This window comes from Muntiacus reevesi, chromosome 3, assembly GCF_963930625.1.
Source record: "Muntiacus reevesi chromosome 3, mMunRee1.1, whole genome shotgun sequence".
Lineage (NCBI taxonomy): Eukaryota > Metazoa > Chordata > Mammalia > Artiodactyla > Cervidae > Muntiacus > Muntiacus reevesi.
In genome coordinates this window covers 3,945,164-4,051,949 of record NC_089251.1, presented here as the reverse complement: position 1 = coordinate 4,051,949, position 106,786 = coordinate 3,945,164, and the positions used below count along the sequence as shown (strand labels likewise).

Sequence of the window (106,786 nt, the reverse complement as noted above, 5' to 3'; positions counted from 1 at the left end):
TCTTACAGTTATTGGGAAATCAATACGCCCCGGGGGGTTCTCTTTCAGACCTCCCAGAAAACACAACGGGGGAGGGGCAGCTGTGGCCTGGGCCACAATACAGACCCTGAGCCTTTCTGGAACTCAAGATGGGAGAAAACACTCAGGACATTGGTGCCTTTTGACTTTAAAGGCAAACTAGAAAAAGGCAACAGTAAATCAGTTAGCCCCAAGAAAGTACGTTTTCCCCTTGACAAGGACAGAGCATCGCAGGTGAGTGCATATGCGGGAACTGAGACCATTTGTGAGGCATTTGTGACCCACACCAAACGCTCATTTGGTCCTTTTTAATAAAGCATTTGTATACATCAAGAAAACGATCTGATAGTCTTTTCTCTTTACCAATTCCAGTTTTTAAAATCCTGTTTTACAAAATTCAGGCTAACATACGTGTAGAGGGTAGCTTAAAGTGAAAGGTGAAACTTCTTCAAAACGGCATCACCAGGCAGGATCCCCTCCGGGTGGGTGCCGCAGGACGTCAGGATTTACATTAAGTGATTAAGTGCTCATGTGATCTACGGGCAGTGATGGAATACATTTGAGAGGGGTCTTACACAAGGCAGGTTAATCAGATAATCCACCCCTTGCTGACCCCCGCCCCTGCAGGGACGGGGGGCTGCAGGGGGTGGCGGTGGCACCCTCAGGTCTCATGGGGCTCCAGGGTCCACCCTGAGGCCCCGTCATATGCAGGCAGAGGTTAACATACTTTCTGGGACGTCTCCCCGTCCCTCCGGGAGGCCTGGGGGCGGTGGGGGGGGGGGTGGATTTAATCTGTTCCCTCGGCAGAGGCTGGGCCCGGGTTTCGGGCGGTGCTGCGGGGCTGGCTGGCCGGCCCCGAGCGCGTGTTCTGCTTCCTGACCTTGGCGCTGCCGGTCTCCATCCCACTGGCGTATTCGGAACGCAGGATTTCAGCAAGGCGCTGCTTACTCTGGGTCTTCTTCCTCTGAAGGTCAGGCCTGAGGAGCAGTGACAGCGGCGGGGGAGGGGGGGGAGGAAAGGAAACTTTATTATTATTATTTTTTTTCCTTCTTCATTTGGGAAGAGGCGGATGGCAGCTGGTTCCAAGAGTGCGGAACTGACATTTTTGTATTAACAGAAGTACAATCCCTTCAATAGCGCTTGTTTTGATATTCTATGCACCACAAGATTAGATACGCTGCTGACAGATTTTCATAACGGTGGCAAAATATCATGGCATTTTTAAAAGTGAGGCTTTGTTCTGTGTTGTTTTCACGGAAAGAAAAGAATGAAACACACATACTCTGATGGCAAATGAGGTGTGTGATACAGCAGTTTGCCAAAGGATGGGGGGAACCCACCCTGAAACTCACAACACTGCACGCCGGTGCCTGGGAGTGGCTCCTGGGAGCCCCTGCCCTCGGCTGCCTCCTGGGGACCTACCTGCCTGGGAGGCCGGCGGGGGCTGCAGTGTCTGCCACAGACACCTCCTTCCTGACTGCAGAGCCTCTGGTAATAAAAATCATTTCTGACCCTAAAAGCCCCGCACCCAGGTGTGCCCGGGCAGACGGCAGCGCGGCATCTGCGCTGGGGATGGACCCAACCCGCACAGAAGGTGCCGAAGCCTGAAAATCAATGTCAGATGGTGAATCCTAGTAACTGGTTTCAAAAGGCAGCCTCTTCATCATTTATTTGATCAGAAGATCAGAGGGGGAAATTTGTAGAAGTTCAATCGTACACAGAAAAAATGATTATGAAAACTGAAGAGTAAAATAATGCTTCCTAAGACAGGATTTTATCCAAAACAACAGGGTCGTCACCAGAGGATCCGTCTTGCTGAGCCCGCAATGCCTTCAACCCTGAGGCGGCAACGGCTTGGGCTCCTACAGAAGGCAGACGCTACCCTCTGCTATCTGCATCGACAGCATTCCCTCTGCTGTAAAATCAGAGGATACATCAGACTGAGAAGAAGTAAAACAAAACTCCTTCAAAGCCCAGGAAGTAACGACGAGACTAATGCTGTGCCGGCAACGTGATTAGGAAGTCTGTAACCAGGTCACACTCACACTGCGGGGGGCGGTGTACACGCGACGGTGGGGCTAACCCGTGTCAGTCACACAGTGGTTTCCACTGTCACCAGCGGGGAGGCACGCAAAGCCAACCTGAGCTGGGAAGCAGACTCGAGGCCGGGGGATAACAGTGCCCTATGGTTAAGGGCAGGCGTCTGCGGTAACACGGCTGTGTGTCAGCGCAGGACAGCCTGGCGGGGAGCTCAGAGACGGCGCGGGGAGGACTGTCACTCCACAAGGCAGGCTCGATCACCGTCTCAGCTACAGACGAGGAAACCAAGACCGGAGGAGGGGAAGCAGCCGCCCCAAGACCATCCACCTCCCAAGAGCATAAGCCAGATGCAAACACGGGCCGTGGACTCAAGCCTGAGCTCTTCCCACCAGAAGCCAGTCCGGGATGGAACCATCGGGTGGGCAGGAGGGCCCAGTGGGATCAGGGATGACAAACCACCACGTTTGACATGGAGGAGGCCTTCACGTCTCACAGGAATGTTTCAGTGGGGCGATGCAGGCAGAGGCCGGACGACAGAGGGAGCTGTGAGGGGAGAGCTGCAGCGTGAAGAGGGGACCGGGGCTGGAAGCCTGCTCTGTCACTCACTAGCTGAAGGATGTTGATGGGGGACTCAGGCTTCCGCGTCTGAAAAATGGGGATGATCCTTGAAATGTAGTTCACAGGCTTTGTAAACATGAAAGAGAATAAGACATGGAGTGCTGGCTGGTGGCTGGCACGTGAGCTGCAGACAACCACAGTTAAAACCAGGGCAGCTGAAATCCAGAAAGGCCAAGTGACTCCCGCCAGGCTACACCGGAGCTGGGACTGACTCTTGGGCCTTGACATCAGCGCTGCGCTAACCCTTTCAGACGGGCAGTGGCTCTAACCTCCCGGGCCCTGGTGGAGGTTCGTCCATGCTCGGGGCTCATGTGCGGGTGGCAATGAGCGGGAGATCGGCCTGCAGCTGAATGCGCCCAGCGTGTTCCAAACGGAATGCTGCCAGTTCCCGGGCATGCAGTTTATTTTTAGTCGGGTGACATGACAGACAGAATGGAAAGGTTCTGACAAGAAGGAATGCTTTTTCTCCCCTTCTTGTTTGAAGCCAGGTATTCACACGTGTATAATTTTAAATGTAACAACCCAAGTTTCAAAATATGCAAAAGTTCAGTCAAAATATCCTCCCAGCAGCCTAAGCGCTACTGCTCCGATGTGGACTCCTGCCACTGCTAAGGCGACATAAATAACCGGCATCTGACTGGGCACTGATGCACCAACTGCCGACAGCGTGGGCACAGAGCGGGAACGCGGCCTGCGTCCAGCCCGGCGCACGGCAGCTGCCCGTGCTCAGGCTGCTGGGCTCAGACCTGGCGTCAAAGGGCACGGCGAGGCGGGTGGTGTAGCAGTGTGTACACACACACACACACACACACACACACACACGCATGCATGCATGTGATGTACCGGGGTGTACACACACACACACACACACACACACACACACGTGCGATGTACCAGTGTGTACACACACACACACACACGTGCAATGTACCAGGGTGTACACACACACACGCACATGCATGTGATGTACCGGGGTGTACACACACAGGGACACGTAACTGTACACACACACACACAGAATGTGATGCACAACTGTATGCACACACCGCCCCCTGGGCTCCCGCCTCAGTCTGCCTCCAAGTCATGGGAGATTGGTCCTTCCTGGCTGACAAACTCAGCCAGGCCTGGGCTGGGAAGGTGACCTCTAGCGGGTGGCTCCCGCCCTTGATCCAGGCCTGGGGCTGTGGAGGGTGACCTCTGGTGGGTGGGCTGTGCCTTGATGAGGAACATTTCTCAGGGTCTCCAAGTCTACCCGGACTGAGGCAGAGAATGCTGGCAGAAAGCTGGATGTGCTAGTCTTGAGATTATGTTCTCAACACTTCCTAAGTATTTTACGATTTTACTCTAATCACTATTCTTCCGACTTGAGACCCAAACTCCAGCTCTTGAGAGACGGTCCAGAGAGCAAACAGGGGGTCCTGCCTTCCAGGCCCGGACCTCTTCTGCGGGAGGAAGGGCCTCGGGGTCGGCCCTGCACAGGTTCCCCCTGCTGACACCCTGACGGGACCCTCCTTTCACTCAGCCAGCTTGCCGCCTGCTTTTCCTTTGTTCTGGGGCCCAGCGCTCGAATGGACGAAGTACAGATGGGAAGATGAAACGACGGGTGCATGGGGCCTCAGCTCCTTCTCCTGCCAAGCTGCAGTTCTCCCAGAAAATTGCCAACTTTCTTGCCCTCCTTGCCCTCCAAATACCCAAGCCCCTCTCAAGTGGGCATCCTGAGCATCCACCGGAGTAATCCCGTAGTTACCAAGCAACAGATCAGTTTATCTAACCACAGGGAACTCCCTTGTAGTGAAGGCTGGGTAACCCCCCCTCGGTTACCAGGCTGGATTACCCAGCAGGACAGGCAGATGCCACTTCCACTGCCAATGAGGTGAAATCGCAGCCTAATTAGAAAATCAATATGCTTGGGAGGATGACCACTGAAAAAGAGAGCTCTCAGGACCTTCTCCCAACGTCACCAATAAATTCAGAGACAACCATCCTAGGTAAAGTCAGTCTAACACACGGCATGCTTTTGCAGGACAGAACTGAACATTGTATCAGAGGATAACAGATGCATTTTTATGTATTGTCTAGCCTCTCAATATTTTACATTTCACAGCTTTAGGATCATGCTTAGAAAAGTCTTCCTCATTCCAGCTTTTTAAAAATATTCAAGTATACTGTCTTTCTTGAAAGGAGATCAAACTAGTCAATCCCAAAGGAAATCAACCCTGAATATTCATTGGAAGGACTGATGCTGAAGCTCCAATACTTTGGCCACCTGATGCGAAGAGCCGACTCATTGGAAAAAACCCTGATGCTGGGAAAGACTGAAGGCAAAAGGAGAAGGGGACGACAGAGGATGAGATGGTTGGATGGCATCACTGACTCAACGGACACAAGTATGAGCAAACTTCGGGAGCTGGTGACGGACAGGGAAGCCTGGCGTGCTGCGGTCCACGGGGTCTTAAGGAGCCGGACACGACTCACCAACTGAACAGCAACACTTCCCTCTGAGCCTGCTGCTGCTTTAATTCTATCTGGGTTTTGTTTTGGCTTATGGTAGGATGTGGCAAATTCAACCTTTTCTTCACAAGAGTTATCCAGTTATCCCAGTCACTGAACAAGAACTCTTTCTCCCATGGTCTTGAAATCTACCTCTAGAACATTCCTTCAGACGTTCAGAACACTTTTTGCTGGTCATATTTAGAGAGTACATGATAATGGTGATGGTGATGATGACAAGGTGGCCAGTTAATAGGTCCACCAAACATATTAACATACAAGCGAATAAGAACTATCCGGGTGTTCAGCAAATTTAAATATGAAAGCAAGTCAAATCAAAGTCACTGAAAAGAAGGCTTGAGGCAGTCTCCAGGTTTGCACCCTCCCGCCTGGCCCCGGCCCTTGCAGATGAATAATGGCCCGAATCTGAGGGGGTTTAGGTGGCTCTCGGGTGACAGTGAGAGTGACTGATAACTCCAGGTAGAAGGTGACAGGCCATCCTCCACATGCAACAAAGTCGTTTAGGTACAGAACCCACTAGTGTGGATGGGAAGGTCAACCCACTGAAGGGACACACGCTGTCAGATCTCTGACAGCCACGGAAGAGGAAGTGCATCAGGCCTCCTTAACCCCAGCTGCTGTTTCGGCAGAGACAAGCACTGATGGGCAGCCTGTCTTGAGGATGCCTTCTCTGCGGTATCTTAGAATCAAACCAACTCGAGCGTCTGTAAAAACTCCTACGACCCCAGAAGACACTGTGTTCCGGGGAGCCCTGTTAGAGTGGTGCGTGCTATCCCAGCAAAGAGCATGAGTGGCTCGTGGACACAGAGATGGAGGAAAGGTGGGTCTCGGCCTCACCCGAGGACCAGCCCCCGTGAGGAGCCGGGGCGGGCGGGCGTCAGGCCGTGTAGGTCCCAGGTGACCAGCAGGGAGATGTCGGCCTGCCCTGCTGCCTGGAGAGGCGCCGTGCTGGAAGCGGGGAGAGACGAAGCCCAGAGACGGCCGGGGTCTGAGAGCCCTGAGTGAGAACTCCAGAAATGTGTGGAGCTTTGGGGTTACCTGAGTGCCAGAAACTTTCCATGGGTCCCAACAGGATGCAGGCGGAGGACTCTGACAGTCCTGCTGAAGCCCAGCGTGCCCTCCCCTGACGACCCTCTAGAGTCGGCGGCTTCCTCTAAGCCGAGATGTCTTACACCTCAGGAAGGGCCTCCACGGGGTGGGGCAGGGGTTACATGAAGGAAAAACAAAGAGCGCTTTATAAAGTCTAATTCTCTGTGAAACTGTCAAGATGGAGACACACAGGCTGGACATGGAAATGATGACGCTTTTGGAACTGGTGTGACTGCATCCTGTGAACACTGACTGAGACGGATGAGCTCGGGGCAGGATTCCGGCGCCAGTCCCTCTGGGCCGGTCCCGCTCAACACTATTGTCAGTGGCTTGCATGACATTACGAGGCGTGTCTATCACACCTGCAGACAAGAAGCCAGCAGGGACAGCTAACACAATGGGCGGCAGGACACCCACGACACCCTAGCAGGCCAGAAGGATGGGCTCGCTGAAAGGTGACCCTGGCCTGGGGCCACTGGAGGGCTTGCTGGTGGGTCAGAGGAGGAGGGTGGTCTGGGTCGTCACACCTGCACACAGGCAGGGGCTCAGCTGCCAGAAGTTTCCGCCTGAACCGCGGGCTCACCTGGCGCAAGGATGGGAGAAGCTCCAGTGTGAGGCCAGGAGGCCTGGGTGTGAGTCACCACCCTGCCCCGCACTGGGGAGGGCCAGTACCTGAGGACACGGAGGGCCAGAGGAGGAGACCCACGGCTCTACGTGAGTCCGGCTGGGGCTGAGTGCCACCACTGGCTGTGGTGACATGCGTAACTGCCCTCCTCTCTGGGCTGGCCGGTCTCTACTGCACGTTTAGGCAGGTGGATGAGCCAGATTTTGAAAAGAACCTGGGTGGAGAGAAAAGCCACCCAGATGCCGGGCTGGGCGTGGGGCAGCTGGAAGCGCTGGGGCAGTGCGGCCTGGGCCCAGCCACCAGGGCAGAGCCACCTCGGGTGGGGGGAGGATCCAGCGCCGTCCTGCAGAGGCCGTGGAACCTACTCTCTGAGTTTAGCCAAGGTACCTAGTTCTCCCAGCGTCAGTCTGCTCAATTTCAAAGGATGAAACGAACTAACAAATCAAAGTGAGTATCAGAGAATCTATCGTGAAGGCACTCAGAAAGTGTTGACCATTATTATTATCAGCAGCAAGGAGAAGGGAGACGAGGGGCGTCACCAGATACCTGACGCGCTGTCAAGTGGACCCGGGGTGGCTTTGATCCATGAAAACACCACCCTGTACTGTTCCGTTTGTAAATCACGCACATTCGGCATTTCAATCTCAGAGACTAAAGGGTGGAAGATGAAAATGGTCACTTTGGGCTTATTTCAGGAGCCCCAACTAGTGAGCAGGGCCTGCCCTGGAGGCTGTGAGCACCCTACCTCCACCAGGAGCTAGAAAACACAGGCCTTACAGAAGACCAAGGAGCTCTGTGACTGGCGGCACGGGACTCAGGCGGGCGGGAGCGTTCAGGAGGCGTCTGCGAAGCTTGCGCTTTCTGTTCACAGACTCAGAGAGAAGCGGGCAGGGGAAGGAACAACGTTCACTAGACAACGACTCCAAGCCCAGCTGGGTGCCGCGTGTCCACCATCTCTCCCCACACTCCACACGACCTGATGAGCCAAGCCCTGGCCCCTTCCCCCTGCACCCTCTGCCTAGAGTGGGAAGGAAACGAGAGAAGAAGTCGGACCCACATCTTGCCCGCAGCTGTCTCTTCTCAAAGATCTGTCTCAGGAGCAGAAAGCTTCTCCAACCCACTCCAGGAGGGTTTGCTGCTCTGCTGGCTTCAAATCAAATCCTTCCACATAGGCAAAAAAACACCTCCTGCTCTAAGTCTGCTTCTCCTGTTACACAGAGAATTATCTGTTCACACGGAAAAAACACACCCTTCACAGAATCCATCTACCTGTTACTCAGCACAATATCGACTCCAGAAGCCAGAAGCCTCTTGAGGGTGCACGCAAGGCAGCAAAGCACCAGGCGGGCTCCGGGATTGCCCAGAGTCGGGGCCACGTGCCTGGGCACCTCCCCTTCCTCACCAGCTAGTCACTGGGGACCCAGCCTGGAGCGGGGGCCTGGTGACGTCTCTGAGACCATGCACACAGACTCCACACAGCCAAGGGCACACACGTGCCCTTGGGAGCAATGTTGCTGCACCAGCCAAGAACAGAAAACTCACAGGCAAAGAGCCACACACCACACCGCGGGATGCTGGTTCTCAAACCACGTCCCCCTCCTGGGCTGGCCAGTGGGTAAGACATCCCTCTACACTCCAGCCTGCTGTCGGGAACTCAGGACCACAACACAGAGCACCTCTGAAAAATGCCTGGAGCTGTTCCGTGTGGGTCCCAACCAGACGGAAAGGCTCTGGGTCATAAAAGCAGCGAGGACACACAGGGTTGGAGACGTGAAGGAGCCCGAGGGACGTGGGGACAGGCGAGAGGACGGGAGTGGCCGCCTTCAGGGGAACGGAAGCTGTGTGAGCAGCACATGGAGAACCGGGGGACCGGCGTGCTCCCTCCTGACTCATCCATCGGTCTGAACTAAGGGAGCCTCCAGCCAGGACAAGGCGACGGAGGGCTCGTCTGGCGTCTGCTGACGCGTGCTGGGCCGGCCACATCTGATTCCTGCGCCAGGAAGGCGCCAACGGTGAATGCGACCCTCCCAGCAGCCTCCCGGGAGAGGCGGGCTGGGCTCCTGCTCTTTGCTGTCAGTCCAGACTGCTCGCCTGAAAGTGCGCCCTTGGTTCCTGTTGTCTGCAGGTGACCCAGGTGTGGAGGAAGTGCAGGGTCACTGGGAAATTCCACTAATCGCCTCATTAGCCGGGTGGGGACGAGGGGGCGTGTGCTCCACGAGGAGGCAGAGAGCTGGTAATTGCACGGTGTCAGGTAGGAAAAAGCAGGGGTAGAAGCAAGGGCCAGATGCAAAGGGGCGCATGTGCAGGGCTGTCATCACGTGGAGCTTGGTTGTGGCGGAGGGCAGGGAGTGGCTGACAGCTGCACCAGGGTGCTGTGAGCAGGAGGGCCAGCTCTCTGCAGAGCCCTGCCTGCAGGGCTCAGCCTGCCAGGGCTGCCTGTGAACATGACCCGGGACTCAGTAAACACATCATCCCCGAGCGATCACGGAGTACCCGGGTTCTCCTCCCAGAAGAGACCCAGCCACTGACCACAGCACTGGTCCTGCCCCATGTCCCGGTCTGGACGTTTCTTCTTCATACAAATGTCCCAGAGAGACAATCCAGTGTAGGCTTCAAGGCTGCCCTTGACACAAAGGCCAGGAGAATATACTCTTGTCTACAGCCTGTGCAGCTTACCCAGGTTCTACGTGAAAATTCCCTTTTAATCCTTGTTGTTGAGTCACTAAGTTGTGCCTGATTCTGCATCCCCATGAACTGCAGCACACCAGGCTTCCCTGTCCTTTACCATCTCCCAGAGTTTGCTCAAATTCAGGTTCACTGACTTGATGATGCTATCTATCATCTCATCCTCTGCCGCCCTCTTCTCCTTCTGCCCTCAATCCTTCCCAGCATCAGGGCCTTTTCCAGAGAGTCAGGTCTTGGCATCAGGTGGCCAAAACACTAAAACTTCAGCTTCAGCATCAATCCTTCCAATGAATAATCAGGGTTGATTTCCTTTAGGATTGACTAATTTGATCTCCTTGCTATCCAAAGGACTCTCAACTCTCCTCTAGCACCACAATTTGAAAGCATCTATTCTTTGGCACTCAGCCTTCTTTATGGTCAACTCTCACACCCATACATGACCACTGGATTGGAAAAATCATAGCTTTGACTATACGAACCTTTGTTGGCAAAGTAATGTCTCTACTTTTTGATACATTGTCTATGTTTGTGATAGCTGTCCTTCAAGAAGCAAGTGTCTTTTAATTTCATGGCTGCAGTCACTGTCCACAGTGATTCTGGAGCCCAAGAAGATAAAATCTTAATCCTAACTCATCTTCAAACCACAAGTTCATGTGACGAACTCCTCACTGCCCTCCTGTGTTGAGGACACCCCATCACCTGCTCTGAGAACACACTCTTCCAGGTTCCCAGGGGCTGACGTGGTCTAGATGTTCCAGGTTTGACAGTCAAGTTCAGGGACACTTCCATCTCATTCTTTAGGATTCCAGACTTCCTTCAGGCTAAGGTCCAGCAAACTGACCCTCCACAGGGCATCTGCTCTGGTCTTGTCCAGGCTGGTGGAGGCCCCCCTTGCAAACCCACTCGTCTCCACACTCTGCAGGTCAGTCCCCATGCCTCCTCCACTGTGACATCGGGCAAACAGGGCCAGAGGCTTGGTTCTTCTCGGGACTGCTTCATGCCATGAGGAAAGTGACTGCATGGTTGTTCTCTCAGGACGGACTAGCCAAGGAGTGGTCGGGGCTCCAAAAAGCAGGATTTGCTGTTTGCTGAGCTCATGAAACAATTAAGAGGCATCGGCCTGGTTCCCATGCAACAATTCCTCTTTTCTCTTCCCTTTGTGTCTTCCTCTCAGGATGACAGCAGGCTCTGAGGTTCCAGTCATCTATTCGAAAATACTTCCCGAGCGCCTACAATGTGCCAGGTCAGTGCTGGGGCTGCGATGAGGAAAACCAGACAGAGCTTCCACCCTGAGCTACATGGAGGCAGAAGAGGAGCAGATTCGACCCACACATGCAGACACCACAGACGGCAGACGGCTGTGGCCACAGCAGTGTGTTGAGGGGTGGTGAGGTGTCCGCCCAGGCAGGAGGGCCAGAGAAGGCTTCCCTGCAGGAGGAACGAAGGCCTGAAGACAAAGCGGAGAGGGGAGAGGCCCAGGCCCGCAGCACGCTGGGCAAAGGCCCAAGAGGAACACGAGGGAGCAGGGATGTCAGTCGGGCTGCGGGAAGCGAGGGTATGTTCTCATGACGAGAGTAAGGAGACCTCACCGAAAGACCGGAAGCAGTGAGGGCCTGATGGGTGAGGGGAGCGCCGGTCAGCAGGGAGCAGAGTGGCTGCAGAAGACTCAGCAGTGGACAGCTCCAGAAGTGCAGTTGTGGGGATTCATGAGGCCGGGGCTGGGGAGCTAAAGGAAGACACCGGTCACTGCCAGGAGGCCAGAGGGGCCAGGAGACGGGTCGGCATGGCAGGACACTGCCCTGAGACTGGGGATGTAGAGATACCCCGTGCGTCCAAGCGGGGCTTGGTCCAGCCTCTGCGCTCATGTCTGGCCGATCTGTCTTCTGACAGAACGGCGACTGGCTCCACGAAAGGGAGAGAAATCTCACAGTGGGCAAGATTCCAGGACTGCCTTCAGCTAATTAAGTGATATTAGGGAGGTTGTAAATGCCACATAAAAACTGGCAGGCAGGCTGCTCCTAAGGAGGAGAATATTGCCTTGCAGGGAGATGCAGCTGCAGTGTCTTCACGTTTGTCTTGGAGGCACCAGCTCGTGTGTTCAAGGTGCTTCCTGATAGCAAAGTTCAAGGTGCTAAAAGGTTGGCAGTGAATGGCACGTTCATGCTCTCTGTTCCAGGGACACTTAAGTGGCATGAAGGCCGGCAGGGAGAGCCAGTGCTCCTGTCCTGGTCAGCATACCCACAAGTGCTCCCCAGCCCAGTCCCAGACACAGCATCGAGGCTTTGTACTCATCACTGGTTGATCCCCCAAAATGGTAAGCGATGCAACCATGATGCCATGTGGGCAAAACCCAGACTCTTCATCACTGCATGACACGACCAGCATTTGAGGAATAAGAGGAGGGCAGGGAGATAGCTGACGGGGGCAAGGTGGATTCTTTACCATCTGAGCCCCAAGAACTTCTCATACCAGAGTATATTCAACATGGTGATTTTTGCAGGTTATTAACAATTATTAAACAAGTGAGAATCATAGAGAAGAACAGAGCAAAGGCCTTTAAAGATGAAAAATGGGAGGAAACTCTCACTCAAAAAGATGCATGGACCCTAATGTTCATAGCAGCACTACCCACAATAGCCAAGACATGGAAACAGCCTAAGTGTCCGCTGACGGAGGAAGGGATGAAGAAGATGTGGCACACGTACCGTGGAGGATTTCTCAGCCACAAAAAAGAATGAGATAATGTCACCTGTGGCAACAAGGATGAATCTAGAGATGACCATACTAAATGAAGTAAGTCTGACAGAGACAAAATATGATGATACTGCTTGTATGTGGGATCTAAAGAGATACAAATGAACTTACTTACAAAATAGAAACAGACTCCCAGATGTAGAAGACAAAATTACAAAATTATGGTTACCGAAGGGGAAAGGTGGGGAAGGGATAACTTAGGAGTTTGGGATAAACAGATAACACTACTCTATATAAAACGCACACACAAAGGAGAGGGTGGGACAAACTGAGAAAGTAGCACTGAAATTTATACCATTTTTACCATGTATAAAATAGAGGGGAAGTTTAACCTTGGAATACAAAATGAAGCAGGGCAAAGGCAAACAGAGTTTTCCCATGAGAACCCACCAGTCATAGCAAACACCCTCTTCTAACAACACAAGAGATGACTCTACACATGGACATCACCACATGGTCAATACTGAAATCAGACTGACTATATGCTTTACAACTGAAGATGGCAAAGCTCTATACAGTCAGCAAAAACAAGACCTGCAACTAACTGTGGCTCAGATCATGAGCTCCTTATTGCAAAATTCAGGCTTAAATTGAAAAGAGTAGGGAAAATCACTAGACCATTTAGATATGACCTAAACCAAATTCCTTATGATTATACGCTGAAAGTTGCTCAGTTGTGTCCAGCTCTCTGTGACCCCATGCAATCCATGGAATTCTGCAGGCCAGAATACTGGAGTGGGTAGCCTTTACCTTCTCAAGGGGATCTTCCCAACCCAGGGATCAAACCCAGGGCTCCCGCACTGTGGGCAAATTCTTTACCAGCCGAACCACAAGTAAAGTGTATGACTATACAATGGAGCTGACAAATAGATTCAAGGGATTAGATCTGGTAAGACAGAGTGCCTGAAGAACTACGGATGGTGGTTTCCAATACTGTACAGAAGGCAGTGACCAAAACCATCCCAAAGAAATTCAAGACGGCAAAGTGACTGTCTGAGGAGGCCTTACAAATAGCTGAGAAAAGAAGAGAAGCGACAGGCAAAGGAGAAAGGGAAGCTACCCAACTCAATGCAGAGTTCCACAGAATAGCAAGGAAAGATAAGAAAGCCTTGTTAAGTGAACAATGCAAAAAAAATAGAGGAAAACAACAGAATGGGAAAGACTAGAGATTTCCTCAAGAAAACTGGAGATACCAAAGGGACATTTCATGCAAATAAGTGAACAATAAAGGGCAGAAACGGTATGAACCTAACAGAAGCAGGTGAGATTAAGAAGAGGTGGTAATAATACACAGAAGAACTATACAAAAAAGATCTTAATGACCCAGATAACCACAATGATGTGATCACTCACCTAGAGTCAGACATCCTGGAGTGTTAAGTCAAGTGGGCCTTAGGAAGCGTTACTACGAACAAAGCTAATGGAAGTGATAGAAATCCAGCTGAGCTATTTCACCTCCTAAAAGATGAGGCTATTAAAGTGCTGCACTCAATATGTCAGCAAATTTAGAAAACTCAGCAGTGGCCACAGGACTGGAAAAGTTGGTTTTCATTCCAGTTTCAAAAAAAGGCAATGACAAAGAATGTTCAAACTACCGTACAATCGCACTCATTCCACAGGCTAGCAAGGTAATGCTCAAGCTAGGCTTTAACAGTATATGAACCAAGAACTTCCAGACGTACAAGCTGACTTTAGAAAAGGCAGAGGAACCAGAGATCAACTTTCCAACATCCACTGAGTTATAGAAAAACCAAGAGAATTCCAGAAAAATATCTACTTCTGCTTCATTGACTACATTAAAGCCTTTGACTATGCTGATCACAACAAACTGTAGAAAATTCTTAAGAGAGGGGAATACCAGACCACCTTACCTGTTTCCTGAAGAACCTGTATGGAGGTCAAGAAGCAGCAGTCAGAACTGGACATGGAACAACAGACTGGTTCAAAATTGGGAAAGGAGTATGTCAAGGCTGTATATTGTCACCCTACTTATTTAACTTATATGCAGAGTACATCATGCAAAATGCTGGGCTGGATGAAGCACAAGCTGGAATTAAGATTGCCAGGAGAAATATCAACAACCTCAGATATGCAGATACCACCCTAAAGGCAGAAAGTGAAGAGAAACTAAAGTACCTCTTGAAAGAGGAGAGTGAAAAAGTTGGCTTAAAACTCAACATTCAAAAAACTAAGATCATGGTATCTGGTTCCATCACTTCTTGGCAAATAGATGGGAGAAAGTGGAAACAGTGACAGACTTTATTTTCTTGGGCTCCAAAGTCACTGTGGACAGTAACTGCAGTCACGAGATTTAAGACACTGAAGGAAACGTTTGTGTATCCCTGATTTGGATTTTGGTGATAAAGCATTTCACAGATGAGAAAAGTCTGGCAGTACGACTGTGCCCCCAAAGATGTTTCCTCATTTTAGCAAGCACACTCAGCATAGAACTTTGGAAGTAACAGAGGTGGAGGACACGCTCTGTGCTACTAGGGACGGTGACTGGGAGGTGAGGGCAGGACTGAGGGGACCACCCCATGCCCCCTTCCACTGTGGACCCCAGCCTGCCAGGCCCTGAGTGCACACCCAGATCCAGCGAGTACTAAGGTGTCAGACAGCCCTAAGTTTAGATTGTTCACCTGTTTGATCAAATCAGTACTACCAGGTAACACTTAGCTGGGCTGGTATGAGAAAATTTATTGAAAGATGTATCTATGCATTAAGAGCAACATCAGAAAGACCCAGACGGTAGAAGCCAGGGGGTGGGGCCAGTCTCAGGTAGCTACAAACTAGACTGGGAAAAAGTCTTGATAAAATTACAATTAGAGCAATATAATCCAAATTAGACAGGGTGGTTTAAGACCAGTAGACGCACCCTTCCACACTGCCACTGTAACAGTAAGCCCTTCCTTAAGGCTCAGAGTTTCCACGTCCCTGAACCACTGTTCACGGAGTGTCAAACAGATGAGGGAACTGTCTGCTCACTGGTGCTGGACAGGTTCTCCTCACACGCTGACTGCCTAGAGAGGCAGACAGACACCCCGGTGAACAACACAACTCTGCCCTCCCAGAGCGGATAGTGCTGTCTTCTGGGAAGATGGAGATTTTGGAAGGTGTGTTTCCTTTCAGGAATTGCTGAATATACCTGGCTTTAAAATAAGAACCACATTTCATGAGAGGAAAATGCTATTTTTGTGCTGGATGTTGCTACGGGGCCACGCAGTATTTCACCAGAGCACTGACTCCCTGTGTGCACGCTATGTAGGTGTCTGGGGCGGGGCTGTTCTGACAGGCTTGTGTGTTGGCCTCAGAAGAGTTCTGTGTGCAGGAGGAAGGCACTTACTGTCCCTTTCAGAATGGAGGACTGAAGGAGGAGACAGAGATACACCTGCTGAGAAGATCTCATTTGGGGACACTAGCTCGGTCTTTCCTTTTTCTGAAATAAAGGCATGTAGAGGAGACAGAAGTCCCCTTGCCACTGCACAGAAATGCCTGATCATCACCTCGCCTGACCTGCCCTGGCCCCACCTGCTAACACCTGGGTGAACTCTGGGTGGTGATGGCAGGTGAGACGGGATTGTGCTTATGGTCTCATAAATCTGGTTTGCAGATTATCAGAGGTTTATGCTTGACGCAATTCTTCGAGGAAGTAAACACCATAAAATGGAATGCAGAATAGTTTGGAGAATTTAGCTATTATTTTATCCACCCATACAAAACCCAGGGAAGCTGTTCTCTTTCTTGACAGATGGATTTCAGAGGAGACGCCTCAGCTTGGAACGATTACTGTGGCCGTGGCGTAACTCTCCACACTCGTGCAGGGTTTAATGGACTTTTCTTTCCCGCCCTCAAAGAGCAGCAACTGGCACTGGCTGAGCGCGGCCCGAGGTGTGGGGAATCTGTCAGGTCTCTCTGCCGCCGCCCCGGCCACAATGACACGGTCCATGTGCAGATCAGCTGTCCAGCCATTCTTCCTCCAGGAGCGACGAGATCCCCCCCCAGTAAGAAAAAGTACCTTACGGTATCCCTGAGGGCCCGGCTGCCTGGGCGAGGCAGGGGCGGGGTGGGACGGTGCACGGGGTGCGGGGAGAAAGGCCTTTGGGAAAAGTGGCTGTGACACCGCGGTGACAAGGCAGGATCAGAGCGGCATTGTCCCGGGCGGGGTAATCCTGTGACACAGTGCTGTCACTCGGCGCGGGCTCCCCGCCGCGCCAGCCAGACATCAAAGGCTGCCCCACACCATCCTACATGCTCTTTACCAGCCAATCAGCCCATTCTTCCCTACATAAAGCCCTGTGAAATCCCCTGCTCGCAGGGGGACACGCGTCCTGGTGCCCATCTGCCAGCGCGGGTCAGCGGAGGCGGGAGGCGGCGGCCGGCGCCCTCCCTGGTGGCTTCGCAAGGTGAGGACAATGCTGGCGCCGAGCCCCCGGCTCCCGCCCCGTGCTCCCCGGGTGAGGGCCGGCGCCCCCGGCAGAGGGGCTGCGGCTGACACTCGCGGAGGCACCTCGGCCGCCAACAATGAGCTGCTGGGGTCACACTGATCTCCAGGAAGGGGAATACACAATTCAAGTTTCTTACCAGTCATCACCTGGCAGCTCGATTCCTACCTCTTCAAGTGTCAGCATTTTAGAGACGGTGACACGACAGTCAGGCTTCCAGACCACTAGGCAGTCAGTCACTCCAGATCTGACTGTGAGCCTCAGGGTTTTGTCACGTTCTTGAGAATCAGTTACCATGTACAGACATCAGCTACCCCAAACCCAAGGGTAGGAATCTAACTCTGGTGCACGGCACCCCAAATCTGGATGGAGCTGGGGCACCCTTTCCCTCTGGGAGGACCTGCTTCCAGCAGAGGGTTCTCTGGCTGCAGCCCCGCCCAGGACAGGAGGTGTGTGGCAGCAGACAATGGTCTGCACCTCGAAACTGCCTGGAAGAAACCAGAGCTGAACATGTCTCAGTCTCCTCCAGGCATCAGAGAAGGGCATGCGGAGAAACGCCCACCTCGCAGAAGTGCTGGAGTGTGGTCCTGAATGACATGGGTCGGTGTAAGAGAAATGACTGAGCATCTTAAAAATTCCAAAATGGGAACTAAAATCAGGTAACCTTTTATCCACCATGACGAGCCTTGGGAGGGCCGAGCCCCTGGACAGCTCCCGCTGGGTGCTCTGGAATCCTGACTCGCCTGGCCTCCAGCTCTCTGCCCTACGGCATTTCATCTCGGTGGCCCTTCACGCTTCAAAAGGCACTGTGACACGCAGCACAGAACTCTGATTCTTGTGAAGTGGCTAAAAGCACAGATTTCCTCTTCCCTCTTAGAGTTGAGGAAAACAAGGCTCTGAGATATTAAGCAAAGATATGGTCTGAGCCTCACAGGCTCACATCACAACTGGAGCTGGAGCTGAAGGCCAAGTCCCTTGACTCCAAGACCAATGGCCTCTCCCTCTGTTGTTTCACAGCAGAGAAACCAGGCCCCAGTGAGGCTGGTCATGTGATCAGCACTTCTTGGTGAATGTGCAAGACAGACATGGTGCGGGAACAGGTAAAAGTGTGGTGCTGCCCACAGGTGCTCGGCGGCAGGGCAAGCATGTACTGGCATTTGTAACTAATGTGCAAAAAGAAGGATACACACTGGAAGATAACTGTCCAGAGCACTCGTGGGTTCTCTGAGCCCTTCCCACCCACACATCACAAGTAGAAACCATGATCCACCCAAACTCCCTGTAAAAGCAGTTCTTGGCATCTAAGATACTCTAGCTTCCACACAGCTTGGGGCTGGTACCGAGAGAACATCCCGTCTCTAAGGAGAGAAAGAAGAGCTCTCACAACTGCATTTCATTGAGGGGAATCATCTCAGGGCTTCCTGAAATTGTGAAGATGGCCTCAGAGCCCAGCCTCCAATGGCTGGGCAACCCTCCTCACACAGCCTCTCCTCCCACCAGGGTCCCTGGGCAGTTGTTAAGATGTTTTTTGGGGGGAGGGGGGCGGGAGGGGGAGGAGGGAGAAGATGCCAGTGCAGTCTCTCCACGGGAGGTTGCGTGTCGGCACCACGGAGAGCAGCACATAGTGCTGGGAGCCCCCAGAGGCCTCAACAGAGCTTCACTGAACACCCCACAGTCTTCCAGGGTGGGCCACTGCCTGCAGCACACCTGGAGTGCCAACCCTAGTAAGCTGTGAGTTACTCTACCCGTGGGCACTGAAGATAGTCCAACGAATTTGTCTTGCAGGTCCAATAATCCCTACCACTCAGGACCCAACAGGAGACATCACCGACTCCCTGCAGATGCTTTAAAAGCATTCAGATGAGGCATTTTCCCGGTTGTTCCAAGCACTCAACATGCTGAGAATCGCAAAAACCCGAGCTGGCAGACTCTACCCTGAGCACAGAGCAGCCCACCATACCACCGCCCATCTGAACAGAGCCCTCGACACCCACCTGACCCTCAGCCTCTTGTCCACCTTACCTTTTCAGGTTTGCTTTCTTCTTCTTCACGGCTGAGGCACAAAGATTTTTAGGGGCATCTCTTAGCCCAAAGCTCTTAGCCATGTGCCCGAGGTGGAGCAGTCGGATGTGGAAGATATGCTTCAGCTCCCGGGGGTAGGTGGCGTAGGCCCGGATGAAGGACTGCAGGGCTGCAAGACAGTGGGAGGCGCGGGGCAGGTCAGGACAGGTCTCTGCTGCCCCAGTCTCAGGCCTGTCCTGTGCAGTTCACCCTGCCAGGCAATGACGGACACACAGCCAGGACAGCATGGCAGATACGAACAACCTAGATCTACACTCACGTGTTCTTTTTTTTAGTTCCTAAAAATAAAAAAATCAGTCTACCGGCCACAGTGAATAAACCCAACATAACTTCACTTGAATAAACCTGATATTATCTCAGATTTTACTGTGTAGCTTCTAATGAGCCTAGAAGGCAGGGTCCTGTTTTCTTTCTCATTATAGACTTGGGGCTAGCACAGTACCTGGCAGAGAGCATGTTTTTTTTTTTGGCTGCACCACATGACATGTGGAATCTCAGTGCCCCCACCAAGAATCAAACCCATGCCCCTTGCATTGGAAGCATGGAGTCTTAACCACTGGACTTCTGGGGAAGTCCCACAGTAGGTTTTTGTTGTGCAAGTGAATGACTAAGAGAATGAGTGAAAAAACTAAGACAGGATCAATGCATACCATTTTCTTATGAAAATGAAGTCATTAGATCTTTACATTTAGAACACTTCTTCCTATTACATTTTAGTTTTTGAATAGTTAACACAAACAAATGTTATAAAATCCAAAAGGTCCACAAGGCTTTATCGCGATTGTGCGTCAAGTTCATTATTCCTTCACGTTATTATTATTACTATCATAAACCCTGCCTCCAACCAGAAGCCCCACCTTCAGCTTCCCAGCCATAGGAATCACTGACACCAGTTCACCGTAGACTCATGAAATTTTAAAACCAAATTCACGCGAAAGCACCCAGGATTGACCAATGCAGTGTTTCTTACCCATTCAAAGAATGTGTAAAAAAGGAAATGAAAAAAGAATTTTAAAGAGGAGAAAGAAAAGGATGTAGTTTCTAAAAGAGCTCTCAAAACAGTCATCGATTGTCATGGGTTTAGAGCTCTTCACCAGACAGTCTAACCAGGAACATCTGGGTCCTGTTTTAAAGTTAGAGAGAGGCCCCTGTTCTGGACCCCTCTCTGGCCAGAGAGAAGCCACAAGTGCTCCTAGGCAGGCGGCGCTCTGGATCCACCTTCACTGGAGGCTTCATGGAGGAACTATTCTCCCATCCCTGGTTCCCGGAATGTCCTTCGACAACAGTGACTGCCAAGTATCTTGCCCGTTTCTCCCGACCCTCTTCCTCATCTGCCGACTGCGAGGCTGGCCCAGTCGTAGCCCCGCCCCTCCCCACCCAGTCGCTGGAAGCAGGCGCGGAACACCAGTCTCCCTTGCCCTTGCTATTTGAGCCACTGGACTGGCAAGTTTGCCCACAGCTTAAACATAATATCCAGGCAGCACCTGGAGATCGGCGTTTATGAACAGTAATAAAAAGTGTCATTTTAGCAGATCAGCTCCTGGAAGGATCCTGGGAACCCATCAAAGCTCTATTTACTGAGCAAAGTGAACTCCTTTTCCCAATCGATGAGAAATAATAACCAAGGCGACTCCTCTGCACCCCTCTCGTCATCTGTATCTCACTTTTTAATAACCGGGGACGAGGTTTTTCAAGAAAGATCTTTAATGCTTCAAATGGTCTCTGCAGTTGGAAGGGTTCTGACATGAATTCAAGTCCTCAGAGGGGAAAGTGCTACAACCACCACGACTCAGGAGATGCTGCCTCTTCCCAACCCCCAACATCTACTCTAGACAGAAAGAGCAGGCTGGGACCCGGACACACCAAAGAGTCTGTGCCTTTAAAAACCTCATTTACCCCAAAGCTGGCCCAGGCCTCCTCACTCACACTGCCCTGCGCTGGAGCAGATTAGAACGACTGCTCTTCTCCACACCAATCCTGACAGCTGAGGCTGCAGAGCCGAGTCTCAGGAGACACAGGTGCTCCACTAATAACCAATCCATCCACGTATGCATGTGAGAGCTGGACGATAAGGAAAGCTGGGCACTGAAGAACTGATGCTTCTGAACTGTGGTGTTGGAGAAGACCCTTGAGGGTCCCTTGGACATCTAGGAGACCCAACCAGTCCATCCTAAAGGAGATCAGTCCTGGGTGTTCATTGGAAGGACTCATGCTGAAGCTGAAACTCCAATACTTTGGCCACCTGATGTGAAGAGCTGACTCACTGGAAAAGACCCTGATGCTGGGAAAGATTGAAGGCAGGAGGAGAAGGGGACAACAGAGGATGAGATAGTTGGATGGCATCACCGACTCAATGGACATGAGTCTGAGTAAACTCTGGGAGTTGGTGATGGACAGGGAGGCCTGGTGTGCTGCAGTTCATGGGGTCGCAAAGAGTTGGACATGCTGAGAGACTGAACTGACTGAATAGCTACAGGGAAAGGAGTCTGCCAGGAAAATGGCAGAAGAGTTCTCTCCCTCGACAGGTTGTACTTCCAGGGGGCAGGAAGTGGCTGGTGCTGGCAGTGCCAGGAATGAGTGGAAGGAAGAGGGGCTATGAGGCAGAGATGAGGCGGAAGAGGAGAGGTCATGCAAGGAGACCTTTCATGAAAGGAGACTTGTAGGATGCAAGTTGGATGATGCTCCAGCCACTCAGAGCTGGTGCTCTCACTGAATCCCATTTCAGAGCCGTAAGGATGACAGGATTTAGGGAAATCTATTTCAAAATACCTTCCAAGGACATAGGACATTTTGCCCTTTTGAATAATAAAACCAAATCTATTCTTGGCCATCTGATCAGGAAGAGCAACATCTTGTGGATGATGCTTAGGGTCAAGGAGGCAGAAAGGAGCAAAACTCCTGCCTGGAAGGTGCTGCTCATCCTTGCTCCTCCCAACCCAGTCCTGCCCCGGAGGAGCACGCGTCTGGCACATTAACAGTGACAACCACACAAAGGTAGTGGGAGAGGCGGCTGGCACCAATTCTCTTAAAGGCAAAGCGTTTGACCAAGGAGCCAGCCTTCCTCTAATCACAGAGAGGGATGATCCCGTCTGAGCCAGGCACAACCCTAACATATAACTCCTGCTCTTTGGGGAGGAGATGCTTGAACCATAAGAGGAAGTGAAAGTGGTCCTGTGCAGCTGAAGGACTATGTTTTCTGAAATTTTTGCTCAGGAGTCTGGAGTTCAAACTTACATTACCACAATTTTTACTACTTGAAGCTCTACTTACAAGATGCAAGATGTGAAGGGGAAAAGGGCTAACTGCTTCTGGAAACTGACCATGACGAAATGCTGAATATTAGCAATAGGTGGGTCAGAAAGTGCAAAAGGAAAACAAATGCCTACTTGGCCCAGTTTCCAACTAGTTTTCTGCCATGAAGGCAAAACCCAGCTGCTTTTGTTAGTTATTCACGAGGTGAGTTCTGAAATAGCTAAATGGGAGGAGAGTCAGGGGTGGAGAATTTGCATACGGAGATAGGGAAATGCAAAAGACAGTATCAACTCCTGGGGCATGGCAATTACAGGTCTCCTCTCCTCAAACCTCCAGAATTCAATCCTAAGAGGAGAGACCGAGCGAGAACCTAATGCCTGCTGCGGGGTGACCGAGATGCTCTACAGGCAGTTCCCTTAAAAGAAGATGTATTCATTTCCTTCTTGGTCCATAAACGTTGGGAGTGGCCGCACTCCAACATCCTTTGAAAAGAAGACAAGTAATGCTGCCAGCCTCTTGGTGTTAGTAAGTTCAATGGTAACAATGAACAGACAACCCCAAACCATATTCTCTAAGGACTATTCACTGTCACTTTTACCCTGATGACCCAGAGTCGCTGAAATAGCTGTGGGCTCGCTAGGATATCCAAAGCACCTCTGACGCCAGCAATGTAGCGGTGGTGCGGCTTTGCTTTCCTCCTCTTCATTCCAACTCTGTTATCAACCCTGTGGCCAACACTTGGTCAGGTATCCCGCAGCAAGTTGAGCTTGTCTAACTTTCAACATGTGCCCAAACCCTCCCCGAGACATTCTGTTCCCCGTGAGAGAATGCTCTAGTACATCTCCAAAGGCAGGTTCTCAGGAAGAGCCTTAGGAGTTGCTGAATTCACTGCAGGGAGACACGTGAACAGGGTATTATTAGAAACCAGACTATAATGCACACTAATTGCCAGTTGTTACGGGGCAACTGCTGGGATTTCATCATTCATCTTGGGCAGTTCCAGTTTGTTCTGGCAAAAACTAAGGCCTGCCTTTATAACGTGCTCAGGTATGAAACAGTGAAGTCGCTCAGTCGCGTCCGACTCTTTGCGACTCCATGGACTGCCGCCTACCAGGCTCCTCAGGCGACAGTCCATGGAGGTTTCCAGGCAAGAGTACTGGAGTGGGTTACCACTTCCTTCTCCAGGGGATCTTCCCGACCCAGGGATTGAACCTGGGTCTCCCGCACTGCAGGCAGATGCTTTACCATCTGAGTCCCAGGGAAGCCCCAGGTATGTAATAGGGACCTGCAAATATTTCGTCACTAACCCATTTCTGTCATCAGTTTCCTGATTACCATAACTGCCTAGGAGCCAGTCTCCTGGCCTTCACCTTTAGCCCGGGCTGTTCTCACCCAGCTGCACGCGACCTTCTCAGAACCATCAGATCACCTCCCTGCCCCAAGCCCTCCACTGGCTCCCCTTTCACTTGGGGTACCTGGGTCCTCTGGACGGCCTCCACGCCCTGCCTCTGCTGCCCATCCCCGCCTTCCGGGCACACTGCCCACGGTGCCTGCCTGCACGCCCCCAATCAGAGCCCTGGGGCGGCCCCTCTTCAGTGTTTTGCTCACATGGCAACCATCCCAACAGGGCTCACCCTTAGCCCTCCATCTCCCTCATCTGCACTGTTCCCTCTATGTTCTCATCACCTTTCACTAGACCATCGAATTAAACTAATGAATTATTTGGCTTTGCCAAGTCTTAGTTGTGGCACACGGAATATTCAGGTGTGGCACGAGGCCTCCCAGCTGCAGCACGTGGGATTCAGTTCCCTGACCAGAGGTCGAACCCAGGCCCCTGCATTGGGAGCTCGGAGTCTTAGCCACTGGACTGCCAGGGAAGTCCCGAGACTATCTAATTTATGTGTAATTCATTTATTATGTTTATTACTTTCACTGTCTGCTCCCCCCCCCCCCCAAACTAGAATGTTACAAAGGTGACGATTTTTGTCTCTTCTGATCCCTGGTGTGTCCCAAGCACCGGGAATGGTGCCCAATTCCTTCTAAATATTAAAGCAATTAAAAAAAAGTTTCAGTTCATAAAAAGAAGAAAACAAGAGGCTGTAGCGTTTATCTCTTGGTAAGCCAGCCTGGCATTCTTCTCCAAATCATGGGTCACTATCAAAAAGAACTGTGGATCTGCCCACAGTAGGGGTGAGTCTCATCAGCAGACATGGGACAGTCAGTAGCCGACACACATGTTCCAGCATGGAAGACACTGGGCTCTTCTGAGCTCCCCTTCCCTGCGCTCTGTTCAGCGCTCAGAGTGAACTACTGAGTCCACACCTAATGCCTGGTGATCCCAGGGGCCAATTTATGCTACAAAGGCACCGAATACTGAATTAATACCTAACCCTTTCATAAATTTCCCAGGAAGTGGGTTCATGGTCTGCAGTCCTTCCTCAGCATTGCTCTTTCTAGTTTTTCTTTGTATTTTCAAATAGGAACTGCTTTGGTCTAACATTTTCAGACCTTGCCTTCATCTCTGATTTCCATCTCTACAACTACTCCTACTGACGTGCCGTATCTCATCTATCTAGTTTTCAAAGAAAGAGGAAAATGGGTCCTGGAGACCCAAGTTGCTGGGTCACAGCTCTAGACCTGACATAAGCCAAGATAAAGCCTCATTTGTGCAAAACGTGAGGATGGATGAAATTAACATTTAATATCACTTTAAAGCCTTCTGTGCCTTCTTCCAATCCCTGCAGAATTAGGGAGATTGAAGGCTTTTGCTGGCGAGCAGGGCTGCCTGGTTGGCCTCCCAACCTGTCTGGGGGCATGTGGGTAGAGATGGGGCAATGCTCGGTCGGGTAATCCATCTACAACCGCCCAAGAAATTGACCAACCTTTCTTGGCCCTGGAGACTGTCTCCTCGCTGGAGTGCACATAATCTTCAAACACCGTCTGCAAGACCGTGGCTCGTTCTCGGATTTCCTGGGGACCAGCGGTGCGGGATTTCTGGGAGGGTGACGGAAGGATTAGAGGACAGACAGTCAGAGTCAGGAATAATGAAGCGGTTTATAATAGATTTAATAACAGTAAAATCACACAGTAACCACCAAGGGGCCAACAAGGGTAATCCTTTCAATATTACTAGGGAAGAAAATGGAGCGATAAAGATGTTAAAGTCAAGCAAAGATGAGGATGGCTTTGTGAGGGAGTAGGTCGGGTCTCTTATTTATTTACTTGTTTATTTTTCTTTCTGGCCTCTTATCACTCGTGTTCAAAGTGAAAGTCTATGGGAGACACTTTGGAATTTTCCAAGTCCAACTGAGGCGTTTAAAACACGACGGGACAGAAGAGGTTTTCAGAGGAACCTTATATGTCCCACTTAGGCTTTCAATCTGCCCCCTGCCTGGGACTCATCGGTGGAGCCCTGGCCATTCCTGTCTAAGAGCAACCCACAAGCCACCTGCCCACAAGGTGGTCTGTCCCTGAATCACAGAGCACGTGTCCTCACTCCTGAGAGGTCCAGACTCTCAGCGTTCCAGAAATATTCTAGCAGCCCAGACCCCTGTGGCCAGGAACCCATGGAGGACTGGGCTGCTCCAGCCAACCATGCGAGGCTGCCACCATGGATCTCTGCAGCCAACGGTCCCTCTGTAAGAAGTCATATTCGTATGCACAAATGACCCTACAGGTGGAAAATGTGAATAAAACCAAAACTTCATTTCTTTTCAGCCTTTAGCAACCCCAGAGAAAAGATTTCCTTTTTTTACATCCCTCTGAAAACACGCGGCTTATGTGTCCTGTATCTTGACACAAATGCTGTCTCCTGAATGTGAAACTGAGAATCAACAGAACCCAAACTTGGCTAATCCGCCTTCCCAGAGGTGTTGATCCTTTGGATGGTGCTAATGAAGCTCCAGCCCTCGTCACCCCCCTGGCCCATGTGGGTCACCAGTAAAAAAACAGCGTGAGACCCAGTTCATGTTCCTTTTAACTCCTGTAGAGGACAGGGAGCATGCTCCGGGGTCTGGCTGACCATGCCGCTCGCAGGCACCCTGGCATCTCTCACGGTTAAAGCTGCTGGAGGAAGAAAAAAGGGTGGGGGGGGAGAAAAAGCCTCCTTCTTGGGAGCAGTGTTCGTCTCTGTATTAATAGAGACTTAACAACCTGAAAATGTTTTTAGTTTAGTCAAATCATTCCTGCTACCTGTTTGGTTGATGATAGTCTAGCTGATTTCACAGTACATGGTGCCCCTAAGGGTTTTATCCATTCAAATGTCAAGAGAAAAGTCACTCAGGAGCTGTGTTACGAAAGTGGACATTTGCTGTTGTCATTAACAAGGATTTTTTTTTTTGCCCTCTTAACTGATGTGAAATGCAAACTTTTTTTTTGCCGTCCTCCTTTCGTTAAGCCACCTCAGCAGTGAAACTGTCACCTTCCTTGCACTTTTTTTTTTTTTAATATGAATGTGAAATTAGCAAGGATGCCCTTTCCCCTGGCGGACAGAATCCTCTGTTATTAAAAAGTAAAGCACTTTAATAATGAAAACTTTTTCCTCTTTTTCCTGTGTTTTAACTGTTTAAAATTAATGAGAAGGGCAGAATGGTTGTCAAAGCGATATTGAAAGCCGGGCAGCCAGGACCGAATAAGCACAAAAATCCCTCCAGAGTGTTAAATAAACAGAGCTCCAGCCCTCTCCAATCCCTCTGTTGGTTATTGTATACATTCTGTAACAGCTCTCAGAATAGATCTGAGAGCCAGGGAGGCAGAGAGGTTTCAGAATTCCAATAAAGGCCTCAAATTAAAGACAGCCTGGTGCGAATTCCAGGAGAAAATTAAAGAGACCTCAAGCTTAAGTGACAGGTGACTTGCTTCTGTGTCACAACTGTCAGGGGATTTAGTGATAATATGGCAATATATTACAAAGGGCTTTTCTTATTCCCCCCTTTAGGTTTCAAAATGAGGCATCTTTTCTTCCCAACCAAAAAAAAAAAAAAATTACATACACACATATATATAATGTGTGTATACCAGTAAAATATGTAGAAAAAAGGCGATAAAACTAGGTTCGCACACTTGAAATGATGAGGTCAGTTTTAGTAGAATATAAGAAAAAGTTAATGGCAGAAAACATCATATACTTAGGAGAAAGCAGGTCTTAGCCCCCCCGCCCCTTGCCACTTCCAGAAATACTTTATTTTAAAATTGTCCCTCTTGAGAATGAACAAGGTATTTTTCCATTGTCTTCTGGGGAGGACAGTCTAAATTTAAACTGAAGACAGAGGGGGCAGAGTCAGGCAGCACCAGCTCAGCCCCAGACAGGGAAGAAGCTCCCATAATGAGGGGGGTGAGACCCCAGAGGGCACATCCCCGAGGACCGGCCCCCCCAACCCTCAAAGATGCAGACTTAGTCCTGCTTAATGAAGCAGCTCGCAACTAGCAGACGGTGGGTGGTTTAGAAAAAAAACATTTCCAAAGGTCTAGACACACTCGATACTCTGTGTCTGTAGAGACTCTACTGGTCTTGGCAAGAGCAGACAATCCACAAAAACTAGGCGACGGCTAGTGATCTTATTTTAATCTCTCACGATGCCAGGGAGCTTTCTGTTGGGATGAGTTTATAGGCTTATCTCATTGGACAAAAAAAACTTTTAGGAAGAACATGTTTGGGTGTGTGTTTATACTGTGGAGATGGAAATTCATGCCTACCAAGAGTCAGCAGATGCGTCCAAGACAGCTAGGTGGGGTTATTTTTGTTGTAAAAAGTTTCAGGTGGGAGCAGTTGGGGTGGTGGGTTGTTTTTTTTTATTGAAAGCATGTGTCTTGACACTGCCAACTTCTAAGGTATTTTTAAACTAAATGGAAGGATTTTGTTTTAATTACTTTATTGCCAAGCTGAGTTTTACCCCCATGGTCCCTAGAACCTTCTGAGCGCTTCCCAGTCAAGTTGAAAGATCAAATTTATTCTCTTTGTAGGTGGGTGAACATTCGTGCGCCCAGACGCAGCTATATATATTTTATATACCTAAATATGAAATATACATTTTACAGATGCTTCACTCTCTTGCTTTCTGTTCACGGAAGCCCTAAATGTATGTGCCAGAGGGCCACTTACAATGGCCTTCAACCAAGCTGGGTGAGGATGGGCTTCATGATGAGGCGTCTGGCTCGGTGTGAAGGCCCAGCCACCGTGCCCACCTTTGTGTGCCTGGCACTGACTGGTACACCAGCAAGAACTGCCCACATCAAAGATGCCAATTAGGGCACTGCATCTTTCAGGCGAAACAGAATCAAAAGCTGTGTCCAGCATTCACTTTACTCTCTTCACCACTGACAGGACTCACGCACACAATACACTCTCGCAGGCTGTAATCTACGTGATAATTAGTAATGCAGTCAGCTTAGCTTTTGTTTTGCTTCGTCCTGTGAACGAAAGGTAAATGTGGTCAAACAAGTGGTGCTGATGGGCGTGACATCTAGAACCTGGCAAGACTAGTTGAGTTTTCTAAGTTAACCAGTTCGTTATTTTGGGGTCAGTGGAAGCCCAGGCTTACTTAGCACTTTTTCTCTTTCAAAGATCACCAGACCTTAAAAATATCGAAACATCATGTTCATCAAGGCAGCAGCTCAGGGCGGAGGTGAGCTCACATGACCCAGAGCGTGCACAGTGCTCCGAGTCTTGTTTTATTCAAACCTCACAGCGGCCCAGCAGGAGGGGTACTCGAGACATCCTCATTCTCCCGGTGGGAAAACCCAGGTTGGGGAGGATCTGTCCCAGATTGCACAATGACTGACTGTGAAGCTAAGATTCGGATCCGAGCCTCTTGGGCTCTGGGCCCTGTCTCTCACCCACCATCTTAGGGGGGGCTCCTCAAGCCCCAGCCAGCCTTCCAGGCTGGTCTTGAGCCACAATAAAGGCTTAGGGAAAGGAACTAGGGCCGCCAGCCACAGGGTGGATGTTTACAGAATGGCTGTGGCTTGTTTCCGAGAGAGCAGAGGAAGGTTCTCTTGCTCTGGGGAAGCGTCCTGCAGGAGGTGTCCTCTGCCCGTCCACAGCCTCCCCAGAGATGCTCGGAGACACATGCCCATCGGCACCCTGGACAGACTGTCCAGGCTGTGCTCAGGGGGTAAATACTGACACCAAAGCCGGTCCCGGCAACAATGTAAATGAAGACAAGGTTATTGAAACCTTCACCATCTCCTTGTGTAATTTTGAGGCTTGCTCTTAATTCTGGAGAACGGTCAAAGTGAAAGATGCTCAGTCAGGTTTAACTCTTTGTGACCCCATGGACTGTCGCCTGCCAGGTTTCTCTGTTCATGGAATTCTCCAGGTAAGAATACTAGAAGGGGAAACCATTCCCTTCTCCAGGGGAATCTTCCCAAAAACAGGGAGAGAACCCAGGTCTCCCACATTGCAGGTAGATTCCTTACTATCTGAGCCACCAGGGATGATAAGTGCCAATTTTCCACTTAGTGTGAAACTGAAAAAAGGCACTGGGCTTCATGTCAATGAGTCTGAGCTTCAATTCCATATCTGCTTCTGCTACTAACTGATGTGATAATAATAATAATAATAATAAATACACTTTGATCCCTGCGTTGGAACTTTTGGGTTATTTTTCACTCAACCCTTCAATCGCCTTCTGAGAAGAAAATTAAAATTATCTCAGTTGTACACAGAAGAAATTGACCCTAAGGGTCTAGTCCTGGCCCAAAGCCACACAGCTGGTGAGATGAGGACTTGGGCCCAAAGGCCGTGCTTCTGGCACTGGGCTACCCCATCCTCAAACAGCTCCCTGGGCGCCCCTACTCAGCCCAGAGCTGTCCCGGGGCTCTAATTACATCGCCATGGGAACATCTGGATAAACAGAAAACAAACCTTGCCCCCTAACTAGAATTTGCAGCAGTTTCAGAAGAAGAGAAGTGTGCCAAGACCAATGAGTCTCTATAGTTTCCGGTCAGTTCTCATGACAACAGACTTATTATGGGATGGCCTGAGGGCCTGTGGGGTCAGGACCCTCTGCAGTGAAACATCACTTAATATAATAGGTTGATCAACCGAGTCCTTAATAGCTTTTCTTGTTCATGGGGACTGTTGCTGTGGTACCATTTATTGGCCAAACTTCACCTCTATGAACACAGCTGCTTAGTTGCTCAGTCATATCCAACTCTTTGCGACCCCATGGACAGTAGCCCGCCAGGCTCCTCTGTCTATGGAATTCTCCAGGCAAGAATACTGGAATGGGTTGCCACTGCCTTCTCAGGGGATCTTCCCAAGCCAGGGATTGAACCTTAGTCTCCTGCGTTCGCAGGCAGATTCTTTACGCACTGAACCACCGGGAAAGCCATGAAAACAGCTAACATTACCCAATTTAGAAAGCACTCTAGTTTCGTTTACTTGGCCTAATTAACACTAATGGAGGCTCGCTGGTAAACTGTGAAGGATAGGTGGCCTGCTTTCACACCAGAAGGACCCACGATTATCAGTGCACCCTCACGGATGTTCCTTCAGCTCTCTAAGCCTCAGTTTTCTCATCTACGAAGTGGGAGAGTAACACCTGCCTTGTGGGCTGCTGAGAGGCTAAGACAGGACCAAGTCGGGGAAGAGCTCATCAACACAGAGCCAGGCCCACAACACATGCTGGGGCAACAGACATCGGACTGTTCCTCTCCTTTCCTTAGTGCATTTCTGCAGGTTCTCTCTGGAACAGAAGAACTTAAATCGGGGTCAGGCAAACGGACTCCTTGCCTCAGGGAGAATATTGATCCAAATAAAGACATGTACTAACACACACAAGAGATTCTTAAACTTCATCTATTTTGACTCCTATTTTCCAGTCTATCCACAGGCATCAGAATAGAAATGGAAAAATATCCAAATATTAAAATTTCATGGACAAAATTATACAGAGCAACACTACACACACACAGAACACACACGCAAGTCTAGGTGGTACACCTGGTAACGCCGTAGAGTGAGGGTAGAAGTGCTTCCGAGCGGGGGGCCTCAGAAAGCAGCAAGAAAGGCTGTCTGGGGTTGCCTGCGCTGCTCAGGGTCTCCATATGGTAGTGCTCAGATGATAAAAATACCTCAACTTTACTCTTCCTCTGTGTATAGCACACATTAAAAAATGGATGAACTAAGTGTGTCTGAAAGGAGGTTCTGAGACATTTATTTTTTCCATGCGGTCCTGGGTGGATGGGTCAGGCCAGGTGTCCATGCGGGTAAGCTGGAGGGGGACCACCAGGGCTGAGCATGGAGCGCTGTTGCCTCCAGACTCTTTCTGGCCAGGGACGAGCCCTCCTTCTGGGGAGCCTGCTGCCGCCTGGCAGACACCCAGGACGGACGGGGGCCCATTAACTGGATGGGCCAGCAAATGTGTCCAGAAGCGAAGAGAGAGAAACGCCAGCAAAATGTGGCCTCGTCTAATGTTCATGGTCCTGAAAACGCACGCTTTACTCGCCAGTGGTAGGAACTGCCCAGTACTCAGAGCCTCTGCCTCCCTACACCAGGAAATGAGTCACCTCTGTGAGCAGCAAGCATAGTTAATAGTAAAACTCACCTGGCCTCCCCCTCGTCTTCCTTTAAAACAATCATCCTTTGTCAGAACAGACAAAATGTCATCCATCTTCATCTCAGAAACGCTGTAAAAAGGAGGACATATAAAGGTAAGCTTTTTATTCTTCCAAAAACATTATTCTACCAACTGTGATGCATAAAATTGGCCTCTCTTCTGGCTAATCAGATACAAAGGAGAAGTGACACTTGGTCGCGGGAAAGAGAGTGTTTTCCTAACCTTTCAGGAATTCGGAAGGAAGGGGACTCCATGATATTAGAGGGACAGAAGGAGCGACATTATCACCGATTCTCATCCTCCCAGATACACATACATAGGCCACATTTACAGTCTCCTTTATGGGGGTCACATCATTATCTCTTAATAGACCTGGAAAACTACATAGGCCTGCTTATTGACATATTACCTGGACTTGAGCAGAAGGCAACAAGCCAAAAAACATTTCAGACAGTCCCTTTAAAGGAGGTGGCTGAAGACCCTTAACAGTGGGGTAAACAAACACCTGAGTGAAAGTAAACAGATAACCAATGTCTCCCATTGACAGCACCAGAACTCTGTCTTAATCTACCCTGAGGGACCTTCCTGACTGTCATCTCTGAATTACTCAAGGGTGAGGACCAAATGACCTTCGGCAAATCTATAGAGTTACAGGCTAACGGCTGAAACCAGAACCCAGGCTTCACCTGTGAATGGGAGCCACGAGGAGCCAGAATGAGATGCTCCAAGCAGCCTCTTGGGGGAGTCTGGACAGCACACTGTCCCCCTTGGCTCTGGAAGGCCCCAGGCTTTGCCCCGGGGAAGAGCACAGAGCAGAGTCCTGAGGCAGAGACAAGAACAGACTTCCCAGGGAGGAAGGGAGAGGGGAGGAGGAGTTCTAGGGCAGGAAAACAGATTCTAAAAAGGTAAATGACTTTCAGGACTTCCCTGGTGGTCCAGTGGTTAAGAACCTGACTCTCTCTGATGCAGGGGGAGAGGGTTTGATCCCTGGTCAAGGAACAAAGATCCCACATGCTGCAGGGCAATTCAGCCCTGGGGCCACAGCTAAAGAAGCCCCTGTGAGGCACAGAGAAAAGCCTGCGTGCCACAATGACTCAGAGCAGCCAAAAAAAAAAAAAAAAAGATAAATGCTTTTCTTGTATGTTTTGTTTTTTTTTTCAAAATGTAACAGCAAATTAGAACGTGAATGGCAACCTTTTCTGAGGGAGAAGACAAGCCCCACTGCCTCCCCCAAAGGTGACTCTGACAAAGCTATGAATGGACACGCCACGTCTCCGACGGCGATGCACCTGAGCCGTGTCACCGCCTCCCTGAGACGCCCTGTCCCCAGTCCGCGCGGCCCCTTCTCGGCTGCCGGACTCGGGAAATCTTTTCATGGAAGTTAGGACTCAGCCTGAGAAGGCGAGGTACATGCAGAGAGGGCAGGAGCTGGGGAAACTGTTCATAGTTTCCTGGAAAATCTATTTTTTCACGTGGGAGAAAAATAATATGGCTATTGAATTTGCCTCTTATATGCCTAGAGAGCTGGAGGAAAGTAAAAACCAGAGCCAGTCTTGTCTTTCCCTTCGTCTAGCTGCCTTGCCTCTATTAAAAAAAGAAGAAGAAGAAAACAAAAGGACAAAAGCAATGTAAAAACTTGGGAGTCAGATCCTGAAATGAGGAGAAAGAAAGCAGGTACAGTGTCATTCACAGCCAGGGATACAGAGAACTAAAATGCCAGAGGAAGGCGCAGGTTCCTCAGATGCACGGGAGTGCTGTTGTCCAGCCAGGGTGCAGCTCATGGGCTACGTTGGGGGACTGTTTACCCGAGGTGAGCAGGAGCCAGGGGGAGCCGACCCGGAGAGATTTACAGTTTAAAAGGGCCTCCTCCTTGTCCAAGATGTCACTGTTTCTGAGGAACAAAACAAACTGATTCTGCCCATTTATGGTTCTATCAACAGACCTGAGTCACCCCCACCTCACTATAGAGAGATAGCATGGAATAAATCCAAGGAACTGTCTTTCTTAAGCCTGATCTAAGAGAGACGCATTTCGAGGAAGCTTTCCCATTTTAATAAACCTACGGTGACTTTCATTAGAAAAACATTTAAAGAAGAAGTGGGGAAAAGTGAAGAAGTTGGCAATTAACAAGAAGTCACAAGGACGCAGAGACGAAGTTCTGAATATCCACTCAGAGGCAGCGTGGCCCGGGCCTCTCGCTCCCTCTGCTGAAGTCCATTGTCAGGGCCGGTTCCGCGGCGCTGGGCACGTGGAGGCGGGTGGCAATTTGCTGTGATGGCCCTTGCTGCCGCCTGTCTTTCTGAATCTTCCCTGTAATTCATCAGCCACCCCAGCATCCTACCGCCTGGCTCTCTGGTACCAAGTAGGCACATACTCCTTCCTCCTCTTTTTTTTTTGATATTTGGATGTGTACCTTTTGGATTTCGAAAATCTTCAAGTCTGCCTTTTCCCATAGCACACTTTGGAATGACTTATTAGACTTAATTTTTTGTATGAAGTCAAAGAAACAGTCTGCATACATTTCCCCAGCAGACAGCCCTGCCTTGAACAGAAATTGGCACGTGTAACAGTGCTCGGCAGTACCGCAGCAGCAGACCTGACCACACTCAGGGTGACTAGAGCTCACCCACAAGTAGCCAGGGGTTCAGGGCGAGGCCCCGAAACAGGTGCACTTTCAAGGCCAACACCAGCGAGTCTGGACTCCGACAGGACTCTCTGCCCCCTAAGTGAAGGTCCTTACACCACCTGAGACCCACATCTCCTCCGTGAGGTGTCTCCCTGTCTTCATTCTCCTGATCTTCCTGAGTCCCTGGCATCACTGAGTTCCCCCCTGAGCGTGAACCTTATGGTGAATTTCCCACGAATGCTGTGGGTTCTTTCTCCAGTCAAGATCATCAGAAAGAAGGACTGTCCTTTTTACACCCTTAAAATACACTTAGCTCACCAATGGTTCATGGTGGTGCTAATGAGCATCTTCCCTTCTTCAGTGGTAGGCTTACAGTGAACCTTCCACGGCCACGAACAGGAACGCCTTTACTCAGAATGAGGACAAGAGCAGAGAGGCGGAGGCGCCTCTGCTGACGACCCTGTATGGGACTGTGACCCTCTGCCTGCAGTACCCTCAGCACCTGCTTCTCCAAGGAGACGAGCGAAGGAGGCCAAGCAGAGCGCTGCTGCCAGGGAGGGGGGCAGAACGTAAGCTCGTGGGTCAAGAACGGGAGGAGGAGGGCACCATGGAGGCAGAGAGGCTGCAAAGTGCAGGGAGCCTTTCCTCCTGGGGGACAACACCTCTGAGAACGCCTTCCACAGGTTCACTAGGTCCTGGGACAGAGGGAAAAGTTACAGCGCTGGAGTGGGCTTTCATTTCACACCCCCATGTTTCTGGAGTGGACCTGCTGGATCAGGGGCTGTCTGGACCCTGAAAGGGCAGCAAAGAGAGGTCAGAGCCGGCCTCCAGCCCCCAAAACTCAAGAGTCCAGCTGGAGAGGAAGCTCCTGGTGAAGTGCGACTGATCGACCGACACAAGACTCTCTTCTCACAAGAGAGAAGATGCACGCCTTCCTGAAACAAACAAAACCCACTCTTCACCTGGCAGAGTCAGAGCTGAGATGAAAGAGCCGAGAGGAAAACTCAGACCGTCTTCACCCGAGTGACATGACCCCCCAGAGCAATCGGGGCAGGCCCCGGCCTCCCCAACCCTGAGGGATTTGTGGGGAGTGTGTTTTCATGGGGAGCTGCACCCCATGAACCATCACACCGGCAACATCGACAGTGCTGAGTGTGCTGCAGTCGGCTGAGGCGCGGGGTGGGAAGCGGTGTGTTCCCCATGGGGACGGCCACCCACAGTTCTCCCCGCCGAGTGGGCCGCTGGGGCACATCAGTGCAGATGGCAAGGCCATGGTGTTTCCAGCTCTGCACTTCAAGGGGAAAAGCCTTGTTACCTAAAACACAGACTGGGCAAGGAAGCCACCCAGAAACATGACCCACCACGTGACGTCATGGCAGCCAGCCACTCTTGTGCCCAGCATGTACTGGGCTGCCAGCCTGGGCTCCGAACATGCTTTGGCATCACTGTAGAGGAGACGTGTGAACCCACGTAGATGAGTGTGAGTTTTCCACACATGACTTCTGAAGCCCATTTTGAGGGCCTGTTACTCCAGGTGCTGGAGATTTTATGGAAAACGTGACAAAACCACCTCATCTCTGGGGCCCAGGTCAACGCTTCCTGCTTTCATCAGGATCGCCTGGCCAGCCTGAGCTGCTGCCCTCCATCTCCGTCCTTGCTCAGGGAGATCGGGGTTGGATGGACGCTCCCGGCCCAGGTTCCAAGCTGCCAAGCCCTGTGGGGTCCCCAACCTGGGCGGAGGGAGTGGGGACTGGCGCTTCCTGCTGGAGGATGTGAGATGCTGCCATGTGACTGGGCGCCCTTCCCTGCACATGTGGGGTGCACAGTAATTCACCCCTCTCAACAGCCTCCTCCCTCGGCGTACTTTCCAGGAGGGGGGAAAGTGATGAAGCCAAACCACCATTTTCCCCACAGATAAATCAACTCTACAGGTCTAAAACGTTAGTGAACTGCAAGAAACAAAACGTGATGACTATAAGAGACCTTGGTGGAGCTGGCTGGGAGGGTGGTGCACACTCACTTCACCGCAAGAGCCACGGAATGCAGACCTCTCCCTGAAGAGAGACGGAGTGCACCCGCTCACTCCCTGACTCGGAGCAGCAATGAGGTGAGGACTGTCACGTGCTCACGGCATGAAGGGTTTTAGTCTTTGCCACTGGCTATTCTGGGACTCATTTAGGGATCACAAGGGTTAATGGCTCTTCGTTGGCTTACAAGGCCCAGCCACTGTAACAAGCGACAGAAAGTTAATTAGGAGAGATCAGCGGAAGCCCCGTTCAGGTTTCTGACTCACTTGATTTTGTGAGAAGCCAACGAGTTGACATATTCTGCCTCCGAAGGAGCCAAGACAAGCAGGCTGCTCCCATGGCAGCCAATCCGGGCCGTTCTCCCAATCCGGTGGATGTATTCGGCAGGTGAAGACGGAGCGTTGTACTAAAAGAGGGACATGAAAATGAAGGCATTCACAGATCAAGGGATTGCCATTAATTGGAAGTGCAATACCCCTCACCTGCCTCCAGGTATCCCAAGAATTAAATCCTGGTGCTATGGTTACCCCACCACCATCACAAGAAGTCACTCAACCCTGAAACTCCTGGCTTCATTGGAAATAACAAGGCTCCGATGCGCCAACGGGAACAGTGGCCAAGTTTCAGATAAACGAGACATCTTCCCGTCCCAATATCTCCTTTTTAATTTCACTTCTCCACAGGTCTCCTCGCTTTCCTATTTGCATCTTTTCACCGAGGTGACTGGGCAAGGTGAGAATGCAGACAGGGTGGCCGCACGACCTTGGCCTACTTCCTCGAGAGACAGAGCCTTGGGGCCGCGGGCACAGAAGATGGCGCACAGGGTGATCCCTGTGCCTCGCTGCAGGCCCCCCCATCCTGTGAAGCGGGCTGCAGGCGGACTGAGAGGCAGGTTCCCTTCCTAAGGGACACACTCTGATCCCGCCGACAGCATTCCTGGCCCGGGAGACAGGCAAATGCTCAAACTCAGCAGAACGGGCGTGCTCCGTGGCAGTAACTGGTCATCATTAATGCTAACTGACCCTGCACTCATTCTGTCCTTTTGTTCTTTGCTGCTACTCGACTCAAAGATCAAGGGCCGAGATGACTTCGGTGGCAGGCCAGGCATATTAAGCTAATCAATATCCACAATTACCGCGAGGCGCTCAATGATCAATTCTACGTGGCTCATCTCCCACACATTAAAATCATCCTTCCTATTTCACATCTGCTCGGTGGCCGGCAGGAGAGAAGACACAATGCCTCTGGCCACAAAGTCATCGTGTGCGGTGAGCAGAGCAGACCTCTAGCCAGTGACAATCCTGCAATTCCACTAAATGTGAATAAACTATGACTCACGCAAACAGGGCATGTGTCCCCTGGCCCTCTCACAGAGGGCTTAAAAATACCACTCTGCAGACTAACGAAAAGAAAAAACAAAACTGGAACCACCGGGCTCTAGGGCTAACACCCGTGCCCTCCGGCAAAGCGTCAAAGGCTGGAGGTATGCGTAAGATGCTGTCAGGGCCTTAATTGCCCCCGCAGGTCAGTGTGCAGGCAGTTCTCAGGACAGCTGAGCCACCGTCTTCCCGACACAACGAGGCCTCCCAGGGGCCCAGTGGTTCCCGTTATTTTCAGAGTGCTGAAAATCGGGGCGTGACAGGTGTTTGTCTGGGAGCTGGGGAGCCCCAGCTGCGCAGCCTGGAGGCTGAGCTGTGGTGGTCGGGGGGCTGGGGTAAGGAGAGATGGCAGGAGAATGGTGCGGATGGGGCTGGTGGCTGCCTAGGGACCAGGGCAACACCCAAGAGGGTCTTAATAATTACTCTATTTCGAGCCAATGCATCTGCTCATGATCGTACGTTCTGGCCTCAAGCCCGCCCCTTAACAACGAGAGATGTTACCTGGACAATCCATGTGACTTGAGGGAGATCCAAGCCACGAGCTGCAATATCCTTCAAAACAGAAAAGAACAAAAGAACATGGCTTAGGATGGAGTTTCTCAACCTTTCTGGGGTCCTGGGCCCATTTGATGATCTAGTGCAAACACTGAGGGCTCACCCCCGGGAGTGCGCACAGGCGTGCACACAACTTCAGGAGCCCACTGTCATCCACCTGTGGGTGAAACTCTGATTCAGGGACGAGTTCTACTGAACCTGCAGTGAGGCAGCTGCAGCCCACTTCACTACAAGAACACCACCTGCACGCAGACCAGAGAACTGGAATGAGTCATGGGCTGTTGTGTCATGTTAAGAATTCAGAGAACTGCTGGTGTGTTTTACATTTTATCTGAAAAACCCCTTTATGGTTAACACAGTCGTGGGTTATTGCCCACATCTGGTCTTATCAGCAATGCTGAACGATAATGTGCTCTGAGGTGTGATTCTGGAAGGTCACCCCGAGGTATGTCCTCGTGGGGGTGAGCCCCAGAATCACTGACCAAGGACGCTGCTCATGGGCCTTGGAGAGTGTGAAGGACCAAATGACGCTCCCTCTTCTGATAGGCGGTTACAATCAGAACACTGGCCAGAGATTTAACCAGATGGACACAAAGTATAAAAGCAATGGAGATAGCTTTTTTCCTTTGAGCTAGCTGCCATCTCAAGAGCAAAGACTCTGCTTTCTGGTATGTCTGGCCACTCTGGCAGGGAGACTGGAAAATGGGAATCTTTCCATCTTTGGCAGTAAACACACAGCCAGCATCCACCTCCAAGGGCAAGCCACACCAAGAGCAGCCCCAGGCAGCAGGCTCTGAGCACTCACCATACACAAGAACACCGTAACTGCATTATCTTGACTCATCGTCAAAATAATGCCTCAAAACAGAGGGGAACCAAGATTCAGAGAGGTTAAGTAACTTGTCCAGGGACACACAGCTAACAAGCAGAGGGTAGCCCGCCCACCCAGGTCTGCTCTTTTCCAAGACCAAATTACACTGCACGGTTCCGCCATCAAAGAAGATACTGTGTACCTTGTACGTGGTGAGAATGCAAAATAATACAGACCCCTGTGGGGAGGAATCTGGGGATATCCAGAAAAATTACACATGCACTTGCCCCCTGACCCAGAGCGATCTCCCCTCTAGAAATCCATCCCAAAGGTACACTGGTGAAAATGTAAATGACTTATGCACAAGGCTATTCATTTCAGCACTGTTTATGACTGCAGGTCTGGTGAACACTCCAGTGTCCAGCAGGAGACAAGCTGAATAAAACATGGCAATAACCACCACACAGAACAGAGCTACAGAACACAGTTACAAAAAGATGGAGGCGCCTCTGCACTGATATGGAGAATGTCGAGGCTGTATTTTGAGTGTAAATAGTATGCTTTTGCATAAGGAGTGGAGAAAACACAAATATACTGGGCTCATATTTCAAAAGGAAATACTGGAGGGGAAAACCCCATAGCTTATAAAATTAGTGAGCTAAAGAGAAAAGAAAAGAACAGGTGGGAGGGGACCAGGATGGATCCTGTACTCCTTTAAGGCCCTTGTAATTCTAACCCTGAGACCATGTTTCAATGCAATTAAAAACCTGCCGTCACGCAACAGGAAGAACAGAGTGTCACCCATGACATATTCTTGCCAAAACACAAACAAAATCCTAAGACTGGAATCTAAACAACCATCCACACCTACTGAGGGGAGGGAAGAACAAGGTAAACAGCACCTTAATGACACAACTACCCAAATCCGGGATGCGGGGTATTTATTCTAAAGAACAACAGTCTTTCTTCAGCTAAAAAATCCAGGAAAAAAAGGAGAATAATAAAAACAGAAGACTTTAGGGAGAAGACTTCCTTGGTGGTCCAGTGGTTAAGAATCTGCCTTACAATGCAGGGGATGCGGGTTCAATTCCTGGTCAAAGAACTAAGATCCCATATCCCACGGAGCAACTAGCCTGCAGGTCACAACTAGAGAGTCCGTGTACAGCAAAGATTCTAGGTGCTGCAACCAAGACGGAGCTGATGCAGCCAGATGGATAAATGGATAGACAGACTGATACTCCAAGAACCAACACCTGGAAGGAGGTTTACCGAACTGTCAGTTGTGGTTATCCCCAGGCAGAGCGGCTTGGGGGCATTACAGGCTCCCCACTCCAGTACACTTGGGCTTCCTTGGTGGCTCAGCTGGTAAAGAATCCACCTGCAACGCAGGAGACCTGGGTTTGATCCCTGAGTGGGGAAGATCCCCTGGGGAAGGGAACGGCTACCCACTCCAGTATTCTGGCCTGGAGAATCCCATGGACTGTATAGTGCATGGGGCTGCAAAGAGTTGGACAGGACTGACGACTTTCAATTTCACTTTTTGCAGTTACCTGTATTGTTTGCTTCGTTTTTCTTTTGACAATGAATGCGTATATTATTAACCCCCCCGTTTTTATTACAGAAAAATTTAAATCTACAAAAAACCTGAAAGAAGAGTACCATGCGCACTTGTCAGCCCTGCCTCCCGACTCCCCAACTGCTAAACTGTCACATGTATTTTTCCTCTCTGTACAGTCACATTTTTCAGAACCTCCCGAAAGGAAGTTGCAAATATGGTGACATCTCACCCCTAAAACTTCAGCACAGATCGCCTACGTAAAAAGGACATTCTTCTACCAATCACAACACAATAGGCACACCTAAGAAACTTAAAATAACTTCATTTTCTAATAATCAGTCCATCTTCAAGTTTCACCAACTGTACCTAAGATGATTTTTATAATAGGTCAGTGAAAAAAATAACTGTGGTTCTGGACCATGAATTTTAAGTCATTGTAACTAGGCTCAAACACATCTTTATTAATCAAAATAGGAACCACTGCAATCAACACATTTTTGCCAATGAGAAATAAGTTTGTTTATTCCTGTAGTGTAAAAATTTGTGCTTCAGGATTCAACAAACTCTTGGAAAGCATTTCCTGCCTTCTGTTGGTTGTGGAAGTGTTTTCCCTGCAAAAAGTTGTTGAAATGCTTGAAGAAGTGGTAGTCAGTTGGTAAGAGGCCAGGTGAACATGGCAGATGAGGCAAAACTTCGTAGCCCAATTTGTTCAACTTTTGAAGTGTTGGTTGTGCGAGGTGTGGGCAGACATTATTCAGAGAATAATGTTTTGGTCACCTTTTTGGTGACCAATGCTGACTGCAGGTATGGCAGTTTTCTGGACATTTCATCGATTTGCTGAGCATACTTCTCAGATGGAATGCTGGTTTCACTGGGATTCAGAAAGTTGTAGATCAGATCAGTAACAGACCATCAAACAGTGACCAGGACCTTTGTTTGTTGCAAGTTTGGCTTTGGGAAGTGCTTTGGAGCTTTTTTTCTGTCCAACCACTGACCTGGTTGTCACCGGTTGTCATATAAAATCCACTTTTCGTCATACATCAGAATCCAATTGAGAAATGGTTCACTGCTGTTGCATACAGTAAGAGAAGGTGACACTTCGGAATGATGAATTTTTTTTTATTTGGGGTTAGCTCATGAGGGACCCACTTATAAAGCATTTTCACCTTTCTAATTAGCTTCAAATGCCTACGGACTGTAGAATGGTCGATGGTGAGTTCTCCCACAATTTCTGGTGTAGTTGTAAGAGGATCAGCTTCGAAGGTCCTCTCAATTGGTCGTTTTCAACTTCTGATGGCCGGCCACTGTGCTCCTCATCTTCAAGGCTCTCGTCTCCTTTACAGAATCTTGAACCACCACCGCACTGTACATTAGTTAGCAGTTCCTGAGCCAAATGCGTTGTTGATGCTGCAACTTGTCTGTGCTGCTTTATGACTCACTTTGAACTTTAATTAAGAAAACTGCTTGAATTTGCTTTCTGTCTAACATTGCCCTAGTCTAAAATAAATATAAAATACACAGCAAGTAGTGTCATTAGAAAAAAAAACATAAAGTGAGAAATGCACATTAAAATGATGTAGAACATTACCACATTTACTTAAGAATGCATTTCAATATCAAACAGCAAAGTTCAACAATGCAAAACCGCAATTACTTCTGCACCAACCTTAACAGTTTTCCTTCTTTAACCCTGGACTAAAGCCTAGATCATTACATTCTATTTTTATTACAGTCATCTAGCCTTCCTTACTGTATTGTTCATGGGGATCTCACAGCAAGAATACTGGGGTGGCTTCCCATTCCCTCCTCCAGTGGACCCCTTTTTGTAAGAACTCTCCACTACGACCTGTTCGTCTTGGGGCGCCCTGCATGGTATGGTTCATAGCTTCAGTGAGTTATGTAAGCCCCTTCACCACCACAAGGCTGATCCGTGAGAAGAGGGCAGCAGAGGACGAGACAGTCAGACAGCATCACCGGCTCAATGGACATGAATGTGAGCAAATTCCAGAAGATAGTGGAGGACAGGGAAGCCTGGAGTGCTGCAGTCCATATGGGGTCACAAAGAGTCGTACACGACTTAGCGACTGAACAATACTCTTCCTTAACCTAGAATGGTGCATCCCTGCCCCTAACATTTACTTTTTTGTTTTTGTAACAGTTTTTGAGGAGTCTGGGTTTCTGGAGGCACATCTCAGAATCTGGAGTTAGTTTCTGACTCCTTGCTGCAAGATTCAGGTAGAGCCTTCTGGCAGAAGGACACCAGCAGGGTGGGGTGTGCCACCCAGCACGTGACCTCAGGAGACACAGTCTGTCCTGTGTGGGGAAGCTGGGCTCAGTCACCGGAACAGGTGGTGGCCACCCTCCCCCTCCCTCGAGGAGGGCCCTTTCTCCTTTGTGATGAGTGAGGGAAACCCTGAGACTGTTTCCCAGAACCTTCTGCCCAGTGGTTTTCGCATCTGTCAAGAGTGCTTGTTTCTATCAGTTGCTACCCTGATGGCTTTCTAAGCCTATGATCACTTCCATTTCATAACGGGCACCCTTCTGTAAAGGACAGCTCTTCTGCCTTTCCCCTCACTTTTCAGTATCACTAAGGATTTATATGCATATGAAGCAACTTTTATTTTCTTTCGGCCACACCATATGGCATGTGGGATCTTAGTTCCCTGACCAGGGACTGAACCTGCACCTCCTGCACTGGATGGGCAGAGTCTTAAGCACTGGATCACCAAGGAAGTCCCTATAAAATTTGTTAAAAAAAAAAATCTATGCAAAGTTCTGCAAGAACCACATTAAAACATCACTCCCTGACTGTCCAGCATCAGTGACCTGAGGAAGACACTCCCCCTGTCACCTGAGCAACCCAGAATGACTACTGGTGGGCAGGTCAGCGTGGTCTGTCTTCTCGCTGATTAAATCCCACCTGGATTTCGCGTCCCCTCTGAACAGTGGCAAGAGGCTGCATTTGTGGGTGGCATGTAGATGTTTCATGTAGTAGAAGTGTGTCCACCACCCAGGAAGTGTTTCCCGACAGCTCCCAGGTGCCCTGAAAGCTGAAGGCGGATGTTCCGGGGCCGATGCCTCTGAGAACACAACTCAGGAGTGTTCTCGACACATACCAGTCACTGTGTTTAGAGAAACTGTTGGGCTCTTAAATATGCGAAGCTCTCATTAAGAAATGATCTATTTCATTTAGGTGCTCTGCAGTGGGAGAGGCATGGTGACAACGGCTGTCTGAGATTTAAAGACAGGCTTTGTAAAAAATTTAATACTCATCGGTTTAGTAAATCCAACTAAGAAACACAGATGGACCTCTCAAACAGCATGTGATGTTCAGAAAAGTCACTCCGAGCACAAACACGCTGAATCAGTGAGTCGGGGGGCTCAGCAGCCACCACCATCAGACCATTCACGGTTTTCCCATTCGGGCTGGGCGAGCCAACCCAGGACACCAGGCCGATAGTCTCCCACTTTCCCACAACTCCTGGTGTTGGGGAGGGGTCACCTCACAGCCAGACACTGCTTGGACTCAACCCTGCTATTTCCTTCAGCACTTCTTGACAGTCTCGGCCGGGGCTACACTGAGAGTGGGAGGGAGGAACGGGGAGAACGACTCCAGGACCACTGCGGGAGCCATCCAATCTGGGCAAGTCAACTCTGCTCTCTGAGCCTGAGTTTACCCACCTATAAAATGGCTGCAAATGATTTATCTCCTCAGGTTATTGTGACGATACAATGAGACAGTGGACGTGAAGTGTCTTGAGAATCATTGATCTGAGCGTTCTGGCTGGTGATGAAGTAGGAACGGGCATGCAGGCAATGAGGTGGGGCTGTCAAAGCTTCTGGGTTCTCTTCCCCACTCTCAGCCCATCACCCCACGCAGGCAAAAGACCACGGAGGAGAGGGAGATGGCTCCATCCTCCCGGATGCTGTCAACCAGCAGGACCAGACCAGAGGACTCTGCACAAGACGCAGCTGAAACTCGGTTCTGTGCCCGCCCTCAGAACTTAAGATCCAACCCGCCTGTATTCCTTTAACCTAATTCAGATGAAAGAATTGCTAAAGTCAGTTCTGAAAGACACTCGCGGGTGAGGCCTTGAAGGCCGTGGGCTGACAATTGGCTGCCTCCACAAGACCGAGGGGTACAGATGGAAGGCAGCTTGCTCAGGTGCCAGCCTGTCAGTTGGATTAAAATGACTCATTTATTTACCCAAGAACCTCACAAAGTGCTTTTACTAACAGGGAGAGGGGGCCTGTGGCTCTCTGAGCAAGGGACGCAGCAAATTCGCCTCTGCTGCCTTCCCGGCCTGCCAGAAGTCATTACTGCCGTGTGTGGAAAGCCATCAGCGGGGTCCGGGCCCCCGTCGTCCGGGTGACAGATTGGGCTGCGTAATCAGAGGGGGAAGGAGAGCATGCAGAAGCTGTCAGAGGCGCGAGAGCTTGGCTAGAGCCGCCAGAAATCTGGCAACATGAGTTAGCGTAACTGAGTCAACAGCCGACCATCTCCAAATGATCTCGCCATGAACAGGGATGAAATACGAGCAGAAAAGATAAACTTCACCTAAAAGGCATAGGCCAGAGAAAATCAGAAAGTCTCCATTTTGGGGGGCACTGAAGGGACATTCTTGGGACGCGTACAAGCATCCTTTGTCTCCCGGCCACCTGGCACGGCAGAAATTCCCCAGGAGAAAAGGAAATTAAGAAGTGCAGAGACCTGATGGTGTGATTCAAGAAAAAAGAGAGAGCAAGGTGAAGGAGAGCAGCACAGGCGCTTTAGGTGTCTTCTGAAAAATAAGGCATGTGTGGACAACCACACACATTCCAACAGAGGCTCAGCCAGCGGATGCGGGTGGACCCGAAAGTGCCTGTCTTTGTGCAGGGGTTGGCGGGCGGGGGAGAGGCATCACTGGGTACCACCAGGGACAACCACGGAGGGCCACCCACCAGCCCTAAAACCAGAAAGAGCCTGGAAACACCACACTGCAGCCACCTACTGGGGTTTCTCTTTCCCAACCGCTCAATGTAACAGTGATGTTCAAAACCTCTGCCTTTGGGTGAGTGCTTCACTATGAGCCAAAGGAATTAGCATGAAGATGAGCCCATCTCCTCTGTCTGGTTCTTCTGATTTCTTAATTCCATTGAGGAAAGTGGGCTCTGAACTTTCAAATGATTCCTTCCTGCTAGTCCTTGGCTCCCTCCTTACCTTGGCTTCTTTAGATCCGGTTTTCTAGACAAAGCTAGAAAATTACTCAGAATTACATTCCAAGAATATAAGAACTCTTCTTTCCTAGACTGGCCTCTCCTGCCCAAGTATCCTTTCACATCTGCCCAGACTCCACACCACTGTGGTCAAACACGTGTACCAAGAACTCATGTTATATAGTCATGTGTCAGGTCCCAAAGACTTCATGAAATTAAGACAGCCCTTGCTTTTAAGATGCTTATAATTAAACACACAGACACGCACACCCTTAACTTCCTTCACCCCAGAAAAAATACAATGAAGGAGAATGGGGAGCAGGAAGGTACTTTCTAGAAGAAAAGACAGCAGAATTGTGAGCTTGTGTGTGGTTACACAATTCCCAACTTCCCACACAAGACATTCAGTCTTCTGGCCTTGTTAAAAGAATCTTGGGAAAAATCAAAATGGCAAAACAGACGGTACAAAGGCAGAAAGTCTCCATGCAACAGTTAACAACATGGGTCCCCTTTATGCGAAGATGCGAGTCTCCATCTGCCTTGTCCTCTGTGGCCCCACTGCTCATTAGCACCCGGGAGGCTCCCAGAGAGCAGCCAGAGTCTGGCAAGCAACAGACGGCTGCCAGAGACGCAGTGACAATGCCTCCCCAACCCAGGCACCACCTATCACAGTCAGTGAGTCTCAGACACCCCAAGTTTTGGGCCACAGTGACCGCACGCAAAAGGAGGAGGAAGACCGAGCAGGAATCAAGAACTTCATATCATCAGGGACCTGGGCTGGTATCCTGGCTTAGAAATGGACAGGAACAAGCCCCCGCCCGGCTCTTTTCCAGTCATTTCTTCAAGCAGAATAAAGAAGAGACTGGCAGAGGCTCAGCATACTGGATGTGACCTGGACCAGCAAATGAACACTCAGGGGCTTAGAGAAATCAGATGATGGCAAGAGGGTGCTTTTCACATGGCACCGGGGCCTGGCAAGGGGCAGAGGTGTGCGGTGCCACACATTGCCAAGTCAACAGTGCTCATCATCTAGCTGACATCACCTGCTTGCAGGTAGCAGCTAGGCTGAACAAAGAAAGCCATCAAGTGCTTCTGACCCCACTGAGAGTTGCATTTCAGAAAATGATCTTTGCTTCCATAGAGCTACTAGAGAAAGACAAAAACCAAAAACTGAACTTCAAATACCTGGAGTTTTCTTTGAGACCTGGAGCTCACCCACATCTGTGAAAAACAGGGTCACATCTGCTTACCTTGGGAGAATGACAATTTCCCACCAGGGACATTTCCAGCATCTTAAGGGTCAAAGAAAGCACTTTGTTGCAGTCCTAACCCAAACTCCAACACATGGGTTCTTGTTGCCTTCTGTTTTAACATAGGTGATCTCCAATGTTCACTCTTCAGATAACACCATGGATATGAGAAAGTAAACTTATTCCCAATGAGCACTTAAAAAAAAAAAATGTCACAAGCAATCCTTTATAGGAATGTTTATGAGAATCCCATGGGTAAAACTGAATTTTTATTTATTTTTTTATTGAGGTACAGTTGACTTACAATGTTGTATTAGTTTCTGGTGTAGAGCAAAGTAATTCAGTTTATATACATGTGTGTGTGTGTGTGTGTGTGTCTGTATATACACATATATTCTTTTTCATATTATTTTCCATTATGGTTTATTACAGGAAACTGAATATAGGTCCCTATGCTATATAGTAAGAACTTGTTGTTCATCTATTTTACATATATAGTTTGTATCTGCTAATCCCAAACTCCAATTTTATCCCTCCCCCATTCCCTTTTGATAACCATAAGTTTGTTTTCCATTTCTGTGAGTCTGTTTCTGTTTTTTAAGTAAGTCCATTTGTATCGTATTTCAGATCCCACACATCAGTGACATTATATGCTATCTGTCTGTCTCAGTCTGCTTATTTCACTTAGAATGATTATCTCTAGGCCCACCCATGTTGCTGTGAATGGATGATTTAATTCTGTTATGGCTGAGTAGCATTCCCTAATCAACAAGTATACTGTCAGCCTCAGACTTTAGAAAAAGACATATATCAATGGTTCTCACACTGACCCCCAGGTGTCCACCCGTTTAACCCACAAGTACCGGTGCCTCCTGCACACTGCTCTGAGCCAGGCGCTGGGACGGGACTGCAAACAGAACGCAGTCCTGTCTTCACCAGCGTGTGGTCCGCTGGGAAGAGCAAGGCCGGCTGGAAGGAGCATCGCTGGGAAACACCGCGCGCTGGCAGTGTCTCACGGGGAAGGGGGGGGCTTCTGTTTGCAGAAAAAATGACAGTGACGCTGAGACCTAGGACGGGGTAAGTCTAAGGCAGGGTGTGGTGTCCCAGGAGGAGGGGATTCATGCACTAGAGCCCTGAGGCCAGGAGGAGCTGAGAGAGGGGCCTGTGTGGCTGAAGGATGTGCAGTAAGAGGAAAGCGGGGACAGAGGGGAAGGGAAGGGTTCAGGCTCCAGGAGTGTCAACCGACGTAGGATTCCTGACAAGTTCCTGTGTCGAGTAGACTGTCTGAACCCATCTTCTCTTTACACCGGGCATGTAAAGATGGTTTAGGATAAACACAAGCATCTGACTTGATGGGGATCATAAAGACAAGGGCTACTTGGCCAGACTCAGACCTCCTTTGGAGGCAAGTGTTCCAGCAGTTGCTGCTCTAAGATCTGAATCACCAGGGCCAGTGGAACCACTGCTGGGCGCGCACACACACACACTGGGCGCACACACACACACACACACACACGCACACACACACGAGAATCGTCAGTACACACACACACTGGGTGCACACACACACACACACACACGAGAATCGTCAGTACACACACACACAGACACACACAAGAATCGTCACCGCGCGCGCGCGCACGCACGCACACACACACACACACACGAGAATCGTCAGCAGGTGACCAGGCAGGACTATCTTGTAGATGATCATATGTACATGCACACAAGTAACAAAGTTGTACTCACCCATAAACTCTCAATTTAGAAAGAAAACCATCTCTATTACCTTCAAAACTAAATAGAGAACAAGGGTTCCTTAAAAAGTCATTGCATTAAGTGAGGCCTAGAGAGGCCTTCAAACAGCCAACTGTTTTTGTTTCTACCTCATACTTGTTCACAGGGTTACTAAATCTATGGTGAGATTTCATTACTGTATAGACAGGGATTTCTCAATCAACCGCTGGGGATTAAGTTACATCTTCCGAGATGGTACACACGTGGAAGGCATTTTAATCTTGGGAGCGAGCAGCACCTTTGGTGAAATGAGTCCCTGGAGAAGCGGGGACGTTGAAAGTGTGTTTCTAACCTTGAAAGAGCACAAGAGATGTGCAGGTAAAAGGTCAGAGCAGTGCTGGAGAGGCCGAGTGAAATGGCTCTGAAAACTGTAGGGCAAACGGTAGGTTTAAACAAGAGCACACAGAATCTGTCCAAGCGCGTCTATTTTCCTTTAAGAAAAGGTGAGCAGAGGCAAGCAGAGTGATTTTGTTGTGAAAAGGCTTTCTCAGCTCTAATTACTCCCGATAGCTGTAATTTACAAGTTCTTGGTGGATAGAAATCACCAAGATTCACACATTTTCAGACCAACAGCTGCCACCATTAGTGAGCAAATCGCCAAGTCTTCTGGGCGGTGGCAGCCCGCTACCCGTGGCAGTTGGGTGACAAACCAGGAGTGCAAGGAGAACAGCACGCCAAGCAGCCCCTGGGATCCCTGCTCCCTGTAGGGCTGCTGACTGCAAAGCAAGTCGTCCAGAGACAAAAAATTGCAACCACCACCACCACCATCAATTTTCAACCTTCCCACAGAGCACAGAGAGATACATACCGTGCAGAAAAGAATGCCTGTTCTGGAATGCATGAAATCTTGAAACACTGCTGTTCTTTCCTGCAAAAACAAGAAAAAAATAGGGTCTTTATAACTCAGCTCAATGCCAGCTAGGTGGTGGGCTTAGATTCTTACGAGTCTCCCAACTTCCTACTACTGTAACCACTTCTAGGCACAGAAAGGTTTTGCCAAGGAAGAGGAAGAAGTGGATTCTTCATATCATCCAACAAGATCCTGTTCCTACAGGACTAGGCTTCCTCCAGACAGAGGCAAATAATGGAGGGCAGCACATTTCACTAAGATAACACAGGGAGGGGGCACGGCCTCCAGAGACGGCCAACACTAAGAGTAGGGGTGCCAGAGGCAAGTGCCTGCCCTTGCGGGTCCCAACTCAGAATTTATTCTAACACCTTTTCTACAGGTGGTCTGGAGGATGAACAGCAACCAACCTTTCCTACAGAGCAATTTTTTAAAAAAATTTATTTTAAAAAAGATTGTAAACTTGCTAAGAACTGTATGTCTTAACTGGAGAAAAATATTTCAAGTCAAAGAAGAAAATGAAATCATCCCACCTCTCAAAACAAACCACACACCTGGCAACATCATGAGGCTCCCTCTGAGGGCTCCTACTGTGGGCTCCCAGGTACCAGAGCTGGCCTGAACGTGCCCGATCCGCACAGAAACCTGAGGAGCAGGCACTGCCACCACCCACCGTGCCAGGGGAGAAACTGAGGCATAAGAGGCTAAGGAACTTGCCCAAGGCATGTGCATCCACTGTTCGTAAAGGCCTGAACTGGTTTCTGAACCCTGGGAGTTCATGGCTTCTCCGTGGAATCAAAACCAAAAAAGTTCCTAAGAGCCTGTGAAACACCTTAAAGGCAGGACATGCTGTATGCAGACGTGGAATAAGGAATCCAACAACCAGACCCCTGAAGATTCAGCACGGCCATCAGGCGATAGCTCTTTCAACAGCAGCCTCTCTGATGCTCGTGAAGCGTTGAGTCGGCCACTCTGAGACCACACTGAGATCACGTGGAGCGGTGGGCAGGGTAACTAGGGTAACAGGGTAACCATCACATCAGGAAGATGTGATGGGCCGGTTTTAGCTTAGGCCTCAGGACAAGACGTTTCCCTTGTGTTTAGAAAACGAAATGCAGAGACCCTCCCTTCGACCTCCTATCCATCTCACAGGGAGGGTGTGATGGCTAAACACCTAACAAACAGGACAACCCAAGTAAAACACTAGCAATTATTAAATGATGAAAAAGTTACTTTTTCTGAAAGAGAAATAACAACAAGGGTGGCCCCTGGCATGCACTGAGCACTCAGTCTGTGCCAACTCAGTGAACCACCACAGCTCCGGAAGTCTGTAGCACTGTTCGCTCCGCTTCGGAGGCCGGGACACTGAGCACAGAGAGGTTAGGTGCTTCCCTGAGGCCACACAGCCAGTGAGCAGCAGTCAGGCGCAGAACACCGGCAGCCTGCCCCAGCGCTCACAGCCGTAAACGCCCTGCCACCCTGTGAGGCGCACTGCCTGAAGCGCCCTAACTGCAGGGTCTTCTGCTGACCTCTGCAAGTCCCTAGGTCCTCCTGAGCCCATGCAGCTTCTTCTTTATCCTCACACCTTCTCTGCAGGATGGCTCTGGAGAAAGGAGACCTAGAGGACTAGTAAATCGAGTTAAAAAACAAACCATAAATGGCATTACATTATGAAATCAACAAACTCAACTGAATTGGGGAAGCTGGAGGTAAAACTCAAGGGTTTACAAAACTCATTAAGGCTGGAATGTTCAGGACATTTGGCATAGTCTTGGGTTAAGAAACTGTGTCCTTGAGTGACCTTGAGTAACTTCATTTTTCTCAGCCTTCATTCCCTTAATTATTAAAACAAAAAAAAAACAATAGCAAAAAGAAGGGCTGGACTTGATGCCTTCTCTGACTCTAAAAATGCTCTGACTTTTTAAAGGTGGCTCTAATCAAACCGTCGCTCTCTTTTGGGCTCTCTTTAGAGCTCTCTCGTTTCCTCAGCTGCCTGGTAACCTCTCCTCTAGGACAAGCTGGCTCCCTCTTCCAAGCCCTGTCTGTCCTTCCTGCCACAGTTCCGGTGAGCTCACCTCCTCCTACATCCTGCTGGACTCCCTGAACGGCTGGCCTGGCGACCAGCAGTGGAATGAGAGTGAACACAGCTAAGTACCTAAGTACCCAAGATGAAGAGAATGTTTCACTCTCCTTCCTGCTCAAAAATACTCGCCACGCGGAGCCCCCGCAGCCCCTGGTGCCCCCCGTCCTCTCCCAGCCCGAGTGCTCCGAGTGAAAGCTCTGCATCTTGTTGACAATGACAGCAGTCACGCTCAGCAGTACCATATGGGAGCCACAATTTAGCTCCATTAATGCTCTTAATTTGAAGACATCAAGCCCTAATTACACACTGGGTACTAAAAAGGCAAAAGCCTTCCCTGGTGCCAGCTACTTAGTGGTGCTCTGTTGCCTTAACAGCTGGCTGGGGCATAGTCCGGCCAAGCCAGCCCGCGCGCTCTCTCAGGTGGAAGAGACCTGCTCCCGGGGCAGAAGTGAACAGGAACGAGGGGCTCCACGTCCGCCCCCACCGGGCACACAGCTGTGTCACCTGCTGTGGCCTCCAGTGGGCCGCCCACTCTAGCCATACTCTTCCCTGGCCCAGCAGGGTCCCAGTCCAGGGAGGCCAGGGCTCACCTCTTGCTCCAGGGCGCTGTGCAGCCGCAGGAATTTTAACGGTGTAGAGGTGGATGGCAAATGCTCTGGGGCCAGGGCCCCCGAGTCGCTCAGCAGGGTCTCAAGGAAGAGGGTGTAGTGGAACTCCACCAGCTCGCAACTTGAGAAGAAAACGATCACCTTCTGGTCTCTCTCAAACTGCACGGACACAAAGGGGGAAAAACACCACCACACATTTTTAAGATCAGGTGACGCTAAAATGAATCTCTCTGTAAAACACGCAGGCAGGCTGGCCCCGAACTGGAAAGGTGACAGATGGCTTTGAATTATTTTTAAAAACAACACTGGCCCGCCACGCTATTAATACGAAGAATGCAGGACAGGAAAATGACATAGCTGCCACCTCAAACGGGCCTCCTGCATCTGAGAAAAACAAATACGCTTCAGAGCAAAGCTGCACGTGAGCTCGGCCTCCCTCACTCACTCAGGGCTTGCCAGGCACAGCCCTCCCCGTGGAGACCCCGAGATCACAGTCAGTCTAGAAGCTGCACCCTCAAGCCCTTCCACCTACTATTTTCCCATATACCAGAGAAAGTTATCATGTGAATCCAGTAAATACACAAATAGGATGAGCCTCTAAACACATGCACACAGGCCCATGTATCTGGCTCACATCCAGCACGCTTCAACCACGTGACATCTCCGGTGTCAGCCTAGGACTTGTCTATGAGGCGGATCTCAAGTTGAATACACTGACCCCCTGAGTCCTTACTGCAATTCTAGAACCACTGACTGAGAAGATCTCTGCTAAGACCTGCGCTCGCCACCACAGTGAAGCTGGAAACTTCCATGTGCATCTCAGCTCACTGCCCTCCATGCCTGACATAAACAACACTGCAGTCCTTTCAGGATCAGGTCAGGCCCAGGCCTCAGACCTACCTTGCACTTTTGCAGGATGAAGGCCGCCAGACAGACGAGTCTCAGCTTGCTGGGGACCACCACCACATGCTGCTCGAGACCGGCTGGGATGGCGAAGCCGTCCAGCTCATCAGTTGCCTGTGGAGGAGAAGCTTCGAGAAAGGCTTCACTCTCTGGGCTCGACAGGTCGTGGCTTTCATCCAGGACAGAGATGCTGACAGGGTCGTGTAAACTGATGTCAGCTAGCCGAGCTACACCTTGGAGAGAAAGCGAGAAAGACAGAACAGCTGACAGGCATGTGCTGTACAACCGGTCACGTCCGCACATCCCCAACGCGACACATCCAGGCTTACTAAGAAAACCCTGATGCGGAGCCAAAATGCTAACACTGATCTGCCCCACTGTCAGTCCCCCGGGGACCCACTAATCTCTTCCCAGGGCCTAAAAACCCATATACACCACCAATGTTTCTGAACTCTGACCTGTGGAAGACCACTGCAATAGATGTCTGCCCATCACTCCCCAGAAAGGCTTCGGTGGTCAAGTAAATTATGGAAATCCTGATAGAAAGGTTTCCTGGGATTCTTTCATGGGGCTTCCCGGGTTTACAGGCCTTGTCAGGACCTTGACTTGTGTGACTGTGCCCATGAACCGCCTAGAGGTGGCGGTAATATGCGGCATTTCCCCCACTCTTTGAGCACAGAATCCCTTTTTCATGGATTATCTCTTATGGTCACTGTTAGTTAGAACACACTCAGAGAACTGTTGGTGGGGCAGGTGGATGGTGTCTGGTACAGGTGCACTGGCTGGTAAACCAAGTGAAACAGGAGCACGAGAGCTGAAGCGCCGCGCAGCGATCTGCATGCAGGGGATCCTGGTAGAGACTCAGTGTTTCCATCTACGAGCGCGCTAAGAAGCCCCATCTCACGAGGATGGAAAGACAGAAATGAGCTCACGGAATGTATTTTTTAGGTTTAATAAAAAAAGAGACCTAAAGGTCCCAGCTGGGCTTCCCTGGTGGCTCAGTGGTAAAGAAACTGCCTGCCAATGAAGGAGATATGGGTTCAGTCTCTGGGCTGGGAAGATGTGGAGAAGGAAATGGCAACCCACTCCAGTATTTTTGCCAGGAAAATCCCAAGGACAGAGGAGCCTGACGGGCTACAGTACACAGGGTCGCAAGAGTCAGACATGACTGAGCAACTAAACAACAACACAGTGTCTTTAAGAGAAATGCAGGATGATGATAATTAGAAATGTGCTGGCAGAGAGGTCACTTCCTTCAGGACAGGAGCCCTGCCCTGAGGAGGCAGCACCCGCCATCACAACCCCTTGAGACTACCAGCCTCCTCCTACCTCCACATCGACGTGAGTGCCAGCAGCCTCTCCCTCCCGCGCGGGTGCTGGACTTGGGACCTGCTCTTCCTCCTTCTCCCAGACGCCAGGGACCAGAGAGTCAGGGTGGCGGGGAGAGGAGGCCGGGCACACAGGACATGTGCTTTGGCAAGCAGTCCTCTCAGGGTGCCTGCCTCCTTGCCTCCCCGGCCCCCACCTTGAGGCCGAGAACCAAGGCAGGCAGACAACTGAGGGCCAGCTCACGTCTAGCCCCTCCTCTTCAATGAGAACACAGTGTGTTTCTTTTCATCTCACCTTCCGTGAGCGTCGCCGACAGCAAGACGTTCTGTCGTTCCTGGCACTCCGCATTCACAGCGTTGAGGATCACCGTGAGGTCCTTTTCAAAACCCAAATCCAAGATTCTGTGGTTTCAAGGAAGGAGTTTTAATCTCCATGCATACATGGAATGCCATAGGGCTCCAGAAGTTTCAGTGAAGACCCAGAAGCAGCCCTTTCCCTTCACCTCTCATGTTTCCCGGAAGGGCTCACCTGTCTGCTTCATCCAGAATCAGCCAACGGATCTGACGGAAATGGATGCTCTTGGTGGATTTTATATGATCCACGAGGCGCCCAGGAGTGGAGATAAGGATATTTATTCCTTTTCGGAGCCTGTTTAAAAGTATACATCACAACAGAAAGTAAATCTGACAAAGCCGCATCAAGAGAAGACACAGCGAAAGGGTGAAGGAAGACAGATTCATGGCCAGAGCCAAGGTGCCACAGTTTGAGTCATGACAAACATAACAACAAGCAGACACAAAGATGTATTTAAGTTCTGATTTTTCTCTAGTTTCTCTATCTTGCAGAAAATAACTGTAATTGCTGAAATTCTATTAAAATCATAAAACTTTAAGTCTCAAATGAATCTTTACTATATAACTCAATGCCCTTTATCTGATCCACAGATGCTTTCTAGAACATTCCAGAATGTCACGTCGCTTGTGCCAGGGAATCCCTTATGTGAATGAGTCATCCCATGCCAATGTGCTCTAATGGCTGGAAGGTTTCTTACGTTGAATCCTTGTTGTAACTTCCATGCAACGTGCCCCACCTTGCCCCATAGACTAGGTAGAACAAATTTAACTTCTTACTCCCCAGACATCCTTTATCCCACTAGCCCACAGTAATAAAAGTGTACAGTTTTCAGCTGAGTACATTTTCCAGCTGCCCTTGTCATTAAGTGGACACATGCCTATGTTCTAGCAATAAGACAGGTGGAAAAAGGAAACATGCAAATCCTATCAGTACCTTTAGAAGAAGGAGGTATGGCAGGAAGCTAGATATAATGGCTGGAGCTCCAACAACTATCTAACACTATGAGGAAAGCTTGAAAACAGAAGCCTCTCTTAACAGCACAAAAAAACAGAATGAGCCAGGGGTCCTCATGCTGGTGCATGCACCATGTCAGCCAGCTTCTTAAATGTGAAAGAAAAAGAAAAAAAACTTCCATATTCTTTGCAGCACCGTTGCTGTTATTTACAGTGGAATGGAATCTCATCCTAGCCAATATTTGAAAGTTTCACGTTTAGTATCTACTCCTTGGTTACACATTACACACAGGATTGGACATAACTACTAAGCATGAGGCTACAATAAAAAAAAAACGTCTTGAAGAGAATGCAGACAACTTGGGATGTACTTCTTGCAATAATTTTCTACTGACACCCATGACCAATTCTAACACAGAATTACAAATAAATGTATTTGGGTATAAAAAGCAAGATGTAAAGCATCATGTAGGTTTATAATCTTGTTTTTGTAAAATCAAACAACAAATTCCCAAACTCCCAATGTCACAAAAGGGAGTCTAAGGGGATGTATCCTTAGCAAGGGGGATCATGGATGTTGGGGGATGGGAGGGGTTGAGGGTGCGAGTTAAGAAGGTAAAGAGCTGTCATTGATCATATCAAAAGGGAGCCACCGGTAGGCTCATCAATATTTAAAACAAATAGCACTGTTTAGAACGACCCCTAACGGGGACTCAAGTGTGCATACATCCTGGGACTAGGAACCACCATATGGGACAAGGTTCTCCCCAGGCTGAGAAGGGCCAGAGTCTTACAGAAGAGGAAGACAGGGCAGATTGAAAAAGGAAAACAAACAAAACTCTCCCTACCTGGCCTTTTCTGATTTTCTCTTCTCTCCTCCCATTAACACTCCAGGCACAATCCAGGTAAATGGCTACAGAAAGACATCAGACCAAAATCAACATGAAGCCCCGTTTACAGAAAACAGAGCCCAACTGCAAATTCCCATTGCTTTAGGAAGTTGGGAGGGAGTGCTTCTCAGTGCAGGAGGCAATACTTCGCAGACACAGTTCCAAGGCATTGCCAGGCCCGTGGTTATCAGCACTAACTTAAATTACAACTATTAAACTAGCTTCCGACGCTGCAAGAGAGGAGTATGAGCTTTTTAAATGATTCAAGGAGCTTCTCTGCCTTTCCCCATATAGCCTGAACTGAAAACACATCTTAGTGAGTCTATTGCCTTTTTTATTTTTTCCTTTTTGATTAAGATCAAACCCAAATACAATGCTTCCGCATTGCCAACCATAATGAAAGAAAAGGAGAGATCAATTCTCATAATTTGGTGGGCTGGCAAGGTTTGACTCGGAAGCTTTCTCTCTCCTCATTCTGAAACAAACCCTGTTTATAGCCTGTTAGGTTGCTTTCACTGGATCACTGTAAGGTTGTACCTGTGAAGCTCTGTAGGTGGCTTGCTAGTGACTACGATGTATGGATTATAGGAATGGAAGTACCAGGAAACACTAGTAAACTCACTAAGCTAGAAATCAGTGATTCATAAGGTTGAGATCAATAAAAACCTACAAACTGCACCTGGGGAGAGCAGAGACAACCAGGGGATGGAGGGGCAGTGGAGGGACTCCTAGCTCTTTGAAAATAAAGAAAAGACTGTGGGATCTCTCTCCTCAAAAAGTCGGGGAAAAAACAAAGCTGAACTCGTGGCTTGCCTTACCTTAAGCAGTTTCTGGACAGTATCAAAGCTTTGCAGAGCCAGCTGTAAACATGAAAAAGTGAGAACTGATGAGCAAGATCCCTCCTTTCCTTTTCATTTATTTTTAAAAATTTAGACAGTGTGAAGTGATAAGGATGCAACGTAGGACCTCAAGGTAGGATTAAAAAAAAGTCCTATACACAGAATCTACTTGGGAAATACATCTTGTTCTTAGGCTGATGCTGAAACCTGTCAGTTTGGAGAATCTATTTCTTGGACACATACAAACATAGTGTTCTGTGCTCCCTCTGCTGGCTCAAATTCCCAGAGTACCGTGCAGAGAGGTACAGTCTATGGTGCACAAAGATGGAAGAAAATGAAGCAGAGTTGACCTGAATCTGGCTCCCTCTGGAAAGAGAGAGAATGTAGTATGTGTGAAGCGGTATGGTGACGCAACAGGCTAGCCTTGGGGTCACTGCTGTAAAGGTGACATGACTATTTCCTAAGGCTATGTCGGGGCAGAGCGGCAGCTAAAGAAGACAGAGATGATCATTTCCCAAGTTTATTAAAAGGGGGCAGAAATAACACAGAAACCAACAAGGCCAATGGAAACCAGAGAAAGAGAAAATAAATGTAGGTTATAGCCATTAACAACCATCAGCAAAGCCTCTACGTAATCCCTTTATCCAAGGAAGATACAGTTTCCATGTGTTTAGTATTCATGAAGCATCCCAGGGAAGTAGCGAGGTTGCCGCTGTAAAAATTTAAATAGCTCCATGCCTGCTCCTTCACTGGATGGAGCTGAGACAGGGCACTGTAGGCTGTACAAAAGGCTGAGCTGAACCCTCCATCGCCGAGGTCTGTGCTCTGCAAGGGAGTGATTGGCATTTGACACAGAAAACACGAATCCTGATCTGAAATCGCCTCCGCAGGCAAATAAAATAAATCGGATAGAAGAGATTTCCACCAAGAAGGAAGAAAAATATCAAAAAGCTTAACCTTCAGAAATGAGTAAAAATTTTAAAAAAAAGGTTCATTTTTGGGCCAACCACTTTTAATTGTTAATTAAGTTGTAAAAGAAAAAAATGTACAAAAATGCAATTATTTTAATTCTTTTTAAAAGAAATCTCTAATGTCATTAGTTTTTAGATAACAGAGAAACACTTCTCCACAACCAAAAACTTCTGGTTTCTAAGACTACTCGAATTTTTCTTCTTGTCAGGAACCAGAGGACGGTTCCCTGGCAAAGGGAAGAGTGTGGTGATTGGTGCAGTAGAGAGAAAAATAGTCAAAACATTTGAATTTTATTCAACAATATTGCTGAAAGAACTTGCTTATATTATTAGCACACCTCCTGGGACTGCTTACCTCTCTTGTTGGCACTAGTATCAGAGCGTAGGGGCCATCACCACGCTGTTGAACAGAAGAAAAGAATGCCATGAGTTGAATGAACACAGGTCATAGGAATCTGGACAGATATTGGGGGTAGCCACTTGTAAACATCAGAAGCAGTCTTATTAAGGAAAGTGATAAGATGGTTTACTGTGCTTGTATGCTCAGCCACTCAGTCGTGTCCGACTCTGCGACCCTGTGGACTGTAGCCCGCCAGGCTCCTCTGTCCCTGGGATTCTCCAGGCAAGAGTACTGGAGTGGGTTGCCATTTCCTTCTCTAGGGGATCTTCCCAACCCAGGGTTCGAACCCAGGTCTCTCTGGGATTCTGTATCATCTGAGCCGCCAGGGAAGTCCATTATCATGGAACAATGATCTAGAAGTTCTGACCCATGCAATCAGACAAAGAAATATGCATGAATCTGGAAAGTAGGATGTAAAGTTGTCATTATTAGCAGATGATATTTTATCCTAAAGAAAAAAAAAGCTTAAGAAATCATTTGAGAATCTATTATAGAAAGACAATTCAGTCAACTAGCTGAATGTAAAATTAATATATAAAAATCAGTAACTTTCCAATGCAGAAAGTTAGATGGAACCATGTTTAGAATAGCAAAAAAAAAAAAAAAAGAAAAGCAAAAACAAAAAACCCCAACATAAAAAACTACACTTCACAAAAATACAATAAAAAATTTTAAATACCTCTGAGGCACATAAAATAAAATTTAAATAAATGATTCTTGGATAAGAAGACTCAATATTATTAAGTTAATCTTCCTAAATCAATCCATAAATGTAAAGCAATTCTAATAAAAATGCTATGAACATGCATATTTATGCATATATAAAATATCAAGAAAATGTCACAAAAATACATATACATGCATATAAAAAATAAGCTGATTTCAAAGTTCACATGGAAAAACAAATGTGCAAGAATAATCAAGATATTTCTGAACATCAAGTGTTAAAACAACTTAAATACGTAGTAGTTTTTTAAAAAATTGATGCTACCACTTAAAGAGATTATAATAGCAAATACAATCCAGAATCAAATCAAACACATACAAAAAGTCATGAAATACGGTAAGGGGCAATTTATATCAGCAATGAAAAGACGGACAATTTAAATGCCCTTTCAAAACTAAGCTAGAAAAATAAAGTTGGAGTTAAATTGGCCTTTTTACAGATGACATGAAACTCAGAAACTATAAAACATGAAGAATTTTATTACACAAAAAATTTAAAATTTCAGAATGAAAAAGTAATAAAATTGAATCAAATAACATGGGAAAAAATATGCCATACATAAGAGAAAGGACCATTTCTTAGTTTATAAAGGTTTGTAATTGAATTAAAAATAAAAATAAAAAAGACCATCAACTCAAACAGAAAAATGGAAAAGGGCGTAACAGTTAATTTATGGAAATAATAACTCAAAATATGACTTTTAAACATGTGAAAAAGATGCTCAACTTTACTCCCAAGAGAAATTCAAATTAAAACTATGACACAATATTTTTCCCCTGTCAGATGAGCAAAAATAAAACAGCCAACAGTGTTGATAAAGGCACGGGGACACAGAAACTCTTGTACAGTGTTGGTGGGAATGAAAACTGGTGTACCTCCTTTTAAGATCAATTTTGGTATTATCTACCAAATAAAAATACAAATTCCATTTATAAGAGTTTCTCAAAAAGATTCATAAGTGTGTGTAAAGAAGCTGTTTAATTGCTTTGTAGCAAAATGTTGAATACAAAATAAATTTCATCAATGAGGGAATGACTCAATAATTTATGGTACATACATACAGTGGAATACTAGGCGGCCATAACAAAAAACAAAGCAGGTCAACACAGTAATGGTAAGAAATCATCCCCCAAACATATTAAGTGAAGAAAAGCAAGGCACAACCATGCACAGCAAGCAACCATTTCTGTATCAAACAAGCAAAAACCTCAGCCAGAGGAGGGGGGAACTACACAAACTCAGATTCACTTTACACGCAAAGAACATCCCTGGGAGGAAAAACAGGAGGCTGGTGATAAGGACCACACTATCCTAAGAGCTGTGCCATCTGGGCCAAGGGGCAGTAGAACCACTCACTGATCACTGTATGTTCTTTGGTACTCTTCAAGAAAAAATTTTAACATATACATTATATCCATAAATAACAGTAACAATGATAGAAGAAAACAAAGTAATCTGAAAAGGGTCCAGTGGTGCCTCGCACCTCCAAAGTGCTAGGACACATAGGGGAGGAACCAAAACTCTGTCAGGGAACTTCCCTGGTGGTCCAGTGGCTAGGACTTCACCTTCCAATGCAGGGGGTGTGGGTTCAATCCCTGGTTGGGGAACTAAGATCCCACATGCCTCCCAGCTGAAGAACCAAAAGAGAAAACAGAAGCAATATTGTAACAAATTCAATAGGCTTTAAAAAAATGGTCCACATTAAAAAAAAAAAAAATCTTGGGGGAAAAAAAAACACATTAGTGTAGAAGCTAAGCACAGATTTAGTGGCAAATTAAATTACAAGGATGGTTTTCATGTTTTGCATAGGAAATATTTACCCACAAGGAGAAAAAGATTTGGAATTCAAACTAGAGGTGTCTGTACTCGACATCTTTGCAAGAAGCTGAAGCCCGGGCGGGGAATGGTAAACATGTTAGTACAACGGTATCAACACCGCAGCGTTAGAGATTCTGACATTTCAAAAGGTGTTACTACACAGAGAAGAAGAAAGAACAATCAGTTCCTCGCAGGGCAGAAGTGAGTGAGGAAGGATGCATGGGATGTTAAAAAAAAAAAAAAATGAGAGCCCAAGGAGCTGAAAGTGTGGAAACACAGAAAATTGGTCCATTCTCATCCCATCACTACAGTAATTGAAGACTGCTGGGTGCCTTGAATTCGCTGCTCCCTCCAGACAGGTTTTTAACAGGCCAGATCCATTTACATTGAACCACAAGGGCCTATACTGAATGTTACTTGAAATAAATTTGGGCTTGGAAAACCATTTCTACAGTATATTCCCATCTTTAATAGAACGAGCTGTTATTGATATTAAAAAAATAGTTGAGTAATAAAAGCAATGACATACACGGCCGGTTAATGCTCTGAATATAAGCAATTCAGAACATTGCCCTTCATACAAGTCCACGTTGCTGACGACAAGGACACTCAGCGGGCAGGCACTGTCACCAGGATCGGGGAGGCAGGGCTCCACTCTTCCGGTGCAACGCCTCCCTCAATTCTGGCAGCCCCAGGACACAGGTTCCCCGTGATCCCCCCCGGGGCATATAGGGATGGAAAGATGTGCTCAACATCTCACTCAGGCCCAGGTTCTGAGCAGAGCCCCAGGCTGTCCACTCTAGGAACACAACACATCTCTGCTGTCCTTAGTTCACGGGTCCAGGAAATGAGTCAGCTGCGCTGGAATTGTGGGACCCGCGCCAGCTCAGATATACGCCCAAACCCTGCAACTTTCCAAGAAAGAAAAAACCCTCCACTGTCTACAGACGTTCTCTTGAGGTATCTAAAGGGCTGAGACTTCAGATACTGACCTAATTAATTCATATTTCTTCTCTAATCTGTACCAGGTACAATCCGAAAGCCCCTTGTATGAACCCCCTCACTGCAAAGTACCCAGTGGAAGCAAACACCAGTCATCCACAGGAAACAGAATTCTCACTTATCCACCTCAGAGAAAGCCAGTATTAGTTTGAAAAGTATCTTTCTCATCTCTGAGTGTGCATGCACATATGTATGTGCATACACACGATCACTAGTTATGAACCTGGACTTTCATTATACACACTGCTTTACATCCTCCCTTTTTTAACATGGCAAGAATGCCTATCAAGTCCACGAATAGGAACTGAAGAAAATAATCACTTTCACTTGAATGATTGTGTAGGATTTGTTTTATTGACTTAAAATCATCTAAATAAAGTTTAAATAAATTTGAACATGTTCATCCTGAAATAATTTCGGGTTTACACAAAACTACACAAATAGTTCAAAGAACTCCCTTACCCCCTCCTCCCAGCTTCCTTATATGACTTTGATTCTCAAAATCATTATGTTAAGATCTTATGGAAAAATCTGAACAACCTTTGGGCCAACCTGATACACTGGAAATTAACACTGATTCAACATTATCAGTTAATCTGATTTTCTAACACGCCTTTTCCCAGACTCGGATCCAATTCAGAGCCACATGGCACTCAGCTGTCGAGTCTTTTTTGTCTCTTTTACCCTGGGGTAGAGCTTTAGTACATCTTTGTCTTCTGTGACCTCAATACTTTTGAAGAGTACTGGCTGGTTGCTGTGTAGAATGTCTTTTGACTTGGCTTTATTTGATGTTTGTGATCAAACTAGAGTTGTGCATTTTTGGCAAGAAAACCAGAGAAGGACTTCCTTTGTGGTTCAGTGGTAAAGAATCCACCTGCCAATGCAGGAGACACAGGCTCAATCCCTGGTCCTGGAAGATCCTCCCTGCCGCGGAGCACCTAAGCCTGTGCAGCACAAATACCGAGCCCGCGCTCCAGAGCCCGGAGCTGCCACTCCGGAAGCCCTCACGCTGCACCTGGAGAGCAGCCCCGTCTGCTGCAGCTAGAGAGAAGCCTGTGGAGCAGTGAGGACCCAGCACAACCAAAAACAAGCAAACAACAAAACATATGAAAATGAAAATATATATACACACACATATATATGAAAGGAAACCAGGGAAGTACTATTTCATCCCTCATACCCCTAGCAGGAGACATGTGAGGTCAACACAACCCAGCACTGGTGAGGTCTCCTGTGACCACGTGGTTGAGGTGGTGCCAGCCAGGCTCCCCACCAGAAAGGTACCATTTTTTCCTCTATTTCCTGGAAAGATAACTTCAGTGTGTAAATATCCCATTTTCATCACACTTTCATCCACTCACTCTCGCATTTCCAAAGATTCCTGCCTGAAGCAGTATCACCGTGGCATTTGCCACATGATGATGTCCTATATGAAATCACTGGAATTCTACTGCAAGGAAGGGCTTCCCCTTGTCCCATCTGTTTAGCCAATAATTCATTTGTGTCAGTTTGGACTCAGGGTATTTGTTTTAGACTGTGGACCGGAACCCAACACTATCATTATTTATCTTGTCACTGCAATAACAGGAAGGCTGGACACACATCCAATCTGGCGTGCCCAAACCAAGGAAAAAAGTGACCAACCAGCTCTTCTTATCTGCCTGTGAACTACTCCACTTCCTATTTCTATTCTCACCATTTCCTCTCAACTCAGAATAACCAGGGTGTATTCGTGAGATTCCAGGTTCTGAGATGATACTGATGCCCACGGAACACGGAAGTCACATGGCCTCCTCAGGATCCGTGCCAAGGAACCTAGTTCTGGCCCTACTGGCCCAGGTGCTAAGTCTGTTTCACAACTAAAGAAGAGGTCTGAGAAAATACGAAATACAAGGCGGCCCAACTGTCACACTCACTAATGGGGTGCTTATTTTCACTTCTACTATTCATGGCAAGTCCCTGTTTTTAATACAATGCTAACTGTTTCCGGTGAGAAGAGCTTGGCCTCTGGAGCCACAGAGAATGGAGGTGGAAATGCAACTTCAGGCTCACTCCTCACATGGCCTTAGGGTGGTATTTAACTTCAAGTCTCCTTGTTTTTTTTTCAAATTGAGGTAACAGTAATTTCTTCCAATTTAGTGCGATTAGGGCGGTTAGCAAGCCAATTAGATAACGTGAGCAAAGCATTCAGCACCATGTCTGACACAGGAGTAGCATCTTACAAATGTTCCCTAGTAGACTTGCTAGAATGACTGTTACATTTGTCTATTATTTGTTCTATTTTTTATTCTATCCCCCACTCTGGGCACAATCTTTGATGCAACATGCTTACATAGTAAATGAATTAAACAGAGGTAGGAAAACAAAGCTAAGTGGAAAGATTTTACTGCTTTGGTTCAGTTTGATGGTTTCATATGCACCATGAACAATAACAGAAAAAATGCACTTTCTTTTGTTTTTTTGGCCTTGTTGAGCAGCTTGCAGGAAGATCTCCAACTAGGAGATCTTTGTTCTCCAACTAGGGGCTGAACCCAGGCCCCCAGCAGTGAAACTCCAAGTCCGAACCACTGGACCACCAGGGAACTCCCAGAAAGACAGCCTTCCTACTCACCTGTATTTTGGATTGCATTGCTTGAAGAGACTGGACCACAGGGATGCAATAGGCAAGAGTTTTACCTTTTAAAAGAGGACAAGAGGAATTAAAACCAGAGTCTGAGGACATCAGAAAACCAAAGATAGTAAAGGAAACTGGCGCTGCCCTGAAGTCTGGGGATAGGAAAAGTGCACTCACAATCAGGGGAAAACGGAAGTCATCTGTCTCACAACTCCTAGCTCTGCTCTGTGAATGCAGTGCTTCTTCTAATAAATCTGCAGCTTCGCTCCTTTAACGTCTAACAAGGGAGACAATGATACGTTCCCCAAGTCTCACAGAAGCTCAGCTCAGTGAATATCCCTAGGAACTAGAGAAACTCCCCTCCCTGGGGTTACCCTCAACCTTTCAAAGGAGCTTCTGAGGGCAGACGTGTCCTCTGTGGAGCGTTCACGGTCAGGTGCCAGTTGGAAGCCCAGAGCCGGCCTCCAGAAACCAAGGACAAACCACGGATGGCAAACCTTGGGCTTCCGCGCACCTGGACAGTGGCTGAGCAGGGGAGGAAAGGACAGCTGACCTGCTCTTACAGGCACAAGAGGTCAGAAAAGCTATTCCAGACTGTTCTAGAACAAAACCAGTGTTCCGTGATTGAGCACAACTGGCATCTGATCAGTGTGTGCTCATGGCAAGAGTGTTTTAACACCAGAAAAAAATATTCATTGCCACTGGAGTGAAGATGGACGGCTCTGGCCATAGATGGTGGGACCAGGTGGAGACCTGGGAGGGGCGCTGAGAAATGACCGCGGAACCTGACTCCTTTCTGATCATTCCTGATTGTGGTCCCACTGATCAACCCCTTCCTTTCAGGGCTCTGATCAGAAGCAAGCACGGCCTCCCCTCCCCCTACCAAACAAAGCAGCCACCACCATCAACAGACAGTTCACCACACGACCGTGGAGGAAGGGCAGAAATCAAGTGACGACTGACCTGAGCCCGTCTGGGATCGCACGAGGGCATCTCTGCCTTCCAGCAACACGGGGATGCTCTGCTTCTGAACGCTTGGGCCGCCCGGAAGAAAGAGCACATGCTTACCTATGATGTACTACCCACCCAGGTTTATAGGCAGAGACACAAGATCCACAGAATGCAACTGCCCCAGGCTCTATGTCACCTTGGAGATCACCTGAACAGTCATGGGAAGGACTGAGAAGCCCTTGATGGTTAGAAGGGCAAAACCCTAGTTAAATTTTTGGAACTTATGGGGCTGAAAAAGTTTAGGCAACCCAGAGTTTGGCTGGTATACTATACTAATTAAAAAGAAAAATGTGACAGGTGTGATGACAAGCTGGAGCCACCACAAAGCACATCACATACTCTTCTCTTCTGAACCAGGGAATATGAAGCAATAAGACGTTATGGAAAGATTCCCAAGCAGAAGAGGGAAAGCGGGGCTCGTGAGCCCCGCAGACAGCCAGGGATTGCTGCCCATTCTCTAGAAAACTAAATACGACTGCCACGGACAAGGTAAGATGTATGTCCAGGTGTGTATTCACAAACAAACAACGAAAATGACAAGGTCTTACTGCATAGTATAGGGAACTATATTCCATGTCCTGTGATAAACTAAAATGGAAAAGAACATGAAAAAAGATACATATATATAATTGAATCACTCTGCTGTAACAGCAGAAATTAAGACATTATAAACAAACTATACTTCAATAAAATGAAAAAAAAAAACCTGAAAGGATATGGAAACCACATTTGATTGCTAAAACTGAACAAAACAGTAACAAAGGGGCTCATTTTTTCTTTGATACTTTTACTAACAGCTACTTCTAAGTAAAAGGTAACATTTAAACGTCCATAAGCACACACACTCAAAGGGGAGGGGGGTATCATTTTTGCTCCATACCTCTCACTACTCCATTTCCATTTTCCAGGAGTTGTCACTAACATTTAAAATCTTTTTTTGGCATCCCATTACATCCAGCCAAGTATTTACTCCTATCTTGTAGCTGACTCTACTTCTTACTACTAAGAAATTACAAGATAAATTCTATATTTTAGACAAATTATTTTTAGGCAGCATGGACCACAGTGGCAGCCCATGCAGACCACTCTGGACAAGAGACCTCTTAAGAGTTCAGAGCTGAGGGTGGCAGGGATGGAGACCCAGTTCCATGTACTGTGTGGGGAAGCAGAGTGGTTACCAAGCCCTCAGGGGTTAATAATCTGGCATTGCTCTCTAATGCCAAGACAAGAGTTTGCTGTCCTCCAGGGACAATTCAGATTTCATTTGCTTATACCCACTTAAATCCTGAGAAAATCAAGAGACCCAGAACTCTTACCTGGTCATACTAGACATATTTAAGACTGTATTTATTGTTGAAATCTAAGAGAAAAGACAAAAAAATAAATAAATACTTCCCTTTATCTAATTTTTTTGGTATAAATACATTTAATGCAAATAAAGATACAAAGAAAGGGAAAATACTGGGGTAAAAACTGATGATCACAATCCAATCAAGTTCCTCCAAACCAATGGTTCTCAACTGGGAATGGTTCTGTGCACTGCCTCCCTGCCAGCCTGCCCAGGACGTGTGGCAACATCTGGAGAAACTGTTGGTTGTTACAACTCAGGGGCGGGGATGCTCCTGGCATCGCGTGAGCACAGGATCTGCCAAACATCCTACAACACGCGAGGCAGCCCGAGACTCAGAGGCCCCGTCTCCAGTGCGCCCAGGACCCGGGCTTGGAAAGCCGCTGCACTCTGCGCTGAGAATGCGAGCACAGGAAACCTGCCCCAGCGAAGAAGCCGGTAAGCCATGACCGTGTGAGCCAAGAAAATCTGGACTTCCTAAAAGCGAATGTATTTTTCTCGCCTTACTCATAAACATAACTGGAACACTCATTCATGGTGGTTTGGTTTTTTTTAAGTGTCCATGTTCAAAAAGACCCTTCTTCCTTCAGTTCTTTATGACTCCCTTAACAGCAAGATGATAGCTCATCTCCCTCTCCTAGGCTCACTGTGACACTGGCCACCCAGTGTCTGGATGCCATGTTTATCCGGGAATTATAAGGTGGCCTTCAAGCCAGATAAGTGGAGTCCCAGTCCTAAAGTGAGTTAGGTGAGCAAAAAACAGAAAAGGGGGGTGGGGGTGAGGACAGTGAACAGATTCCTGAGCTCACGTAACTGTCCTGGAAAAGCGTCCTATCGATCTGAGTTTAGCTGGGTAACCTGGAACAGATACAACCCTTTTTTAATTTTTTTCTTCCTAGAACTGTCACTTCACAGACATTCTGAATGAACAAAACAGATTCCCATAATCGAGACACCCAGAAAACAAGGAGGGATACTTACAAGATGTGGGTGGAGATCCAGGGCTTGAAAAGCATCTGAAGTGAACACCTCTTCTTGAACCTGCTTTACTACAGGTCTGCAAATAATGAAAAAGATGCAGACATCAGTTCCAAGAGACAAAGAAAAAGGCAGAAGACACTTAATTCCTTTCATTCTTGCAGGGTGTCTACCCCTGGACATACCTGGGGAGTTCTGGAATCTCAGGGTTGTTTTTAAACAGCGATGAAGTCTTAATGCCCAGCTTCCGTTCCTGGTTTCCATCACTCGCACCGGCTGAAGACTTCTTGGGAGAAAAGCTTTTCTGTGCCTTCCCCTTCAAGGTCCTGCGAGTCTCTCTCGTGGCAGTTTTCTTGGCCGGGAGAAATGAGGCTTTGCTCCTCCGTTTCGCCGGGGGAGCCTCGCTGGGCGCTTGGCATTTTCTTTTGGTGGCCGCTGCTTGCTGTGTTGTTCCCAAAAGGAAAGAGCGACAAGAGACGCGTCAGTCCATGAAGACAGACCTCAGAGTGAAGCCTGACTGCCCACAGAACTGCATCTCTCCCTGCCGAGATCATTACTCCCCATATGTCAAGCGACAGTTTAGGGTCTGCAATCAGATTCTTTAACTTGGCCCTTTTTACCCCAAAAGGGAGAAAAAAACCACCCCACAAATCTCAGCTGATCCATCTACCAGACCTTACCAATTGTCTTAACCTCCACTTCCACCAAGATCATCAAGGGAGAGACATTTTTCAGGCTGAATGTTAACAACTGGAGTCTGTTTGCAGGGAAAGGAGGACCCACCTAGTGAAGTGTGCAGCTAAGGTGATCCAAATCCCTAGGAATCCATTTACACGGCAAGCACAGGGAAGAGGAGCGATGAATCTTTCCTCTCTCCACCAACAAAGCCCATCGGTTACTGCACGTGCCCAGGAAGCGGAAACCTTCATTATCGCCTAGCCTGAGCACTTGGATGGCTGTCATTCTCTGCCCTCATGCTGCTCCCCCAGATTCAGGGGGTTTGGAGACGATTCCTCCTCCCAGCTTCCATTCCAAATGAGAATTCTGCTCCATCCATCACCTCCATTGCAATTATTTCCAACGCTCTTCGCCTTTCCATTCCCCATCTGATCACCGATTACAGGCTACAACACGAGATATTTTCCTGCCTGTTGCTTCTTATTTCCATAACATGAATGTTGTTAAATGCATGATGTCCAAACTTCCCCTAGGAGAAGAATATCCAATTCCTCTATTTTCCTTGACCTTCTCTTCCCATTTACATTACACATGAATATACAAACATCCCTTGAGTAGCTGGGGCTTATTATTCTGGAGTTCTGATTTCTCTTGGAATATGCTATCTTCCTCTTGGCTTGAGATCATGACTTCTGCGTGCAGACATCAGTTTGCTTTAGCCGTGACTGTCAGCTTCTGACTAACGTGGCATTAACAACAGTTCTCTGTTTCTGGCAACCTTAAGGGCACCTATAGCTAGGTAATTCAATATATATAACTTCAAATATTTGGTATTAATATTTAGCATTGGTATTAACATTTAGTATTGATAATCTGCTTCATTTTACAAATGTCACAGATTTATTTTTACAAAATCCCCAATTTTCAGACTAAAAAGAGATGAAGTCAAGAATCAGGTCTCATTTGCAAGATGGGATGAAATGTGCATATCTTGCTTGGTTTATAGAATCACAGGCTCTTGAAGCACAAAAAGGCCAAAAAGCCTCTCCCGCTGCGCTTGTGTGGACCTCCCATCATAGGAACCCTGCCAGGCGGCCCTGCAGCTCCTGCCTGCACCTCCTCCTACTGTTCTCCACCCCAAGAGGCAGCCCATTCTGTTCCTGACCAAATTCCAGGGGTCAGGAAGTTCTTTCTGACATTCAGGCAAAACGTGTTTCCTGCAAGATCCAAGTCCTAGTCTGCAGTTTGTTCTCGGCACCAACTCTTGTATACAACACTCCTTTGTTCACCACAGAATTCTATTTTTTTTTCTCCTTCTTTGGACTTAATATCCCAAACAGGACACAGACTTTAGACCCCTTATCATCCTAGTCATTCTTTATTCCCCTGTCAATGTCTCTCTAAGTGTTTCAAGTTAAACACACTATCAGGTGGGCTTTCCATTGCACTCAGGCTAAAATCCAGAACATGTGACCTGAGCTATGAAGAATCTGCCTTTGCCCATCTCACCAGCCTTAGCTTTACTCTCTGCCATCCTGGTATTCCTTAAATTCTGAGGATGTTCTGAGCTCCTTCTCTCCTCAGGGCCTTTGCACATGCTACTCCCAAACCTACGTCCCCAACCTACCCTCTTGAACTCATTCCTCAAATCCAGGCTCACCTGCTGCATCCTCAGAGGAGCCATTCCAGACTTTCTGCCTCCACCTATCAAACCAGGGTCCCTGTCCTTGGCTCTCCTGGCGCCCTTCTCCTTTGTAGCACTCAGTGAAATAGTAAAGACAGGGTGTCATTCGCTGTGTGATGTCTGTCTTTCCCATTAGATTGTTATAAATGGATAAGCCTCTGCTGGAGAGCACTGCATCCCCTGCACAGGACCGTGTCTGGCACAAAGTAAGTGCTCAATAAATACTTGCAGGATGAATGAACAACACGTTATGGAATGACCCTTTTCTGTACTCTGGACACTGTTCTACTTGTCAATTCCCTTGCCCCCAGCATCCATAACATATTCATTAAAAAAAAACTGACCACTCAGTAGCTGTCAAGTAGCCTGGCTCTAAAGGTACAAAGATCTGACAAGCCCATGAAGAAGTCAGAGACAAGTGGACGAGACAAAAGTGTAAGACTGCAAACCAAACCTGTAGCTGTACTAAAGAACAGTGTGGACAAAGTGTTTTAAGGGCACAAAACAAGAAGACTACCATGGCCCATGGCAAGGGGGAGGGAGGCAAAGATACAGGAATGCTTCATGGGGTGGCAGCTGAGTACCGGAGCAGAAAAGACATACCTGGATCTTTTTAAAAATATGCAAGTCCTTGAGTCCACTCCCCCACCTGCCTCATGAAGGGATATGGCAGGCAACCTCTAGGGCCCATCCAGCCCTAACAGTCTACATGCTGAGTCTTTGACATTAACAAGCATATTAAATAGTTACTATGCACCAGGCAGTATGCTAAGTACTTACATGAGTGATGTCACTGAGCCATACAGTACTGGTATTACCCCATCTTAAGATAACAACACTAAGGTGGCGATGGGAGGTGACCTGTCCCAGCATCACTGAGGGATCAAGGCTTTGACCAAGCATTGATTCCACAGCCTAGTTACTAACAGTAATGCTGCAACACCATTTAGAAACTGTATCCTGTTTGGTTAGAAAACATTATGTACAGTTTAATCCCTATTTTGCTCTGCTTCTTTTCTAGAAGGATGTACATCACAATGTTACCCAGAGTTATCTCTGAGTATGGCAATTGTGGGTTTTTTTTTTAAATCTACTTTCCAAATTTCCTACAATAAATCTGTGTGTGTATATATATACATATATATATATTTTTTTTTTTTTTTCTTTTTTAAGGAAAAACACTCCGTGTAGTGTTAGAGCATAATTTAAGTTGTCAAGGTCTTTCCAAGTCCAGTACATTAGCTACTTATGCCAAGTTCAAGCTATTAGCAAATTTGGTCAGCATACACAGAATTCTCATTCAAGACATAACAAACATGCAGACAAGCCAACACAGACAGAGAGCTGTTAAACAATATTCTTTTGATATAGTGGTTCAAGCGATCATAAAACCAGATAACTTACATTTATTTACTCAACCCACTCAATGAACTTTTAGTAAGTGTTTTCTATGTCTTGCATGTACTTGGTATAAGCACCTTACTGACCTGATGGAGCAATTCTATCAGGTCAGTCAAAATGGAGTCAATATGACTTATAACTTTATACGAAGTCAAAATTACTGTTCTCATATAATAGGTAGGAAAAGTGAGGATCAGGGAGGTGAAGAAATTTCTTCAAGGTCACAGAACCAGCCATGTTGCAACGCTCTCATCCAATCCCAGGTCTGTCCTATTATTCCAAATCCCCTGTGCCCAACTGACTCTTTTGTACTTCCCTCCCCCTTCAGTATAGATGAAGCCACAACATCGCCCAGCCGAAAAGTTTTACTCACAAGCCTCTAAATCCTAAACTTGATAACCACGAAAAAAGTCTAGACAATAAACCAGACATTTGCTATGAGCTGATGTGAACTCAAGTAACTTCAGCGGCGCTATACTGGTTGAAAGGAACTGAACCGAACTCTGACAAAAAAATTTTCAATGGCATTAAATGATGCGTTTTTGAGAAGACACACACATACGCACACTTTTCTTGGCAGCAAACTGTATCCTTCTGGTCATTAAGACAAGATTTTTCAACAGATTTTCTGTCCTGTATTCCTCCTCTTAGCTAGGAGCTAAGTCAGCCCTAAAAACCAATTTTCTGCTCTGGTTTGGGCTAAATTTCAGGCATCTTTGCCTCTCTAACGAAGATATTGTATTGATGAGTTGTATTTTTCTTCCCCGCCCCCCAACCCTTCATGGCGCGCCGATGTATATCTCGGTTTCGAACACTCTTCAAAGAAATTTCTAGTCTCCAGTCCTCATTCCCGAAACAAACTGACCCTTAAGAGTAGCTGAGAGAAGATTAGAAGACGGGGCTACTGAGGGACTCAACGCCCCGAGAGTCCGTTTTTAACTTCGGGTGACAAGTCTCTTATCCCCGCCTTCAACTAACAAGCGGCCCCAGCCAGCTCCGCCCGCCTCCGCCCGCTCCGCTCCCGCTCCGAGCGCGTCTGCACGGGTCGTGGCGGCTCTTAAGACACGCGCGGTTCAGCGACTCCTCCCGGAGCTGCCCGATGTCTGACTTTTCCCCACCTCAACTCCGCGAAATTAATTCGAATCCCGACGGAGAAGGCCTGAACGGCAGCTTCCCGGCGCTCGGAGGCCCCACCCCCCCCACCCCCCCGGGAGCGAACGCATCTGGAAAACCGGATCAGAACTCACCCGCCTCGCGTGGGCCGGGCGGGGTTTGGAGAAGGTTCTGAAGACGGCGGCCCGGGGCTCGGGGACCTGAGGAAGCACTCCGCTGACGGCTGCCATGTCGACAGAGAGGCGCGTCCGGATCTCGCGAAACCCGGAGCGAGGCGCTGCTAGACCCCACGTGGACGCGCGCGAGGACCCCGCTGTAGCTGTCCCGCCGAGTCCTGCGCGCCCGCGCGCGCTTTCTGAGGGCCCCCGCCCCCCTCACGAAGGGGCCCGCGCCACTAGCGGCCGGAGCCGCGGCGCCCCGGGCCACAGGGCCGTCCCTCGTGGCGCGGCTTGTGCCGGGGGATGGGGGGATGCCAAGTCACACCGAACCCCAGAGTGATTGCCCTTGACGTTCTTTTGAAATTCCTCTCAGGAACGAGGAGAGGCGTGTCCCATCGAACCAGCGCCTCCTCCTTTGACTCTCCTCAGCACTTTAGTTGTCAGGAGCCGGGGGCGGGGGTGGGGGGGACTCCTTGCCCCTCGCCCACCCGCGATCCGGCCCCACCACAAGGTGAGATATTTTTAATTTATTTTTTTTACAGGCAGCGCCTTGGCCACCCGGCAGGGGCTGGGTTGCCTAGCAACGGCGGGGTCCTTCGTGGCTCGGCGGCGCTCCGGGCCTCAGGGGGAGAAAACCGCCGCTGAGGAAATCTGGGGGCCCGGCGGAGGCCGCGGTGCGGGAGGCGGCAACTGGACTGCAACGCGGGGCGGGGCGGGGCGGAGCGGGGCGGGGAGGAGGAGGAGGAGGGGGAGGTTGGCGCGCGCCCGGGAGCCCGGCCTCTGCCTCCGAGGAGAGATGAATACGGCCCTAACCCGGGTGGGCCCCGCGGCCGAGCGGCCCGCGCCGCCCGAGGAGGTGGAGGGCTCTGAGGCGGGCGGGAAGGAGCCGGCGGCGGACGCGGCCCCAGGGCCCAGCACGGCATTCCGCCTCCTGGTGACTCGGCGGGAGCCGGCGGTGAGGCTGCAGTACGCGGTGAGCGGCCTGGAGCCGCTGGCGTGGTCCGAGGACCACCGCGTGTCGGTGTCCACGGCCCGCAGCATCGCCGTGCTGGAACTCATCTGCGACGTGCACAACCCGGGCCAGGACCTGGTTATCCACCGCACATCGGTGCCCGCGCCTCTCCACAGCTGCTTCCTCAAAGTAAGTCATGCCTGCCGCCCCGGGCTCTGGGGTCTCCTGCCCGCCTCCCTCTCTCCACCACCCCCCCCCCGCGGCCACGTCCCCGCGGGTCCCTGGGGGAATCCCCGGGCCCACGCCTCGGCCGGGGATTCCCGCCTCCTCGCACTGAGTCTTTAGGGTCGCCGCCGTAGCTTAAGTGGGGGGGTGGGGGGGGAACCCGCCGTGTATGCCCAGTTTCCCGGATCGCCCACCCACTCCCGAGACAGATACATTTCGGAAGGTCCCTCTCTGGAGCCGAGTTCTCCCTGTGGCCCGGCGTCTGGCCGGCTGCTGGCGCAGATTTCTTCCCTTGGTGCTTTCTGAGGCTCCACCCCCTGTTGACCCAGCCCCAGACCTGCCTCTGCCACCCGCTCCTATTGTCTGGGGCCTGCTCCCCGAGGCTCCTGGCTGGCTTTGTTTACTGTGATGTGCCCTCCTCTTCCGCCTCCTTGGCTTTGGAAGAGAGAAAATTGGTGTGGGGTGTTTTTGTTTTGTTTTGTTTTGTTTGCTTTGTTACTGTTTCAGTGACTTTGTTATATGAGTGGTCTTTCTCATCTTGGGGAGATGATAGATCCTGGATGTCGGGGGTTAGTCCTCCAGTTTTTCTTCAATAACGAAAAGGCTTTGGGGTGTAGAATGAAAAATAAAGCTTCTGAAAATAAGTGTAGCTCTTAAACTTAAGATCTTCGTATAGATTTAATGCTTCGTGTAGATTAGTGCTTTTGGCTTCATATTAACTAAGTTTGCCTTCAGAACTTTAAAGCTGCTAAAGTTTTATTGTTCGATCATCACCATTTTCCAAATGTTTCAAAGTAGGAAGTCGTGTTGTTCATTTTAATGGTTTAAAAATATTAAAACTTTATTACTGTTTCCTTTATAGGTCTGTATGTATATGTATGATTATCAAAGTGTATGTTCATTCTCTCAACACATCTTTGAATACCACTATGGAAATCTCATGGACTGAGGAGCCTGGGGGACTACACAATCCATGGGGTTACCAAAGGGTGGGATAGGATTTGGTAGGACTTAGTGACTGAAACAACAGCAACAATGTATCAGCTAGACATCAATCTAGGCTCCAGAAGTAAAACATTGTACAAAAACAAAAACAAAAAATCTCTGTCCTCTAGGAGTTTGCATTCATTCTTTTGACAGGTCAGAAACAAATAACAATGTAATAATAGGTAGTGATAAGTTGTAATATGTATCTATATACAGAGAAAGTATTTCTGTGAATGTGAAGTTTTAAAAAAAAAACTACTCTGCCAAGCCATTTAAAATATAGATCAGTAACTGAATGGGGTGCAGAGAACCCACACCCCTTTTTAGCATACTTAATCCAAGTTTGAAAGTGACAGTTTGATGTTTAATTAGATCATTGATAAGTTTGTATGGGACTAAACCTTCAAAGATCTTGGACAAGGTGTGAACAAATTGATTCAAGTATAAGCCAGTCGCCTGGAAGTTGGTGATGGACAGGCAAGCCTGGCTTGCAACTGTCCATGGGGTCGCAAAGAGTCTGACACGCCTGAGCAACTCAACTGATAAACCAGTCAGATGAATAGATGTTGGTGATCCTATGAAACTGAGAAACACTCAAGGAGGGAGGCAGAACAGAAGGGTTTTAAAAGGTGTATCCTTTGCTGAAAAGGAACTTACTGTTACTAACCATATGCACATCAGCTAGAGAAAATTTTAAGTGTATGTCTCAGTGTGGTAGACTTAATGCTTCAGCAGAGAGAATCTAAAGAAGTGAAGGAATGCTGAACCGAGATGCTTTTATCAGGGAAGGTTATTTGGTGGTGAATCTGCTGCAGACCTAAAAAAAAAAAAAAAAGTAGGGTTTGGGTTGTAAAAAGAAGGGAGGAAGGGGTCATCCAAGTGCCAGGAATAAGGTGCCCATCTTGTGCACAGACACATAAGTCATGAACACAGCTTCTGGTTGCTTGTGTAAATGATGCTGGGTTCACAGCTGAGGTCAAGTAGCTTTCCTAGAGAGTCAGAGACAGTAAAGTGAGGTCAGTTTGGGAACTTGGAAGGTCAGTCTGAGATGGTTGACTTCAGTTGAGGAAGCCCTGAGGTGCTGTTACAGCATCATAGACGAGGACTGACCTGGTGTGGTGCAGGAATGTGACTCCCGCTGGACCAGAAGCAAGTAGGTGATTGTTGGAGTCAGCATAAAACAGGGGTTAAGAGATTACACTTTGGCACAAGATAGCAAGCCGGGTCTATCTATAAAAGGATAATAAAGCCTACTTTGTTTAGCATCTTTAGAAGATTAAGTTAAAATATATTACCATATGTGGATATATGTATGCTGATATATCCATATGTACACGTGTGGTTACTTTGCACAGTTCCTGGCACACTGTAAATGCTCAGGTTAGAAAACAGTCATGCACGTATGAGGGAAGGGATCTGGCTTAATGCTTTGGCTATGGATACACAGTTATTTCTTATCACTGTATTCTGATAAAAATTTGATTCTTGTCATTGGTTCCACAACTGGAAAATGAGTAGTAGGAAATCCTTATATATCCCTCTAGTAATCGATTGCTTTACTGAAATTAGTCAGTGGTGTCTTCCCCTTCTGCTTTGGTGTGCGCCTCACAGAAAGCACCAGTCGGTTGGCAGTCTTATTCGCAGGCCCTGCCGGGGAAACGAAGGCCAAGATGTCCCTGCAGTTGTGAGAGAGGCCTCTGTGGGATAAAACTGGAGTAATGGTGGAAATGTAAGGAAGTCTCTGTCTGTACTTTGATGACACTGCCCACTGACAGTCCCTGTGGATTGAAATCTCTTTGGTGCTGTCCAGTTTGCTCCAACAAGGAAGATGGACTCCTGCAACCTAGATCACAGTTTTAGTGATACTAAATGCTAGAGGCTAGATGCTAAACCTCTTTGAAGCTTTTGCTCTGATCATTATTTAGATGATGAGTTTTTTTCAGGAAAATACACAGTTAAAGAATAGTTCACATGTTATCTTTGCAAGTATACTTTGCAAGTTACTGCCCTGGGCACTGATGTAAAGGTGGATGGTATAAATCTGAGAACCAGTGAAGTAGTGACTTAGGAACAAGTTTGCAATTTCTCTTCCCATTGGACTGCTGATTTAGTGAATCTTCTAGTTGCACACAGTTCCAAAATCTAATAATATGTGCATGACTACTTTTATTTGTTTCAACTGTTAGGAACTTTAGTAATATCAACTCCATCTACTCCATTAAGTTAAAATAACTGTTTCCTGTCTTTTTTGAATTATATTCCTGCCCTCAAGAAGCTTACTGTCAAAAAAAAACAAAACAAAACAAAAAAAAAAAAAAAAGAAGCTTACTGTCTATGAGCTTCAAGTGAGTTTTTGTTAGGTGCTTACAAAGTATATGCTGGTTAGTTGTCATAGTGGCCAACTAGAAACAGGATAGCATATAGTGAAAAGATTGACTGGGGCTCAGCCTCTGAGAGCTGGACTCTAACATGCTCCTGGGCCATCTGAGTACTTGTTTTGATTTGTTAACTAGTTTTATGATGTGAAGAATTGAGGGAAGGTGCAGTAGGTTAATTCAGATTACCTAAAATGGAAATTATTGCACAAAACCCTAAGGATTTTCCTTACTGGCTGACATCCAAGCTGCTCTCCATCCTATTAAGGATTCTTGCTGCTGTGAGTTAGGATCAAGCTTGAGCTTCCTTTATTTCATTATATACTGTTGTTTGGGGTTATGCATTCTCTAAGTTTATTTTCAGTTCTATAGTAGTTTTTATTGTAGTAAATTATCCTAGTCTGAGGATTATTGCTTAGTTTGTAGTATTATGGGATTTGGTGAATAATTTTATATCCATCCTCCATTTGGCAGACAACTTAATACCTACCTAACCTGCATTTTTCTTTTATTAGGTCTCGTTAACATTTACTTAATCCTCAGAGAGTACTACTACTTGTCATCATAGATAACATTTATTGAGTATTTGTTAATATATGCTTTACATATATTGACTTAATTAACCTTCCTAACTCTATGAGAACATGTCATTGCACTCTTTATAGATGAGGAAATTAAAGTCAGAAGGTTTAAACAATTTGCTCAGGGTCACAGAGCTAGTATGTGACAGAGCCAGGATTTGAATCCAGGCAATCTGGCATCAGAGTGCAGATTTTCAATCAAATTTTATATGCCCCATACAAAGCTGTGGGCTTTGATTAGCATCATTTTATTAACAGACTAGCCAGTGATACCTATATTTAATTGGAATTTCTGATCTGTTTTTTTCCAGTATATCCATAGTTGTATCCAAGAGACTACCCTGAAATTAAGATACACTGCTTAAGAGCCCATTTCCAGAGTATTACTCAGGATGAGGAAAGATGACAGCCGCCGCACGGCACCCCCCCCACCCCGCCAATGCCATAAGGCTCTGTTGTTAAAAAAAAGTTTAGATAACTCTGGAGCCCTATAGTAGCTACAGAGCTACTCTATAGTAGCTCCTGGCTATAACTCTTGAAGGGGGAATAATGTATAATAAACAGCATTTTCAAAGCAGTTACAAAACTCTTTTTCAAGGGGCAATTTAGTGGAGTGATGTTCTGTTTAACACACTTTAGAAAAAGTTAGTCTTCTAATTCATTTGTTGGAATTTGTATCTATGTCTGTGTGGACAGTCACGTCCAACTCTTTGTGACCCCATGGACTAGCCTGCCAGGCTCCTCTCTCAATGGGATTTTCCCAGCAAGAATACTAGAGTGGGTTGCCATTTCCTTCTCCAGGGGATCTTTATCTACCTTTCACTTTATAAGCTTATTTGTTAATGTGATCTAGCAGTTAACTATTCATTGCTTTATGGTTTTCTGACACATTTCCAGTTGTCCAAGCTTTATCGAGGAATGTTATAGTTCTGAGTTCATCGTCTGTGTTCTGGAGTGTAATTCTTCTGGGCTTGGGGACTTAAACTCATTTAAAGTGAGTTTTGTTTGTTTGTCTGTTTTTGTTATATCCATGTATATTTAGGCTAGAATTCCTTATTAATCATGTTTAATCTACCCTTTCCAGTTTGAAGATAAGCATCTATGGAAAAGAAGAAAAGACAGTGAATCAAGTCCTTCTTCCTACTTCTGACAAAACAGAAATCATTTCTAATTGACCTCTGCTCTCTTTGGCCTTAGTCTTCCTGGCTATCTTCTTACACTCTGGATCACCTTCTTTTGGTCATTTCTTTCTCCTCTATCTTTAACGTTCCTTTAAAATGTTTCTAAAGGGCTTACCATTGTACACCTAGACATTAAATAAATAGAACTGCTCGTGTATGTTGCAAACTTGGAGGAGAGAGAGATAAGTGGAAGCTAGAATGTTCTCAGAAAGTCTCATAAAGCTTGACCTGGTAGGATAAATGAGTTCAGATAGGAGGAAAGATAATTCTACACAAGGGGGAGCCAGGGAAGATGGGGTGGACATTATTCTGTAGAAACAGTGGAAAGAGCTGTTGGAGCTGGTTCTCAGAGTAATCTGTCAGTGAAATTTCAGATGGAAGACTTATACTGCAAAGATATTGTTAAAAATCCAAACATCTAATTGTATCAAAAATATCTATATTTATATATAGATATAGATACATATCTTTTCATGACTTTTTAACTCCTTTATTGTTTTGTGACTAGTTTAACAGAATGCTTAGTTGACTGTTTAGAATCAAGTATACTTCTGTCATTGCTACTGCATTTGTTAATTCTGAGAAGAAGGTGGGAACCAGGCTGTGAGTAACCACAGCAGTTTCTCTGATCCTTAAAAATACTGCCATTTCCTTTAAACAAACTAAAATTTAAAAAATTGCCATTTCCTGAGTAAATGCTTGTTTAGTTTTAGACATGTACTTGATCTTTTAAATGCATGCCGTGTCAAAATTAATAGAATTGATGTCAAATTACTGTACATATTTATGTGGGTCAATTAATCCACCCTATGCAATGTAAATCTATTCCTCTTAGAGTGAAATATCTGTCTGATAGTTTTTATATCTTATTTTCAGGTTGGCTCAAAAAGGGAAGTTGCTGAGTGTAAACAGAGATTTGCCACCTCTGAAGACCCCACAGTCAGTCAGACTTTCATGTTGGACAGGGTGTTCAACCCTGAGGGGAAGGCTCTGCCACCACTGAGAGGGTTCAAGTACACTAGTTGGTCCCCCGTGGGCTGTGACGCTAATGGCAGGTGCCTCTTGGCCGCACTGACCATGGACAATCGCCTGACCATCCAGGCTAACCTCAACAGACTGCAGTGGGTCCAGCTGGTGGATCTGACAGAGATTTATGGAGAGCGTCTCTATGAGACCAGCTACAGGTTCTCCAGAAATGAGGCCCCGGAGGGCAATCTCAGGGATTTCGCTGAGTTTCAGAGGCGTCACAGCATGCAGGCGCCAGTCCGGATGGAGTGGTCAGGCATCTGTACCACCCAGCAGGTCAAGCACAACAATGAGTGCCGCGACGTGGGCAGTGTGCTCCTGGCTGTCCTCTTTGAAAACGGGAACATTGCCGTGTGGCAATTCCAGCTCCCGTTTGTAGGAAAGGAGTCTATTTCTTCATGCAACACGATTGAGTCAGGAATCAACTCTCCTAGTGTTTTGTTTTGGTGGGAATACGAGCACAATAATCGGAAAATGAGTGGCCTTATTGTGGGGAGTGCTTTTGGGCCTGTAAAAATCCTTCCTGTCAATCTTAAAGCAGTTAAAGGCTATTTTACCTTAAGGCAGCCTGTAGTCTTGTGGAAAGAAATGGACCAGTTGCCAGTCCACAGCATCAAGTGTGTGCCACTGTACCACCCTTACCAGAAGTGCAGCTGTAGCTTAGTGGTGGCCGCACGAGGATCCTATGTGTTTTGGTGTCTTCTCCTGATCTCCAAAGCAGGTCTGAATGTTCACAACTCTCATGTCACAGGCCTGCATTCCCTGCCAATCGTCTCCATGACTGCCGACAAGCAGAATGGGACGGTGTATACTTGCTCCAGTGACGGCAAGGTGAGGCAGCTGATCCCCATTTTCACAGATGTGGCGTTGAAGTTTGAGCACCAGCTGATTAAACTCTCCGATGTGTTTGGCTCCGTGAGGACACACGGGATAGCCGTGAGCCCCTGCGGCGCATACCTGGCCGTCATCACCACTGAGGGCATGGTCAACGGCCTCCATCCCGTTAACAAAAATTACCAGGTTCAGTTCGTTACTCTCAAAACCTTTGAAGAGGCAGCTGCTCAGCTTCTGGAGTCTTCTGTCCAGAACCTCTTCAAGCAGGTAGATTTAATAGACCTAGTACGCTGGAAGATTTTAAAGGATAAGCATATCCCTCAATTTTTACATGAAGCTTTGGAAAAAAAGATCGAAAGCAGTGGGGCCACCTATTACTGGCGTTTCAAACTCTTCCTCCTGAGGATTTTATACCAGTCGATGCAGAAAACCCCTTCAGAAGCCTTATGTAAACCCACTCATGAGGACTCAAAAATCTTACTAGTTGACTCACCTGGGACGGGCAATGCTGAGGATGAACAGCAGGAGGAAGGCACTTCTTCCAAACAGATTAGTAAGCAAGGCAAAGACGGTGATCCAGAGGACCCCACAGAGGACTCACTCCCTCAATCTGGGGATACTGGAGGCCGAGAGCCAATGGAAGAGAAGCTCCTTGAAATCCAGGGAAAAATTGAAGCAGTGGAAATGCACTTGACGAGGGAGCACATGAAGCGAGTCCTTGGCGAAGTATACCTACACACCTGGATCACAGAAAACACTAGCATCCCCACCAGGGGACTCTGTAACTTTCTGATGTCTGACGAGGAGTATGATGACAGAACCGCACGGGTAGGTCTTTGTCAGCAAAAACACTGAAAACCGAAAAATCTGCTTGCTTCTCAAGAAAGAAATGACTTAAACTTAATTCGTAAAGCTCAACTTCTGCTTTGACATTTTTAGGTAATTGATGAGCATGAGGTGCAGGAAAATAAATAGGAAACAGATTAACGCAGAGGACATATTCATGTCCCACCAAGAGTTATTTCAGTTCTTATTCTTGCTGGTGCCTTGATTGATGTGCAAGGTTTGGGTGATTTCTGGGCTGTGGATGAGCTCTAGGAACAGACTGGGCTGCGACTGGGCACACTCTGCAGAGGGAGGATGACAGGCCCTCCCTCCCCTTTCTGTCTGCAGAAGGATGGGAGGGGGAGGCCTGTGGTGGGGGTTCTTTACATTTGATAGGACTTCAGGAGGTTTTCTGATTTAGCCTACAAGGGCATAGGAAGTAAAATGATTATCCATTGGGTGTTTTTTTTCCCCTCTGCAAAAACTGAGTATAATCTTTATTTTGGTGGTAGAACAATCTTACAGTGTTACCTAAAATGTATTTCACAGAATTAAATTCTCTGACAGAACAGTAGGGTCCGAAGCTTGGGGAAATACGCCATACTCCTCTTAGAGGTTTCCAGTGTACATCATCCTTGTAGGGGTTCTGAGAATTCCTAGAGGAAAGAAGCCTTTAATTTTGTGCAGTTCAGTGTCGTGTAGACTTTTTAATCAGGAATCCTGAGCTGACAGCTTCTAAAATCCTGAAAAACTGTTTTAAGGAACATACTGTATACTAAAATACTCGAGAAGACGACTATGGTCCTTTTTACTCTGAAGTTTGATGTTTATTCTCACTGCCTGAAGTCTTATCTAAAATCTAAAATGTTAATTGAAGGTAATAAATTCAGGTATCTTCATGCCTAATGTTAAACCATTCACAAGTCACTTGTTGCATTTTCTTGTTGGAAAGTTGTGTGTGTATATCCATATACCCCTAAAATTATTTCTTAAGGATGTTTGCAACCATCTGATGTTGACTGAAAAAAGCACAACCTAAAAGTGGAGTTATGTTTTATTCAGCAGGCAAAACTGAGGACTTAAGCCTGGGACAGTGTCTAAGATAACTCAGAGAGACTGCACCAGAGGGGCAAGGGTGTGGAGCTAGGATATTTAAGAGTTTTTACAACAAAGACCGACTATGGAAATAAGGAAACCAAGACATACCAGGTTAAGGAATTTAGGGCTTTTCTCTGTGGGAAGATAACAGGGTCTGGGCTCACTGAAATCATTACTTTGATGTGTACCTCAGCTATCTGGGGCCACATATCCTATGATTCTCAGACTGAGTCTCCTTAGGATGCCCCACTGGGGGCACCGCAGCAGCTGACACAGCTCGATGGGGGCCATCCTGCCTCCATCCTGAGTTCCCTCAGGGCTCACCCTCGGGCAGTGGTAATGTGATGGCTCCTGGCTGCAGCGTCCTTAGTTTACTGATGTACAGCAGCTGTGTGTTCATTCACACTCAGAAGCAGTTAGGATGCACTGTTCATGTAACTGACTTTTCATCTTCGAAAGTCAACTTTTAAAGATCGTTTCATTGTGATCTCAATGGTGTGAAGGAGTTTTCTGATTACCACTGGTTCATAGGACCAAGTAAGGGTATTATCAGCATAAAATATTAACAAATACTATCTAATGGAAGTTGGTTTGCAGTGGTTTAGAATAATTATTGCACATGCTGCATGCGCATGGAAAGCTACATTTCGAGCAGTTTGGTTCCAACAGAGCCAGTTTAAAGAAATATACCTCCGCCCAGCTATAGCAACTGAGTTCAGATTGAAAACAATACATGTCTTGTTTTAAAATCCCACTGTGTACCTAAAATGAATCTTTTCAAACCTGGTACAGTAGTTGTCCTTGCTATAAGGGACCATAAATTAGAATTCTCAAGACCTTTAAAAAAGGCCAAAAGTTAATAGACTTTAAACTTGCAAATTATATGCACAACACCCTTCTGAGCTATTAAGATACCCTTCAGAACATCACTGAGCTCATTTCAGTGAATGGCAAGCTAGTAAGTTCTTACACAAGAGCTCAAATGTAAATGGATTATAACTTTGAAAGACTATCTGCTAATAAGACAAGGTGGTTCTTAAGGACTGACATATTCCATGCCTCCCCAAAACGTAGCTCATGAAGGTTTTTTCCAACAAGATAATGAAGTAGATTTAGTGTTTTTCAGACTTTCATTGAAGTGGTGCACCCCTAATAAAGCAGAGAAAGAAGCAAAACTGAAGTAGGACCGAGGCCTCGAGCTGCTCTGCCTGCCTCCCTCACTCCCACAGCAGGCCTCCCATGCCTGTGCTGTGGGGCTGGTGGGTCTCCTATCGCGGGCTCACTAGACGGGTAGTGGGTCTTTGGGCCATCAGAAGGAGAAGGTATTATTTTTTAATCTCGATCATCTTTTTACTTTGTAAGCTTTTATGAAAGAATAGACATTTGTTTCATTTTAGAGTTAGTGTTTCATATGATGCTTTGCCTGTACAGATTATGCTTTTCTTTCTTAAAAGTCAAACATTGTAAGTATAGCAGAATACTTTGTCTTCTGACAGAGCTCTGAAGTCCTTTCAGAAGAAAGTAAAGGCAAATAATAAGATTTTTTCCCCCAACATTTCTCCTTTAGTGAGTAAAGGTCACCGTTGTCACGGGGTGCTTGATTGAATTTATTTTACTCAACCAGTTGGCACAAGTTAAAGGTCCAGCTTCTTTACTTCCTACACAGTGTGGCGGGCCCACGTGGGGTCGCAGCGCTTCTCTATGGTAGAAGACACTGTGTAGCTGTCCTTTTCTCCTTGGTGTTGGGAAGCCCTGTGCTCACCGTGAACTGCCACTGACCGCTTTGTCTTACTAGGTGCTGATTGGACACATCTCAAAGAAGATGAACAAGCAGACCTTCCCTGAACACTGTAGTTTGTGTAAGGAGATCTTGCCGTTCACAGACCGCAAGCAGGCCGTCTGCTCCAATGGCCACATCTGGCTCCGGTGAGCTGCTGTCGCACGTTTCCCAGCTCTCTGCCCTGTAGACCGCTGTCAAGCGTTTATCCAAAGGGTATGATGCCCGGGCATCAGGTTGGAGAAGAGCTGCTACCGTGAAACCTGCTGTGGTTTTCTTCCATCTGTTTGACTGAAACCCTTTAGTAGTAGTTTTCTTTGTAACTGCTTTGTAATAGGGATTTCTCTGTTTATTTTGGTAATACTATATTTGACTTCCCTAGTAGCTCAGATGGTAAAGCAACCACCTGCAATGCAGGAGACCTGGGTCGGGAAGATGCCCTGGAAAAAGAAATGGCAACCCACTCCAGTTTCCTTGCCTGGAAAATTCCATGGACAGAGGAGCCTGGCAGGCTATAGTCCATGGGGTCACAAAGAGTTGAACATGACTGAGTGACTAACACACAATACTATTTTACTTTGAAGTTAGTGCTGAATTTTTAAAAATCATTATGATGAAAGCAAAGGCCATTAAAGTTAATAGAATATAAAGTACTCCTGTACTGTGTTTGGTTTAACAAAGGGTAGAAGTCTTCCCCTCCTCTCCCCTCAGTCTCACTCTGAGAGGACCACTCTGTGGCCCTCTGGGCTGTGTTTGACATCGTTGATCCCTCCCTTCTCCACCTCCATAGAGCACTGTTTTATCACCTGGCTTCCTGGACATAGTATCTCCTTGATGTCCACCTTTGGGCCTGTTTTTCTTCTATCAGCACTCTCCCTACAGTGTCTGTGTGGTAAGGCATGTCCGAGTCTTTGCAACCCCATGGACTGTGGCCCACAGACTCCTCTGTCCATGGGATTCTCTAAGCAAGAACACTGGAGTGGATTGCCATTCCCTTCTCCAGGGGATCTTCGCAACCCAGGGGTCGAGCCGAGTCTCCTGCAGCTCCTGCTTTGGCAAGTGGATTTGTTACCACTGTGCCACCTGGGAAGCCCACAGCACTTTCTCTAGGCTGCCGCATATTATCTGTACACTGGTGACTTAAACATCACTTTAGTCTGAATCTCTTCCCTCAGTCCAGACTTCATATGTAAGCACCTGCTCAGTTGCTCTGTTTGGAAGTTTTAAAGGCATTTCAAATTTGAATCCAGCGTCTATATCCCTGGTCCAAGAAACATCATCTCTTGCCCAGATTATTACAGTTATCTCCCAACCCATCTTCTGTGTCTTTCCTTGTCCCCTACAGTCTGTTCTCAGTAGAGCTGAGATTGTGATCCTGTTAACGATTTCATCAACTCATGTCACCCCTCTGCTCAGAGCTCTCTAGTGGCTGCCCGTTTCTGATGAGTAAAAGCTGAAGTCCTTTTAGTGATCAAGACCCCATGGCCTGGCCCACACCCCTTCTCTGATATCATCTCTGCATTTCTCCGACTTGCTGACTTCACTCAGGGTGCACTGGCTTCCTTGTCCCTGGGGTGCACGCGACCTCCCTCCCACCCCGGACATCTGTGATAGCCACCCTCTCTGCTCAGACCTCTCTTCCAGCAGGGCTTCCTTCCCGGCCAGGCTGCCTAACATCATGACGCCCGATGATAGCCTTCTGCCCTCCTGGTAGTCTTCATCCCTCCTCCTGGCTCTGTTTTCCTCCTTCACAGTTATCACTACTTAATATATTTCTTACTTTGGATTTTTCTCCTCCCTCTGGAGTAGAAAGCTTCATGAGGGCAGGGAATTTTGTTGTTTTGTTCCTGGCTATTTCTGGAACAATGCCTGGCATGTGGTAGGCACTCACTAAATTGTTTAAATTTATTTTCAATAGAAACAGGATTTTGCTACGTATAACTACCTTAATAACTTGCTGATTCTCTTACCAAAATGTTGTGGTTATTTTCTATATCAGTGCATAGATCCCATTCTTAACAGCCAGAGTTTCCCATTGTATGCATATTCCATTATTTCCTCTCTTGTTGACTCATATTGGGATTTTTTCCAGTCTTTATTGTGTACCTGTACTTTTTTCTAATTTAACTGTTCAGACTTATGTTTGAGGGGAGACTAGGAATCGTAGTGGTCTTGTAACAACAGCAGCCAGCACCTCTTGGTGCTGCCAGTATACCAGGCACGATGCTCGGCAGCACACACATCTCAAGCCACATATTGGACACAGATGAGGAAACTGGGGCCTGGGGACGTTCAGTAATTTGTCCACAGTCAGGCAGGTGGTTAGTGGCAGAGCTGAGAGCCTGGCCTTCTGGACCCAGAGTTTTCATGTGTAACCTCTGTCCACTGTTGTCTCTCGAATGACTTCTTCCACAAAAATCATTTTCATTTTTGCTGATTGAAGTAATTCCCAGTGAGAATGGGTGCTTGCTCTCACTCAGGTATAGTCTTTCTTCCTGTGCACCCAGGTCTTTACTCAAGGTAAACCAACTGGGAACTCCTTCCCACACCTCCCTTCTTTTTTTTTTGTGCTTTTCTCCTTATTGCTCTTCCTAAATCCTTTTAGCTTTCAGAAAACCTACCCTGTAGAACCCAGCAGCACTCTCTGACCTCCCATCGCTCCCACCTTCCCTTACTTGCCAGGCCCTGGCTGATGCTCAGTGAAGGGTCATTGAATGGAATTGAATCTCAGCATTGTTTATGGCCCTTACTTTTTTGTACCGTTAACCTTGTCTTCTATATCTTTCAAGTTTTCACCACTGTGCCATTAGTCTTAAACATTGTGCTTATACCTAATCTTAAAAATCACTAACAATAATTTCTGATATAATACATAGTTGATTTTTTTTTAATGTATGAAAAATTCACAGTATAATTGGGTATAGACAGACTGCATTCTTTCCCAGGGCTGCAGTGACTGTCTGGATTAGAAGCCTGTGTCTCTTGGTGCCTGACACAGGCACGTCCCCTTTACCAAGTGTGCGGTGGGTCTGGCCAGCTGTCCCGTGCAGAGGGATACATGATTGCCATGAATTTGTCAACTATTTTTGCCCTTTACTTAGTTAACTCATTTTAGAATAATTGTCCACGGTGAGTTAACCCTCAACACTGTCCTGCTTTCCACTGTTGGTAGCACTGATGATACAATCTGTCTGCTTTCAGGTGCTTTTTAACCTACCAGTCCTGCCAGAGTTTGATATACAGAAGATGTTTGCTCCATGACAGCATCGCTCGCCATCCCATTCCAGAAGGTGGGTGCTCTCCTGGCCATGGCAGGGTGAGGTTGAGCACACTGCACATGCTGGTGCCTCAGAGGCACCCCTCTCTCCCCTCTCTCCCCTCTCACCCCTCTCTCCCACCTTGGTCTTTGGCCATCGGGGACAGTGAGCAAGCTCGTTTTGTTCTGTACAGTGTTGTTATGAACCCAGAACTGATTAACACATGATCATTGGAATCACCAACATACAGATAGCATTATACTATGTGAGTAAGTAGGGCCACAGTTTGCTGTTCTTCACTGCAAATTATTCATTCAAAAAATGTCAAAGACTTTGTTTTAGATGGCATGTATAGATTATATTTGAATGAAAACTCTGTACCTGGTAACATAGATAAAGACAGCCTTGCTGAAACAGGCCATGCACTTGGAGGCATCCTTCTAGTAGCCACGGGGGGGCTATTTTTCTGGTTCATCAATATTCTGTTTACTGATAGCCCTAGTGATAAAGTGCACATTCCTGAATCAACTGTTGGGGTAAGATCATAGACATGAGCCAGGAAGTGATGATTTAAATAATCACATGAATGTCAGTTTATAACCTGAGGTTCATTAACATCACACTAACCGAATGAGCTTACTAGACAACACACATACGGCTGTGTATGCTTTGGGGATAATGTGTGGTCTCAAATGTTTACACAGAACATTCTGTGTAAAACCACACAGCCTTCTTGATTTTTGCTCTAAACTAGCTGAAGCTCTCTAATTCTGAGAAGTGGATGTGTTGGCAGGTTATGTTCTGTTTCAACTCTTTATTGTGGAAAATGCAATCCTAAAGGTAGAGAAAGAGAGGATGAGAAACTCTTAAATACCTGTCATTCAGCTTCAAAAATCACTAGCTTATAATCTTGTTTTGTCTGTAGTCCTCCCCCTCTCTCCTCTGACTGCATTATTTTGAAACAAATTTTGGGGACTTTTAAACACTTGTTGCAATTGAGAATTGGTTTATAGTTTAGACAGGAAATCAGGAAAGATGGGAACAAACTCAAAACAAGCACACCTGCCAGTTGACTTTGTACTGAGCCGCATACAGCTCCTGGGGAGAGTGGGAATCTCTGAGCTCTAGAGAGCACTCACCAGTAGGCAGAGCATTTCGCAGGCCAGGGAGTTCTGTAAAAGGAAGAAAAAGTATTGACACAGTGTTTTCAAAGTAAGTTTTAACATTAACCATGTATGAGAAGCACTCATTCGTTACCCTTATTTTCCTGTTTCATCACACATTTAACTTTGGGAACCACAGGTTTAGTCCAGTCTCATCTGGAATGTTACAGTGAGGACGTCTGTGTAGGGTGGCAGTGGGGCCAGAATACCCACCTCTGCACACTGTGGTCGCCCAGGGCATGTCCCATTTGACTGCCTTCTCTGAAGTGCGCGCTAACTACCGCTTGTCTCCCTTTGACAGACCCTGACTGGATCAAGAGGTTACTACAAAGCCCCTGCCCTTTCTGCGACTCTCCTGTCTTCTGAGTGTCCATGGTGGGAAGACAGAGAGTGTCGTCCAGCCCGAAGAGCTGGGACACGCTGGCGCAAGCCTGGCCTCCACAAGTGGAAAGGTGCCCTTGTGATGGTCAGTGAGCCTGGGAGCTCCCTGCTGAAGTGTGTCCTCCATCTCCAGGGACCACAGGATATCTGTAAAGTGGCTGTGTGCAGAGATCCTAAGTCATTTTGAGATGAGCATTAGCCCCCACTCCTTACCACTTATTTTTTAAGTGTTGAAGTGTCTTGACTAGAGCAGTTGGGACACAACGGATGCCCTGTTGTTTCCTAACAGAGTGACCTCTTCTAGGGAGTGTGGGTGAGGGCCTCGCTGGGCGAATTGGGCGTTAGTCCTGGCTAGGTGGCTCCGGGAGGCTTTAGTTGCCGAGTGCATGGCACACAGTGTCCAGCAGATACTCAAGTGTCTGACACAATATGTGGGCCTGATATTTTGTTCTCAACAAATAGCTTCAGATCTGCATCCCACCAGTTTTTTTTCGTGTGTATTGAAACCATTTTCTTAAAACTATATATTTTTAAGAGGTTAAAGCCAAGACTAAAGTTAGTTGTAATGTATCGGAAGATCAGGTGACTCCTGTAATTGTGACTTATTTTTTAACGATCTCTCCCGTGTCGTCAGTTCTGCCCCAACTCCTCCATGTGTATGAGGGTGTCATAGTATTCCCATTCACCTGCCTCACACCTCTCATCAGACTTAACTGTGCTGACCAGGTGAGATGTTTGTACATAGAGGAAAAAGAATATTTTCTCCTTTATTTTCTCCTAGTATTAAAACCCTTACTATTTTTCATGTTGACATGTCCAGACGTCTCATTTCTATCCCAAGTCTGTCTAGAGACTTCTAGAGAGAGCTGGACAGCTCAGAATGTGGACCCTTGAGCCTTGGTGCTATGGTGTATGTGGCTGGGTCGACCAGAGCCTGGGAATGCCTTCTCTCTGCAAAGATCTTTGATATTTATAAAACAGGTATTTTTCTGTGGGCTGTTAAGAGATGTTAGACTTTAATTGGTCTTAAAACCTGAAATCAAAAATAGACATTATAGAACTACAGTGTTCTTGGATTTTTAAATAAGTATCCTAGGGATTGGTGCTAATTAACAGGATTGTAATGCCCGCACCTTGAAAAGGTGCATATTTCTGAGAAGTTGAATAGGAAATACAAAATGTGAAATTTAACTAACACTTCTTCCTGCTTTCATTTTTGTATCCTTAGTGAAAGACTTGCCCTCGCCGAGTAGTTGTTCTTGTTCAGTCTCTCAGTCATGTCTGACTCTTTGTGACGCCACAGACTGCAGCCCGCCAGGCTCCTCTGTCCTCCACTATCTCCCAGAGGTGACTTGCTGAGAAACACTTGTTCTTTGGAGAGCGTGTAACACAAGCACTGCTCCCACCTGTAGTGTTTCCCTCCTAGTATTTAACCCCTCTCTCCATACATATTGGAGATGAGCCTTTAGGAGGCATTTCCAAACAGTCTGCTTGGAAATGTCTTTTGTTTCCTATTCAAATTTTTGTCCCCTGTGTTTAATTCTGTATTTCTGCTGCAGTTTCATTCTGCTGGTGTCTTCTGCTTGTCTTTCTCCTTTTGGTGGCAATTTCAAGAGGAGTGTTTGTCCAGACTTCAGGGTCCACCATGTTCAATTGATTGTCAAGAGAAAGAGAACTAGGCAGCATTAAAGCACAACCCAGAAAGTTGTAGCCTTTACAGCAAAGATGACAGTAAAAACTGAGATCCTGTCAAGGCGTTACTGTGGTCCATATAGTCATAGTGTGCCTGTGTGCTCAGTCACTTCAGTCGTGTCCAACTCTTTGAGACCCCAGGGAAGCCCCATAGCATGCTTAGTTTCACTTATTTTTTTGGTCCTTGGACTACAAGATCAAACCAGTCAATCTTAAAAGAAATCAATCCTGAATATTTATTAGAAGGACTGATGCTGAAGCTCCAATACTTTGGCCACTTGATGTGAAGAGCTGATTCATTAGAAAAGACCCTGATGCTGGGAAAGATTGAAGGCAGGAGGAGAAGGGGACAGCAGAGGACAAGATGGTTGGATGGCATCACCGACTCAATGGACATGAGTTTGAGCAGGCTCTGGGAGATGGTGAAGGACAGGAAAGCCTAGTGTGCTGCAGTCCATGGGGTCCCAAAGAGTCGGACATGACTGAGGGACTGAGCAACAACAAGAAGTCAGAGTTAGTACTTGTTTTGTTTTTATTGGGGAACTTTGTGGTGCTGCCATTTAAAACATATATTAAGTTTTTATTGAAATCTATTGTGCATTTGGGGGGAAATTTTGACTCTTAGGAGTGAACTTTAAAAGGGTTGCCTGAGTTATTCTGTATATCTGTAGGGGTAAACTTGGCAACTATTTTACTGGAACATGGCTTCTCTGTACAGGGGCTCTGTCCAATGGCATTCTTAAAGACTCTGAAGTCCAGCTAACACCTGCCTCAGCCTAAACTTCTGCACACTGAGTCAGGAGCCCTCCCCTGTGTCCTCACCCCTCCCCTCCTCCATGGAGGTTAATCCATTGACCTGTGAGGGTGAGAGGTGACTGAGTTAATGGCAGCACCGCAGACATAGTACCCTTCTAATGTCCTAAACGTCAGCTCACATGGTGACAGTGCTGAGCAGAGAAGCCCTGGAAGAGTGGGCGGGACACCGGGAGTCTTCAGACTGGCCGTCTCTCCTGGTTTATACGTGCCATACCTCTCTTCCATCCTGAAATGTCCCCGGCCTGGATGGTGTATTTCAAGTTAATTTCAGCTGTCACTGCTCTATAGGCATGGATGCAGTGGCAGTGATGCTGCCGCTCTGTGTGACGGTGCAGAAGCAAAGGTCCTCCAGGGCTGGACCTTTTAAGCCAGGGCAGCACTGCATTTTGGGAACCTGATATCCACACCTGTGTCACATCTTCCCTGCCCAAGGTTAATTTGTTCCCATTATCCTAGATAAGAAATTGATAGCTTGTTAGGCTTGATATTCATTCTGAAATCCTCCTGTGTCCACGACCCAGACTTCAAGCCATCTCTGCCTGCTATCATATCTGCCAAAACTACCAATTATTTTTCAGTGTCAGAAGTTATTAGAAGCACTGGTGAAGCTCGTGGTGGATGTGACATTTTTCTGCTTCTCCCTCTAGGAAACTTTTGAGAATATTAATGTTGGGCGTGGGGACTAGACCTGTTAGCAGCCATCATCAGTTAATTAGCTTAAAAGAATGTCAAGGGATAATAATTAAATATTAAAATATATTCTGTTGTAATTGTGATGGTGTCAGCTAAGATGCAGAAGAAATCAAGGCTCATGGGTCTTGTCAGGAAGAACATGGAGCTGCATTTATGGAGTCCCTGCTCCCTGGGCAGCGCGGAACCATGTCAGGCGAGTTGCCACGGCTCGCAGAGTGAAAGGAGGAGCTGCTGTCAGTGTCCGACTTCCACAGGTCCGTCTGTCCGTCCCCGCTGTTCCTGACCCCTCACTGCCTTGCCCCTCCTTCCAGGAGAGGCCCTGTTTCCATCCCTTTTGTTGTCTCAGCCTTAGGACACAAAATTAGGTTTGTGATAAAACTTATAAAAACTACATTCCTAGAAGGCCTCCCTTCCTATAAGAAAGTATTAAAGAGTAGTTTTTCTTGCTGAAGGTAGTATAATAGTGTTAGCTGTTAAGAGCTCAATAAACTGTATCTGATTTTTTCCTCAAAGTCTCCCTATTGGAGTGCCCAGCACCTCCAGACTGGATTCCAGGCAGAGTGGACTGCATTTCAGCTCCCTGTCACCCCCGCTCTGCCTCCCACGTCAGTTAGTCCAGATAAGCAGAAATTCAGGTTATATTCCAGGTCAGCAGACCTCAAATTTTTAAGCGAAAGGTAGATTTTGCCCCTTTTTTTTCATTTTAGAGATTGGACAGCACAGACAGCAAAGAGCTGGATAGATAAATGCATTTCTTTATGCTAGCCCGCCATGGGCTGTGGAGTGTGAACACCTCCGAGCGCTCTCCTGCTGCTCCCTATGTGGGTGGAGCTCGGCAGGGCTGGTCATCACACAGTGGCTTGAGCATCTAGCCTCTTCCTCAACACTGTTGGACTGTTAAAATGCCTTTAATAGAGCTCAAGTGAAGCGCTTGCATTTCAGCTTTTAGTGGAAGCATCACCTGGCAGCTGCAAGCAGAGTTTTGGGCCATGTCTCAAGTCTCATAGGTATTGAGTTTTTGCACTGCTTGTTCTTGACCCTAAAAGAAGTTCTTGGAGCTAAGGTCTTCATGTCTGCTGTTGAAACTGATGTTAGAGTGCGTGCAGTTTGAGTGGCACGTTGCATTAGGGCTCCCCTGGTGGCTCAGTCAGTAAAGAATCTGCCTGCAATGCACCTGGGTTGGGAAGATCCTTGGTTGGGAGGAGGGCATGGCAACCCACTCCAGTGCTCTTGCCTGGAGAATCCCCATGGACAGAGGAGCCTGGTGGGCTGCAGTCCATGGGGTCACAAAGAGTCAGACACGACTGAGTAACTAAGCACAGCACAGCACCTGTTGAATACAGTCTGATTTGCAGAGTTGCTTCTAATGACCACTCACCACAGGATCACGGTTTTAACATCCATCCCCCCACCCCCTCAGCCTCTTTGATTAGGTGATTCAGCTTTTCTTGTCTTGCTTTTTTTTTTTAAGTTGTAACTATACTCCAGGGGAGAGACTTCATATAGGATCTGAGATCCTAGACAGTGAGCTTATTTAGCACAGTATTAGTGGCTTCCTTGCATGCTGTTCATTCGTTCATTCCAGGCTTGGGGGGAGCCGCAAAGCAGGGAATGATGGTACTTTCATACTGATATGATAAAGTGAAGGTGCAGGCTCTCTAGTGGAAATGCTCTTAATGAGTTGGCTGGATTGAATTTCAAAACTAAATCTTGTAATTTTTTCTAAGGTAAAAACTTGCTTATGTCACTATCATGAGATCCTGGTAGTTTCATAAAAACTTGCCATGAAGTGGTCTCATTGGATGGTATAAGAGGTGGTGGCTTTGAAGCATTTTGTATTTTATCAGTTTGACATTTGGATAATACATTGGTGAGATCAAGGGTGTTTTGTTTTGGGTACTAATGCAAAATTAAATGCAAAAATGAATTATGACTTTTTAAAGACTTTGACACAGATTTGTACTTCAGTGTATGAAAGGAAAGTGAATATCAAATTTGTGTATACAGAAATAAGACTATAGGAAAATAAGTCTGTGTTGTGTATAGTGGTATATATTTTATGTTTATCCTATGCCTGTGCTATCTTTGTGCTTGGCTTCAAACTATGTGTTTGTTTACATGCAATATTTTTTGAAATAAAAAGAACAGGCATCCAAAAACTTGGGTTATAGAAAGGAGACTTTTTAAAATTCTTACCATCTGATTAGGTGGTGTGTTTTAGACTTTTAGCGTGTAAGTAAAACAGCCTTGAGACTGAATAGCACATTTTGCTTGGAATACCCCCATCCAGAGGAATCCACTGCTTCTCTGCACTGTACATATGTACATAGTGTCCACTATTAGATTGTAAGCTCCTCGAGGGCAGGAACCGTCATCTCGTGTTGGGAGTTCCTGCAGCGCTGAGTGTGAAGTGCCTTGCACAGTGTAGGTGCTGGTGACACAGAGGAATGAGCAGCTTCCTGCTACCTTGATGACGAAGCTTGGTTTACTTTCTCCACTGTGTTGAGAACTGCAAAGTACTAATGATGGGAAGAGGGCAGAATCTTTTCTTGGATTTCAGCTGAGTCTCCTGAGCTGCAGCAGACCATACTGTCTCCTTGGCACTAGTCATCTTCTTGCTCTGAAGATACACTAAGTGTCCCGAGCTTTTATACAGTGAAAGGGCAGAGGTCTCTGGGCAGAGTTTGAAGTGGGAAAGATTATAGAGAAAATGAAGTGGAAATTTTGGAGGGTGTTTGTCAAATGCAGTCCTGTGGGGCAATCTTACTTCAGTTATTACTAAAGGAAAGGATAGCAATTCTCTTTCTTTACCAGTTAGCTGGTTGGCCAATTTTCCAGTTAATGAAGATCATTGGGTTTTTTTGTGTTTTTTTTTTTTTTTAACTTTTTCCCATTTTGGATTCCCCCCTCAGTTGCTCTTTATGATTCTAGTACTTAGAGTCTATTAAAGTTGCTGTGAATATCCTGTGCTGTACATAATGGCAGTTTTGTAAATGTGAAATAACCTCAATTATGTTGTGTTTTGTATGCAGAGCCACTAGTATTGTTATCTTGGCCACTTTTTTATTCAAAATAAATAAAATAATCAAGTTATTTGTATATTGTATGCATATTTTGTTGGGTTCACCAGTTTGTAGCAAGGGTTAGAAACCGTCTGTCCCACCGAGCACCAGCAAAGGTGCTAAGAGAAGAGAAGGGAAAGAACTGTGCCTCAGAGAAACGGCCCTCAGCAAGGACCTCAGAAGCAATGCAGTATGCCTTCAGTGGTTTATTCTAGAACAAGTATGAGGAATGTGAGGGGAAATCAGATAGCTTCAGTAGGCTGTTAGACCACATATAGTTAATGTCAGTTGACTAGTATCTGGTGAGCATTTAAGTGAAGTGCCCATTACCAGGATTTCATCAACAATAAGCATGTGATTCAGACAAATCCTCCTGCTGAGAAAAACCAGAAAAGCTAGATAACACCACACAGGAGAAAGAAAATGAATAACACACCTCAATATGTGGTAGTAAAACTGCTGAAAGATCAGAGAAAACTTTAAGCAAAAAAAAAAAAAAAAAAAAATTTCTTAAAGGAAAACAAGTTAACCTTAAAGAAAAAGAAAAAAGTAGTAAGATTTAAAGATGACCTCTCATGAAAATGGTGAATATGAGAAGGTGGTGAAAAGGTGCCTTTGGGGGCTGAGAGAGTAACTTCCAACCTCGAATTCGGAGCTCAGCAGAAAAGTCAAAATGAAAAGTCAGACATGTTCAGACAAATAAGAATGGAAAATGAAAGCACCAAAGGAAATCCTAAAGTGTGTCAGATGGAAGGCAGTTAAAGAGACGAGCACTAGGGAGGGGAGGCAGGAGGGTGAAGCTGTGGATGTGTGAAGCAAACAGAACATCCTGAGGTTCTGAAACAAAACAGACCTGCCAGTCGGGAGTGTTTGGTCCTGTAAGTCCTAGCCCTATCTAGGAGCAAGTATAACTAATCCATATTAGACTGGATAAGTTTTTTCTCTAAACACTTGAAGAAAAGCAAAGGGTTTATAATTAAGCTCATGGAGGAGGAAAACCAGAACATTGTAGAGAGAATCCCTTAGAAGAAATGGAGTAGCTGTCATAGTCAACAAGAGCCCTAAATGCAGTACTTAGGTGCAGTCTCAAAAATGACAGAATTATCTCTGTTCATTTCCAAGGCAAACCATTCAGTATCACAGTAATCCAAGTCTATGCCCCAACCATTAATGCCAAAGAAGCTGAAGTTGAACGGCTCTGTGAAGACCTACAAGACCTTCTAGAACTAACACCAAAAAAAGGATGTCCTTTTCATCATAGGAGACTGGAATGCAAAAGCAGGAAGTCAAGAGATACCTGGAGTAACAGGCAAGTTTGGCCATGGAATACAAAATGGAGCAAAGGCTAACAGTTTTGTCAAGAGAACGCACTGGTCATAGCAAACACCCTCTTCCAACAACACAAGAGACAGCTCTACAGATGGACATCACCAGATGGGCAACAGTTAGAACTGGACATGGAACAATGAACTGGTTCCAAGTTGGGAAAGGAATATGTCAAGGCTGTATATTGTCACCCTGCTTGTTTAACTTATATGCAGAGCACATCATGAGAAATGCAGGCTGGATGAAGCACAAGCTGGAATTGAGATTGCTGGGAGAAATATCAATAACCTCAGATAAGCAGATGACCCCACCCTTGTGGTAGAAAGTGAGGAGAATCTAAAGGATCTCTTGATGAAGGTGAAAGAAGAGAGTGCAAAAGCTGACTTCAAAAAATGAAGATCATGGCATCCGGTCCCACCACTTCATGGCAAATAGATGGGGAAACAATGGAAGCAGAGACTTTATTTTCTTGGACTCCAAAATCACTACAGATGGTGACTGCAGCCATGAAATTAAGACACTTGCTTCTTGGAAGAAAAGCTGTGACAAACCTAGACAGCATATTAAAAAGCAGAGACTCTGCCAGCAAAGCTATGGTTCTCCAGCGGTCATGAATGGATGTGAGAGCTGGACTGGAAAGAAGGCTGAGCGCCGGAGAATTGATGCTTTGAACTGTGGTGTTGGAGAAGACTCTTGAGAGTCCTTTGGACTCAAGGAGATCAAACCAGTCAATCCTAAAGAAAATCAACCCTGAATATTCATTGGAAGGGCTGATGCTGAAGCTGAAGCTCCAGTATTTTGGCCACCTGATACGAAGAGCTGACTCACTGGAAAAGACCCTGATGCTGGGGAAAGATTGAAGGCAGGAGAAGGGGACAACAGAGGATGAGATGGTTGGTTGGCATCACCAATTGAATGGACATGAGTTTGAGCAAGCTCCAGGAGATGGTGAAGGACAGGGAAGCCTGGCATGCCTCTGTCCTTGGGGTCACAAAGAGGTGGACACTACTGAGCGACAGAACAACAACAACGAAAGGCAAGAAAGGAGAAAAAATAAACATAGACTGGTCTGTGAAAATGAAAAACAAATAAGATAATGGATTTACACTAAAATAGAGCAGTAATTACGGTGGTAATTACATCAAATATAAATAAACCAATCAAAGCAAGATTGTCCGACTGATTTTTTTAAGTGTTAAAAGTGATAAAATATAAGGATACAGGAACTTTTAAAGGATGGAAAACTATCCCATACAAACATTAATCAAAAGGTAGTTGATATTTCATTGGATTGAAAGACTCAGTATTGTCAAAATGATGATACTACCCAAGGCAGTCTACAGATTCAGTGTGATCCCTATCAAATTACCAACAACATTTTTCACAGAACAAAAAAAAATTTTTATTTGTATGGAAACACAAAAGACTCCAAATAGCCAAAGCAATCTTGAGAAAGAAAAACAACTGGAGGAATAAGGCTCCTTGACATCAGACTATACTAAAAAAACCACAGTCATCAAAATAGTATGGTACTGGCCCAGAACCAGAAATACAGATCAATGGCACAGGATAGAACGCCCAGAGACAAACCCATGCACGTACGGCCAATAATATACGACAAAGGAGGCAAGAATACAATGGAGAAAAGAATTTCTTTAATAAGTGGTGCTGGAAAAATTGGACAGCTACGTATAAAAGAATGAAAGTAGAACATTCTCTAAAACTACACACAAAAATAAACTCAAAATGGACTACAGACCTAAATGTAAGACCAGATACTATAAAACTCCTAGAGAGAAACAAAGGCAGAACACTGACATAAATCACAGCAATACCTTTTTGGATCCATCTCCTAGAGTAATGGAGATAAAACCAAACTGGACCTAATTAAACTTAAAAGCTTTTGCACAGCATAGGAAACCATAAACAAATTGAAAAGACAACCTACATAACAGGAGAAAATATCTACAAATGATGTAACTGACAAGGAATTAATCTCCGAAACATATAAACCACTCACACACCTCAATATCAAAAAAAGAAAGAAAAGAAAAAACCCAATCCAGAACTAGGCAGGAGATTTAAATAGACATTTTTCCAAAGAAGACATACAGATGGTCAAAAAGCACATAAAAATAAAGTTCAACATCACTGACTCTTGTTCAGTCACTCAGTCATGTCCAACTCTTTGGGACCCCATGAACTACAGCACACCAGGCTTCCCTGTCCTTCACTATCTCCTGGAGTTTGCTCAAACTCATGTCCATTGAGTTGGTGATGCCATCCAACCATCTTGTCCTCTGTCATCCCCTTCTCCTCCTGTCTTCAATCTTTCCCAGCATCAGGGTCTTTTCCAATGCGTCAGCTCTTCACATCCAGTGGCCAAAGTATTGGTTTCAGCTTCAGTATCAGTCCTTGCAGTGAATATTCAAGGTTGATTTCTGTTAGGATTGACTGGTTTGATCTTGCAGTCCAAGGGATTCTCAAGAGTTCTCCAAAACCACACTTTGAAAGCATCAGTTCTTCAGCATTCAGCCTTCTTTGTGGTCCAGCTCTCACATCTATTCATGACTGCTGGAAAAACCATAGCTTTGACTTTACAGATCTTTGTCGGCAAAGTGATGTCTCTACTTTTTAATACGCTGTCTAGATTTGTCATAACTTTTCTTCCAAGGAACAAGTGTCTTTTAATTTCATTGCTGAAGTCACCATCCACAATGATTCTGGAGTCCAAGAAAATAAAACCTGTCACTGTTTCCATTTTTTCCTTATCTATTTGCCATGAAGTGATGGAACCAGATTCCATGCATTCCAACATTTTTTGAAGGTTGAATTTTAAGCCTGCTTTTTCACTCTGCTCTTTCACCCTCTTCAAGAGGCTCTTTAGTTTCTCTTCACTTTCTGCCATTAGAAAGGACTGGTTCTAGTAATTTTTAAATCCATTTTGAGTTTATTTTTGTGTATTGTGTTAAGGAGTGTTCTAATTTCATTGTTTTACATGTAGCTGTCCAGTTTTCCCAGCACCACTTATTGAAGAGATTGTCTTTTCTTCATTGTGTATTCTTGCCACTTTTGTCATAGATTCATTGACTATGTTTGTGTGGGTTTATCTCTGGGCTTTCTACTCTGGTCCGTTGATCTGTATTTCTTTTTTTCTGTCAGGGCCATGCTGTTTTGATGACTCTAGCTTTGTGGTATAGTCTGAAGTCAAGGCGCCTTATTCCTCCACCTCTGTTTTTCTCAAGATTGCTTTGTCTGTTTGGGGTCTTTTATATACTAATTGTCTTTTGTAAAGCTTGCTTTGAAGATTGTACTGGCCACTACCCAAAAACAGCTCCAGCAAGGACATTATGTGGGCAGCCAAAGGTGTGGATGGTAGCAGAAACTGGGGATGCCTCTCAGATATCCTCTTGACTCCCTGAGTCCACTGTTAGATGTCAGCAGCACGTGACATCTTCTCAACTTGAGCATTGGTTTCTCTCCTATCTGAGGGCTTCTCCTGGCACCCCAGGGACTTACTTGGTTGCCAGATAGCAGTAGTCCTGGGGAGTCAGCTCCCCTGAGGGTGACTCTAAAGCAATGAAAAATGAGGGTTAGTCCCTGGGAGGGATGATTTCAAGGGGTGTTCCCATGGTTTTTTTGAGGATCCCCCAGTGGGATGCACCCTGGTAATCTACAGCAGTATCCTGCCCATCAACCTAGACTTTATTGACCTCTCTCCCTTTCCTGTCTCCCATCCCTACATGTACTTCTACCCAAGACCCTCCTTGTCCCAGGATCTGCTTTGGTGGGAACCCAAACAAGACAAAGCCAATCTTACAGAGAAGCAAAAATTTAGGTGCAAAACTCCTAAACAAAGATTATCAAAATGGATTCATTATATATATGATTAATTATATTTAATATATAATAAAAATAAAGAAGGCTGAGTGCCAAAGAACTGATGCTTTCTAATTGTGGTGTTACGCTTGTCCCTTGAGGGTGCTAAAGGGACACTGCAGAAGTACGAGGTTTCCTGGGTCTGGTGAATTTTGTCCTTTCCTTCCTCCCCATCCTCCTGCTCCTACTCAGCAGCTGTGACCACCACTGTAGAGGGCTGTCATTGTTGCTCTGCCCCAGAGGACTCTTGTGAGTCCCTGGGACTGCAAGGAGATCAAACTGGTCAATCCTAAAGGAAATCAACCTTGAATATTCACTGGAAGGACTGATGCTAAAGCTCCAGCACTTTGGCCACCTGATGGAAAGAGCCAACTCACTGGAAAAGACCCTAATGCTAGGAAAGATTGAAGGCAGGAGGAAAAGGGGGCAACAGAGGATGAGATGGTTAGATGGCATCATTGACTCAATGGACATGAGTTTGAGCAAACCCTGGGAGATGGTGAAGGACAGGGAAGTCTGGCATGTTGCTGGCATGGGGTCACAAAGAGTCAGACACGACTTAACAGTTCAACAACAAAAATTATGCTACATCACAACCAAAGTGGTTTACTCTAGAAATGAACCAGAAAGAACCAGTCATTGCCGTTCACTACAGCAAAGGAAGAGAAAAATAAAGTGATCGTCTCAAAAGATGGAAAAAGAAGATTGATGAAATTCAATAATAATGATTTTTTTTAAATGACCTTCTCAGCAACCTTGGAAAAGGAACAGTTAACTTCCTAATTTAATAAAATGTATCTTTAAAAAACGCTTAAAACAAATGTTATGCTTAATGGTAAAATATTGAGAACTCTACTGAGATCAGGAATGAGAAAAAAGAGACTTGCTGTTAGCACTTCTACTCAATATTGTACTATAGGTCCTGGCCATTGCAATAAGGCAAGAAAGAGATAGGTATAAAAATTGGAAAAAATAGACACCATATTCTCAGTCAATATGACTGGGCATGAAAAAAGTATAAAAGAACCCACGGGTAAATTTTCAGAATTAAGTGAGAGTAGCAAGATTTCTGGGTACAAAAAGAACCCTCAAAAAATAAAAGATAGAAATGTGTATGATAGTTCTGTTTATAACATTCTTGAGCCTGGAAACAACACAAATGCCCATCAATAGGTAAATATATAAAGAAAATGTAGACGATCCACACAAAGGAATATTGCACAGCAGTAAAAAAGGAACAGATCCATGATACATGTGTGCCACTTTACTGAATGCTTAATGCTCAGCCTCAGACACCCTCAGTGCCACTTATGCTCTAATGGGCTCCCTCCTTCAGCGTTTCTCCTTTGCAATGAGCACGATGTTAAGCTTGTCGATAGAAGGCGCTGGAGGGACACTGCAGAAGGAAGGGGTTTCCTGGGTCTGCTGGACTTTATCCCTCCTTTCCTCCTTACCTGTCCTCCTCCTCCTCAGCAGCTGTGACCACGACTACAGTAGATCGTCACTGTAGGATCCTGGGGCAGATGCTCTGCCCGAGGCTTTGCTACATGTCTCCAACCATGAGAGCAGCTGGCCCGTGGGTCCCAGATTTGATCAACCTGGTAGGGTGACCAACTCATGCCAGTTTATCCAAGACTGGCCCGGTTTTAACTTTGAAAATCCCACAACGCCTTCAAACCCGTGGAAACTGGGACACTGATTTACCCTACAAGTCATGCTCCTCAAACATGAACTAAAGAGCTTTTAAGTGGAAGGGAGAAGCCCAGGACTCCAAGGGCATCTCTCTGCAGTTAACAGGAAGGACCCCATCCTTGCCAGGATCGCAGCTGGCCCACAACCATGGCTAATGCCATCCTTGGCTGTGTCTCCACATTCAAGTTCTGTTACCATCTCCTCCTTCCCTGTCTTCTTCAAACAAGCCAAGGAAGTCAGGGGTGAGAGGGAGGCTATGACGGTGTTATCAGGGGTGGTCCTCCAGCTGTGACTCTTGACAAGAGACCATCACGTCTGCCACCCAGGCCCCTGCTCACTGGGGACACATGCCAGTGTTGGAAGAGTGGGGTGATCATTCAAGACAGGCACCTCCAAGAGTCTCTCGGGATTTCAGGGGAGGCCGGGCGTCGGGAGGGCTCAATCCAGCCCCAGGTCTGAGTCCTTGATTGTCTGATCCCCTCAGCTCTGCCCTTCTTTGCATTTCAGCTTCCTTGTCAGGCCAGTAGCAAGATGTGTGCCAGATAACTGGGAAATGTTTTCAAAGTAGTGCCCACGCCTGGCTGCACCCAAGGAAGCAAGTGTCTTTTGAGCGGCTGGAGGTGGGCTCTGAGAAGCTCCAGGTTGCGTGAGTACCTCAGGTGATGCTAATGCACTGGTGAACTCACCTGCAGCCTCTCATGGTGCCCCTCCACACGCACCCACACACACCGGTCATTTCCAGGTGACCCCAATCATTTCCAAAGCCGGTAACTTGTCCATCCCCACCGGCAGTCTGCATGAGTTCCCGTTGCTCCACATTCTTTCAACACTAGGAGCTGCCAGGTTGTTAATTAAATTATTGCCAGTCTGGAAGCGTGTGGCACTATCCCAGTACAGTGTACACACCCCCTGTTACTAAGAAGGTAGAGCTTTTTTTTAACATATTCAGTTGGCTGTTCATGTTTCCTTCTGTAAAATGTCCAATTATGCCTTGTTCACACTTCTCATGTGCCACATCACATGTGCTGGTACCCCCCTCCTCGGGCAATGATCTGCTCAGAGGTCTTAGTTATTTCTGATTTCTATTAGCAGTGATTCGCTTTTATCTATTCGTGAACTTCATCCACACCAAATCATAACATCGAGTCTACCAGGCCTGGTTGTGAGATTCACTCGCACTGGGGCCTTCATCAGGGGCTTGTTCTGTTGTCACAGACCATCTACCTGTGTAATATCCCACAACTGATAGACAGTATTGTTTCCAGTTTAGGGCTAATACGAACACAACTGCTGTTAACAAGTTTGTATGCAGACGCACACATTTTCACTAGGAGAGGAATGCCAGGTCGAGGGGCAGGCGCCCACATGTAGCATGGGTAGATACCTGCTTCACAGCCTTCTGAATAATTAAACCAATGCTCCTGCCCGCCAGTACTGCAGGGGAGTTCCAGTGTCTCCATCTCGGCTCCAACACTTTGTGATGACAGTCTCGTTAAAAACTGGCGGTGAGTGTGCAGGCAGCTCTCACTGGGACCCTCATCTGCATTTCCCTGATTACTAATAAGGCTCAGCCTTTTCCCTCCAGTCTTCCTGCCTGGAGAATCCCACGGACAGAGGAACCTGGGGGCTATAGTCCATGGGGTGGCAAAGAGTCAGACACGACTGAGCCACTGAAGCCCCACCACCACCAAGCAGTGTCCATCTGCTGTAGTTAACGGGTCGCTCATGTTTCCTTCTGTGAAATGCCTGCTCCTGGCTGCCTCCTCTTTCCTCCTTTGGCTGCTTGTATTTGGGCAACCTGGAGGTGTTCTTTGAGTGTCCTGGACAGCACTCCCGCCTAGTTAGACGCACTGGTGACCTTTCTTCCCCGCTCTCTCTCTGCCCGTGGGAACTCTGTGCTTTCCCTCCGGTCTCCCTGCAGAGACCATTTCAGCTGAAGCCCTGGGCCCCCGGGGGTCAGCTGACACTGTCCAGGCTGCTCTGGGGCCAGCTCTCCCCTGTCCCTCTCAGTTTGGATTTTCTTATCACTTTTGGTCTCTGTGTGTTTTTCACTTTTTCTTGCCAGCTCAGTCATAAGTTTAGGGTTTTTTTTCGCTTCACTCAGAATCTGTAGGGGTTTGTTTTAAGGAGAGTCGACAGGACATGTAATCTGACATGTTGCCAAGGATGGACGTCTCCAGTTACTTCTGAATTTTCATGTTCTAACTACAAGTTTGTGTGTGCTCAGTCGCTCATTCATGTCCGACTCTTTGTGACCCCATAGACTGTAGCCTGCCAGGCTCCTCTGTCCATGGGAATACTGGCGTGGGGTGCCATTCCCTCCACCAGGGGATCTTTCCAACCCAGGGACTGAACTCATGTCTCCTGCATCTCCTGCATTGGCAGGTGGGTTCTTTACCACTGAGCCACCAGGGAAGCCCCTCTAACCATAAGGATCCTCCACAAAAGCCATTCCGTGATCCTCAGGGCTCAGGTCCATAGACACTGATCAACAATAGGATGTTTGCGTGGAAAACAGCCCCCCAGGTGCCACCCTGAATTTGCTGAATCAGAACCTCCAGGGATGGGGATGTTCCAGATGATTCTCACATACTAAAGAAAGTGCCTCTCCCAGAAGGCTGCTGGAAAATTATAAAATTACATTCTTGAAAGTGGCTAAAATATTTACACGTAGAAGAATGAAGCTGGACTCCATCCTCACGCCACACAGAAAAGTGAACTCACAGCGGACTATACGCCTAAATGTGAGAGCTGGAACAGTGGAACCCCTAGAGGAGAAAGTAGAGGAGGACACATGTTCCGGATTATCAGGCGAAGTCTTCTTAGATGTGACACCAAAAGCAGAAGTGACAGAAAAAAAATAAATTGGACTTCATCAAAATTTAAAACTTGCATGCTACAAACTATACCATTAAGAAAGTGAAAACGCAGCCCGCAAAGTGGGAGATCATTTGCATACCGCATACCTGATAAGAGATGTGTCTTTAGATTTGCATAAGCACTCATATCTCAATAATAAAAAGACCAGAAACTCCATTTTTAAATGAGCAAAAGGCCTGTATAGACACTTCTCGAATGAAGACACACTAACGGCCAGTAAGCACATGATGCTTAACGTCATCAGCCATCAGGGAAGTGCAAATCCAAACCGCAGTGAGCTGTACTTCACAGTCACTGGGATGACTATAAAGGCAGACAGGAACAAGCTTTGGCAAAAACAGAAGTGGGAGCCTTCGGACACTGATGACCAGGGTGTAAAATGGACCAGAAAACAGTCCAGCAGTTCTTCAAAAGGGTAAACACAGAGTGGCCACGGGACCCAGCAATCCCACGCCCGAGTGTACACCCGAAGACATTAACACACATGTCCACGCAAGGGC

General features: G+C 47.1%; 2 protein-coding genes across 3 annotated transcripts; one reads left to right on the top strand and one right to left on the bottom strand.

The window, feature by feature from the left end:
- Window positions 1-263: 263 nt before the first annotated feature.
- On the bottom strand, window positions 264-73,812 carry DDX31 (DEAD-box helicase 31). Its single transcript, XM_065928189.1, has 20 exons — window positions 73,561-73,812; window positions 68,736-68,992; window positions 68,554-68,629; window positions 67,541-67,584; window positions 66,177-66,247; window positions 65,211-65,275; window positions 59,008-59,052; window positions 57,661-57,702; window positions 56,801-56,865; window positions 55,174-55,293; window positions 54,940-55,046; window positions 53,314-53,549; window positions 52,396-52,572; window positions 49,684-49,743; window positions 38,210-38,260; window positions 36,596-36,735; window positions 31,665-31,746; window positions 24,999-25,110; window positions 18,805-18,973; window positions 264-995 (listed from the first exon to the last, which is right to left on the bottom strand). Exons 1-20 carry the CDS (start codon window positions 73,654-73,656, stop codon window positions 806-808), a joined length of 2,205 nt encoding a protein of 734 aa, XP_065784261.1. The 5' UTR covers window positions 73,657-73,812; the 3' UTR covers window positions 264-805.
- Window positions 73,813-74,333: 521 nt separating this feature from the next.
- GTF3C4 (general transcription factor IIIC subunit 4) lies at window positions 74,334-96,532 on the top strand. Of its 2 annotated transcripts, XM_065928188.1 has the most exons (5): window positions 74,334-74,725; window positions 80,762-82,573; window positions 85,464-85,594; window positions 88,647-88,735; window positions 90,167-96,532. In XM_065928188.1, exons 1-5 carry the CDS (start codon window positions 74,381-74,383, stop codon window positions 90,229-90,231), a joined length of 2,442 nt encoding a protein of 813 aa, XP_065784260.1. In that variant the 5' UTR covers window positions 74,334-74,380; the 3' UTR covers window positions 90,232-96,532. The 2 variants fall into 2 exon arrangements, 1 of the variants encoding a protein (XP_065784260.1); XR_010662288.1 differs by lacking the exons at window positions 88,647-88,735; window positions 90,167-96,532 and adding an exon at window positions 84,795-84,990 and having other exon boundaries at window positions 85,464-85,573.
- The last annotated feature ends 10,254 nt before the right edge of the window (window positions 96,533-106,786 follow it).

Coding starts and splice junctions, on each gene's coding strand:
- DDX31 (XM_065928189.1), bottom strand. CDS start 73,656: ATGGCAGCCGTCAGCGGAGTGCTTCCTCAGGTCCCCGAGCCCCGGGCC. Junction 31,747..36,595: donor TTGGCTTCTCACAAAATCAA/GTGAGTCAGAAA, acceptor TCCTTTTTACAG/CGTTTCTGAGATGAAGATGG. Junction 996..18,804: donor AAGAAAGCAAACCTGAAAAG/GTAAGGTGGACA, acceptor ACTGCTCCTCAG/GCCTGACCTTCAGAGGAAGA.
- GTF3C4 (XM_065928188.1), top strand. CDS start 74,381: ATGAATACGGCCCTAACCCGGGTGGGCCCCGCGGCCGAGCGGCCCGCG. Junction 74,726..80,761: donor TCCACAGCTGCTTCCTCAAA/GTAAGTCATGCC, acceptor TCTTATTTTCAG/GTTGGCTCAAAAAGGGAAGT. Junction 85,595..88,646: donor AATGGCCACATCTGGCTCCG/GTGAGCTGCTGT, acceptor GTCTGCTTTCAG/GTGCTTTTTAACCTACCAGT.